Genomic DNA, 104,411 nt, shown 5'->3' with positions numbered 1-104,411 from the left:
GGACTTTTATTTCCAGGGAGAAACACTGTCGCTCGGCGGTCGAGGCGCGGAAAGGCAGCTCGCGAGCGTCCTACTTCTGCTTTTTTTTCCCTCCCCATTTACCGGATGCGTGTTCATTCATGGCTCCGTGGATGCTCGCTCGCGTTTTTCCAGCAGCCCATTCATTATTATTTTCAACAATCATTCATGCTAGATCTCTTTCAGAGGAAAGAAGAATCCAGATACTTGCGGAGGTTTTAAGGGAACTGAAGCCGACACGGATGCTCATGCTTGCTGGATTGAAGTTGAATCGTCCCATAACGATCCAAAAACTTAGATTTACTATATTTAAATATTGTGAACGGCATTGACGTCTTTGTTTAGTAAAGCTTGATTTCGTTTTGTGAACATTCCCCACACACTTTCCATTCAAAGGGTTCATGCTGTAGCGGAGCCAGAGTGGGGTCAAGGGGGCGGTCGCTCCAGGGCCCACAAGGTCATAGGGCCCCGTTTCATGTGATGTGTTCACATTTACTCGTAAATAAATTATTATAATCAAATGTGCAGTGTGTGTGAGAAGGTATACGCATATGATTGTGGGCTCCAATTTGCCAATTCTTACATTACAACTGTCCATGAATGCATCAGAGCTGTAAGCCAGCGCTGATTGGCTGTGCAGCATGAACGAGTTTTTTTTTTCATTTTCACTTGACCTGAACTCTTTGGAGGGAAGTTAAACAGTATGCTAAACACTATGCTAGCCGCTAGCGGTACTACCCAAAACCTAACATCGGAGCCACTGGTGAGTCAGTGAAACCTTCAGAAATATTATCTTTATCAGAATGCTGTGGTCTTAAACACCCTATTTGAATGTGTCTTGTGTTGTTCTCAACTATAAGAGACCGCCGAATCTATTTTTTTCTAATATACGTGAATTCCAAAAAATATAGATAGCTGTATCTATATCTATCTGAATAGATTGTGTAATTTTAGACCAGCTGTGTTCATTTTATATTTAAGCTGTATCAAAGATGGTACAGATATAGCCAGTGAGTTTTTATATGAATTTTCAGCACCATGGACAGCGGACACTCTGAGATTGACAGCTGTCAGGCTGCATTTGTGTGTGTGTGTGTGTGTGTGTGTGTGTGTGTGTGTGTGTGTGTGTGTGTGTGTGTGTGTGTGTGTGTGCGTGCGTATGTGTATTTGTTCTTCAGAGCAAGTTTGTGAACTGGTTTGTGACTTTATTCTGCTTTCTGAGGCATATAGGTTTGCTTGGCTCAATAAAAGTGAGCATTAGTGTGTTGTTTGATGGTAGCATGAGGTATTGTTTGAATGGTAAAATTGCTATCATAAGGGCCTGTTGAGAATGCTCCGCCCTCTCTGGACTGAGACCCATGCTCCGCCTCTGGGTTCATGATATGACATTTCGAGCTTCATTTATTGAACAATTTCTCGAAATCTTCACACTGTCACAAAGCTTTCACAACAACAACAAAAAACAGCAAATTATGCTCAATCCCAGGTATTCTTTGACAATGAGTGTAGTTTCAACACAAAGAAAGCCCATCTCGTCATTGTTTAGTTAATGATGTTCAAGATAAATAGGTCATCCCCCCTCTCCTCTCTGTCCATATGTACAAACACATTCTATTCATGAGTGATCTGAGAAAATGACAGTCTGCTCAATCATAAGAGAAAACCTCTTTCACGTGCAATTATTAAGATAGTAAATAGTGTAAAATATGTGTAAAAAATTAAATATCATACACCACCCAACATCCCTGTGATTATGGGAAATCTGTATTTTTCAGTCAATCGACTCACTTTTACAACAGGCATGAAACAATTCCATCAGCAGTCAAACAAAATGATCAAAACAATTTCCCAAACTTCTCCAGTCAAAGTGTTGAGGTTGTGTTTCAGCCTCATGTGACCATATGAAATGAGTGTTTAGTTGCAATGATTGAGACATATTACAAAGGAAGTCAAGAGGCAATTGTCTCATGCATTTATTTTTAGATGTGAAGAGCAAGAAGCCACACATTTAAAAACAAAACAAGAAAAAGGCGGAAAAGACAGAAATGTTTTTTTTTAACCTCTGGTAATATTGCTTTTTATAAGATGAACAGGTTTTTCAAAACTTGATTGGAGTTTTTTTTGCCCCCACAATACATCATTAAAAGAAAATAATAGCGATTTATCGTTAATTCTAAATCATGAGGTCCCCTTCATAACAACAAGAAAATTCCGTCTTCATTATAACAACTTTATTCTAAAGAGTTACATTGATTTACTGTGTATGGACAGTGTTAAAAAAAATGGTTGTAATGAATTTAAAAAGACATGGTTGCCTAAGGGCATCTACTCAGTAATTCATAAATGCAAGGTCAAAACAGCAAAACAATTTTCATAATTATTTGCATTTTTATTGAAAGTTCAAATCCACACAATTTAGTTGCAGAATTATTCACACTCTTTGTAGAAGTCTGTTCGGCAAAAAAACCTTGAATCTTAGTTAAGTCTCGACAGGCTGGATTTGGACAATTTATTCCCTTCTTTCTGACAGATCCTGTCAAGCTCCAGCTTACGGAAAGCGAAGCATCTGTTGACAGTTCTGTCCATAGATGTTAAACAGGTTTAAGTCTTTGTTTTCCCTGGATCTCTCAAGGACAGTCAAAGTCTCGCCCTGAAGAGTCTCTCAGATCTGCTGGAGAGTGAACCAAGAAGTAACATTTAGATGCAGGTTTTATCTAAAGCCTCTGCCTCCTGACTCCTCTCTGTCCCCGCTGCATGGATCCCCACCTTCCCACAGAATAATGGTGCCGCGCTGTGACTGCCGTTTCGTTTTACACAGTATGCAGTATTTGGCTCATCACATCAGAGGCTTTTTTTTTTCCTTCTTCTTCTCTAAATTCAGTTTGAAGCACTCCAAGTGCCACATGTCGTGTTCTCGGAGTGGCTTCTGTCCAGCTGCTCGACCATAAAGGCTTGATTGATGGAGCTGGATGATGGTCAGCCTTCTGGCAGGAGCTGCCATTTTTACTGTGGACTTGTGAAACTGTCTTGGACTGACTGCAGGGTCCCCGTCACCTCCGAGTTCAAGGACGGACTTGCCGCCCGACGTAGTTTAGCAGGACAACTGTCTGAGCTCCTCGGGACACTCAAAGCTTTTGAATCACTTTCATACTGTCACTCCGATCTCTGACTTACGCCACAGATTTACTACGGAAGTGTGGAGGAATATCTGGACTCCATGGCATGACCTTATATGTATCTCTAGGTTCTTGTTTGTATTTGACAATCAGAAGAAACAAAAAAAAAAAAAAAAACAACAAAAAAAAAAAACACTTTTCTGATTTGATTATTCACAGCATCCAAGCTCGGCATGTCTAAAGTTCAACATGTCTTTTGTGGAGAAGTTTTGAATAAGTTTGCTGGAGCTTTCTATTGGTTGTACCTCATGAGAGAACAGTTCTTGATGGGCATCCATCCAACAATCCACAAAACTGACGGAGGAGGAGTGGGATTTAATGAATTTACTTCTTTTCTTTCCTTTTTGAATATGTTTGATATCAGATGGTTATTGGGCCGCACGGTGCTCTGCTCATAGCAAGAAGATCCAGGTTCAAACAGTAGAGCCTTTCTGTGTCGAGTTTGCATGTTCTCCCTCGTGTGTGTGTGTGTGTGTGTGTGTGTGTGTGTAGCCCACTGAGACTAAATGGACTGTTCTTTCCTTTATAGGATAAACTTACATGACATGTAGCCCAAAAAAAAAAACAAAAAAAAAAACAAAACACAAACACCGTTTTTGTACAATTTGGAGAGTAATTTAACTCTCATTTTCTATAATTTCTGAATGCACAATGTAACACAATGACCGTCTTTTGCTATTGCTCAAAGGAGACCCACCTTTCGCCCTCCGTCGGTCGATCATAACATAATTATGTCACAGTTCCAATTCGTCACAATATGATTATCCATAATAATGCTGAACTTCTTCTCACCTCCTGGACTCTTGATTTGGCCGCAGTCGGACTGATTTTCTCATCATTTCAAAGTCCAAACAGCTCATTGTGAATTTGGTTTGTGTAAAAACACAGTCATTATCTCCATGCACATTGCAGGTCAACGTGTTCTTCCGAATGTAACTGTTTCACTAACAGCATGACAAAAATCCCCGCTGTGCATCAAAATAAAGCAAATGGGGAAGAAAATGCAGACAGGACTGATATTGAATAATTACAGCTGTTATGGAGACAGAGCTTTATAAGACACAGTAAAAAGGAAGATTATGGGATGGAAATGGAGGACAGAATCTTCCTGTCATTTTCCTGATGATAAAGGAAGCTTTAACGGCACCAGCAAAAGAAGTAGAACATCCTTGAATTGCCTGTGAATTCTTTAGAGAAGAAAATGAAAGAAAATATTGTTGTTCTAAAGTTTAAAATGACATATGTCACAGCCCGGTACAGTGCTGCAGTGGTTAGCCTTGGCACTGCTCTGGTTCAAATCCAGGTCAAGCCTTTGTTCTGCCTGAGTACCTGGAGTTTGTTTGGATCGTATTCACTCACACCTTCGCAAAACGCCACCTGAAAGGTCCCCCCACTCATCCTGACCTTCACTCATTGTTTGCTGATTTTATGGAATGTCGTTGGATCGGTGTATAGACCGAGACATACTTCTGATTCGTTATACTATGAAAAAAATTTGAAGTTCTTACTGTAATGCTTTATGTCTTTGATGCATTTTCTTTTTAACTCTTCTGTTTTTTTCCGGGTTTCCAGTTACTGTTTGCTCAATGCTCCTCCAGCTGTTTTAATTTCATTAATACCACTTTAGCACCATTTTGCTGCCAACGTTGCACCATTTTTAAAGATTTCTTCATCAAGAATGAGTGAAATGTCCTTTTATTTCATATGTAATGATTATTTTCAGCGTCCAGTTTTTTACTCACATTTCACGCTCGCTCAAACTTTTTTCTATTTTTAAACTGAAGATGCATTTCATTGAGTAAATCTGTAGTGGGCACTTTTTTTTTGTTTCTACATGCTCTCCCTTGTTAGAATCTGTGATTCACTGTTTCCCCTGCTGTGGCTTTCTAATCATCCAGAGCAATGAGACCTTTAAGTAATGGATAATTGAAGCGCTTTATAAATCAGTAATAACAGCGGTAGAGCAGCAAGCCTAGAAACATGTAACCCAGCCCAAGACAAGAAATGAACAGGCATCTGGGAGTGAGAGACGGATATCTGCAGGGGATTCTATGTTTTGTTGGAGCTCTCATGCTTTTAGGAAAGCACATTGCTGCTACAAGGCTTTACTTGCTTTTATACGGTCGTGGAGAATGAAGTGGGTAGTGCTCTGGCGCAGGGTGCTCCGACTGCACAAACTCTTCACTTGTCTTTACAGGAACATCACAGGTATTTAGATGAGAAACAACGACCTTTTTGTATTTCGTGCCAAAAAAGCACCTTGCCTGATTAGAGGAGCTCAAAAGAGAAAGATTTAGGCGCTATCTTCTTGGGAGGCGGAAAGCCTTAAATGGGTTTTCCTTTCACTTTCCTGGCTAAATTAAAGAGAGAAAATGAAAAGGAGAGGATGGAGGGGGAGGAAGGTGTGGGAAGACATGGGACAGGGAAACAGGTTCCGGGGGGCTGCTGTTATGATGTTTTTTGAGTGAGGGGGCAAAGGAAGGATGAGAAAGGGGGAAAGGGGGGAGAGTAGAGAGGGCTGTGTGTTTGTGTGTGTGTGTGTGTGTGTGTGTGTGTGTGTGTGTGTGTGTGTGTGTGTGTGTGTGTGTGTGTGTGTGTGTGTGTGTGTGTGTGTGGCAGGAGGGAAAGGGCAGATGCACCCGTGATGAGGACAGGAGGGTGCCGAGAGGAACCCTCCACACCACCCGGAAACTTCCACCACACACACACACACACACACACACACACACACACACACACACACTCTCGTCCGAGTCTCCAATTTGAGGGAGCTGTCAGCAAAATGAAGGAGCGGAGACAGAAGTAATGTAATGAGTGCGGTCTCGACACAGGCCCGGCATGTCTCTGCCGCTTCACTGGTCATCACTACATCCCACAGAGAGGCAAGAGTGTTAGCTTTTATCTGCCATCGCTCACCTCCTCCTCCTCCGCCGCCGCTGCTCGGCCGGTTGCCATGACAACAGCGGAGCTCCACCCAGGGAGAGAGATGTGTATGCTGGGAGAAAGAGGATTATTGGGGTCAGTGGTCCCTGCATGTGTCTCTCCCTCGCTCTCTCACGCACATGCGTGCGCAGGCAGGCTTTCCTCGCAGCATGCGATTACGCACAAGCGCATAACAATACAGTTAGCGAGTATTCATCAGGCACCCAGCCAGACAATCAGTGTTTTTGTTTCTGTTGTTTACTTAATTAATTGGCCCCCTGGAGAGGTATTTTTTAGGGGGGCTAGTATTTGTGTTGTGTTTCTGTGATTAGTTTTATTCTTTCAAAATTTGTAGAGGTTGTTTTGACATTATTTGCATGCTGGCCTTTTCACCTGGGTTTCAAGAATCTTTTTAAATAATTTCCAGCCATCTGTTTTTTGCATTTTCTTAATGTTGGATGACTTTGGCAAAGATTGATTAAATCCTGAATCGGAAGACTGGAATCAGCAGGAAGACTCTGAAATGGCAGAATCCTGCTGGTCACTTTATGCAACTTGATTGTTTTTTAGAACAACTGGTTAAATAAATAAACATATTTGAAATCCTGTACCAAGTATGTTGCTCAACATTTATATAGTGAATGGTATGCTCTCACGCTCCACAGTCCAACTGTGAAGGCTCGTTGTTTTGCAAGATCTTCAATCCAAAATAAACAAGCGAAATTAACAGATTTCCAGGCTGTCTTGTTACGGATTGTCTTAACTTGATTTGTTCATTCTAAGAATATATGATTAAATTAATAAAAATAATCATGGGGCATTATCCAGAACCAAACGAGGTTAAACCATGCGTGGCTTCACTGAAAATTAGAAGTTCATCCCACTGCAGCTCCTGTTTTTGTCTCTCTGCTGGGCTTCAGGAGGCTGATCAAGCTGCTCTGACGCCTGTAAATCTGAGTGGGAAACTGAGTTAAATAGTCAGGTTATTTCATTCTGAACCCGAGTGGAAGGAGTTTCCCAAGCTCACAGTGGGGATTAGTGTCCGGTCACAGGATCACCGCCGGACACATTTGCAGCTCGTTCACGTTTCTGTTGAGCTGATGACTTGTGGACTAATGTGCTGCTTCTCAACACTTATAAACCGTGGCAACTGGGACACAGAAGTACGACCGGAGGGTCGGAGTTAACAGCAGCTCGGAGTTTCTTTATGTAGATGAAGTCTGAGCTGCCTGTGTAGCTTTTTTAACCTCTCCCGATTTGTTCTAAACCTGTAGACATATTCAAAGACAACATAAGCCTCTTGTATTTTATCATATTGGATATGGGGGCGGAGGATATTTGCATATTGTGCGAGGAGCCTCAGCTTGTGCACACATCCTGTGAAACAGTAAATTCCAGAAGGAAGTTTGTGATTGATAAAAAACTAATTGTGCTGTCAGAGACTTTGGATTAGTGCACTCACTGTTTCAAACTTTCCCAGACAGCTGTTTTTCTAATGACATTTCCATTTCATGACTGACGTCGACAGAACGGATGGACAAGAGGAATGTATAATCTTGTAAATGCCAGGAGTGGCTTTCTCCCCGTGTCAGAGGGAATGGGAAGCACAGATGCAAGATTAAATACTTACATATGTTGTACTTTTAATAGAAAGGGCAGGAGACAGCGTTATCTTTGCTGTACAAAGCTGAATGAGATTTCATCCTAACTGATCCTGAATTGTCTGATTTGTGTTTCCTCATCCAGACAGGAGGATTCACTTCTGGTCCCTTGAACTAGTCTGTATTGCTTCATGTACATTTCATGAGTTGATGCATGCAGCCATCTTGTGGTCGTGTAGCCACACTACAACTCCCCCCCCCCCACCACCACCACCCAGTGAAGGCTAATGAGTGCAGCTCCACAGAGCTGAACAGCTCCCTGCTCACAGAGCTGCTCCCCTGATTCACTCATATGAATAATGCATTAATGGAACGGAAAGTCTTAATTTATTTAATGAAAGAAAAACACCTGGTGCCATTCCCAGAGTTAATTGGATCCATCAAGCATGAGATGAAGGGGCACACGAGTGGCTGCAGAGTTGCCTGAGGCGGGGATGTGTTCGTCTCATTACTGAGGAGATGCGACTCTCTGCATGTCAAACCTGATCCGTGTGTCCGAGCATTTCCAATATCTTGTAGTGAGAGAGAGAGAGAGAGAGAGAGAGAGAGAGAGAGAGAGAGAGAGAGAGAGAGAGAGAGAGAGAGAGAGAGAGAGAGAGGGTATGTTCTGAGCTGACCCTTCTAATGGTGGGAAATACATTCATTCATTCATCTCAGAGAAATTTATTTTAAATCAGTAATGTGTTTTTATGAATGTGATTTTGGTTTGTTAAGAATTTGATGGATGAAAAGGAAACCCTACACCATGAAATGTGACCTCCATCACTTTCTGTGCAGGTTCCCTGACCGGAGGTTTGTTAATTTAAACAGCTAAAAATGTGTCTTGAGCAGATAGGTGTCTACCATCTTAAAAGATGCTGGGAAACCTGTTTAAAAAACTGGAAGTTGATGAGTATCTGAGATGTAACTGAGAGCCTTGCGGCCCTAATGAGCTGCTGGACGCTGTGTTTGGAGGCAGCTATGACTAGACAGGTCTTTTTACACACACAGACCAGCAATCATAAACTGCTCTCAAAATCTAAAGCTAGATTGTCTATGCTGATGAAGATCTAACTTATCTTTTTTACAGTGATAGGAAAACAAAAATATTTCATTCGTCTCAGTTGTATATTAAAAAGTCTAAAGAGTAAAGGAGAGAAGGCAAAGATAAGAGCAGGAGGGTATGTGAGGACATAGACAAAGACATGAACAAAGTGTGGAAATTTAAAGTGCGAAAAGAAAGGTTATGACAAGAAAGAAGAAATTTCATAAGATAAGAACAGAGACAAGTCAAAGAAGACTGTCAAAGAAGTGCAAATGCCTTTTTATAAAGAAAATCAAGGGATGATTTCCATTTACATTGGATGGATGGATGGATGGATGGATGGATGAATGGATGATGGTTGGATGGGTAAATAAAAGAAGTGGATGTAACAATGGTGATGTCAGCAAAGTCTTGAGTTTGGTATTTTCTTTGCCTTTTTTTAAAGCCAGAAAAGTTTGGAATATTTCATAAGATTTTCATTGACTACACCTTTTCTCTTCCAAATACACATAAAAGTAATCGTCCCAGGTTTTTTCATCATGATAACATTTAATGACTTTAAACCATTCATTATTCACCACAGGCTTTTTTGTAAAGATGAACATTGATTTTAGAGACGACTGAAGGGAACCAAAATTTAACCAAGTAAAAGGAAATACTTGTTAGTCGGACTTGCTCATCCATTTATTTTTCCACATGTTACGACCAGCTCGTTTAGGAGGCAGGTAAAGGCATTAACATAAAGTTCACAGATCAGAGGCGGGTCTCAGTACAGAGGGGGCGGAGCATTCTCGACAGGCCCTTATGATAGTAATTTTACCATTCAAACAATACCTCATGCTACCATCAAACAACACACTAATGCTCACTTTTATTGAGCTAAGCAAACCTATATGCATCAGAAAGCAGAATAAAGTCACAAACCAGTTCACAAACTTGTTCTGAAGAAAAAAAACACAATATGCACGCACGCACGCACGCACGCACGCACGCACGCACGCACGCACACACACACACACACACACACACACACACACACACACACACAAATGCAGCCTGACAGCTGTCAATCTCAGAGCGTCCGCTGAAAACTCAGATAAAAACTCACTGGCTATGTCACTGGTGTACCATCTTTAATACAGCTTAAATATAAAATGAACACAGCTGGTCTAAAATTACACAATCTATTCAGATAGATATAGACACAGCTATCTATATCTTTTGGAATTCACGTATATTAGAAAAAAAATAGACTAGGTGGTCTATTTTAGTTGAGAGCAACACAAGGCACATTCAAATAGGCAGGTGTTTAAGACCACAGCATTCTGATAAAGATAATATTTTTGAAGGTTTCACTGACTCACCAATGGCTCCGATGTTAGGTTTTGGGTAGTGCCGCTAGCGGCTAGCATAGTGTTTAGCATACTGTTTAACTTCCCTCCAAAGAGTTCAGATCAAGTGCAAAGAAAAAACTCGTTCATGCCGCACAGCCAATCAGCGCTGGCTTACAGCTCTGATGCATTCAGGGACAGTCGTAATGTAAGAATTGGCAAATTGAGCCCACAATCATATGCGTATACCTTCTCGCACACACTGCACATTTTATTATAGCAATTTATTTACTATTAGTAAATGAACACATCACATGAAACAGGGCCCTATGACCTTGTGGGCCCTGGGGTGACCGCCCCCTTGCCCCCACTCTGGCTCCGCTACAGCCACAGATGGTAAGTGGAAATTAAAGTTATTTATTACAGTTTTTCACAATTGCTAAAACACTAAACCCCATTGCCTGAACCAAACTCTCAGTGGCCTAAACTCATTTTTCGAATCAAACACTCTTTTGGCAAAAATTTAAACACTGTTCAGGTCCTATGCTCAATTTTCAAAACCGATCTGCTCTGTTTTGCAAAACCTTAGACACATTCTCAGTCACTAAACACATTTCACAACATTTTTGCAAAATTGTACTCACTGGCAGCAAAATGTGAACACAACTCCAACACAGCTGTCATCTTTTACACACAACAACTCAAAACTGAACACACATATTTCTAATGATGTGATCAGACCAAGTGTGCACAAAGACAAGATGCTGGAGACTGGATCTCCAGGACCGTGACCATGTCTGCTTTGGTTTTGTTTGTTTTGTATTTATTTTTTGTTATGACGGTCAATTTAGATATCACTTTGACTTAGATGGGTTTTTTTTTCTAAATGCATTTCAAATACGTAAAATAAAAATTTTCTGTGCACTACACACTCTGAAAACTGCAGGGTTACTGTAAAAAAACCCCACATTGAGTGGAATTGCTGACCCAGCGCTGGGCCCAAAAGGGACCGAGCCAATGCTGGGTTATTTCTACCCAGCCGTTTGGGTTGAAGAGTTGACCCTGATGCTGGGTCAAGATTTATCAGCGGGTCTGGGAAAGTTACTTTACAGTAAAAATGTAAACCCTCAGAATTCAGAAACACGTGCCCTCTGCCATGCAAGGCTGGGGTTCAGTGCAGTTCATTGACATGTAGAGGAAAAGATTTGAACTAACAACCTTACAACTGCTAGACAACCACGCTACCAACTGAGCCACAGCCACAGATGAGTACAAGGAGAGGGATGTCATACGTCTTTTCCTTCTTAGCCATTGCAATAATCTTCTGTGAGAACACAGGACTCCAGTTTACTGTTGCGTTTGTTGCCAGAAGTCTCCAGATGCAAGAAGGAGAAGGAGTTGCAGGAGTGTTCAAAATGGTGATTTTGTTCAAATCATCAACTCACTCTGCTGGGTCGACACAATTCATCTAATTTGGGGTAAAAGTGACCCAATCTGCACAAAATCTAGGGCTACCCAGGAAATGGGTTGGGAAAATAACCCAGCAGGTTTAAAAGTGTGGACTGCTTGCTGTGTCCTCAGTTATTTCATGTAGTGTCTAATGAACGATCTGAGGTGAACATGTTTTTACTTGCTGTGTGTAAGATCTGAACGCATAGTGTGGTTTTGATCACAAGAGAACTGATTTTGAGGCGATAATTCGATTTTGACAGAAATGTCTGAGGTTTTTGTGAATGTAGTGTGGATTTTTGGATTTGTGTTTAAGGTTTTGAGAAAATGGATGGAGGTTTCAAGAAATGTGTTTTAGCAATTGTGAAAAACTGTAACTAAAAGTAAGAACAAACAAGAACAAAAAGAGACTCTGGAGTTGTTAGTTCAAAAACAAAAGGCCAAAATGTAACTCAAAATAAAGGTAATACGACAAGATTCCTTAAGCCAAACAGAAAACCCAAAACACAGAACTGAGATCAAATAGACAAATAGAAACAAGTGCCCCACCAACTAGCTAACAGCAGCAACTGACAATTGACTCCTGGAGGCACATGAGCGTGGTTGGTTACAGCCAGCTCCACTCAGTGTCCTGCCAGTCGCTTTTAACTGCTCAGGTGCTTCGTAGGATTGGCTGAAAAGCTGCTCTCTGGCCAGGCTCCCCAGGTGCAGGAAATGAGGCCACGATTGGTTCCTGCAGCAGCAGCAACCTGGGAAACCACACACTCAGACAGACACACACTCACACACAACAGAGAGACAATACGGCAACGGCCGTAACACAGTCAATATCCATAAAAAAGCGAGATGATTATTCATCGTTTTGTTCATTACACACACACACACACACACACACACTCACACGCACACACACTGAGCTAAAGCTTAACAAGCTGCTGGTGAAGTCAGGGTTTTTCTTCATCACAAGTTCAGTAGGATTCATTTGAATCATTTCTCTCCTCAAAAACCCTTTGTGGACATAAAGTAGTTAAGTAATAGTTATTTATTGTATAGACTCTTTCACAAGGCTACACATTCATTATTCAACACAGAAATGTGGAACGATGTTAGTTTCTCTGATCTTGGTTTTCAATGAAGTTGAAGATATACAGGACGGTACCTCTGCCTGGTGTCAGCTGGGAGCAGGAATGACAGAGGAATGGATGTATAAAACTCTATTCTGAAGTTTTTCTGTCAGAAAAAAAATGACATTCTCACAGCACTATTGACAATGTGTGGTTGCACAAATCAATAACACTGCAGCAGATGGTTTCACATGTTTTCTGAATTTCCCCGATGGACTGGAAGGGATTTTATCCGCTCAGTCGTTTGAAATGAGACCATGCTGCAGAAAATTGTCTACCAGCATGGAGAAATACCGGGTACTACAATTAATTTGCAATCAGAAATAACACAAAATTTGTATTCGTATTATGTTGAAGATCACAGCAAGTCATCAGTCATCTTTAGGTGCATGTTCAACCTGACAGTCAGAAAGGCTCGGCCGGTATTTGAACCCTGACATTCTCACTGTGAGGGGAGAGCGTTTACCACTGCACCCTCACAAATTTCCTCCACTGTATTTAAATAATGCTTTCTAATGCCTTTTTGACCGCGGTAATCCTGACAAAGGGCAGAAAATCCTGAAGGAACTGACACTGTTGGCGCTCAAGGTGACTGTGGGAGCCAAGTGATGTAAATTCATGTTTAAGTTAATAAGTAAGCACAATTCACATTTTTGTTTGAGAGTTAAGTTCATGGAATAAATAATTTAAGAAAATATTGTTAAAATGCTGTTTAAGATTGATTTGGTTTAATTCATGTTTATTTGAAAGATAATTACATCTAAAGACAGTGTTTTGTAATTGTATTTGGTTGTAGTAAAATAGGTTACTGTCGCTTTAAGAAGGATGAAAAAAAACGCATGCAGGGAGCAGGCGTAGAAGAGAATTGAGGAAGTTGGAACTGAAGTAATTAAGGACTGAGCCACATGGTTTTCTTACCGTAGAATTGTTTATTGTTTAGGAAGACTTAGATTGGAATACTCCTGTAAGAAGAAATAACGAACTGTGGATTAAAGACTTTGTTTTTTCATTTTTACACCGGAGTACTGTGGAAGTTTTTTCCTACTCATATAGACATTCACGAGTAAGCCAAGGCTATTGGATTCTGAACCCAACATATTTGTAAGAAAACCCAGCTCATTTCACGTGTATGGATGTTCATGGATGGACTTTTACGCCACAAGGAAAGGATTTCATCTGATTCACGTGGAAGTGGTCGTGAGTACAATGGAAATTCATCACTCTTTGCATCAATCAGCTGGATGTCCATGGCGTTTTTGTTAAACAAGCTGCTTTGTGGATGAAAATGATAAAGCTTTGGAATACAGTGCTTGTTATCACATAAAATCATGGAGGCTGAAGAGGAAGAAACAGCTACAATTGTCGATGCTAGAGAGGTTAAAGTCACACCTAAGGCAATGGAAGAAAAGTTAAAGCGTGCTGTAAGCATACGCAAGGCCAAACTTGGAAAGTTAACAGGCAAAATGAATCAGATATGTCAATTAATGGACAGTGGAGATGATAATAATGTCACAGAAGTTCAGACTGTGTTAATGGTGGATTTCAACAAGCTGATTGGAGAGTTCTGTGAATTGCACACCAAAGTTAAAGAGCTTTTCCAAGTTATTTCTGAAGAGGAAATGAACAGAGACCAAGTGAGCTGGTTTGAACCTAAGGCTGATGCTTTTAAGGATTTTGCTGAGAGAGCTAAGACTTGGATTGAAGAGGCCAGTGTACGTGTTGCAGAAGCCGCAAAATGTAATGAGGAGGTGCAGCCATCAGACAGTGTATCGAATGCATCTGTTTCATTATCAAAGCGTGGTTCCAAAGCACTTTCTGGACGATCCTCTCACAGGTCATCCTCTGCTTCATCTACTCGGCTCAAAACAGAATTGGAACGAGCTGCATTGTTGGTTAAAGCATCTGCTCTAAAACAGAAACAAATATTGGAAGAAAAGGAAGCTAAACTCAAAAGAGAAAAGGAAGAGCTTGAGATGCAAACTGCTTTAGCAGAAACTGATGCTAAGATTAAGATCTTGAACGAGTTTGAAGAGCTTGCATCCAAAACATCACCTTGTGATGGAATGAACTCCTATTTGGCTTCAAACAAGACCAGAGATGTACTGGCACCCAAGCAAACAAAGACTCCTGTGCTCACCACAAATGGACAAAAGGCTCTGCACATCAATGACATGACACAAATTAACCAGACATCGCCTGATGCACCCAGACAGCAGAAGCTACAGTCACCTGAGACCTTACAGGGTGTCGCTGAAATGTTAACTAAGCAACAGAAATTGGCAACCCTTCCACCTCAGAGCATTCCAGTGTTCAAGGGAGATCCCCTGGAATATCGACTGTTCATCAGAGCATTTGAACATGGAGTAGAAGACAAGACAGAGAGCAGCAAAGACAGATTGTACTATATGGAACAGTACACTAGTGGACAGCCAAGGGAACTGATCAGGAGTTGTCTTCATATGGAACCTGAGCGTGGATATTATGAAGCCAAAAGACTTCTGGAGGAACATTTCGGAAATACCTACAAGATTTCAGTGGCGTATATCAACAAGGCTCTGAACTGGCCAACAATCAAATCTGATGATGGGGAGGCTCTCCATTCATTTGGGCTCTATCTAACAGGATGCCGCAATGCTATGACTGATATGGAGTACATGGACGAGCTAGACAATACAGCCAACATGCGTGCTATTATTGCTAAGCTGCCATACAAACTGAGGGAAAGGTGGAGGACTTTTGTCTGTGGAATCCAGGACAGAGAAGATCGTAGAGCCAAGTTTAATGACCTCGTGGACTTCATCAACAAGCAAGCGAAGGAAGCCTTGCACCCACTGTTTGGTGACATAAAGGATGTTGCTTACAAGGGTCAGACTAAAGGTCAGCCAGATGAAAAGTCGCACAGAAGAAGTGTCAGCAGCAGAGGCTTCACCACAGCTGCAATTATCACTAGTCACCAGCAGGTGTCTCCAAAACCCAGGTCAGAAATGACAATCAATGGTAAGCAACTATGTGCATTTTCAAAACCCTGTCTTTTCTGTTATGGGAGTGAACACACAATGGAACAATGCAAGAAGATGAAGAAATGTCTTCACAAGGAGAAGATTGACTTCATGCGGGCAAAGGGTCTGTGTTTCAGTTGTCTAAAACAGGGTCACATGAGTAATTCATGTAAGGAGAAACTGAGTTGCCAAGTTTGTGCACAATTACATCCTACAGTTTTACACATAAAGTCAAAGACCAATGCTGCAAACAAAGAAGTAAAATCTGAAATACAACCATGTGATGATGAAGAAAAACTGCCTGAATCCATTGTGAGTGGTTTCATAGGTATGACTACGCCAACTCGCAGTACAAAGAATTCAGAGAGCATCTTGGCAATAGTTCCAGTTCAAGTCAAGACCAAAAAGGGCCAAGCAGTCACAACCACCTATGCCTTTCTCGACCCTGGAAGCACTGCATGCTTCTGCACTGAGGCCTTAATGAGAGAGCTTAATGTCACAGGCAGAAAAACAAACATCTTACTGAAGACCATGGGAGAGAAAAAGATTGTTAGTAGTCACATAGTGGCCGGTCTGGAAGTAAGCAGCTTAGGTTGTAATGATTTTCTGACCCTCCCAGATACATACAGCCAAAAGGCCATCCCAGCATGTGCTGACAACATTCCCTTACAACAAGACGTTGACAAGTGGTCCCACCTTCAACAGGTTCAAATCCCAAAAATTGATGCAGAAATTGGGCTGCTTATTGGTACTAATGCACCCAAAGCTATTGAACCATGGCAGGTCATCTCCAGCGTAAATGAGGGCCCATATGCTGTAAAAACACGTCTTGGCTGGACCATCAATGGACTTCTCCGTGAAGATGCTCCCCACAGCACAAGTGGACTGACCCAAGTATCAGCAAATCACATTTCGGTCAGCAGACTGGATGAACTCTGGAGTCAGCAGTTTAAGAGTGACTTTCCGGAGTACGAACAAGACGAGAGATTGGAGATGTCCAGGGAAGATCTTCAATTCATGGACATGGCTTCAAAATCAGCAAAGCTTGTGGATGGACATTACAGCATTGCCTTGCCTCTCAGAAATGGTGATGTGAAGATGCCCAACAATCGTGAAGTGGCTGAACAACGTGTTTTGAACTTGAGGCGGAAGTTTTTGAAAAACCCAAACTTCCACACAGAGTATTCTTCATTTATGGATGGCATCATTGAAAGGGGCTATGCCGTGAAAGTACCAGTGAAAGACCTCAACCGTGAGGATGGTAAAGTTTGGTACCTGCCACACCATGGGGTTTATCATCCCAAGAAGCACAAGCTCCGAGTGGTTTTTGACTGTGGCGCGTCATACCAGGGCATCACACTGAACAATCAGCTGCTACAGGGACCGAATCTCACCAGCACCCTCCTTGGTGTAATCAACCGGTTCAGGCAAGAGGAAGTAGCTGTCATGTCAGACGTCGAAGCTATGTTCCACCAGGTTAAGGTGCCTGACGAAGACTCTGACCTTCTACGGTTCCTCTGGTGGACATCAGGCGACATCAGTCAGGAGTTAGTGGAGTACAAAATGGTGGTGCATCTGTTCGGAGCGACCTCATCTCCAAGCTGTGCCAGCTTTGCGTTGCGCAAGTGTGCTGAAGACAACAGAGATGAGTGCAACAACGAAGCAGTAGAAACGGTGCTCAACAATTTCTACGTGGATGACTGCTTGAAGTCAGTACACACAGAAAAAGAAGCTGCTCAGTTGTACCACACATTGCGAGCTGTATGTGAAAAAGGTGGATTCAGACTTACCAAATGGATAAGCAATAGCAGAGCTCTGTTGTCGATGATTCCAGAAGAAGAGAGGGCAACAGAGGTTAAAGACCTTGACTTGGATCGGGATGTCCTTCCAACAGAGAGAGCCCTGGGAGTTTGCTGGTGTATCCAGTCTGACAGTTTCAGGTTCAAAATCATCATGCCAAATAAGACTCCAACCAGGAGAAACATCCTGTCCATTGTAAGCTCTGTTTATGACCCATTGGGTATTTTGGCCCCAGTCACACTCACAGCAAAGAAAATCCTGCAAGAGCTTTGCAGAATGAAGTTAATCTGGGATACCCTCATACCTCATGAACTCGCTCGTGAGTGGTCCATGTGGAAAACTCAACTGTGCCAGTTGGAGAACATCAGTGTCCCAAGATGCTTCAAGCCTAAAGGCTTTGGTGAGTCCGTTTTTAACCAACTCCACCACTTTGCAGATGCGAGCGAAGAAGGTTATGGGACGGTTAGTTACCTGGTACAAAGGAACAGCAACAATGAAACCCATTGTGCGTTTGTCATGGGAAAATCAAGAGTGGCTCCTCTCAAGCACATGACAGTCCCTCGACTGGAGCTCACTGCAGCTACCATGGCTGCTCGCATGGATAAGACATTGAGAACGGAACTGCAGCTTGAACTACAGGAATCAGTGTTTTGGTTAGACAGTGCAACTGTGCTGAAATACATTCAAAACAAAACAAGCAGATTTCGCACTTTCGTTGCTAATCGTGTGGACACCATCTTGAAAATCTCTGAGCCACATCAATGGAGGTACGTTAATACTTCACAGAACCCAGCTGACTGCGCGTCGAGGGGACTCGATGCGAAGAAATTCGTCCAAAGCCACACTTGGATACAGGGGCCGGACTTTCTCTCTAAACCCATGGAAGAGTGGCCTGAAAACCTGGAACACCCTGGGGATCTAACAATGGAGGACCCAGAGGTAAGGAACGCCATGGTTTGTGCAACTGCTACCGAAGAACAACGAGATGCTGTACGAGAGCTCATGCAGTACTTCTCATCTTGGATGCGCCTCAAGAAAGCGGTTGCCTGGCTGATGAAAGTAAAGAGCATTTTGCTGAGACTGAGTCGAAAGAGGAAAGAATTAAGTGCAATCAAAGGTACACCAGAAGTTGAGATGGAAATGAGGACCTTCAAGTCAGATGTCATGAGCGCTGACACTCAGAGACTCACTGTGGAGGATCTTACAGAAGCTGAACAAGAGATCATTCGATACTGCCAGAGAAAAACATTTTCCAAGGATATCTCTGCACTTCAAAGATGTGAAGGCATAAAGAGAAGCAGTAGCCTGTTCAAGCTGAATCCTGTTCTTCATGATGGCATTCTCAGAGTTGGTGGGAGACTAAACAGGTCTGCTTTGCCTGAAGAGTCCAAGCGACCAGCAATTCTGGACAAGAATCTTCACGTCACAAACCTGATCCTAAAAGAGATCCATGAAAACTTAGGTCACAGCGGCCGCAATCATGTGCTATCCAAACTACGGACCAAGTACTGGATCCCAGGTGCAAATTCAGCAATAAGGAGGATCTTATCCAAGTGCATCATCTGTCGACGCTCACATGGTGCTGCAGGACAACAGCAAATGGCTGACTTACCTCGAGACAGAGTCATGCCAGATGACCCTCCATTTACCAACACTGGAGTGGACTACTTTGGCCCATTTGAAGTAAAACGTGGAAGAAGCACAGTCAAGAGATATGGTGTTATCTTTACGTGTCTGGCAGTTCGTGCTGTGCACTTAGAGGTTGCATCATCACTCGACACGGATTCCTTTATAAACGCTCTGCGTCGCTTTGTGGCAAGAAGAGGTCAGGTCAAAATCCTGCGCTCTGACAATGGAACCAATTTTGTTGGAGCCGAACGTGAGCTAAAGAAAGCCATTGAGGAATGGAACGTCTCCAAGATTGAAAGCACCTTGCATCAAAATGGCATCCAGTGGATATTTAATCCTCCCACTGGTTCCCACCATGGAGGTGTTTGGGAGAGACTGATCAAGTCAGTAAAAAAGATTCTGAGTACCACACTGAAGGAACAGATGCTTGATGAGGAGAGCTTACACACCCTGCTATGTGAGGCAGAAGCGATTCTGAATAGCAGGCCGATAACCAAAGCTACCAGCGATCCAAATGACCTAGAGGCGCTGACGCCCAATCACCTGTTGCTGCTCAAGCCCAAGCCATCTCTGCCCCCAGGTCTTTTTGACAAACAAGATCTGTATGCACGAAAAAGATGGAAACAGATCCAGTATATGGCAGACCTATTCTGGAAGCGATGGGTAAGAGAATATCTTCCAGAACTGCAAGAGCGCCAAAAATGGAACTATCCATCCCGCAACTTCACCACTGGAGACATTGTGGTAATCGTTGATGACTCAGCTCCACGCAACTCATGGGTTACCGGAAGGGTCATCCACACAGTGCCAGACAAATTTGGGCTGGTACGCCAGGTCCGGATTAAAACTAAGACCAACACTTTGGACAGACCCATCACAAAAATTTGCCTCTTACAAGAAGCTGAGTGAGGCATGAAGCCCACTACCTAAAAGACTGTGAACAGGGACTGTTTTCACCTGAGGATTTTAAGATCTTGGCTCCATTTAATTTGTTGTTTGGTAATTGTGTCTAGTTAAGAGCACAATTAGGGGCCGGTATGTGGGAGCCAAGTGATGTAAATTCATGTTTAAGTTAATAAGTAAGCACAATTCACATTTTTGTTTGAGAGTTAAGTTCATGGAATAAATAATTTAAGAAAATATTGTTAAAATGCTGTTTAAGATTGATTTGGTTTAATTCATGTTTATTTGAAAGATAATTACATCTAAAGACAGTGTTTTGTAATTGTATTTGGTTGTAGTAAAATAGGTTACTGTCGCTTTAAGAAGGATGAAAAAAACGCATGCAGGGAGCAGGCGTAGAAGAGAATTGAGGAAGTTGGAACTGAAGTAATTAAGGACTGAGCCACATGGTTTTCTTACCGTAGAATTGTTTATTGTTTAGGAAGACTTAGATTGGAATACTCCTGTAAGAAGAAATAACGAACTGTGGATTAAAGACTTTGTTTTTTCATTTTTACACCGGAGTACTGTGGAAGTTTTTTCCTACTCATATAGACATTCACGAGTAAGCCAAGGCTATTGGATTCTGAACCCAACAGTGACACTGCAATAAAAAACAAACAGGCCAATAAAAGTGAGTCCTCTGTTCGGTCCAGCAGCGGCAGACTGCATCCCCGTCACTTTAGCGGTGAGCTGTTGCTCTCACGCTGCTGACATGATCTGATTCATTAGAGGGAGGCGGAGGAGGAATGTGTGACAGCAGTCGGCCTGCGTGGAGCGACTCAGCCGAAAGTCATAAGGTCATTTCTCTGCTGCAGAGGCCCCGTGAGGAATAAAAAAAGGAGAAAAACAGTCGGTCCTGCGTAGCGCCGTGACCCGGTCAGTGTGTTGCGGAGAGACAAACAGGGAAATCACAGAGCGCTGCGGCGGCGGAGTGGGGCCTGGAGGTAGCAGGGTCGCCTTAGTTCACCGGCCCGATGTGAGACAAGCAGGATCTGTTGATGCAAGCAGCCACAGGGTGACGGAGGAGGGAGGAGAGAGACTCTGAGGACAGCTCCAGCAAGTTGTGAAGCTCGATTTCACTTTGTAATGAGAAGTAAAGACACTATAGAGCTTTTTTTATCCTCAAATACCCTGCCTTGTCCATCCTGTATGTAGTCTGTCCTCAGTCACACACCAACAAATCCTGAAGTATTTTTCAATTACTTACTGAAAAGAGAACTTTACAGCCTGATTTTCCACGACAGTGAGGCTCTGCTGCCACCGAATGCACACACGTGGTTTTCTTTACAATTCAAACACTGCACCGTCAATATCTTTTTAACTAATCTGATTATGATGGGCTATAATAGCGCCGTGAAACCAGGTGGCGTGTGGGCAACACTCACTTTCTTTGTGGAGTTTATATGTTATACCTGTGTGATTTCCCTCCACAAATCAGACGTGCTTGTTGGTGTTTTTAAAATGACGTGTGTGAATGATCATCTGAAAAGGGTTTATTTTACCTGCAATCAATAATGGTTGGAATGATTTTCCGTCTCTCGAATGAAAACAACCTTCTTTTTGTCTGTCTTCAAATAAATTGATGTGCTATTGTTTTACTGTGATTGTCAAATTTGGAAATCTTTAAAGACAAATGCAAATGAAGCAATATTGTATCAGATGGTTTAATAAACTTCAAACTCCTTTAAAGCAAGATTTTAGAAATATATCTGTTTCATGAAAAAAAAAAAACTGCTCACTTTGTGACAGATTTTAAAAATATTGGGTCCGTATGAAAAATAAGGTGTGTGAAAAGCAGAGCTGTAAGTTCTGCGCCTGGGGAATGCATCTATAAGTAGCTATTTGTCAAAATTAAAGATTCACAGCTTGTTAAAAGCTCCACATTTATTAAAGTAGGGATTGAAGGCTCTGCCACTAAAGACAGTTTCACTCATGAGCACAAGCTGTAGACATCAAAACCACACCTCCGTCCAAATTTAGACAAAGCGGTTGTACAGCATGAATTACACACTGAAGGAGCCATAACATTATGACCACCTGTCCAGTTCACCCACACCCACAGACAAAGATAACCATTGTTACCTTCATGTGTCATAATGCTGTGAGTCATTAGAAAGTTCATCCTTACAAAGCTCTCACTCTCTTTCAGCTGAAGCAGATCTGTGTTGTATTCATTTTTGGAGCTTCTGAGATTTAAATATCAACTTCCATCTCTCACAGCTGTCACAGATATCCTTCAAATGCCTCTCGGAGGAGCAGATTCTTGCTGAGCCTGCTGGTGGGGAGCTGCAGGACTCATGAGGGGTCACGGGGTCACCAGAGCCGCAGATCTCACGACGGCATGAAAGCTGACACAGAAGTTTATGCTGATCCACCGGAGTCAGAACCAGACCGACGCTTCAAGCACAGAACGAGCCGGCGGCTCTGCCTGTGAGGCTGGAAACTCTCCACTATCTGACTCAGCTGGAAACAGGACGGGGGCGGGCCGACTGCAAACACAGGGCGACGGGTGAGAAAATGCCTCCAGTCACAAACAAAAACATGCTTGTTAATCCATCGGTGTGAATATAAGCACCTGTGTGTGTGTGTTTGCGTCTCTTAGTATTGGGTGACCAGTTCATTGAAAACCCATTATGAGCTGGGATCAGTTTTAGCGACCCATGACCCTGAACTGGACAAAGCCATGAAGAAGACGGATGGACTAAGTCCTCATTCAACACGCGAACGTCAGAGGAAATAAACAGAAACAGAATTCTGGAGTATTTTTTAGGAATAATTTATTGCCAGTAGGAAAGCGTGAGCTTGTGGCAGTATTCAATAAAAACCTTAACAAGACCATAGCATTGCTCAGACACACACAGACACCTGAAAAAGTCACGTGTCCATGGATAACTCTGCACTATAAATATATTGGGTCCCATTTTCTTGGTGGAAAAATAAAGAGGTTCCAAAGTCAAAATGTACAAACAAACGAAGAAATAAAAAAAGAAGAAGAAAAAAAAACACAATAATATGCAGTCGTTCATTGAAGACCCTTTTTGAAATGAGCAAGAGACGATAAACTTTACGAGTACACTGTGATCAGAAAAGCCACGCTCTTCTCTTCTCTCATTTTTTAAGTGTTTCTTTTTTTTTCAGTGAATGTAAGCACAGTAAGGCTGATAATGTCACACCATTTAACTTTTTTTTTCTGTCGAAAATAAAAGCATAGAATATCTACAAAACCTAGTAAACTTTGAAATCAAAACTGTACATTGAAATTTACACTGAACATGAGGACTTGTATAAAAACAGTTTGCTTGGTTTCTAAAAACAAAAGGATATTGTTACGATATAATCTTCTATTGTATTTTCTCATGATTTTTTTTCTCTTTTCATTTAATCCTGTTGCACACTGAAATGTTGATGCTTCACACAGTCCGTTTCCTGTGTGTGATGACAGTCACGTAAAGCGATGGCGCCGTCGACTCAGAGGGGCAGGAGTCGGACCGAGGAGACGCGAAGAGGACGCCCAGTTGCTCCTGCGGCTTCTCCGGGCCGTCTCGACCAGTCTCAACAACCCCCTGTGTGTTTGCACATCTTTTTTATTTTGTGTGTGTGTGTGTGTGTGTGTGTGTGTGTGTGTCTGTGTGTGTGTGTGTGTGTGTCTGTGTGTGTGTTTGGTGAGGGCGATGGCGGACGATGGGTAAGGTGTAGCTGTAGGTTCAGGCACTTTTGTTTGGATCCAGTGTCAGACTTCAGTGTGCTGTTGGGAGTCCAGCGCCGGGATGGCCAGCCGCTCAAAGTGGCCCTCGTCGCCGCTCTCGTAGTCGCTGATCATGACCTCGGACTCCTCGCAGCACGCCGACATGTCCGAGCACGAGGCTGTGGACGTGTACAGAGACATGGACATGTTGTCCAGGGCCGAGGAATCAAAGTCCCGGCTGCACCCGAGAGGGAAGGCGCCTCTGTAGCCGCCCGCGCCCATGGTGGACGCCGGGGTGACGGTGGCGGAGGTGGAACTGGCACCCGGCCCCTCCGCGTCGCCGCCGTCGCTCGGGTAGGAGTGCTGCGGCAGATACTGGTTAAGGCTGTAGAGCTGGGGCAGGGCCGGGCGCTGCCGGACGCCGCCCGGACCGGCGGCGGGCGGGTCCAAGTCTCTGCCGAGGGGCCGCAGCGTGTCGCCGTACTCCGGCAGGGGCGGCGGCGGCAGGTCGTCGTTGGCGGGGAAGTCCTCAGGCGGCGGCGGGAAGTCGCTCTCTATGTCAAAGCCGCCAGGGTAGTAATCGGTGTCGATGGCGCTCGGGTCGCTGTACAGAGGAGCGGGCGACTCCACAACCTCATACTGAGGAAACTCCTGGATTCCAGGAAGTTGAACACTCGGCATCCAATCAGATGTGTCCCAGTGATATCCTGCAGGGGGGGGGGAAGGACGACAAACGCAGGTCAGCGCCGTGAGGCGGAGCTCCTTCGCTCACATTCACCGAATATCAGCGTGTTAATGTTAAAAACCCACACCATGCAGGGGGAACACAGGTCAGAGCGACACCAACACGACAAGGCTGCACACTCAACCTCACAGCGCTCTGTCGGCAGATTCCTCACACACTGCACACGCCGCTCACAAACCAGAAAAAAAACAACACATATATTCCATCTTCATGCCTCAGTTCGGCAGACGCTTGGCTCTTTTGATGTTTTTGTTCTTGAAATGTATTTTCAGGGACGTCATCCATTCTTAACAAGCAAACACACTCTGTGAGTTGGTTATCAGCGGCGTTTTGAAGCTCGCTACAGCTCCATCCGACCCAATGATAACATCAATATTTCTCTTCTCAGAAAATCCACATGGATTTTTTTGCACATCTTGTCTGGAGTTGTGTTAATAATTGATCGTTCTGTGACAAACTGGAGTTCCTTCAGCGTGTTCTTATGTTCCCAAATTTCTCCTTTTGTTGAAAGTATATCTATGACAATAATTTATTAATGTGATGAAAGAATAAAATGTTCATTCACTGATAATAAATCTAAATTTTGCGACTGAGTGGTCGTGATTGTTTAAAACAGTCATGTAGCAGCAACTCCATGACTTTAAGCTACAAATCCAAAGTGCATTTTCAGCTGCAGTTCAAAATCTTCTGTGCGGAAAAAACTGTAAATGAAGCTTAAGACTGAAAACTTCAAATGCAGCTTGTTTGCATGTTAATAATTCCTTCTGTTTCTATCATGATGTAACGGAAAACTCGCACAAATACACACAGAAACACACACAAAAACATGATAGACCAGGAATATGTTCAGTTAGTCACTGAGCAACAACTTTTGTCATATTACACAATGTGCTCACAGAACCAAAACCATGCAATAAAGATATTTTTGGGAAAATAACATAAAACACACACAAAAGCTAATGAAATTTGTGTCTGGTAGAATGAGTGAATACTTATTGCCAAAAAGCATAATACTAATAAAATATTGTCTAACAAACACAAATTTCCTTCCTTTTCCTGTGCAGTTTGATATATTATGCAGTTGCCTCTGCTGGGTGCAGGAACACACCAGCTCTGGAGGTTTGGACTCGGGGGTTTTTCGGGTTAGTGGTTACAGCAGTGTTTCTCAGCCCTGGCGCTCCAGGAGGCGTCCTCCTGCTCCAGCACACCTGATCGTCATGGCAGATCGCCTTCAAGCTCCAGAGAAGCCTTGGAAGCGACCGGTCAGGTGTGCCGGAACAATCCGGGCCACCCGCTGGCCGGAGGACGAGTCCCCGGCGCCGGGGCCGAGGCCCACTGAGGGCGGGGTCAGGGTGGGAACAACAGGCACACAAAGATGAATAAGGAAACGTCACCTCTTGGGTTCTTGAGATCATGAGCCAAAAAAGACTCTTATAAGATGCAAGAAAGGAAGGGAGAGAAAGAGAAAGTCATTAAAACCTGCCTGGAAGGAACAATCGGTCCAGAACATGAATGAAGATGAGGGCAGCGGCGTGGTGAAGGGCAAATAATGACGACAAGACGGGCAGGTGAATGAACTCACGACAGGATTGCCATTTTCTTAAACAGACTTGTTGACGTGTGTAATCAAAAAGTTGGGAGGGATCAATAACGAGACCAGAAGGCAACACTGAGGCAGCCTGGTTAATTCTGTATTTGCATATCTTTTTAATTAGCAGCTGGATGTGAGGAGGGGAAGACGTCGGGGTTGGATGAGGCTTGTCAGTGTAAGATAATGGCAGCTGCTTCTAAAAAAAAACCTACACATCAACGACAGCGAGGACGAGCACGGGCAGATGGAAGCTGGAAGAGGTACCTTCTCCTTCCACCGTGTCAACAACACAGTTGACAAGGTGGATTACTGTCACTATGGAGGCTTGTGAGAGGCAGGGGAGGAGGGGGGGGAGAGACCGAGCATTAGAGAAAATGCCTTTAATACTAGAAATAAAAAAAATAATAACACATGAAACACATGGTGGTGGGAGTGATGCCGACACAAGCAACACGACCACAGACGTCGTCCTCGTTGCGAGACACCCTTTTCTGTATTGAAACGTCTGTGGGGGGGGCGTTTAATGGCAGGGCACAAGACAATGACGGGAGGCAACATGGCGTCGGCTGTGTTTTTCTGTGTGGGCGGACTGAGGAGTGGGAGGGAAGGTGGGTTTGTTTGTGCCAGATAACACAGACGACAACAACATACTGAATGCTAGCGGGTGCCATTGACGGTACAGATGGAAGAATCGGTGAAATTCCCCAGAGATGCGAGACGCAACTCCCACCCAGAGAGGGGCGAGCGCCGTGACGTTTGGAAAGAGAGGACGGTGGAGGGGGACACAAATTTACCTGTCCGGAGCAAAATCTAATTCAAATCAGGGTGGAGCGTCAATTTCAGAGGTAAAGATGAAGGTTTGATGACTTATGAGCAGAACAGTCCCAGTGATCATGGAGGGTAATTCAGTGTGATATGGAGGCAAAATAAACATTAAAAAAAAAAAAAAAAAATGCATGTATACCCTTGAGATATTCTCCTTGATGTTTGCTTTAAACATCCGTTCGTATCTACATCTTTTTTGGGGGGTGGTGATGAAAAACAGAGAGAAAAAGAAAAAGGAGAAGAAAAGGCATGCTGGTAAATAAACAAAAGTAAAAAAAAGAACGTCAAAGTGAACAAACTGATAAGTCATCAAACTCCTTCTGAAGGTTAAATTAAGAAAACAGAAACAAAACAGAGTCGGGATGTTTGGTGATAAAATAATCCCTGGAGAATCACACAGCGCTGCGATTGCTTCCGTCTGCACCGGCAGTGATGGAGGACTTACAGGCCGGACCCCCCATATTTAAAACCGAGTTCTGGATCTGTGGACTGATTTGATCCATATGGGAGCTGAGGCCCCGCAGCAGAAAGAGAGAGAGAAGAAGACATGACCCCTGAGCCACTGGTGGGCCGCCCGCTCCGAGCATGCAGAGAAGAAGTGTTAGCATTTCAGATCGAAAAGGCAGAGGAGACACTGGCAAAAAAAAACCCTGCAGGCTGATCGCAAGAAACAATTCAGGATAGCTGTTCACAAACATCAGAAAATGACATCTCATTGTTAGCTGTCTCGTTAGCTCAATACAGGTGTTTTCAAAGTCTGGGAGGATCCTGTGAAATAGTAAGTCTTCATGTGTTCCACAAAAACTTTTATTGTGCAATTATTATCAAGATATCTCAGAAAAATGTAAAATGATACTGGAAAGGCGCCTGACCCTGCCTCACACTTTGAAAAACCACACTTTTTGTTTGTTTATTTTTCCGAGTGCCAAAAAAGCAGCAGGTTTAACCTGAGAGCGTACCGTTGTCGTCGCAGGACTCGGACTGGAAGGAGCTGAGGGACTGGACCTCAGACATGCTGCCTCTGGTGTTGTACGGATGACAGGCGCTCTCCTCCACCGGCTTCTTGGTCAGGCACGAGTCCAAATCCACCACTTTCGCTACAGGAGGAAGCGCAGCAGCATTTTAGTGCGCTGAGTCAGAAATTCATTGACTAAATGATGCAGGCCACACCGAGCCAAATCTAGTTTTAAACACATTAAGTTCCCAGGTCAATTTCTCACGAGGCGTGAACGAGATACTTGCCAATAAAGTGTCCAGATTGCATTTAAAATAGTCAAACTGGTGTTTAGCTAAAGGTTGTTCCACTGCTGGGAGAGGTAAATGCCTTCACACATCAAAACCTGCCGGCAGTTTCACAGGGATTACGTTGCCTGAAAATAACTTTTAAGAGCAGATTTTAGTAACACTCGCCTGTAATGTCCCACAAACAAATTTCCTGGAAGGATCAACGTCATTTCGGACAAATTACAGAGACGGCAGCAAAGTTTCGGTTCATATCCAAGCCTCAGCAGACTTGTGTAAAATATATAGTGCAGTAATGAAAAGGTATTTTACTGCCATTTTTATGAAAATGGGGAAAGACGTGTCACCGTGACCTTAGATTATGGGTGAAAGTTAACCAAATGAGAGCTGAGAAACAGACATCCTGAAAACATGCCTCGAGCACAGAAGGTCAAATCTATCCATCTGGATTTTCATTTTTTTTTTTTTTTTTAACTTTCTGTGATGACAACTGCCCACAAGGAAGCATTTGGTGTAAAGTAAATAATCAGTCACTCCGCTGACCTTTGGATTCTCCACACTGAGTGCTGAATTTGCTGAACCTCACGTTCGTTCTTGTTGCTGACGATTGGGCTCGTACTTCTTCGGACTAAAACAACTTTAAAATTGCTGTCATTTAAAGGTTTCATGCTAACTTTTTACTGGTTTACCAACTGAGATCAAAAGACGCTTGATGAGGTCCCTTAAGTAAAATGACTTTGACACTCCTGGTTTAGATGTATTCTGGTTGAGTCTGGTGTGTGTGTGTGTGTGTGTGTGTGTGTGTGTGTGTGTGTGTGTGTGGGTGTGTGTGTGTGTGTGTGTGTGTGTGTGTGTGTGTGTGTGTGTGCGTGCGCCCAATGAGCCATATTCCCACAGTAAAACTGCATCTGCTCGTTAAACGGAGTCATTATCTACCGTGAAGGAGACGGGAAAAGCTGTTTCTGGGCGCAGACTCACCGTCGTAGTCGTAGTCCCAGTTGGGCTTCTGGATGGAGTCGCTGTCTGAGACGGAGTTGGAGGGCGGCGGCGGCGGCAGGTTGGGCGCCACGCTGCACACGGCCACCGTCTTGCGGTGCCCGTGCACGGAGTCCGGGTTGAAGGTGCTGAACTCGGGGTGCTCCGGGATGGCCGAGCCCTCAAAGGAGTTCCTGTCCAGGTTGTTCCTGGAGTCGCTGGGAATGCTGGGAGTGTAGGAGATGGGGCGGACGGGCACCTGGGGCGGGATGTCCGAGTAGATGTTCTTGTTGAGCTTGGCGTCGAAGTAAGGCCTCTGCAGGAAGGAGTGAGGCACGTTGGAGCCGCCCGGACGCTTGTCGTCGTCGTCGCTCTTGGACCGGCCGCGGCACGCCTTCTTGCGGATGATGATGAAGAGGAGGACCAGTATGAAGATGCTGGACACGAAGACCACGATCCCGATCACCTCCTCCATGCCGATGTTCCAGGCAGTGGAGACCAGTTCGTTGCGGACTTCGGCGTGGAGTTCGCACAGCTGACCGTTGAAGCCCAGCGAGCAGTTGCACTTGTAGGAGCCGTAGGTGTTCTGGCACTGGCCGCCGTTGGCGCACGGGTTCTTGATGCACTCGTCAACGTCAGTCAGACACCTGAACCCAGTGAGGAAAGTTTGAAGAGAAAGAGAAATTTGGTCTCATGGAAATCAGATCCTTGCCACTTTCTGAATACGTATTGACAGAAACATCTGACTGACATACCGGTCTCCCTGGAATCCTGGTTCACACTCACACACCGGACCGTCCAGGCTATCGATACACTTGCCACTGTTTTTACAGGGGTTGTCCCTACAATAAGGTCCCAGCTGGCACCTAGAGACAAAATACACTGGATAAAACCTCAGGAAGTGCATGAATACTTCATTTCGGAACCTTGTCCACAGGAAGTCGAGGTTTTACACTACAAACCGGCATAAAACTACATCATAAGTGTTATCTCTCATCATAATGGAGGAATGACCATAAAGCACAGTGGTACCTCTGTCCTGAGTACTGCCCTCTGCACTGGCAGTAGAAGTCATCGGCACGAGGCACGCAGGTGCCGCCGTACAGGCAGGGGTTGGACGCACAGGGGCTTATTGCGATCTCACAGTGCGTGCCCATGAAGGAGGCGGGACACTTGCAGAAGTAGCCTGTGGGACGCAGAAAGAGGGAGAATGACGCCGAGCATTTTGAAACCGAAATGAAATCTGATCCGAGTGCGACGTCTCGTACCTCCGTTGGGCAGCGACGTGCAGCTCCCTCCGTTGGTGCACGGGTTGCTGGAGCAGCTCTCGGCGGGAGCGAGCGCGCAGCCCGGGGACACGTCCACGATGTCCTCCAGCACGGCGTGGGCCCGGCGCGCCCTGGTGTTGAGAGGCAGCTCCTGGCCGTTGAGCGCGATGGCCTCCATGCAGCCGCGCAGGCCGCTGGTGGTGGGCAGGCTGCGGCCGTGGCGGGCCGAGGCGTGCTGCCGGGCGTGACCGCCGAAGTAGATGCTGTTGTCGAGGTTGAGGGTGCGCAGCGTGCCCGGCGCCGTGCCCGAGGCGGCGTGCACCCGGTCCAGCACCAGCTTGGCGTAGTTTCCGTCCACCTCCAGCAGGACGGAGTGCCACTCGCCGTCGTTGACCTGAGCGCTGTGGACCGACACCAGCCCCGAGCCGCTGCCGCAGTCGAACTTGTACTGCAGGCGGCCGTTCACAATCTGATGGAAAGACACAGAAGGGAAGAAACTCAGATGAAATTTGCTTTTTGTCAACCTATTTTCAACAAGTACTCCAACTTGGGCTGAACAGCTGGTTAGTGGATCGCAGGGCGGCGCTGATTCGTGATTGAAGAACGAACAGCCGTCGTTTTGTTCTGCTTTGAACACCGTGAGACAAAACCAGAGAGAGATGTGTGGCGGCCCTTTGTGCACGGCTGCTTTTTTCAAATGCAGAAAAGCAAACTTTCATTGTGTTTTGCCTGTTTGTTTAAATAACAAGGAGCTGGGAGTCAGTGAATCATTACAAAGCACCGTGTTTTTAAAGAAAACCACTCTCCGTCTCTGAAAGCACGACTTTTTTGAAACTCACAGTACTGAGAATGTTATCAAAACTTTTGGAGAATGCAGAAACAATGCTGTTTCCAGTCCAGGATCGTGCAAACAGATCTTTAAACACCAGGTCTGTTCCCACTTGCGCCTCATATGTCTTCAAAATATATAAAGTAAAAAAAAAGCCAGCTTTTTAAAGGAGGAATCAGGAGCGCTTTATGATCAGAAAAAAACTCAGGGCAACTCTTCAAATCTTTAAAAATTCTGGATTTAGACTTTTTTGTACATGACTTGTTAGTGAAATAGCACCAGAGTTGACAGCATAGATTCACACAAATGAAAGCTAAATGTGAAGTCGGTGTGGAGGTGATTATCTCCGCTGATCATGGCATGACAAGCCTCCATCCATTTGAAAAACTTAGTGGGATACAAAAACCGGATCTCACGGTATTTCACAATACCAGACACACAAACTGTAGATATTGAAAGCTGTGCAAGGCAGCCTGATAAACAAAATCTGTCTTGTACCCAGCTGGGCTTTTCAATTCCAGTCTGGCTTTTCAGACGGCTCCGCCAGACAGACGAGAAAAGGAATGTGTGGAAAACTGCTGTCTGCTGCCCTCCCACTACTAAAATAGCTCCTGTGTGTGTGTGTGTTTTTCGACCCACCACCACATTCCCATCGGCCCTCATGTGAAAGGAGTTTTAAAGTGACTCTTTTGAACCCTGCAGCACAGTTGCTTGGTACACACCACCAGCTGGTCTCTGGGGACTGCGGGTCAGATCCACGCTAAGCTCTTCTCATTCGGAAAAGCTGGGCAGTAATGCGGAGCTTAGGAATGCAAAAGGACTCAGAGGAAGTGTTTTTATGCCAATTCGGATTGAACTGTTTCCACAAACACACCTCCAGGATGCTGTAGTCGGTCCCTTTGGCGTACATGACGGTGGCGTGGCTGGAGAAGGTCCTGAGTCTCAGAGAGAGCTTCATCAGCTCTTTGTTCTCGTTCTCCATCAGGTGGTACTTCACATAGCCGCTTCCGCTGAACGTCAGGGACTGGCCGTCTGAAGAGGAGCAGCGCACAGAATCAGACACGGACCACTGGCTTCTGAGCAAGCCAGGGTCAGGGAAAGCGACCGATCGAACGACTCAAGGTCACAAAGGGTCTTACCGGAACATTTTCCCTTCTTGCCTTCAGGACACACGCAGCTGTAGACAGAATCCCGAGGATCCGCCACGCAGTCCATGCCCTCCGGACAGGGACTGCTCTCACACAGGTTGTTCAGCACAGGACACCTGCCTCCTAAATACCAAGATAATTCCATCCACTGAGCAATCGTCTCACAAATAAGAAGTGTGTGTGTGAAGTGCAACGGTACCTTCACACTGGCAGGTGGCGGTCCGCTGGTGCCGCGGCGTGACGAAGCTGAGGCGGGCCGTGCTGTAGCTGGACATGCTGTTCTTCACCAGGGAGACCGCCTCGTCACAGAAGTGCAGCGGGCAGTCCAGGCCGGCGCACAGCTTCTGCACCACGCGCACGATGCGGACGCCCGTCATCTCCTCGATCACGGCGGCGGAGGAGTTCAGCTTCCGGAAGACGACCTGGGGGGAAATCCAGACGTGAATGCCGAGCGACTCCATTAAAGGGGGATTAGCGCTGAAAACGACGACTCCGCTAATCCACAGCAAATTAATCAAGTGTTTTGATAAATGGCGAATTCTTCGAGGCATTTAAAGGGTAAAGCTGGAGGAAAATAGGAAACTAATCAATTAGCTGAATCAACTGGAGACAATTTTTGGTACTCCAGGCTCTTCATGCCGAATGTTTCTGCTCTATATGTCTAGAAAGGAGATAAATAGTGTTTGATGGGTGTATTTTATTCAATTTGAGCAGTATCTGATATTTTTAATCATAACTGACATTTTGAATCAATTTAATAGGAACAATCTGTGATTGAAGGAGCCTTTTTCATTCACTTTTGAGGCCGTACCTCCTGTGACTGATAGGGGCTGCCCGATCTCTCCAGAGTCAGCAGGACATCCAGGTCTCCGTGCTCTGACGGCTGCAGGCTGACCAGCTGCACCTCGCTCCTCCTCACACCCGCGATGTTCCTCAGCGCCCGCTGGAAGTTGCGCCAGTAGTCCCCGACGAACTCCTCGGGGGCGATGTTGGCGAAGCGCACGGCGATGGAGTTGTCCAGCGCCTGGCGGGCCACCTGTCGCACGTGCACGGTGACGTCAGCGGGCGTGGTGAAGCGCCCGTCCGTCACGGTCACGTTCAGAGGGTAGTGGCCCACGTCCAGCGGCCGCAGGGCGATCACTTTTCCGTCGGAGGCCGAGACCGAAAACAAGGCGGCGATGTCGTCCGAGGAGGAGGAGGACGGGGCGAGGCTGTAGGTCAGGGTGTCGTAGACGTCTTGGTCGGTGGCGTGGATCTTTCCCAGCACGCCTCCGGGGTATTCGTCGCCAGCCGTGGACACAAAGATGTCAAGGGGAAGGACAGCCGGAGGGTAAACGCTCTCCTCGATCACGCGCACGCTGATGAAGGCGGTGGAGAAGAGCTGAGGCTTGCCGCTGTCCGACACCTGAGAACGAGGGAAGGAAACACAACTTTAATCTCATTACCTCTTTCCCAACAGCAGAGGGCAATCAAGCTCTGGCACTGTTCGTGTCCCGCTCTGACGGAGCAGCCTGCTGGATGTACATTAGACATTAAAGCCAACCAAATGTTTAGAAGATATTTCAGCCACACTTTCACAGAGATGGTCATCGCTGCTGCAGGAAAACACACGATGACTCAAACGCCAGTGTGCTTCTTGTGTGTAACAAGACATCGCACTTACATTTCATATCCCATCTGCCCACACATTTTTCTCTCTCTCTCTCCTTTCCTCTTGAGGTGACACGTGATCGAGCCAAATCAAAGCAAATGTCTTATTTAAGCTGCTCCTGTGAGAAGCAGCGGCTTCTCCGTATTTTAATTCAATTTCTCAAGTGGAAATGCTTGCAAGGCTACAAGCTATTAAAAATTTGGGGGATTCAGAGAGTAGAAACGCTGAGCGGGGGCGTTGACTGGATTGGGAAAGGAGTCGGCACGGCAGAAAAGGTGCAGAAAGAAGGACAAATAGTCCAGCTCGCTCTGGCTCGACGGTTAAATCGATACGCCCCTCGATCCTGCTTTCTCATTGGCTGCGTGACTCACCTGTGCTTGAAGCAGGTAGTGTTCTTTATTTTTCCTACTCAGCGGCCCCGCCGCCACCAGAGCTCCCTGCAGGTTGATGCGGAAGGCGTCGCCCTCGTTCCCGTCCACGATGGCGAACGTGAAAGGCGGCCCGTTGTGCGAGGCGTCGCGGTCGGTCACGGTGAGCTGAAGGACGCTGGTGCCCTGCGGTCGATTCTCCTGCGGGACACGACAGAGGGGTGTGTTTCAGGAGGCGTTTCATTGAACGCCGTGAAGTTGAATCACAGGTGTGTTTAAGAGGATCTTCACTGCTGAGCCTGAACGACGACTGGCTGATATAACCTTTTACCGGCAAACAGAAAGTCTTCAATCTATTTATAAATAAGACACGGAAGCGGCGGAGCAGAGGGTTTGTCCACCAGTAAACAGGATTTTACGGCAGAAGTATAAGATTTGCACATCAAAAATCCACCGCCTTCACTTGTTCCCTGAGTTTCCCTCTCATGCCAGCAGCAGGTCCAAAAATTCGAGGGACTCTTTGAAAAAATCTCAGAGGGCTTTCAGACCTGCCGTTTTTAGGTCGACCCCATTGAATTTTTGGAACCGAATGCCGTGCTGCGGAGCGAGTGTGACCGTGACAGTCGCACTCTGGCGTGCAGCAAAACAACCGTGGCAGAATGTGGAACAACTGCCTCGCACCCTCCGCAAATCTGAACGGAAAAGCTTCGGGTATTATAGTCTTCAGAGCTTCCCTCCGCTGGTTGGCGGCCATGTAAACATGGCACCCCCCATGCTGCCAGGCTTCGTAGCCACGGAAACATGACGCTCCCACCAGGTGGTCAATATTTGAGTCAGCACAGCCACAGTAGGTGCGAATGAGACTGACGACAACCTAAATTCAAACTCAGGTCTTCCAGAGTGCACCCAGCGGAAGCCTCGCTGTGGCTGCTGTGTTTGTGAGCCGTCCTTGACCAGCAGCTTGTCCACAGCGGAGCTTCTGATGAGCAACAGTGGAGAGAGACCGTTGTTTTTTTTACTGGCAATGCTTTGTCTGTTGTTTGTCTGTCCCTGAATGGGCTTCAGATCTCTCCCTTCTGTTGACTCTTTGAAATCCCCACTCAAAACTCACTTTCATTCTCGAGTGTTTAAAAAAAAATAAAAAATGTCAACGACAGATCTTCCTGGTGGATTCGTACAGTATGTGCGCGCTCTGTGTGTTTTCTGTCCCATTTTGCTGGGATTGCGTATTGTGCTTTGATCAGCGCTCCACGGTCAGTAAAATAAAGCCAGTCAGGAGGCAGAACACTGTTTTATTGTGGAGCATTGGAGTGTGTGCCATGCATCTCTTCATATTCTCTTCCTTTTTTTTCAGCTTTATACACAGACAGAAATACGGAAAACTACTCATCTACCATCCAACCTTTAGAAATTGTTTTTTGGAGATTTTTTTTAATCTTCTGCAGGTGGATCTCTTCACCGTTGTGCATTCTCCCCACCCCTACTCTTCAGGTTTTATCAGCTTAGTATCTGACATGGTCCCACTCTTCCTCTCTCCTCCTTTACAGTCCTTTGCCTCTACCCCCTAATCTGCATTTTTATACTTAAGATGCAGAGACTGACTTCCAATTCTGTTGCCCTCCCCCTCTTCCTCCCCTCTCTTTACCTCTGTTCTCGCTCCGTCCTCCTACTTGCTTCTTGGCATTCTGGTCGCACGCTCTCCTATTATTTCTCCCTGTTAATCCCTCTCTCTGTGTCCACAGCAACCCTGGCCTGCACCTTCCTCCTCCGCTTTCGTCCTTTCCGTCGTTTTTATTCTCTTTCCAGCTCTTATCAGTCGGCAGCGCTGACCCCCCCTTCTATCCCTCTCACCTGAATGATGAGGCTGTAGTTGGCCTGGGAGAAAAGTGGCGGGTTATCATTGATGTCCGAGATGTCGATGTTGATCACGGTGCTGCTGGAGAGCGGGGGCACCCCATTGTCGGCGGCCACGACCGTCAGAGTGTACCCAGATGTCTGAGGAGAAAGAGAGAGAGAGAGAGAGAGAGAGGGGAGAGTTACCATACATAGGCGCTGCTGCTTTTGTAAGCAATAATGCAGCGGAGATCGGTAAACAAGCCTCCCTATTAGGCCTGACATGACTCCGATTGGATTCTGCACAGACTGCAATTAGTCCCTCGGTGGATTAAACTGTATGTGAACAGTCAGCGCTGCTGCTGCTCGTCTCTCTTACCCTCTCTCTGTCCAGCTGGTGGGCCACTTTAAGCTCTCCTCGGACCGGGTCGATGGTGAAGGGGCTGCCCTGGTTCCCGTCCACGATGGAGTACCGCACGTGGTCATAGGAGGGCCCGTCCAAATCCTCCGCCACCACCTTTGAGTCAATCAAAGATTAGAACGACCATCAATCAATCAGTCTTAAGACTGATAAAACGGATATAACAAAGCTCTGAAATCATATTTCCTCTTTCAGCTTTTTAAAAAGATCAATGATTTCTCAAATGAAGTTCAGTGAAGTTATATGAAATGCGTTGATGAAAATAGCTTCACATTCTCAGCGTCACACAGCCGCGAGCGCCCTAATGCTTCCTCCGTTCGACCCCCAGCATGTGCGCACAAAGAGCAACACACAGGACACGCACAGAGTCTTAAAACCACCAACTGTCACATATTGAGAGGGATCCCCGGGGAAATCAGCAGACAGTAAAGATTTACAAGTGTGAGGGAATGGCAGATATTAAAATCTAATTTTCTGATGGATAATTTTTCTCTAGGTACATTAGACACACAGATGAAATGGCCGTAAGCAGCGGTTTTTTTATGAGCGGGGGGAAAAGGGGGGCTGGGCCGCCACGGCAGATAGAAATGGATGGGAGTGAAAATTGATTCACAAAAGGTAGAGAATGCCTTATCATGGTCGGGAGCTTAATGAGTCAAGTGTCTTTTAATTAAAGTTTGAGCATGTGTGTCAGATATTGCACGGAAACAGGCGTGCAGTGAGCATGAAGAGCATCGGTCCTAATTTAGCTGCTCCACCAGATGGTGATTTGCCACAGGTGCAGATATGCGATAGTGTATTCAGTGAGTAATGGGGAGCGAGGAGGCAGAGCTGCGAGGGGAGCGAACCCACGGCTGAGTGAGAAGGCGAACCGAGTGACAGATTTAGCTGGAGGAAAGAGGAAGAGGGGGATGAAATATGTCTCGCCCCGCATGCGGCCCTATACTAATTATGGCTTATTTCCCCACAACAAGCACCTGCTGTATACAAATACGCCCCTTAGCAGGCTGTTTGCATTCTCACCGCCAACACGGTCTTCCCCAGCTCGGCATCCTCGCTGACGACGGCCGTGTACACGTCCTGGCTGAAGACCGGCCTGTTGTCGTTGACATCAGTCAGGTTGATGTTCACAGTCGCCATGTCGCTGAGCGGCGGCGAGCCGCCATCTGTGGCCTCGATGGTGATGTAGTATTCATGGGAGGCCTCGTAGTCCAACGGCTCAATCACAAAGATGTCACCTGAGGACGGAGACGCAGCGAGTTTAGATGCAGGCGGACTTTCGGTGGGATTTCTTCTTTTTGCTCAGCCTCAGCGACAGAACGAGAAGTTTCCGAAAAACACAAATAGGCTATATTTACAGAATTATTTTTGCAGAGGAGTCGCCCACCACAAACACTGTCATAAATTTTTTTGTCAGCTGCTTTATACTTCTGCGTTCAAACAGTTTAAGCTCAAATGCCCCTTAAACCGCAATCCATCCGTCATCCGTCACCGACGCTCATTTGACATTCAAAGATCAGGCCTGCCTGAGGCGCTCCATCTGATAATACTGCTGGCAGCAAGAAAAAAAACAAAAGAAAACCACTAACCCAACTTTCTGTTTTCCTCTCTCGTGTTGTGCGGCAGAGCCGGAGCTAACATATCACAATGCAGGCAGGAAAAAAAAAACAAACATGCTACCAGTTTTGCATTCAGGGTGCATTCAGGGGTAACAGGATATTTGAGCATTTCTAACTTTGGAGTCAGAAGAAGACACCTGACTAATCTCAAACTGGGAATGTTGCGTTTGGATATTTATGAGAAGCAGCTAACAATGTTTAGCACGACTGTGATCATGCAACTATACCAGCATTTGTATTTTTTATTAATGCACACTGTATTCCACCTCCCTCACCGCAGTTAATATTTAAAAACGGCCTTGCAGTGATTCAAAATGTGCACAAGCAAAGTCTATGAATAATTTAATGATACGAGCATCATGACATGACGAAGTTGATACAGTTGTAACCCCCAAATTTGGAAACAGGAGTTTCCGGCTCCAAACTGTCATTTTCCTGGTTCCCAGTTTCCACAGAAGTCGAAGACAAAGAAAAAGAAGACAAAGAAGTGAATATTTCAGGAAAGAGAGGGTGCAGTATTACCGGTGCGCGGGTCGACGCTGAACATGCCGTGCTCGTTCCCGCTGACGATGCTGTAGGAAATCTCCCCGTTGGCGTCGGCGTCCCGGCTGGCCGCCTGCACCCTGACCACCTGGGTCCCCACGGCCACGTCCTCCGACAGCGTCGCCGTGTATTCGCGGTGCTCGAACACCGGCGGGTTGTCATTGATGTCCAGGACGGAGACCACCACCTGGCAGAGCGAGGACAGGCGCGGCGAGCCCTGGTCGCTGGCCCGCGCCCGCAGCTCGTACACCGCCTGCACCTCGCGGTCCAGCGCTCGCTCCAGGCTGACCACTCCGGTCTGCTCGTCCACGGAGAAGAAGCCGTCGGCAGAGTCGACCAGCGAGTACAGGATGTTGCCATTTAGACCTGGAACGAGACCGGAGACGACGCGTCAGCCTCCCGTTTCCACCTCGCCTCTTTTATTTCCACCCACATTTCAGCTGCTGAAGCCGGCGAGTTAAACGTTACTATCAACAACCAGAATGATGGCCGCATAAACTGGAATACCTCTTTAAGTAGAGGGTGTAAACAAGCATATTGTTTCCTTATTTTTGATGTATTGATTCGTGAATGATTAAATCCTTCACCTTCCCTCCTCATTCCTAAACATCCATCTTTCACTCGTGCGCCGGTAAACAGCGGCCGTAAACGTCTAACTCACGCCGTCGCCATAACTCATGTCCTCCCACAAGCAAGACGGTCCCAGAAACAAGACAGAGACGGATCACAATAATAATCATAATGCTTTTCCGCAGGTGGGCTCCTTTTGGAATATGCTATTATATTCCCATTTATCAGGTAAGTGCCCCCCCCCATCCTCCATGGATCTCATTATGATGCTGGAGAAGCTAACCGAGGGGAACTCGGCTCTTATGGATTCATCTGGTCTGATCATCCCTGAGACAACGGCTAATGACGGTTAAATCAGTTCTATTGAACTGTTTATGTTACTCCTGATACTACTGAACCTAATGCAGAGCTGGATAATCAGTTAATTTATAAATTAGTATATAGTAAGAGAATTAATAGTTGGCATGAACGTCACATCGCAAAATAATAATAAAAAAAACAATCTTTCTGACAGAATTTGATTGTCACTGATTTTTCCAAGATTTTCAGAAGGAGCCACAGAAAAACAGAGTGGTGTCACAGAGTGGGACGCTGCAGCACAGTCTAAAACTCATCATAAAATACCATAAAAAAAAAAAAAAAAAAAAAAAAAAAAAAAAAAGATATATGAAGGTTCTCCACGATGGAGGAAAGTGAGTGTGGAAAATACGAGCCAGTCAGATCCAGGTAGAGCGATAAAGGACAAGGCAGAATCAGAGGAGGAATTTAGAGGTTTATCACAGATCAAGGGGACCAGTCTGGGTCTGTTCCTCCGTCTGGTTCATAATCACTCCACTCTGATAAGTGCTGCCTCTCAGAGATTGCGACGGCGAGTGGAACCAGGGAGCTGCGATGTGGGTAAGTATCAAACATCGTAGCAGGATCACAGAGAACCGGCAGTGCCAAGAATGAGTCCACTCAGACATCAGCGCGGGCAAATATGGAGGATAAAGTCGCTCTTCTCTCCTCGGAGGCAGGTTACATTATTCTGTGCATTTTGATGGTGGGTTCCAAAGCCTGAGTGAACTGGGTCAGACTCTGCAGGTCTGTATGGGACTTAGCAAATCAAAAATACTAGACAGACATAGAAAAAAAAAAAAAAAAAAAAAGCTGAAGAAGTGTGCAATCCCTGTGTGTGAGACATACTGATCAAATCCTCCTCCCGCTCTCAGTCAGTGTAACTCTAAATAATTACTGCCCCTGGCTAAACTACAGGGTGCACCTCTTTTCTCTCCACCCTTCCTTCAAATACCCTTATCCCTCATATTCAAAAATGAAGCAAATGTTGTGCCAGTAAAGCCTCGGGGAAGAAATGTCTTAATGCCAGCTCTTTCCTTATGCTACTTAGCGTGGTTTTTCTCTTCTTTTTTTTTCCCCCCCCTTCTCTCAGAGGGTTCCGGTTCTAGCATCGTTTTCATTCTGTCAAGCTGTCAGTCCAACACCCCCTCCCCCAAGACAAAAAAAAAAAGAAAAGAAAGAGAAAGGAGACGGCGTTGATCCAGTGCCAGTTTACGGGTTGAAGCCAGGGTGACAGGTCCACTAAAAAACACTCTCAAGTAGTTTAAGTGACTATTAGACAGCGCGGTTTAAGCTCACGGCCCTCTTCACATGTGAGCCTCCAGGAGATTGGCGACGTTTGCTAAAAGGAGGAGACACCGGAGATAAATATGTGGCCCTGCGGCTTAACACCAGGCAAACAGAAAATTGCAATCATCCCTTTGGAGAATTCGGCTTGAAGAGAGAAGAATTTCATTAGAGTGTAATGGAGCTTTTAATTTGAGGGGTTGATCATTCATGAAATTTCACATTTGTTATCCCTCCCTCTTGCCATTTAGTGGAATGCAGCTCCACAATGGAAAGATAATAACCTGACCGAGGCCAGTCAGCACCGAAGCCAAAAAGCATCTGCATCCTGACGACTGGCGCAAAGAGCTCTTTATTCTTCAAATATGTGCTCGACTCGCTCTCAGCGAACGAGGATTCGCTTTCCAGTGCATCTTAAACAAATTGTACTGTGGAGTGGTCTTTATTCAGTTCTTCAATCAGCGACTTGTGATATAACGGCACCGGAGTGTGAGAGCGTTGTTGGGCCAATAAGCTGAACGACTCTGTGAAGCCGAATCCAGCAGCATCGGAGGAAGGAAGCCCTCCAGTAAACACAGAGAAACATCTGATTTCTTAACTCACAATGAGTTCGCAGTAGTTCTTCCTATCGAACTCAGAATCAGAATCAGAAACACTTTATTGATCCCCAAAGGGAAATTCCATTCCCTCACAGATGCTCCAATTCAAAGGTCTAAAGTAGGAAAACACAAAATATATCAATCAATTTAACATAAGAAAACATATAAATAAGACAAAATATAAATCAAAATGAGCATTGCTATGCATCTAAAAAGAATAAAATATGGCATTTTGGTATTGCATATGGATGTAGTTATTGCACAGGAATATTGCACATCAAGCAGTTATTGCTTCCTGGATGACAGTGAGGAGTGATATAGTCTGATGGCCACAGGCAGGAATGGTTTCCTGTGACGCTCTGTACATTGGTTTCAGTATTTCTGAGCAGCGGCTCACAAAAATGGTTAATGAATAAATACAGTTTATATTTACTTATATGCTGAACTCGAATTTTAGAAAGATGTTCTCATGATTTCAAGACAAAGACTGCAAAAGAAAAATTGCTTCTTATCAAGCGAGGATTCTCTTATTAAGCAAAACCAAAGTCAACTTATGTCTCAGCCTGAAATAGTGCAATTGTCTTATGCTGCCCTTTGAAAAAATTAGTTCAACAACAATTTTTAGAAACACATAAGTTGAACTGCATGGTGTCAAAGTTTAATAACCCCATCACTGAAAGGCTTTCTCAGTCTCCGACCGGCCGGTCATGCTTCAGATTTCTCCCCCTGCTGACGCGGTGCTGCATGGGGATGCCTTTTTGGAAAATCTTTTCAAAACTTAACTCATAAAAGCTGATGATCCATGTCTTTTCCACAGATCACTGAATATGAAGACACCGACTTTCTGCCTGCAGTGTGTTTTTCTTCTTCTTTTTTTTTTTTTTTTTCTCTTCACATTAAAGACCCCTTTTTCACCGGGCTCTTGTGTAAAAACAATTCAGCTGTGAACACTGAAAAACTTCACAGGAGACAAAGCTTTCAACGGCTTCGTAAATCCTCCTCCAAGCCAAGAAAGGGGAGATAGGTGGCCAGAAGTGAGAGTCCGCTTCTGCAGACACTCGAAATGAAGGACCGACGTGTGGAGAGTGGCGTTCAGGAGGCACAACCGTCCTCTGAGGTGCACATGAGCAATTTAATGCTAAAATTGTCAGAAAAAGCAACAAATGCTCGATCTGAACCACTCCTCCGTCCATGGAAATGAAAGAAGTGGAACAAGTACGACAAAAAGATATCAGACTTCAAGTTTTGCTGCAATAAAACTCCTAATTTAGACAGATTCACCGAAAGCTGCTGCTGTAACAATTTAAATGTCCCCACTGTGGGGAAAATAAAGAGTTCTGTAATCTAGATACATCCATCAGAGAGGATTCCACTCTGCTTCACATTACATTTAAAGTGCTGGACTGAAGAACACGATGATGTAGTATCAATTGAGAATCAATTTTCCTTACCGGTATCGACATCATTAGCCTGCAGTTTTGCCACCAGAGTGCCCATCTCGGTGTTCTCAAAGACGGTGATGGTGTAGGGATCGGACGAGAACTGCGGCGGGTTGTCGTTGACGTCCTCCACCGTGATGCGAATGTCGGACTCGCAGTAGCGCCCGCCTCCATCCACGGCCCTCACTCTGAACACGTGCTCCTCCTGCTCCTCCCGGTCCAGAGGCTGCGAGGTCTTCAGCTCCCCTGAAAGCCAGACGTGACGGAGAGATGGCGTCATGAAGGATTCACGACCGGTACGCGGTTAATTAAAACACCGTGGCCGCGAGTCCAGAGAACCACCAGTACTCTAAAATGCTGTTAACTAGGTTGTCGACCATCTACTGACCAAGTAAGACAAACTCAAAAAAAGGAATGGCTTTCAGCTGAGAGGAGGGAGGGATAAATAAGTAATTGAAGCACCAGTGAATGGTAAGTGGATGGACTGGAGGGGAGGGGGGAGGGGAACATCAGAGTTGGCAGTTCGAAGCAGCCTGGAAGTGTCCTGGGATGCCGAGCAGCCAGAATTACCACAACCTCTCCAGAAAAAAAAAAAAGAACTCTGGAACCTCTTGGCAATTCTCATCAGCAGTAATCCTACTTGTCTGAAAAAAAGGAATAATATTCCCTCTATATAACAGTTAGACTGCTGCTCGGCTCTGAACGCTGCCAGAAGACGGCAGGATGGCATTGTAGCTATACTGTCTGTCTCGGCGTCGGCTCCGGCATATTAAGTCTGAATACTTTGGGTTTCTATGCAACGGCAGATGAGCTGAATGGTTCCCATCTACTGGTGATCGCTGACTGACTTAAGAATGTTTTGCCCTTTCATGCCGTTACTTTGTCTTTATTTCAGGTTGGCTTTGATTATTAACCGACACGATCTTTGTTTCTTGCTTTCCAACAAGTGGCCAGATGGAAGGTCTGATTTAGAGGACGTCCCAGCAGAAATTATTTGCAGGCAAAGAAGAATTGCAGCTATAAATTCAAACTAAGTGTGCAACTCTGTACTTTAGTGGCACTGTGACTCTTTCATTTGCCCTGCAGGGAGATGTTCTTGGCTCTGCTAAAAAAAAAAAAAAATAAAAAAAATGAATAAGTAAATAACAATTGGGCACAAGAAAAGTGTCTTGGTTCCTCCATGGTCGACAATGATTCGCACACAAAAAAAAAGCAATAACGATTTGCAGGGAGATCAGAACTCTCATGTAGAATGTAAAACTGCTGTCATGCTGAGCCGCCGCTTTGATTTGGTGGCTCCAAGCAGAGGACCAAGAGTCTTTTTATGCCAGACTTCAATGCCAGTGCCCCACATACCACTCCCTAATAATCAGAATAACCTCCAACTCAGCTGGAGTGAGATCTGCTCGCTGTCTGTGGACAGGCCTGGCTTCGTACGGCAATAAAGAACAGAATGATTTTCATATGAGCGCTACTCACTACGAGGGATTGAGAATATAACTGGCCAAAAAAAAAAAAACATGACACAATCACTGTTCTCCATTCAAAGTGATATTTGTCTGAAAGGCTATTATGGCACACACACACACACCTGTGTCTGAGTCAATAATGAACAGTTCGGATCCAACTCCCTGGAGCTCGTAAGAGATTTGGGCGTTTGAGCGGATGTCGGCATCAGAGGCAGAAACCTGCAGGATGAGCCTCCCGGCCGGGGAGTCCTCCGGGACGCTCTCACTGTACACAGACTGCAGGACAGACAGGAAAATGAAGGGGAGAAATTAAAGTGAATACCGAGAGCGAAAGAGAAGCGGGGCTGAAACATCTCCAGAAAGGGGGTAGTCGTACCTTTTCACACACTGGACTGTTGTCGTTGGCGTCGAGCACTTTGACCTCCACCACAGCTTTGGCTGTGAAGATGCCGTCGCTGGCGGTGATGTTGAGGAGGTAGTTGTCCTTCTCCTCGCGGTCCAAGGACTTCCTGACTGAGACCTTCCACTCATTCTGAATGTGCTCAATGGCGAACTGGCCAAGTGGGTCGCCTCCTGTTTACAGATTGAACATAAACTCATCAGTTGGTAAACAAGCAGTCCTGCAGACCACGACAAAGCAGACCATGTGCACAAACTAATGATAGTCCAGAGTCTGATTCCTCCTGATGTTTCCAGACTTGGCGTAGTTATTCACGCTTCCTAATTAGCACCAGAGGAAGCATTTTTCTCCAGTCTATTTCAAAGCATTATTGAGATAATTATACATTTCTGTAGTATAATGACCTAAATACTTGCCAGGAGTTTGGGCAGATTAGGCGATTTCTCAGACTAACAGATAACAGGACTGTGTAGTGTTTCAAAGATGAGACATTATCATATTAAATGGCATAAATGGATAATCTCCTCTAAGCACTGTTTGTGAAATACTGTTACACAAAGGAGTAAGAGAGAAAACTCCGGGCATTCAGATTACCATTTTTGCAAAAATAAAGAACGCCCACCTGTTATGAAGTAGTTGACTTGTTTATTAATGTCCTCCGAGTCTTCGTCGGTGGTGCTGAGGATGGCGATCACCCCGCTGGGAGGGTCGTCTTCACTGACCGTGCCTTTGTAGATCTCCGCCGTGAAGCGCGGCGGGTTGTCGTTCACGTCGGCCACCGTCACCTCCACCCTGGTGGCGGTGGCGTGCTGGACTTTGTCGCCTTGGTCTGTGGCTAGAACTTTGATCGAGTATCTGTCCACCTTCTCGCGGTCCAGCTCTTTCAGGGTGGTCACCCAGCCGGTTTCACTGTTCACGGCAAACAGCTCGGGGATGTCCGCGGAGTCCTGTTTGGGGTCCAGGCTGTAAACAACATGGCCGTTGGTTCCAAAATCATGGTCGTTGGCTTTGACTTGAATAACCTGAGTCCCAGTTGGAAGATTCTCCACGACGACAGCTTCGTAAGGGTCTGACTCAAAGACCGGCTTGTTGTCATTCACATCTTTCACCTGGATGTTTATATTCACAGATGCGACTATCTCGTAGTTTTCTTGTTTGGATTGGGCCAACAAGGTGAGCTGGTACCATTTGGTCATCTCATGGTTGAGGCTCTTCTGGAGTTTCAACGTACCGCTTTCTTTATCTACGACAAACACTTCATCTTCGTTGCTCTCGGGAGTGTTTCCCTTCACAATGCTGTAAACAACGGGCTGCTCGCTCTCAGCCTGAATCACGTCGATCTCTGTGCCGATGGGAAGGTCTTCAGCAATGGTGTAACGATAATGTGGCTCTGCGAATTTGGGAATGGGCATCTCTGGTGCAACAATACGGATGTGAACTTGTACAACTGACTGTTGGGGCGGATTCCCAGTATCTTTGGCCCTGACGAAGAACGCATAAAGCTCATTTTCCAGCCCAATGAGGCTTTCTTTGGTCACAATGACTCCGGATGTTGGGTGGATTTCAAAGTTCTCTTCTACATTTTCAACATCTGCTTCAAGTGAATACTCGATGTCAGCATTGCTTCCTTCATCCATGTCGGAAGCTCCAACTTTAACCACAGAGGTTCCTCTGGGGACATCCGACGCAATCGTGGCTTTGTATTCAACTGCTTTGAACTGTGGGGCATTGTCGTTAGCGTCTGTGACAATGACGTTTACAATGCAAAAGCCAACTTTCCCACCGCCATCTTTAGCTACAAGGGAAATAGGAATCACTTTCTCAGCTGGATTTTCACGATCGAGGCTTTCTAGAGTGAAAATCTCACCATTTTCATTGATGGAGAACTTATCTTTTGCAAAGTCGTTGATGATTTGGTATGTGATCTGCCCATAGATGCCTTCATCATCATCGACAGCCTTTGCTTCCCCCACCAAAGTACCAGCCGGAGAGTTTTCGACAAGCTCCAATAAATAGTCCTCTTGAGAAAAGGTTGGGTTGTGGAAATTGGCACCAGTGACTGTTACAATGACGAGGGCTGAGCTTCTGAACACGCCGTCTGTAACTGAAACATTGAGACTGTAAAGAGGCAGCATGTGTGGCCGGCGGTGGTTGGAAATCACAATCGCGCCGGTTTGTTTGTTGATGGCAAAGTTCTGATCTTCATTTCCAGAGATAATTGAGAACTCCAGCTTGTTCATGTCTGAACTGTCAGCGTCAGACGCCTGGATTTGGGTGATGAAGTGACCGCGTGGAGCCAACTCGCTGATGGTACTTCTGTAAGTGTGTTCGGTAAAGACGGGAGCATTGTCGTTCAGGTCAGTGACGTCCACTGTCACGGTGACGTCGCTGGAGAGCGCCGGGACGCCTCCGTCCACAACGCGGACTCGCAGCTTGTGTTGCCAGATCTCCTCGTAGTCAAGCAGCTGGGCGGTGGAAATGATTCCTGTGTCCCGATCGATGCTGAAATAATCTGAACTCATCCCTCTCTCCTCCACCAACTGAAAGAAGACTTCCTGGTTGTTACCGGTGTCAGAATCTTTGGCACCAACCTGCAGAACGGACGTGCCGATGACAGAGGCTTCCGAAATATTAGCGTGGTAGGCCGTTGACAGAAACATGGGAGCGTTGTCATTCACGTCTTCCAGTATAATATCGACAAACACCTCAGAGTGCGCTCCGGTCAGAGAGTCTGTGGCTCTCACATTTAATTTGTAGGCAGGGTGTGTCTCAAAGTCCAGCGGTTGAATCACATGAATCACACCTGTGTTGAAATCGATTGAGAACTGTTTGAAAGGATCCCCCTCAGAGATGGTGTACACAATACGAGGGCCTTCAGAGTCACTGGCCTGCACATGAAGCACGGGGGAGTGTAATTGAATGTTTTCAGGGATTTCGGTGCTGTAAAAAGGCTTCTCAAACACAGGCATGGCTTTGTTCACCACTCTCACCGGTACTTCTACTTCAGCTGAGAGAGCCGGTTCCCCATTATCCCTTGCTATTACAACAATGACAAAGTCGGAGTTAAGCGAATCCATCTCAAACTTCCTTCTCAGTGAGATTTCACCAGCAGGGCTTATTTGGAAGTGCTCCTGATGTTCCTGTAGGTGATAGCGTATGTCTGCATTTGCCCCGACGTCTCTGTCCACAGCGGTGACTTGCCGGATCGCCTGGCCTTCCTCCGCATCCATTTGAATGAGAGCGTGGTAGGGCAGGTTCACAAACATGGGCTTATTGTCGTTTACATCCTCCACCTGAACAGTCACCACAACGTGAGCTCCGTCATCTGATCTGTCTTCTCTGGTGACCTCAACAACAATATCGTATCTGTCCTGCACTTCACGGTCAAACGGGATTCCAGTGGTCGAGACGACTCCAGACGTGCGGCTGATTTGGAACCTACTGTCAGGGTTCAGAATCTTATAGAACAGAGGTTCGTTCACCTGGTTCCCGACAACAGCGATGACTGCTAAAGTCTTCTTCTCAGATGAGTTTTCTTGAACGTAGGCCTTGTAGGACTCCTGAGTGAACTTCAGCTTGCTCTCTTTGTTTTCCCTCACGTTGATCTTCACTGTTGCCACGCTGGCAAACCTGCCGTCCGAAACCCTTGCCTTTAATTCGTACCTGCTCCTGAGCTGAGTGATATTCTGAATTGAGATGATGCCTGTGATTGGATCCATTTTAAATTTATCCCCGATATTTCCTTCGGAGATGGAGAAAAGCAGTTTGGCATTGGGACCGGAGTCAGCATCCGTGGCATTGACTTGAATGACTTCTACGCCTTTGTACGTTGGTACAATGACAGTTGTCTCATAAAGTTCCTGGCTGAAAGCTGGCGAGCAGTCGTTAACATCAATTACCTCTATGGTCACATTGGCCGGCGTCTCTGCAAACAGCCGTGGCATTCCAAGATCATGGACCTGCACCGTGAAGCGGAAAACCTTTCTTTGTTCGTAATCCAGTGCCGTTGTGACTCTGATGGCGCCCGTGCTCGAGTCAATGGCAAAATAGTTATGAGCAAAAGGTTCCACAATTTGATAAATGAGCATGGCGTTCTGGTCGCAGTCGGCATCAGAGGCACGGATGACAAAAGGAGTGTTTCCGTGGGTCAGGACAATACTGTTGATGGGGGCCGACTCGCTGATTACGCCTTTGAACTCCCTCTGGGTGAAGACGGGAGCGTTGTCATTTTCATCCTTCAGATGGATCAGGAGCGTTGCGTTACTGGCGAGTCCAGCCATGTTCGTGCCCTGTATGATCAGCCTGTACTGCGGGGTGGTCTCATAATCTAACGCTTGCTGTGTCACGACCACGCCTGAATTTGGGTTTATGTCAAAGACATTGCCGATGTTGCCACTTTTAATCTGATAGAAAACGGAGGACTGGCTGATGGCGGTGACCAGGCTGACGAAGCTTCCTGGAAGCACCGATTCACTGACTTCTGCAGAAAACTCCTTTTCTGTGAATCTGGGGGCGGCATTGTCAGAAACTGTTACTACGATGTGCACGGTGGTCGTTGCTGACAGTGGAGGGATTCCATTATCTGAAGCCTTTACGATGAGTTCAAACATGGTCTTGCCGCTGCGATCGAGTTCTTTAGCGACTGTTATGGTTCCAAGAACGGGTTCAATAGCAAATGAGTTAGCCACATTCCCTGCAAGAGAGAGAAAAACAAAAACACATATAAATAAATATTTTTCAGCAGCTAAAACCAGGGAAATTGACTAAAGCAGACATCATAAATCCAAGATTGGCAAGAAACAAAGCCAACGACAATTCAGTCGCATTAGCTCATCTCTGCTATTTCAAAAATGGTTACGTCCAAACTAAGATGTAACTGCATGTTTCTTTTCATGAGACAACGACTTATTGTGTGAGGAAACCATCGTGGGAAAATCTGACAGCAAACTCTGCATCCCTCACATATTTTCAGATCCCTCTAAACAAAGTCATCAATATTCTCCAACTCCTCAGTCAAGTATTTCATTCATGAAGACCCAGTGGGCAGCGGCACCAATGACTCACACATTTTCTATGAGCTTTATGTTACAAAGAAAGCCTTCTGCTTTCACGATTAGTGGAAATAGTGGCTTCAACCAAGAGCCACACGAAGCTAGGCGTTCATTTACCTGATTCAATGCTGTAGATGACCTCTGCGTTGGAGCCCTTGTCCTTGTCCAGAGCCGTCACTTGAAGAACAGCAGAGCCGATCGCGGCGGACTCGAACACGCGGCCGGAGTACGGCGTGCCTATGAACCAGGGCGCGTTGTCATTGGTGTCATCCACATCCACAATAACACGCACAAGGTTCCTCTTCACTGGAATGTCCTGGTCTCGAACCTGAAAATAAGAAAATAATGAAGAAAGGGAGAAAAACACAGCGGCAGCATGAGGGTCCCTCCAGGGATAATTCATTCCTCCAGAGTGGCATAATTCAACAGAAAACTATTCATATTTTAAAAAGCAGAGAAACAAACAGGCTTATCTTAATTCCATGGGAATTTCTTTTTTTAAAAATAGCAAACAAATAGCTCCTAATGGGCACTATTTATAAGCTTCTGAGAATCTATCGAAGAACTGCTTCTTTGTTTGCGTTCACGCGAGCGTTACCATGACAGTGAGGACGTGGCGGTGCATCGTCTCGTGATCCAGCCGCTCCGTGGTGTAGAGGATGCCGGTTCCGGGGTCCAGACGGAACTTCCTGAGGCTGAAGGGATCCGTGCTGCTCAGGAGCGTGAAGGTCAGCTTGTTCTTCTCGTCCCTGTCCACCGCGTTGATCTGCAGGACCTCGGACCCCGCCGGTTTGTCCTCGGGGACGTTCACCATGTACACTTGCTGGGAGAACTGCGGCCGGTGGTTGTTGGTGTCGATGACTCTGATCAGCACCTGGATGAGGACGCGAAATATGCAGACAGAATATTAAAATTCTGAATCCCATGTAGTTAATCTGAACTTAAATATAAGACCTACATAGATGTACTACATTTGAAATAATCAGTCAGTCTTTATGCACAGTTTGGACATTACACAGCTTTTCACTGGAGGAATTTTTCAGAATTGTATGATGTTTGCAATCAATTCAGTTTGAAAAATGGCTATCCCTTTTTCTTGAAGTCCCCCATTAGACCCATTTAATGCTCAATATAGAACTGAATGACTGTGAACACATCAAATCAGTGGCTTTAAGCATGATAATGATATATCAAAACACGCACACACACACACACAGGCACACCAGACCACTTCTTGAGCTCTACAACAAGCAGCACTGCCTTACCACAGTCAAGATCAATACATATGACTTAACTAAATGGCCCCACGACACTGCTGAATGTGAAAACAAGAAATCAATGCTGAATAACCACAAAGCATCAAAGAAATTCTGAGCTACAGGCATGAGCAGGGGGGCTACACCAAGAGCGCCTGCAATTCAAAGTACAAGACAAAATCTTCCAATTTGTCAGACTCAGAGAGGTGACTGATGTCTTATAGCAGGTTGGCGACACATATTTTAGTGTTGCTGTTTGCAAACACTTTTCCACACCAATACACTTTTTGCTTTGCACAGCAAGAAAGTGAACTTTTTTTTCTTTTTTTCAACCCACATACACAAAACGACAAGTCGAACATCCCCAAACTGTAAAAATGCCACTGGGAGCGTGTTTTATCAACACCAGCCACTCGTCTACTGGACTTCCGACAGAGGATTATGGAGAGCTGCTGGAATGCCATCTCTGCTTCCCAGAGCAGCGAGGGGCTTCTACCGTTGCCAAACATGGGGAACAAAGGGATCAGCCCAGATTAGACACCTGCATACCAGACACCAGGGGGTGATGTCCCGTAAGGAAACCCAGGAAACCGAGCTGCTGGGAGCGTGAGGGCTGAAGGGGGGCCGCAGCCACAAAAAGCTCTGACCAGGTGATGGCTCAGTAGCCGGCCGGGTTTCGTCACATCTCTGGTCAAAACAACGGCTCGCTGTTGTTTCGGCCGTAATGCTGTTTGTTGAGCACGATGAGCCTATAGCAGGGACAAATATAGACTCAACCTGACAGGACTGATAACATTTACAATCTGCTGTGTGCTGTGATTTTGGCAAAGCTGCTGAGGCTCACAGATGTCATCTTACGGGGGGGGCATCAGGCCGCGTACTGACTGTCCGTGCTGCGATCTGGCAGGTTTCCGCGAGCATTGTGTCCTGAGCAACGCATGTCACACCGCTAATCGGGGCTTAATGTAAAATAAATGCATGTCTAATGTGACAAACCCAGAAGAGCCTCGGCGACGTGACAATCCATCTCCGTCCAAGCAAGTCTTCTCATGTCATGCCAGACATTCTATACCAGCAGGTCTGTGATGTCTCACAATTCACCTCTTTACACACTCAGATACACATGCGTGCCCCCACCCGTCCTCACACAAACACACACACACACATACACACACACATCAGGAAAGGCTCGCAAAATGCACCTTTCCACACATACATCGACACACACAGGCAGCCCAATGTGTCTCAATCTGGCCCGCGTCAGATAACACATCTCGTGAATAGTGAGTAAGGTGGCGGGAGCCGATACCGCCGTCAAGAAGCAAAGGGGAACGGAGCCTGGTCACTCACGTTTACATCGAGCCACAATGTAGCATTTCATTTGCTTTAAAAAGCACACAATGCTCCTTTCACACCACCACCGCTGCCACAGACCCAAATGCAAACTTGCCGTTCCTTTTTTTTTTTTTTTTTTTTTTTTTTTTGCAAGGAGGCTCCACACTTCAAAGGAACTTTACCCCAAACATCACAAAGCTGCATGATACAGGCTGACGGCAGCAGAAAAGCTGGTGTGGAGGAAAAGTCTGTGTTCTTTTGTATATAGTTTCCTCTGGGAATGCTGAGCAGAAACAAGACTTGGACTGAGACACAGACGTGACAGATGGAGATACTAAAGGGAAGGGAGAAAAAAAAACCGTGCTGTGAGGGTGAGATGAGAGCGAGAGAGACAAATGACAGGGAAAAAAAAAAAGCTAAGGGAAATGGTCAAATTTAGAAAACATAACTTGTTTGTGAAAATCAAAAGATATACACAAACCAAAGACGCGACTGAGAAGAGTACCCCTGCAAAGAGACAAGGTTCAGGAGAGAAAAAGCCCCCGATACAACAGGCAGCTTTGATACCAAAACAAAACGTGCAAGTTTGAGGGAATAAACTGAACCTGTGAAGGAGGCATGAAGAGAGCCTTTGTGTTGTGAACTGAGATAACACGAGAAACGGGAGACCGGGAACAGATTGTGAGCAGAACAGCTTGAGGTAGTTCTGCACAGCCAAAGGAGGATGTCATATAGCTGAAGGAGGGGAGGGGGGGGGGGGGGCCGGGCTGCGAGCCGAGGCTGCCTCGTTGGCGCGGCTCCTGGCTATGAGGTGCCCGGGCTGGAATGCGGCACCCCTCGTCTCCATCAGCTGATCCTTCAGAGACGCCTTCGCAGAACTACAACGGTCAGACGGAGAGCGGGCGACACAAGAGTTGGCCGACTGTTCTCCACAGAACTACACCCTCCTCGCTGATACCGCCGCTGCGGCCCCTGGTGGGCTGAACCAGAAGTCAGCTCGAACTCCCAGCTCGACATTTTTTCATTTTAACTTGAAAGTTAGAGCAAAAAAAGGAGCATGCTTTGAACAAAGAAAGACCTTTCATGTGGCTTCCAGAGGGGACTTTGGTTGTGCTCATTGTCCTCCTGTGCCATGTGTGGGCGAGGAAGCCCCCCCGCCAGGTGGCAGGTTTTGGGCAAAGGGAGGGCACTGGCATCCAGAGCCTCCAGCATGTTCCCAAAACAGGATTAGCACTGGCCACTCGCCACAGAGGTCCAGCACTCTTGTTTGCACTTAATTCTACCCAAACAGGACAATCATCTTCTCTGCAAGCTGGACCCAAAATGTGGAATTCTTTTCCTTTACTAAAAAAAAAAAAAAAAAAAAAAAAAAAATGAGAGGAAGAATCTCAGAAAGAAAGACAAAGAGGGGATAAAGAGAAAGAGAGAACAAAAGAAGGGAAAAATGCATTCCTTGGAGAGAGAAAATAGGCCAGCCCGTCTGGCAGCACAGCTTCCACATGACTTTGATTTGTGGAATAGATAAGCCCAACTTCGAGCTTCCACGAGGTGCACAAAGAGAGCGCGCATGTGTGTGCATGAGTGTGTGTGTGTAAATTCGAATTAGCAGTAAAGATTTGCACGAGTTCTCTTACAGTAAACGGCGCGCTGTCTCCCAAGATGAAAAAGAAATCCTCCGCAATGAGAAACAGTTAACACCTCATTAGCGTGTGTGTTTGTATTGAAGTCTTTGGATTCATTAGATGTGACTGAGACTCAAAAACGGATTACTCAGCGACAACGTGCTGACTTTCACATTTACAGATTTAAATTTTGTGCTTCAGGAATATTTCAGAGTTTATTCCACGTGTTGTAAAATCAGGTGGATTACCTGGTTGCTTTCAAGGTACTGATCCGCACTGAGAAACACAACAGACTGACAAGTTAGTTCCACTCCCATCAAATATATATACCAATATATTTCAGTGTTATTTAACACATACTTTTAAAACCCTTCGACGCCGTCACAAAGCGGCTATAAAAACCTGCATCTCCCAGCGGGAGGTGAGTTGACAGTCTCTGCTAAGCCTCCTGCCAGCAGAGCAAATACACTCAGTGCTATGTTATCGAATAAACAAGCTTGTAGCCAAAACAGCACCAGTGCTGAAATGTGTCGAGAGGCACCGCGCTCCAAATTCTGGGGACATTTAAGGTTCGATCCGAAAATAAAACCAAGTCCAACCAATGAATACTATATGATTCGTCAAGCCTACAAGTAACACATGCTCCTTCTGGGTATTTTTTTCCTCTCCCATCAAGAATATACCAGCTCGCTTTCAGTTCAAGTACCCAATCTTTTTTTTTTTTTTTTTTTTTTGTAAGCGTCTCTGCAGAAGCTTTTGTCCGCCAGTCACCGTTGGGCTGTCGGTGCATCCCAAGCAGCTGGCCTACATTGCAACGTGAGCATACAGATTGGGTAAATCCACTCGCTCTGCAGAATACAGCTGACCTGCAGTGGTCAGCTGAGCGTACAGTATCATATGCACTGGCACTCATCCGCCAAAAGGGCAGATCAGTCACAGCTTCAACGATACGAACAAAATCATCCGCATTAAACAGCTGCAGGAGTCCGGAAAGACTCTGCTGCTGCTGCTGCAGTCAAACGGCTTTGCGATTCTCTGGTCATCTGATGTAAACGCACTAGAGGAGATAACTACTTTTCCAACACCCTTCCAGAAAACTGTCACATGTCATTTCCTGAGTTGTTCACTTTCTTTGGGGCGTAACACAATTATATGGAACACTTTTTTCCACACGGAGCTGGGACGATCTCCCGCGCTGCGCTCATACAGATGGTCCCACAGAAAAATCAAGCGAACTCCGCGAATCAGACCTTTTGAATGGGTTAACCTTTGAATGTGATTAATGTGACTTAAAATGTCACTGCATGCCATATTGCTGAGAGGCTTTTAAATAAGTGTCTGTTGCCAAGGCTTTTAAGAAAGTGCTTTAAAGGGAGGGAGGAGAAAAAAAAAATTCCTTCATGAGTGAGAAAATAGGAACTGTGAGGCGTTTTTTTTTTTTTTTTTTTTTTGGAGGCTCTGCACTAAACTAAAGGACGTGCTGCTTCCGCGGATGAGCAGCGAAATGCCAGCGAAGGCAGCACTTCATCCAAGGCTCAGTGGAGCACAGCAGCCAGATGATGAAAGGCTTTATTCATACGGAGTGACAACAAATAGATTCTTTTCCAGCTACAGTTCTCTGAAGCTTCTCTTTGAGGACAAAGGACAAAACATTTTGAATGTGGGCCATCCTGCATGATCCAAACGACCATGTAAAAACCTTCAAAAATCTCATCGACAAGGCATGACCATCTCGCTCGCATACTTAAAAAGCCTCCGTCAGAGCGGTTCAGCTGCCTGGGTGCAACATTATCTATTCAATATTTATTAGTTATTCAGCTCATTCAGAAAAGGCCAAGCCGGTGTGTTTCTCTCTGGGAAAAGCAGGAGAGGGTTCACATGTTCACAGAGACGGAGCGGCGCAGGGGAGGAGGGCAGAATGCATACTTATAAAAAAAAAAAAAAAAACCTTGGCTAGACAGCACCATCATCACAACAGCTTGGCATCAGAAATGAGACAATGGAAGATTCCCAGAGCTCAGCTGAGGAGGGAGACAGCTGCTTACCCGCATGATGGTTTGAGTACACAGTTTAGGCAAATGTTATTCTTTCTTACAGTGATAAAGGAAGCGGTCTCTCCTCGGTCCTTCTCAGGGATGCAATGATTTGCTTACTCCCATCAGGTAGATCAGAGGGTTCGCTGCACTCTTACATTTTTACACTTTATGTATGAATCTACGGGTACAGTATGTTTGCTTCATCATAAAGGACCTAAAACGAATAAAATGTTAATGAGCGGGAATGAGGTTATTAATATACTGATACCATTAATATAAACTCCATCAAGTGTCAACGACGGAGACGTGTTGACCAAAGCAGGAACATCGGATTCGATCCATTTAATCGCCGCACTCACAGAAAAAGTGAGGAAACCGATTCAGCTGCAGCACAGCTGCAGAGACGTGCGTTGGCAGTTTCCCAGCATGCTTCACCCCCTCATGAAAAAGATATAGGGGCATCAAAAGCTGATATTCATTTGAATGTACTGAATACGTATTTCACTTTTCACAGTGAAAACTTCTGAGGCTTCCAAGTTTTTTTTTTTTCTTCTCCATATATTATTGTGATGGAGTACTACTTAACATGAAGCAAAGGGGCGTACGAGTCTGAATCTAATCAGGCACTACTTTACTACTCATATCTTAACATGCTGGATCTCACTATGAGGAGCTTTTCATGTTGTTAATCCAAAACCGTGTGAAGTTTGTGCGATATTTAATCATTGTACTCCATCAGATGTCAGATTGCATGAAAATCAAGCTCCTGCAACAAGTCATACAGACGGTTAATTTGCACATCTTACCAAATCATCCTATTGTTGACCCTTCAATAATGTGGGTGATGCGCTCGACTGACTGGCGAGCAGCTTAACCTGGAGACGCGGCTCGCCGCTGAGCTCAGCTGTAATGTGCAGTTTGCCACATGCGCTGCATACGGTGCTGATTACTGTGAATGATAGCGTTGAGGAGAGCTCGGCTGAAGCGCCATGACACCTGAACTACCGCAAACATTTCCATCACTTTCAAAACAGCAGTCTGTATAGTCAAACGACATCTGTGGCACATCTGTCTCACTCAGCTGATAAATCGGGAAGACAGATGATGCTGGGAAACGCCTGGTCTTTCAGAGAGTAAGAAAGTTCAGTGTGAGTGGCTGAAGGGTCGGAGGGTCCTGAAGCTCAATAGAAACAAACACTTTAAAAATCCACAGTAGCTGAGGTGATCAATATTCCCAAACACAAGCCAGGCAGAATCCCATCAAGTCATTTTAAAAGGTTAAATATGAGACGTCAGTGATCTTTGGAAAGTGCACTTTTTATGGCTTGACAGGTAAAAAAAAAAAAACCTCAAATGCCAAACATCTCCGTCTGTATATGTTAAACTGATAAGTGAATGTTTAAAGGTAAGCCGACATCAGATCAACCGGTGCCCTCTGAGCGTAATTTCATCTCCTATTATTGTGTGGTGCAGCTGCTTGAAAGCATCACGGCGCAGTTAGGAGTCAGGTCGTGTCGCTCGTGTTGTAATGAGACTCAAACCTATCAAGTGTCATTTTCTCCGCCGTCAGTTCGAACGGCGACGGCCGCGCGACGTCAAACGCGCTCAAACAAACAGAGCGGCCCGGCCGCCGCTTCAGTCATTACCCCCCTCCCCGTTAGCGCCGCCGCTCCCTCCCGCCTCGTCAGCCTCCGGACCGTTTCATTAGCGTTTCAATTACCTGGGTGCTGACAGTTCGCGTCCCGTCTGTTGCCTCCACCGTCAGGTTGTAATTTGATTTCTGCTCGGCGTTCAGGGGCCGCGCCACGATCAAGGTTCCGCTGGCCTTGCCCACGTCAAAACGGCTGTCATAATTTCCACCTGTGGAATTGTTTGTTTTGTTTTTTTTGTTTCAAAACAAACAAGGAGAGAAGGAGAAATTAGAAGCAGATCGTTTCTTAGTGTAGTAAACTCACACAGACACTACATGGGATGAACACATAATAAAGACAGACACACTGACAGTATGGTTTCATTATCTCTCTCATCATTTTTCACCTTATTGCTGTTTCATGCAGTTATAACCCAAATCACCAGCATGTTTTAAAGTATAGAACAGATCTGAAGCCTGTTGAAAGTGGGTCTGACTTCAAATTATAAAATGAAGAGATGAAGGTTTTTCTGTCTAAACAGGTCAGGAGTTTACGGTGGGGGGGTGGGAGGAGAATGTGGCACAACATCAATCCCGAGGCACAACACAAGCACAAGTCAACCACAGCCAACAGACAACGTGGGACGATCTCTTAATACAGCGCAGCCCATTAAGAGATCCCAGCAGCTACCTTCTGCTGTACAGTTGTGGTCACAAGCCATCTGAAGGATGTAAAACATCTCAGAATCCTCTATGCCGTCTGGCAAAAAATCCAACCAAACAGAACATTCCAGAGGAAGAGAGGAAAGCAGCGAGAGAGCACAGAGAAGGAGGAGAGAAGAGAAGAGAAGTGTCAGTCAGACGTTGATTAGAGGGAAGGCAGGCTGGGAGGAAAAAAAGGGAGAAGAGGCGAGCAGTACTGAAAGTGGTATTTTCTAATCCTCTCGTGCTCACGGCGTCTGCCGTAATTATCAAAACGATGCTTCAACTCAGGAAAATACTGATTGCTAATTAAAAATCATATGGAAATGAGTAGGTATCTATGCATCACACAATAAAACTAGACTAAGGATTCCTTTGAATTTATTTTTTCTAAAGAAATTCAAGATACAATTCAGTGATTTCAGATGCAAACTGGATAAAAGCTGGATAAAAACATTTAAAACCAACAGTTCTCTAATAAGACGTGTGATTCGAAGCAGAAGAAAACATCCACTACTTATTCTACTTATTAATTTTTATGGCGCTCTTCCGTCAGTTATGACTGCACACGCACACGCCCTCTGTTAGTAAGTTTTTCTACTCGTAAAGAAGCACTGAGCACACGACAGCAAACACGCACGTAAAAAGAGGCGGTACCTGTGATTTCAAACCACACGGGGACGTCCGAGGACTCGGTGGCGACGACGCCCACCATGTGCGCCACCGGGTCGCTCTCCATCACCGAGAAGGCGAAGGGGGACTCCTCGAAGAGCAGCGGCGCCGCGTCGGTCGGCACTTCCGGCTTGTTGATCCACTCGATGTGGAGGCGGCAGGTGGAGGATTTCTGGGGGCGTCCGTTGTCGACGGCTTTTATCTGCGCGAGGCGGGGAAGCACAGTCTTTTCTTAGGCCACATGTGAGTTCACTGTACGGAGCTCTGTCAGAATTCAACTCCCCGAAACTCTTCAAAAAGTAAACCGTGAAGGCATTTCCGTGCTCTGGAGCAGTCGGCGCTGGCAGGGATCCGGGATAACAAAACACCTTTTGTGTGAGGCTCTTTGTGACTCATCCTCTTTGTGAGGACTTCGGCGTTCTGTACTGTAAACTGTGGCGTGCCGTGGCTTCTTGTGGCAGGAAACACGGCTTTGGAAAACACAGCCACGGACAAAAAGGAATCTGCACCTCGCTCAACTCAATAAAATGAGCGTTAGGCATCACCAAGGAATAGATCACGGTGGTTTTTCCTGCCAGCTGTGCAGAGATTTGCATTTCCTATCTCTTGCCTCACAGGTGGGTGAATGACAGACAATATTTATTTTCACAGACTTTCGCACATCTATTTCCCAGGAATCCTGAGATCCAAGGAAGGAAACAAAGTCAATGCTCCACAAATGTCTCTTCTTCTTCTTATCCTTCATTTTTTCCACTAATGAAGGAAATTTAACCCATCATTTAACACTCTTAGTCCTAATTGGACATTTTTGGCTTGTGTTTGCAAATAATACATTTAAAACTATTAGTCTTGAGCCGATCACTATATTTTGTAACATTTTAAACAGCTGACATCGTGAGGAGCGTGACAGCAGAGTTAAATACTCACAGTCAAGATGTCGTATTCTCCCGCGGAGGAGAACTTCTTGGACGACACCAGGCCTGTCTTGGGCTCGATGAAGAACTTCCCCTGCTCGTCTCCCTCCTCGATGCTGTAGGAGATCTCGGCATTGGGTCCCTCGTCGCGGTCCGATGCGATCACGCGATACACCGGGTCTCTCTTGGCCGCCCGCTCCCTCTCTGGCCTCTCGCGCTCCGGGAGCTGGATCTTGTAGATCTTCTCCAGGAACAGCGGCCGGTTGTCGTTCTCGTCCAGGACCTGGACGATGACGCGGACCGTGGTGGATTTGGGAGGAACGCCTTGGTCAGTGATGGTGATCTGCGGAGAAAGAATAAAGACTTCAGTGAAATCGACATGAAAAACCGACGGCTGCGAACAAACGAGGAAATACTAAGCAAAAAAATCTGAAATTGACGATCATCATTTCCACTTGATTTCTTTGGGGTTGAAAGATTGGGAACTGGAGGCAGTGAATAATGTCAGCAAAGTAACTGAACATTAAGAACCGCTATTGCAGGGATTTGTAAACATCAAACCACTTAAAAATCCATCAAGCCAAAGGAAGAAAGAAAAAAATCAAAGAAGGGAAAAAAGGGAAGCATGTTTTACTCCTTCGTCGTTTCATTATGTCTCCTTTTCCATTCAGCTAACTCGAAGAAGAAAAATATTAAAAGCAGTTCCCTCTTTGATTTGCTGTCAAGGGTCTTTTCCAAAACACATTTTTCACTTATAAAGCAAATGTGCAACAGAGGCAGACGTCTGACACCCAAACCAAGCGTTCATAAAGTAAAGTTAAGAGGCTGTTTATTCCGCAACACGGACATTTATTGGAGAAACAAAAGGAAGATCAGCCTGAGGAACTAAAGCAAATCCTTGACTTTCCCATGGAAGCCTAAATATATTGTTTTTGTGACATGAATTCCCAACCTTCCTGAGTGTGAATTCTTTAAGAAAAGCCATGGGCTCCTTTTTAATTCTTTTATTTTGAAAACACTAAGTGAAGTCAAGCACAAGGACACACATCCTCGGCATTAATACAACATTGAGATCTTTCAAAAAAAACAAGCCAACAGAAGCTTTTTTTTCAGGTCGGTTTTAGATTACAGCCGGCGAAGCCCGAGTCGCCCTGTGATCTCTGGCGCCCGCCGAAAAGAGGTCTCAGATCCCAGGCTGGGAACCACAAATGTAGATCATGTAGAAACGAGCAACTGGCAGACAGCGATAGGAGAATGAGAGGAATTCAATTATATTGGAACAAGAAAAAGAATCTTCCATCCTTTTATAACTTCCTCAATTGAGGACAAGGGCTTCTAACAATGGGTGAAGGCAGGATACTTAAAGCGAATACTGTTTACAATAGCATCAATGTTTAAATGAATGCATGATGTGTTCAACATTTGTGGGTGGTTGATCTTAGGTTTCATTAAAAAAAGACATTATGCTGCTTTTTTACAGCTTCAGCCTCCATTAGGAGGGACCTGAGCCGTCTGACGCCTAAACAGCCCTGAAATAGAGTCGCCGCTCTTTCCCTGTAACCTGTCTTTTTAAACGTTTTACTGAGATCGCAGCTTCTTATTCCGCGTTTGAAATTGTGAATTCGGTGTCCTTCCACAGTTGGCAAATGTGAGAGCATAATTTGTGTAATCTCTAAAATGTTCTTGATCTGAAGACGAAGCAAGTCTTCATGTTTGCCTGTGATAACAATAGCAATAGCTTGTACGGCTGAGATATGAATAACTCAGCACAGCTAATTATTTTTAATTAGCAGCTCCTATTCAGCAGCTGCACCGACTCCGCTGCTCCGTGTCAGGCCTGCACACACACAGATTTTGAACTGCTAATAAACATAAAGACTTAATGCCATAAACAAAAGGCCACCGGCTTTTCTTTAAAGCCCCAGAAGTCCTCGGTATAAAAGACGGTGTTGAGCAACTGCATCATTAATGGTGCCTTAATTTAAGTCGTGGCTTCAAGTGTTGCTGGTGGCCCACAAAGGATTTTTATTTCCGCCACAAATTTAGCACATAAATGTGACTTTGGACATTGGAGCGCAGAGGCAGAGGAGCTTAATGGAAAGCAGAGAACCACAGCTTGACCTAAACAAACAATTTTTTTTATTTTTTCTTTATTGCGGCCCAGAATAAGAAGCCCACGGGGTTGAACGTCTGAGCGCCGGCAGAAATCAGAGCATCCTTTAGCAAAATACCGTAGAAGGGCAGAACAAATGTCAGAGTCATTTAAAACCATCTGCTAAGCACTTCACTTAAAACAGTCAGGAGTCCGGGGCCAGGCACTCGCCATTTGGTACCCTAGTTTCAATTACCAGAGTAAAGTGTTTTTGTTTTCCTCGCCGTGTCTGCAGCTGTTATGTCGATCACGTGAGCAGAATTAATGAAATGAGATGACAACAAACCTGAATGTGAAGGCCTCTCCAAAGAATGATTTGTTGATGGCTGCACTGTGCCGTGTAATTGAGATTTCCATTATTATCACATGCGGTAATTGGCTGCAGCTAAGTATCTGATATCACACACACACACACACAAACACACAAAAAAAAGACTTTGCTTATGTGGGAGTCATTTCATGCACTGAAATGAAGCATTCAAATTGTCCATCATACAAACTGTTATTAGTGTGTGACTGGATGCGTTGGAACAATATTTTAAAGTGAAAACAGAAAACCTTTGTTAATTTTGAGTTTCTGTTTACTCGACAACAGTGCTCAGAGTCACTGATGAATCTGCCATTTGTTAGAAAAATGTGTGTCTTTTCTGACTATCTGATGACTAGTACACACTTTTCACCTGTGGGTATAAATCAGCAAAGTTTTTATCCACAAAAACATGGCATAATGCTTTGATTTCTTGTGAAGAGCATCTTTCCGCCTTTTTATAACTTGCAAAGTTGTGATCAGCGGGAATGCTGCAAGCACAGTTTCTGAATGCCAAGTTCAAACTCAGCAATAAGCTCATGTCTCCAGTTATTTGCAATAACATGAGGAGCAGAATAAAGTGTGTATGACCCCTATGAAAGCAAAAAATAATCCGTTTATTTCAAGCTGGTATTATCATAAGTACAGTGAGTGTGCTTCGCCTCCCGAGGGCTGGATGAATCATTAGACATTTAACACCATTTTTCTGGAAGACATGTTGAGTAAATTCGATGCCAAAAATTCAGTCTCCATGCCTTTTTTAACACAAACATTTGTGAGAATAATCAATTAGCCCGTCAGCATGTGATAAAAAGTAGGGAAATATATTTCTTTTCATGGGGTCTTAAGTGATCGCTGTGTCATCGTGCTCCAGTAAATAGCAAAAAAAAAAAAAAAAAAAAAAAAAGCATCGCTGCACTGCTTGGCAGACGCCAACCTGCAAAAAACCAAGCGGTGGTGGACTGAGGAGGTGTATTATGCTTCACTGTTCCTGTGAGCGCTTGAATTGAAAGCAATGTCATGGTACTTTCCTGAGGAATCGCCATGACAACCAGCTAAACAGAGTGGGTACTATCTGCAGAAGAAAACAGGAATCCAGAGGAGTACCTGGCACCAAACATGAAGAGAACAGCAGCAGGGAGCAGGGGGGCCAAAAGAAGTCCTCCCCAGCAGAGCAGGCACCCGGGGTGGAGTCTGCACGGCAACGTGCATGAATGTGCCAGCAAATACAAAGAACAAGTGGATGGCTTCGTGCCACAAGCTCTTGAGGAAAAAAAAAAAAAAAAAAAAAATCAACTTTAATTGTTGCTTTGGTTTGTAATTTGCGATCGGTCCTTAAAGTGAAACAACATCCTCGGTGCGTCTGAGCTAGCAGCGTCATGACCCCCTCTGATGGACCAGATCAGGAGGAGAGTTCCACCTCTCTCCCGGTGATTAGGCGGCTGTGAAGATGAGAGAAAGTGTCTGCATATGTGCACCATTATTCCTATTTGGCTCTAAAAATGGATGCCGATTTGTTGCGGTCTTCAAGATTAATCAGGAAAAGTGAACCGGGCTTCGTCTGGTATGGTAAAAAGACCAGAGTGCATGCTGGGATAGGGTTCAGGGAATAGACACAAATAGCCCATTCACCTCTGCCTTTATAATGCCCTTCCTAAAGGCCCGGGCCTGGATCCTGAGCATGTTCTGGCATGTCCCACTTCTGCTATTTACCCAGCCCCCCTCCTTCCGCCGACGGAGGCCTCTGATCCTGCCGCCGGAGCTCACACTCAGGCCATCAGCAGCGGCTTTGCCTTCTCTCAGATTCCCCCCACTGCCTTCCTGCTCTGAGCTCTCTTTCTCTCTCTCCGTTTCTCTCACAGGCACACGACAGCAACCAACCCCCATCCATCTCATCATAAAAGCTGAATGCCCCCCCCCCCCCCCCCCCCCCCCCCCTCCACCCTCCACCCCCAGTGCTCCCTCCACCTCTTCTTGGCATTTGGTGCAAACAATGCTGACACAGCCCCCACCCTAATTGCTCCACATGTTCCACATGGCCCCACATGTTTCACTTCTTCTCCTACAACGAGGCGGCACAAAAACACTTCAGCACCGCTTTGGACTTCAGCTCGATTTGTTCTGCTTGTACTCGGGCACCGAGCTGCAGGCTTTAAGGGTCCGCCAATAAAGAACTTCCGGCTGGATCCCCAATAACCTGTAAGCAACGCACACACACACACACACCTTTTAAGTTGCCGTGGTCGGCCTCGCGCTTCACTTTTTTAAAAGCTGTGTTCACACAGCGACTTTGCAGCAGGTGAAAAGTTACCATCCCTCCAGTTTTACACCCAAAATAAATACACAAAAAACACTTTCATGCTGTGGCTTATCATTAAAGTGCTTTTCTGAATGTGGTTATTAAATGTGTGTTTGGAGACAAATGAATTCATGAATTCAGCAAAGGCGGCTTCTTTTGGTATCCTGTAATTTTGTGGAAATTCGACAAATTTTGTCTTCATCGTCCAGTTTCCCTCATCAATTATGTATTTCCCTCAAGAGATACAACCCCACTTTTATCACGATCATTTACTCCCGGTCCTGTAATGCAATTAGAGCAGTGAAAAGTACAATCAGAACATGAGACACGACGCTGCTCTGGCAGCAGATGCACCGGCATTAACCGTCGCCCAGAGATCGCTGAATTGTGTAACTCCTAACAATAATTAAAAGGCGTTCAATCTGCTCCCCGTCGCCACCAGAAACACAATTAAAACAGCTATTATCAATCCAGGCTCTGTGGAAAAAAAAAAAGGGGGGGCAGCGAGGGAGACAGGCAGGGAGGAGAGCACAGCACCCCGGCGCAATTAAAACCCGCAAGTTTAGACGTTGGCCCGTCGGTTTGACAGCAGTTTCCTGTCCTAGCTTGCTCGATCCATGAGATGGAACAGTGGGAAAGAACAAAGGAACAGTCACTGGGATCTCCCACACGCCGCCCACCTCTCCCCGCCCCCCACCCCGTCCGGAAGTGAACACAAGGAGAATTTATTCTGAGAGGATCTTTCTTGCACATGCAAGAAGACTCCTTCTGTCGGCAGCATGTGGCACGCCGCCAAAGTCGGTTGGAAATGCCGAAACTCGGACACAGAAAAGCTCTGCTTCAGATTTCTTTTTCTTTTCTTGAAACCTGAGACCAGAATATGAGAAGCTTGCAAGCTTTTGGTCATGAATTTTCAGACAAATAAAAGACGACCGTCTACACCAAGGGCTCACCTCAAGAATGTGCTCGTCCTGCTGCTCTCTGTCGAGTCTCCTCGAAGTGGTCGTAACCAGACCTGTTGAACACAAAGAAGAAGAACATTGAAAATAAGTAGAAAAATAAATAGATTTTTTTTTTTACATATTGAGAAAACAAACTGAGATATCCACACATGAAGATCAGCATCAGACTGTAAAACAAGTTGACACTGTAATAGCATCACACACACACACACACACACACACACACACACACACACACACACACACACACACACACACGCGCGCATGTGCTTAACTTCACTTATGGGCGTGCAGTGCAGGAGCATTGTTTCAGAAAAGTTGTGTTTTCCTCCGTTTACACATTCAGAGCATTTTCAAAAAGCTGCGTTTTTAGTGGCTCCTATCACATAAAATGACAACATTGTATAAACGAGGCCTTAGACAGAATATTTCACTCACTAAGTAAAGAAAAAAAAGATGAAAATATGTTGATCAACGGTGAATTGGGGTGGGGGGGGTTCACAGTGTGTCTATTCCATCCACTGTTTGTCTGGAGAGTGCTCAATGGTTTATTTTTCAACCTCTGAAGTGTCCTCAAGCTGTGCAGTGGTTAGAAATGTTGCCTGGCAGAAAAATGGAGAAGTGGATCACTGTTTAGATTTTGCCTGTAATTCCAGTGTCTTAGTTTTTTGGCGGGATTAGTTTGGACAGATGGATGGACGGACGGATGGATGAATGGATGGAGGGTTGGATGGTTCCTACTTTTTTTGTCTGTTGAAAGAAACAATCTTCCTCTACAAACAAGAAACAACCGCAAACAATCCAGAAACTAACGGTTTGGCGTGGCGCTCTGCGCCCTGCCGGTTACGTCATCAGCCAGCCACCGGCGGAGAGTGTGTATCTCCAGGAAGGCTCTTTCCCTGTGGTCTCCCTGGTTTGTGGTTGACCCCGTTACCACACAGCCTCCCTCACATACGTAAAATATCACAAAGCCCCGCAAAGAGAAGCCAAACAGCAGCGCAGCCTTGACACCCTACTTTTAGGTTCCCCACAAGCTGAATAAACAGACAGGCAGACGTCACCTGCAGGTCGGAGCACTTTGTGCAACACAGGATGAGAAACTTTCAGAGGAGGAGATCGCCGGGCGCTCACTCGAGCGTTTCAAGAGACCTTTTGAGGTCTATCTAGTTTAGAATGGGCTGATTGATTACGCACGGGGAACTTTGTTAAGCCCGACTTTGACGAAAATGAAAATAAATGGAGCTGGCGCTCGGAGGCTGCGGCCGGCCCAACTCACAATCGAATTCACAAACAAGCGAAAAAAGGAGATGAAAACGGGGGTTAAGGGGCAGGAAGGGTATTGCTACACTGCAACATTATAGGCAGCATTCTGTTCTCACTCCCAGTGTAATTGCAACGTTGCGGCGACACTGAGTGCAGAGGAGCCACGCCAGCCTCGACCGCACCAGGGCCGTCTGCTCGCCACGCTGCGTCTGATTAGCATAAAGCAAAGGATTTCCGTAACCCAAACCCATCAATGGCACATATGCCCTGCAACGAGAATAGCAGGCCACAACTTACAGGGCCCAAAATAGCCATTCTGCCTCAAGCATACGAGCAAGGCGCTTTTGCTCCCTGTTTGTTAACCTATCCTTCTCAGGTTTAATCTAAAGCAAAGCTGCAGACGCTGCTCCGCTGATGTTTGGTGAGGAGTAATAAAAGAAAAAAAAAAAAAAAACCGGGAAGATGTAACTTCTTTGTTTTTCTAAATCAGCAGCTAATGAACGCTGCTTCAATCAACTGATTTCCAGTAATATCAAATTTACCAGTCGTGCAGCAGCACATCAGAACACGCTGACTCATTATTCATGTGCTCTGGGTGAGGACGGAGATGATGGACGATAATGTTTCTAAGCTCCCCTGTGTGCCGCGTTTCAGTAAGTCTTCCCTCCAACACGCGCCGTACAGCAGAATACAGATAACCGCATTAGCCACGAATCCGATCTCGGCGTCTCCGTTTAGGACTTCTGTACAAATCGGCCGCCTAATCGGGACGGAGCGAGCGAGCACAACAAACACACCATTTGTAAAGTACACCATGTACTGCCCCATGCTGCGCTTTCATACAGCCACAAACACAACATTAGGAAAAGCGATGACATGGCTAAACGGCTGGCCTTTCTCCCGCGCCCGCTGCGGAAAATAGAAATTTGGTTTGAGTTCCGCCTTGCAGGGAACTCCCACTTCACAAACACAATTTACACCTCAACGCTGCAGCAGCAGCAGATGGGTTAATGAGACAGGAACACGTTCAAAGATTGGCACTATTTGGGTTCTACTGCAACATTTGGACAAGATTGTTGGCGACTAATAAGCTTTCTGAAGTAAAATAACAACATAAGTCGTCAAACTTCGCTACGTCCACTCAATATATCAAGTCGGGACTTTATTTTGCACCAAAGCTGCAGCGATGATGAGATTTTACAGTTTGGTTTGAAGTCAGTCTGTTGGACTGCAGTTCTTTTCTCGGAGGACACATTGCCTGACAAACTTTTCCAATCATCGTAATGTGATGAATCCTTCCACTTGCTTCCAGCGAGAAGGATTAGGCCGATTTTCATCTATTCAAACTCAATCAAGTCATGCGGTGAAAACGCTCATATGCATTCATATGGCAGAGGAATGTACGACACTGGCAGGTTTTTTTTTTCCTCCCCAAGAATTGAAAGGGTGCTGAAGGTCAGATTAGATTCTCTCTTAATATATATATATAGAGAAAAGCTCCACTGATGAGGAGAACATGCAAACTCCTCACAGATGTGCTCTGACCTTTACATGAACTTGTGAGGTTCTGCTACTAAATAACTGCAATTTTCAATCTAATCATTAAATCATTAAAGTTTCAACAGACTTCTTCTGAGTCGCTTCAGGTTCTCACTAATGACCAGTTAATATTGTATATGAACTCCATAAATAGTCTATACAGTGACAAATGTGTTTTTGAAGTCTTCAGATGTATATTTCAGTTCAGCCTCAAGTCCAGAATCCAAGGATATTTATTTAAAGTACCAAAAGCCAAAGAAAGCAATGCATGGACCAGAGAAACTCTTATATTTTATCTCAATTAGCGGCATGCCAGAGTACTCAATGAGTATTTTTTTTTCTGCTGGCAAACTGATCAATAATTTAGCTGGGCAGTGGTCAGGCGGGTCACTTCAGGGCAGTGCTTCTAAAACAGCTTAAACCGCAACTTCAATTTCAAGTTTTTCTTGCTTTTTTTTTTTTTTTTAAGTTTAGCCTGTTTTAAAGCGAGAAGCTAGAACCCATGTTGAGCCCTGAAAGCAGCTTCAGACAAGAAAAGAACGAGACAAAATGCTAATTCTGCTGTGGATGAGTTAAGGTTTTGTTTTTTTTTTTGTTTGTTTTTTTTACAAGTCGTGCTCTGTTGTGGCTTCAAGTGTTTTTGCTTGCTTTTGTTCCGTCCGTGTGTTGACACGCTGCCAGTTTGCCGCCGAGTCTCGGACCACAGGACTCACCACCCACTCTAAAATCCAAGCACTGATATCACCGTCAAAAAATAGTTCATTACAGCCTCTTTTCCCTCCGAAAACTTTACATATTTCAGTCCAGCCTACAAGGCCGTGAAAGGGATGGCCCTTGGCCGTAGGACCGCTCCTGTCAGTAAAGGTGTGTACCTCAGACTCGCGATCTCGACCTTGAAGCTCTGCGAAATGACTGGTCAGCCCTCCACAGTCGAAGTCTGAGATTCTAAAAAGCCGCCCTGAAGCGTGGGCTGGCCCGGGCCGACGGTAATTACAGCCATGCTGTTTTGAGAGAGGGGGAGGAAAAACAACGGCCGAGCGGCGGTGGCACGCTCAAGCACGGCCTTGAGCTCTGCAGCGGCCGCCGCTACCAAAATGGAGGCCCGGGGGGGAGTCAGAGAGGTCCGGGACGCCGTCGGGGTGGTTCGGATCCGGGCTCCGGAGAGACACAAACATATCTCTGTGACACACATTTAGCCGTGACTCCAGACGAGCAGGAATGCGCCGTCGTCTGCAGTGGCAGGATATTTCAAAGTCCTCCAGATATTTAGCGCCGCTGATGAACCGACTCTGAGCTCTGACCATTCATTATTTAAGCGCCTGCTATTTTTCTCTTGTGGGGGGGGGGGGGGGGGGGTAATGAACACTGGAGCGTTTCTCACACTGAGACACGGCGCTCAACCCCCAGACAGTTATATCAATATTCACGGCTTCGCTGTGATTTAAGTGTCGGCCACTTGAGCCTAAAACAACGCCGCTGTTTTCGCCGCTCGTCGATGCCATCAGAGCTCACGAAACGCAAACTGGGATACGATAATACTGAAATCCAGAGCCAACCCCAAAAAAATGCAAGAGCTCTAATGAGGGACTGCGACTTCAAAGAGGAAGCGCAAAACAAGAGACAAGCGACAATTCTCTTTTATTCAGACGCTCAAGATGTCGTATAAAAGTCTGTGTAGGATGACTTGAACGGACTTTAACAACCAGCAGAGCACAAACATATTCATACGTGAGTAAAAAGCAGCGCATTAGGAAGCTGTTTACATCCAGATATCTCAGCACCTCACAGCTGCAAGGCGCGTCAGGGAAGACGCCAAGCGCCTGTGAAAGCTAATGGCAGCGAATGAATGAAACTTCTGGAGGCGGCGCGGACCTTCAGGAAGGACTTAGGACCCATGTTAATCCCTCCCAAAAAAAGGCCGAAATGCCACGAGAGGTGACGAGAAAGCTGGCGGATGCTTTCACACGGACGGCGAGAAGAGCCAGAGGCAATGTCATGTTGTCAATTCCTCTGTGAGGAGCGAAAATGGGATCAAGTCCATTTATAAATTTAAGACCAGTGCTCCGCAAGTACAAACTGTGGACTGTACCATTAACAAAGAAAGTTGATTTCAAGCTGAATTGTCTTGAAAAATTCCACACAATGACAATTATTATAATTACAGTAATAATTGCTCTGCAGATACAATATAACTTTAGTTTTTTTTTAATTTTGCATGCTTACACAAAAGTTAATCTGCTTCACAAAATTATTTTTAACTGCTTATTAGAAATCTCAAAAGACTCGAGGTTGAATTGAACATCCCAACTTTCTTTAAGCAATAATTTAGCAGCGATAAACAAAAACAAGCTGGCTTCCGATTGTTTCCTAATTGCAGCTTAGTTCTGTTAATTTTTTTTGTCTGTACACTTTTATATCTCCGTCATCTGAGATTTTTCCACGAACGGCACCGGGAACATCGTTTAATCTGCTCACTTGTGCTTCGCTGGTAAGCTTTTGTTTACTTCCCTCGACCTCCTTGTAATAGTGGCGGTAATGATAACGCAGTCTGTTGTGACAGACTCCCCAACACACTGCCGGGACAATGGCTTCTGTAAAGAAAAAACACAGTGGCTGTCAAAATATGACCAGCAAATCAATCACGGGGTTAATTAAAAGGCGCCGCTTGATGGTTGACATAGTTACTGTGCTTCAATTTACAGAGCACAAAGGAGCCTGCTGTGTCAAGTCTCCCTTTGTTCCTGCCTTGAGGTCGCAGGAACAGGTCATCTGTTTGTAAAAGTTTCACTCCAAGCGGGAGAAACCGCGCTGTTTTTCAGGAAATCTCCATAATTCCGAGAGACTTTTAATCTCGATTTCAAAGGTATGTCCAGGGAAATTAAAAAGTTTCAAAGAGATTTTCAGCCATCCATCATACGGAGGTTTGTGCCTTTCATTACGCTTCAAAAATGAGAAGCCATTCCACGTTTCCACAAAGGATGCATCAAAACTGTGGTTCCTGCTGGGATCGGTTTGAAAGATACTGTGTTTAGACTGAATCTTGGCCCACCAGCATACCATGGCATGTTATTTGAAGTTTTAAGGGGAAAAACGTGAGAGCTGTTCATTTCCACCTTCATTTCTCCTAATCTCTTCTGAGAGGTGTGACAATTGTTTGACTTCAAATCACCGGAAACATCAGGAAGTTGTTGGGGGAATCCATTTCCTATCTCACTTCCCCTGATAGGGTTAGTGGCTCTGGCAGACCGCTGATAGCACCAGTGTGAGTGTGTTTGCCGGGGGAACATAAATCTGTTTACACACTTAGATTATTGGGATTTGGGGGAGTCTCTCTGTCTCCAAACCAAGTCCCCAGAAGGAAAATCAATTATTTTAAAGTGAGACTATACGGCTAGGTTAGGTGGCAGGTGAGGCGAGTTATAGTTATGGTTGAGGTACTTGCAGAATGAGTACAGGAAAGCAGCAATAGGAAACAGTCAATGCACAGTCCCTGCAGAGCAGAGGTGTCCAAAATGTTTTCCCACTGGGCGCCGCATACATCCCAGAAACCAGCTCACACTGTCTGCATTTTTTCCTTTTATATCCCAACGCATAGCTTTTGTGTTTTTATTTCAGAAAAAGTCTTGTTTATGCACTGTTTTAAAATTAATCTCTGTTGCCTTTCCATCCATTCACATAAACATGAGCTCAGAGCATTTTCACAAACTTCCACCTTGGAAGCAGTTTTCAAAAAGTTGCATTTTCATTTTCAGTCTCTCTGAGCACCACTGTACACTTAGGTGTTAGGTAAGTTTTCAAGTCATGCTCCAAAATTAATAATCAATACGAAAAAGATGTAATATGAAGCTCTGATTATTCTGAAAGTTTGCATTTAAACCGAATTTCATATTAGTCGTTGGCATCAAACTAACACTCGTTTCAAAAAGGAATGACGTCCTCTGAGCTGTCTTTTTTGAACCGTGTGTCATTCAGTCTTCATGTGTGGCCGTATGCCATGTATTTTTAGACGTACATCAACACGAGGCCGCAGCTGGCCTTAGGGCCACAGCTTGAATACACATGTGTTTGTCCATGTGAGAGCATGTGATTCTTCTGCTTTCACTGTCTTTGTGGGGTCTGGGATAAACCAAATCTGGAGAGGGAGGTACATTATGAGGACGAGAGGTAATGCTGCAGCTTTATGTGTTGTGTTGTTGAGACGGAAATCAAGTCAAGGTCTGGAGAATATCTTTATTTTATTTTTATTTTATTTTTTTTTACTTTTTAGTAAAGAAACATTTCAAGGTCAGGTCAAGGTTATGTTACGGGTAAATATTAATGCCAGTCATAGAAGTAAACTCGGGTTTAAGGTTCAATTAGCTTAAAGCTGCATCTATCCACTTAGAATGTATCGTACTATTATGTTTGCTCGTCATTTAATGCTGAAGATAAGAGTGTGTGTGTTTTTTCTTCCAAGAAGAGAGAAAGTGCTACTTTTGATAGGAGCTACGCAAAGAGGTGGATGATTTGTGGCTGCAGGTCCCACTAGCTGTTTCCCGTTTCCTTCTCACTCAACCCCCGGGAAGAAAAATGCACATAAAACCTGTCAAAAGTCTCCAAGCTGGCCAAAAGTATTACCAACAAAACTCACTTTTAACTGATGACAATGAAACACTGGCTTCAGGCGAAGAAAAAGGACAGCCTACAACAAAAAAAAAATATATTTCAAAATTCACCTGAGTGGACCTTTCTTCGTTTGGATTTAACCACTGGAATGAAATACTTCAATAGCTTTCAAGACGGTTACATGCTGCAAACTGAAATCTCAGACGTCCGGTTTACATGAACTAATGACACTCGGCTCCAAAATGTCAGTGGACAACACAGGAGCAACGAGGGAAGTCTTAGAAAGTACTAATACTACAACGCAGGAGGATTTTATACACGCAACAGGAAGTAGAGTAATGAGCATTCAGCCGGATAAGAGCGCTATCATGAAGATCTTTGCCCCCACACTCTCTCCTTGAATTAGAAATGGAAAACTTCCTGTCTGTGTGCGGTGTGTGTGTGTGCGTGCGTGTGTGTGAGTGTGTGTGCTCTGACTACATGTTCTGCTTGGCTGCGCTTTTCTAACACACGCATGTTCTGGCATAAACCCAGTGTTTAAAGTCCACTACGGCAGCGAACAGGGAGGAAGAGAGGGAGTGATTCACCGCTGCTCACTCCCCCACTGGAAAGGTGGGCAACGCAAACCAACGACCTCCGCTGAACCTGCTCATTCAGAGAGGGAACAGATTGTGGGAAACCCGAATATGGTTATACATGTAGATAAACTATTAATATTCAAAATTCCCAGTGGACAATCAGCAATTAAGCAACGTTTTTTTATTGCAGACACATAAGCTCACGTACAACTGAGCACTGGTTCACGTTTTGAAAATTTTACAGCAACGTTTTTCAAACTAGCTGAACTCATAGTTCATAATACACATAATTCATCTGACGAGCACAGTTTCCTCCCCGTCCTGCTCCGCTGTGTCCTCTCTTCCCCCCCCCCAATTCCTTCAGAAAGAGAGGGTATATCAAGCCGTTGGTTTCTAAGCTTTCAGACGTTCGGATTGCTGAACTGTCTGCCGGGGAGAAGAGCTGGTCTTGCACTTTAATGACAAACTAAAGTCGGGGAACATCCTAAACAGCGGGACTTGTTTACTTGGCAGAAATAAAGCAGAGCTAAGCCTTTCATCCTGGGCTTTACTGAGCCACTGTAGCTCTGCGCGTGGAAAAAAAAAAAAAAAAGAAGGGGGCAAACAACGCCACCCAAGGCGTCGAGTGAAATCTTCATATATGTTTGAAGCTGAAAAGGCAGCTTGCAAGCAGAGGAAGACCTGAGACCCAAAACGGAGGGAGAGTGAGCGAGTTAGCTGGGAACACAAGCCGGTGAAGTTCCATAACCCACAAAAAAAAAAGAAAGAAAAAGCAAAAGAAAAAGAAAAAAACGCAAGCCAGGACGTCTTTTCCGGTTTCCCACCCCTTTGCGGAGCTTTGTTGACGTGCCAAAACAGGGCCTATGCTTCCAATGCAATTTTAGAACATGTAATTACAGAGACTGGCATGCTGTAAATTTAAACATTTTCAAAAACCTGTAATATGCGGTGAAAATGTCACATTGAGTTGATATTGTGGAGCAATATCAGGTTATTTTTATCTTTGTTTGCTGCCAAAGGTCTAAATAAATGAAATTTAAATCGCCCGGTTGTAAGTGCTTCTGTTAATTTTCGTTTTTAGTACAGAGTACAACTCTCTGCCTGGGTCTCTGCTCGCTCGGCCTTCCTGCCTCCCTGCCTCTACTCAGAGCTGCAGAAAGAAAAACAAAAGGACGGGGGCGAAAAAAATCAAAGCAAAGAGCAGTGACTGAATGAAGTTTTCTTTGTCCGAGCTGCTCTTTGTCGAACCTGACGCAGAGGGCTCTGGTGTCCCCGTGATAAAAGTTTTAACATGCTGTCATATGCATGAATGGGTCGTATCCTTACGCTTCAGTATTTCGTTCAGCGAGCCCCTCCGACCGAGGCACGTGGAGATACCGCCAATTTTTACTGTAAAGAGCTCCGACCCACACTGGACTTCACCGTAAGCTTCATACATACTCCGTAATCCCCGGAATAGGTAATGTTTACTTGAAATATACGGACTCAGGGAACTTTATTAAACTGCTGTATAAGCAATGTATGACAAGTTTAACGCCATCGCTTTAGAAAAACTCTGAAACAACAGCATTTACGCTGATATCGAGGCGTTATTTAAGAGGTATTCATCAGAGGAGAAGGTCATCTTCGGTGGGAAAAGAAAAGAAGAGAGATCTAAAATGAATAAATATGCTGCCTTTCAGCCAAATGAAATACCAAAAAGCGATGTCGCGCGGTTCAAGATCGGCCGCTCCGGTGTAAATATCCCTTCCCAGCTATGGGAGCCCTTTTATCGCAGGTTGCTCATCTGTTGGAGGGACAAAAACTCTGAATATATCTGAGACGCAAGTGATTGCGAGATATTTCCTCCACTGCTCAGGATCCGCCCACGGTGTTAAAGCTGTGTTATTTATGACTACTTTGGTGTGAGATAAATATTCAATTTCCTACCACTTTCCTTTTTCAGCATCCAAAGGGTTCTTATCGCTGCGCGCAGGCCGATCTTGTCGGCAGACAAAACAACAACTGCGTGCGCCCGGCACCCAAAGTTCTCCTTTTCTCTCCGTCCTTATCACGTATTTTGTCTTTCTGGTGCTGTCTGTTGGGGAGTGCCCCCGCGCCGCCGCGGGGCTTGTTTGGGAGGCACGCTACACCGTGAGGCCTTATTTGGTCAAAAACTTCACATTGCCACTTCCAACCAAAATAACTCCAGTTTGTTGATGTGACTACCTTGGGAAACAAGACCACACACGTCAGTGAGGACAAACTGGGGCAACTGCTGCGCTACCCACTCCTCCTTTTAGTCCGGCGATCACTCGGCACCCCGAGCAGTCAGTCCCAACAGCTAGTTTACATTTTTTCATCTCATCGGCTCTACCTTCATAGCACAACTGTATAACGAATTCCTGACAGCACTGTTACATTCACGGATTCACAAAACCTGTAAATTTACAGAGAAGCTCGCCGTATACGCCAAGCTTCACTTTGCACCTATTACATTTTTTTTTTTTCCTCTCGTCCTGCTATTCTACTAAACATAGCCTGCTCCAGCAACGTTAAAAGAACCCAATGAAATATTAATCATCACACCATTTCCAGAGTACCATATGAGAAGACACTTTAGAGTGTTAGAGTGGAAAAAACCCCCAGTGGGCTCAACCCACTCCTGTTCCGGGTGAAGAGGAAAAAAAAAAAAAAAAAAAGCAGAAGCCCTACAAAAGCCCGCTACCTTGATCAGTGCACTGCGCTATCTATATCTCGCAAGGTAACTGGAATGTTTTTTTTTTTGTGTATCGGCTGCAGGTGAAGATAGAGCTGAAATACTCTCCATCAGTTATACGTTTATGTGCAACAGACAGGATATTTTAACTTAGATGAAAAGCATTAGACGTAACCTCGGCAATGTACGACCATATTGTTGTCAATATTTAATCACTGCGCTGCAGATAGACATTAGGGAAAGAGGCCTTCTTTTCATGCACTACGAGCTGATTTCTTTGCAGTAATCTAAAAGCTTCTCTCTGAAGTCACGAGTGACGTTCCAAGGCTCTCCTGTAATCAGAACACGCTCACGGTTCAATAGCAGGAGCTTCCTGGTCCAAGGATGCGATTTATAGTAACATGAATCTCCGTCACAGCAAAAAGCAGTCCTACCTGTCTTGGCGTTAATGGCGAAGAAGCCCTGGGGATTGCCGCTGGTGATCCTGTAGGTGAGTTTATCGCTGGCCTTGGCGTCCGGATCGACGGCGTTTATCTGGATGATGGACACGTCTTTCGGGGAGTTCTCCATGACGGAGGGGTAGTAGACGGGCTCCGAGGTCTGGGGCGCGTTGTCGTTGACGTCCTGCACTTCGATGTAGACCTCGATGAAGGCGGAGAGCGGCACCACGCCGCGATCCATGGCGTAGACGGTGAGCCAGTAGTGAGGCGTCGTCTCGTGATCCAGCAGCTCCTGTGTTCGTATCACACCTGCGAGATTAAAGAGAAAGCGAAAAATGAATTCTTATGCCGTCTGCAAACATTTTCATATCCCAACACATATTCTGATTGTGTTACTGCTGCAGTGAAGGCAACAATAGTTTAAAGAGCAGCTGCAGCTGAGCGGTATCGGCGGGTTGAAGGGCCCTTTTGCCTCAAACATGTCAAGGTGGTATATTAACAACAACGAGCTGGTGCTTCTCTGTTTGCATTTCACTGCCATGTGGGGGCCATAACCTTCAGCTGAGCAAACAAAACACTTTTCAGAGACAAATGCAGGTTGTTTAAGTTCACAACAGTAAAAACAGAAGGGTGGTAGAGAGGCAAGAGTGTGAAGCGTATTCTGCAGTCCAACAGCACAGTGAGCGTGTTCCAGAGTTTGAGATGTGAGTTATGCTGTATCGATCATCTTGGGGAGATTATCCTTCTGCATTTACTACATGGCAGTCGTAGTTAACCTCCTGGCCGCCGGTGCCTCCGTCGCTCTGCTGCGATCCGACGCACAGGCTCAGGCGTTAACAGAGATCTGTCTGTCTGCGGTGAATCAGTAATACCTGGGCAACTTCTTAATAATCGTTTAGAAGAAAAGCCGACAGCAAAGTTCACAGGAGTAAGTTTACTTTAGCTCCTCTCATGTGACCCCACTTGCAACCACTCGCCAGGTGCTTGGCAGGCGCATTGTGCTGAAGGAAGGGATAAGTGTGAGAATCTTCAAGCAAGGTGGTTTGTTTTTTTTTCCTTTTTAAGTTTGGGGGATAGAGCGCTTGTGCTAATGCTTATGTGATGCCTTAATTACGGCTCCCCTCGTATGCAATTTGGACGGATTACCTATAGTTCAGGAGAGACAAATTTACACACTCGTCTGTCAGCGGCAGCGCGCGATACTTTGAGCTAATTCCCTGCTGTGTTTTACTCCACACAAAGGAAAACTGATAAAATGCAACGTTTCTATAAACAGCGAACCTGCCAACAAGCTTAGAGGTGACAGTCTGGCATAAGACAACAAATCTTTTCCCGAGTTTTCAGGTGGGCCGCCGCGCCTCGGTGACTCATCTTCTGCGTTACTTCCTCGTGATAATCAAACATACAACGAAAGAAAGCAATTTGCCGAGAGGGTGGTTAACGCCGGGCTGTAACAGATACATTGATTGCCTTTTCATTCAAATCAGGCTGCTGCGTGAGAATAAAACTACTGATGAAGTGAAGCCGAACTGCTGCCGCGCAATCAGCTCTTTGTGTGCTGCTCTCGCAGCATTTTGAAGGAAGAATAAGTAAAAGGAAAAAAAAAAAAAACAAACAAATCAAGGATTTCTGGTGGGGAGGAAAAAAAAGGAGTTGCAACTGATGAAACAACAGATTGCGTCTTGAAAAATTGCACACCTGTTGGGGGGGGGGGGGTCTCTTCATTCTCAACAAGTAGAAAACCTGTGCAGTGCAACAGGAAGAAAATGTTCCTCAGAAAAAGAAACACGGCGCTGTCTCCCAGTCTGTATTTTGCAATACTTTTATTACTGTGATAACTCGGCGGAAACGCATTGTTATATTTCATGCTATTATTACCGGAGCATACCAAAGGCATCTCTTTGCCACTATCATTACCACGTGAAGGTATCCATTTACTACTGCCGCACTCGCAGGGTGTCGGTGGCCCCGGTAAGAATCCATCACTGAGCGGCTGCAACACGCTTCAAAAAAAAAAAAAGTTTGAATAGTTTACACAGTCCGCCTTTGTGTTGCGGTCGCCTTTGTGTGTGCTCGGCGTAACTCGATAAACAGCCATGAATGAGCGCTGCTGAGAGCAAGCAGTGGGTAATCAATGATTTCACTCAGGATTCTCAGATTCGCCATGGGAGCGGAGTTTGTTTGTTCTCTCTCACCAGCCCTGCATTTTTTTGTCCAGGGATCCTCTTGTCATTAGTTGTCATTACAGCTCTCTCACCTCGGCTTCAGACGTGTAATAAGGAGGTTGGGGGGGGGGGGGGGGGGGGGGATTAGGTGGCTCGGCCATGTTTCCTAAAGCCAGGCGTCCCCACTGCCGAAACAACGCCGGCCAGTATGTCTAGAATGCAAATTACAAGTCGATGTGTAGTCAAAGCAATGGTTAACACGCTGAAATCACCGGACAGCATACGGGAGTGCATTTTAGGTGTCGCAGAACAAGATTAACAGATTGGAATCTGGTTTAATGAAACAGCAAAATGATGAGTAATTCATGATTTTACAGAGGCTGACAGCTTGTAGTGGATATTAAAGACCACCATGAGAAAGAATCGTGTGCAGGAAATTGCACTCGTCCAACATAAATAAGAAATGCAAATCCAAGGCATCCTGAGCAGAGGCATGGAGTAAAAGGAGGGATAAATGCTTGAGGAGTCTGTTAAGAGACGTGGTGGTAACAGGAGCAGAAAATAGAGGAGAGCAGGTGAAGCAAGGAGGTGCAGCGCAGTCATGTACACACATGCAAATGCACTAATAAGAGAAAAGAGCTGACAATAGGGAAAGCATGAGACGTCTTCTATGCTTCTGCCAAGAAGATGCCCTTGCTTGACTGCTCATGTGTTTGACTGGCAGAGACCAGTGTTGCAGAACAATCCCATTTTTACCAGGGTCAAGCGTTCCGCTCTCAGTTTTTTGTTTTTTTTTTCTGCTTGTAACCGTCACAATACGCCAGATAACTTCATCTACTGAGGTCAAAACACTCGGCATCAATATCGCAGTGTTCACAACTTATTATCATTTCTAACACGCTTAAGAGATTTGCGTAGAATTTTATCCGGGGGAGCAGGACAACTTGACCTTAAACGTGTAAAACAGCACACATGATAAGACATCTGCCGCAGCTTCAGGGTGAATCGCTGCTCACAAAGCGCATGAAAGGTGAATCTGAAGAATTCCGCTGCCACACCCGTTCCATATACCTCGTCTTCCCAGTAACGCAGGAGCAAAACCTGCCCTTCGGCTACAGGAAAAAAAAGAAAACAGACCTTGCAACCGACTCAGCCAGATTTGCTTTCCGCTTTTCTTTTTTTTTTTTCCCCCTCCCTCCCTTGCTCTTTTTCTTGTTCCTCTGGCTTTGTTCTTCAAAGCTACTCAGCCACACAGTGGCAGTGAGGTCGAGTCTTCAGACAGCCAACACGTTTTAAGCTATCAAGACCGGCAGGTATTTTATGTAGATACGCGCATAAATCCACATCCTGTGCAGACACACAATACCTTTATTCTCTGGGAAAACCTCGACACGGGGAAGACGCCTTTGAAATTTGCTCCGGAAAACCTAGCGCGAAACCCTTAACCACATGTCACAAGTTAAGTCGGGTTCTAAATATAGCTTCACGCTGTCAATAGGGGATGGAAACACATAAAATAGGAGTTTATCTCCCGTTCTGATCCCACTCTGGTAGTTTGTGCCGAGGCATCTGCCAGCGACCTCAGACGCGGTGATTATGTGCAGCTAACTCAACATAAGGCGGCACTTCCTTGCGGATGGTGTTTGCTTTGAACGATCCCGGTTAATTTCGCTCACCCCTTCCCCACATTCCTCGGCCGTCTCAGGCCTCCAGCTCACATGCTTGCATAAACTTTCTCAGTGCGCCCCCCTCCTCTTTCCACGGCCCTGGCAAAATGCTTGGAATTCCTCTACCTCGTCGTTGAGCCGAGTGCGATACCAACCGCCGCACCGGAAAAGTTAGGACACTGTGCAAAAAGAAATTAAACCAGGAATCTTCCACTTGTTTGGTTTCTTTAACCCCTAATTGCACGTATAAGACTGGCTGTGTTTCCACCAACTTTATAGCTTTTTTCATTTTCACGCTGATTTTGAACTTGATGAACATAAAACATTTAAACACGTCGGGACAAAAGCATGCGTTGCTTCATCCTTCTTTTCTAACTTCAGCGATTCAGATTTTCACAGTTTTGAGGTTGGATTTCCTTCTTTTTAAAAACCCATTCTCAGTTGTTACGAGTCCTCGGCTGCTCAGCAGACCGAGGGGGGGCCGTTGTCTGACTTCTCTACTCATAATACCTTTTCAATAGGACAGATCTGCGGGCAGGCCAGCCATGCACACACTCTCGTTGTGTCAGAAGCTGCACTGTTGGAGCACGTGCATGAGGGGGCCTGGGGCTCTCTTGTTGATACAACCATAGACTACCTCACAGAGCGCCTGTAAAATCCCCACATGCCATGGAAGCAATCGTAGTGTTCATCTTCACTTGCCTGACTGTCATTTTTGTTTTTGTTTTTTTTAATTTGGGATTTGAAAAATTCCATCAAAACAAAGTTTTCTGTTGCCGTGAAACTTGTGTTCACTTTGTTTTAAAGTTAAAGGATATAAAGTTTGTAAATAGATGACTATGTTTGTTAGTGTTACTACATAAGAACAATAAATTAGCAGAAAACATCTTAAACGGACTTCTCTAAAAGCTTCTTTAATATCTCAAATAAACCAAAGCAATTGCTACAAAAACCCTGAAGTGCTGTTAATGTAAATATTTACTCTTATTTTTCCTCCCTAGTTTAAGTTGTGAAGGTTCTTCATTGTTCATAGATGCTCTCTCAGTTTATTTCACGTAACACTTGTGTGTCCAAACACCCATAATTTAACAGTCCACGAATCACAGCATTTCACACAGCACAGAGGAATAACGCCTATAATGATGATATAGCGCCACAGAAGAAGAACTGGTTTATCTTATCTCCCTCGACACACTGGGCACATTTTTCCAGCCTGTTGAGCCTGTGGACCATTTCCACTTGTTGCTCCACTGAACACGTTACACAGGCAGAAAAATCACTTTCGGCAGCTGGCTTGAGGGAAAGTTTCTTTACAAACATTTGAGTGTTGTATATCTATGTAACAGCAGCACAATCAGAGAAAGAAAACATGAAAATTTTTCACTCTGTGAGACCAAAAATACATATCTTCAGTTCCAGTTGTTCCATATCTGCCACGCATGACTGAATGGATGTTTCTTCGCCTATTTAAACAAAAATTCCCATTAATTCCAGTCGAGATAGCTTTTGGGATTTAGCTGATGGTACAAAGCTGCCATTGTTGCTGGGAACAGTGTTGTTTCAAAGGCCTTTCCGACAGGCCTCGGAGCCATATTCCTTGATTCAATATCACAGTGTGATCTGAACAGATACGATATCCTAACCCTAAAAGACCCTCAGCCTGCTCATCTGATCACAATGGGCCCATCTCCATTCATTTGTCTGCCCTCTGTAACACTCTGTGGGTGTCTGAGCCTCTTCATTTACATCTGCATTGATCCACTTTTCCATGTCTCTTCATCTATATTAACAGTGTACACCTTGTGCTGCAGACATTCTTCAAAAAGCCAAGACTGACACCAGAAAAAAAAAAAAAGAATATGTGTATACCGCCATGCTTTCTGCTCACCGGCCACAAAGAACTAAGAAAAATAATCTAGTTCCACATACATGAAGACATAGTAATACAACAACGGATCGATACCTATGGTTGCAGCAAGGGATTGAAAAATGGTCAATCACAATACAGGAAAATAGGGTTGTGCCAATTCCAGCTCATTACTGAGGATAAAGCAATTGCAGCCATGTTAAAAAAAAAATAAATAAATAAAATAAAAGGATCCCAAACAGCGACAGAAGAGCCGAGACGCTCACTGGTGCTGAATGCTGACGCAAAAAGACGGAATCGGGGTTTTTCTTCTCTATCAATGCTAAGTGATGCCAAATTTTGCTGCAACTTTATCCGCTAATTGACACCTAGTTGGTCTATATATTACCTATGTTTCAACAAGGAAGATTGGAAATGCAAATACTAATGCTATCAGTACCTGAAGCATCTATAAAAACCGGTATCAGTGCAGTAATTAACTCATTATTATAAAATCATGCCTAATGTGTTGCTTGCTGACAGTCACACTTCAGGATCGATACCATACTGTAAATATGAAGTTGCTGACCTCTCCTGAGTCTGCTGGCAACCTCGTGACAACAAGACTCCGATGAGCCTGAAAGCAGCCAAGAGGAGCCCACATAATGATCTACTGAAATACGTAAGGTATTTTTGTACCTTACGTCACAACAACAGTAGCAATAATGTACATTGTGTTAATGAGATAACCCCAGACGTGCTGCTGAGGAACTTTTGTTCACACCTGTTGATCATTAAAGAACTTTACATTAACTATAAAGACAATAGAATGGTCTTACTTTTCAGTTTACTGGATAACATATGGAGGATATCTGAGGCGTTCGGGTACAGTGTTGAGAACTGGTCAACGTGCTTTGGAAATGTTCAAAACTCAACACACAAACTTTCATTGTGCATTTATAATAGGGGAACAGACTTGAATTTAAAAAAATATGACCCAAATAACTGAGGTCCTTGACTCAATTAGCTAAATTTAGAGCGTAACCAACAACAGCAGTGAGTCAGGAGACTCTATGTTCCAAGTTTATTCAATTTTCATCTATTTTTGGGATTTCTTTGTGAATATCTGGGCACTCCTGACTCAGAGAATGCTTCCAAAGTATAAATAAAACAAAGGAATAATGGAAAACACACTTCAACTTAAAAATAAATAAATAAATAAAAGGTAATGAAAAGAAAGAGAAGGGACAAATTTGCAGGACCCTTCAAACAAATCGCATGACTTAAACTTCCAGATGGGAAATTTTAATACCATGCCGATAAGATCACAATTTTAGGCTGACGGACAGGAAAACGTATTTTCACAGCACTAGAGTGCATTTGCAGTCACGGCTGTCACCCGTCAGACAGCATGAAATTGCCTGTAAATGCTTCAAATAGTTGCTGAAAGTTGAATAAAAGGATAAAAGCGTATCAATAATTAAGGAGAGCGAGAGAGTCGCCGGGAAAAATCCTGGGATGTGTCTGTTGGCAGAAAGCTAATGCTTCCAGCATCACGTCTGTAAGATGCACTGATTGGAGGAATCAGTAACTCAAAGACAGAAAGTTGGACAATATATTAAGTTTTTTTTTTTTTTATTCCCCTGGAAATAAGTGAACGGTCTGTTTGCACCAGGCTCGGTTTTCAAAAGTTCTTTGTAGCCAAATGCTGGACGACGAAGCTTCAGAAATGTCAAATCGGCCGTGCATCAAAAAGAAGCGAGGCAACAGATCCAACCCGTGACTGAGGGTTAGCATGACACGAATAAACAAACAATGGAGCACGTCCTGTGCGTAAGACACAACTCAAGGTTTCTTTAAAAAGATTTAATGGACTGAGAGAACAACATACTATAACGAGGGAAAGTGTGTTTTTCATTTAGCAACCTACAATCAAGTCGGTCGCTCCGCACATTCCTGGTCCCATCTCCACAGTAACAGCGCTCAAGCAAAGACTATTTGGAGTCATGCGCCACTTAGCAGTCCAACTTTTATCTCAGACGTGCAGAGAATTCAGGACAAGAGGGCAGCGGTTCCCACTTTCCAAATTATACATTGTTTCAAGATACTGACCACAAACAAGAACAGGCATACGTCTCCTCAATATCGCTAAGAATCTGTTTACTCTGACACGGAGACGACGGGGAGAGAAGTGAATAGCTGGCAGGGTTTTTTTTTTTCTCTCTCTCTCTACTGGAAATGGAACAAGACTTTGTCATGATGCATCAAACTGTTTCATTTGGTCTCACAATAGAGCCTTTCACAGCGCAGGCTGCAAACAGCTTCAAGTGAAAGGGCAATGCATATTTTATCCAACAAGAAAGGGCAATGCATACATTACAGAACCAGCATCTGCGTCTTGTGTAGACTCAACACACGCTGCTGTGGTCACCTTGTGCACTGGATAATTTCATCGCGAGTCGAAAAACAATTTGCTTTGAAAACACCTTCAAAGTCAGTTCTGTCTCCCTCAGCAGAGAGGAATCGGCTTCACATGGGGGAATTGTGATAATGGAGTTTAGTGTCCAGTCAAAGCCAAACTTTTAAATATGCCTGGAAAAAAAAAAAAAAAGAAAGAAACTGCATGTTTCTTGAGCAGGTGCCCAAACCAGGAACAGGATTTTCATAATTCTCTTTAGCCAAAGAGATTACTATTTAGAATTTAATGGTTTTTGTTGGTGCCTCCACTAGTTCATCCAAAAAAAATTGCTTGATCAATAAGGCGTGATTCACTTGAACTTCCAGACAAGTCTCAACCCAGGCTTCCTGATCTGCACAGTCATCTTCCCTTATCACAGACAGAGGAAAATAAAAAGACGATTACTCACCGGCTATAAAAAAAAATCCCCAGATATCTGTGGACTGTTACCTGATGTAAGGTGTGTCAGGCTGAGTCAGGTCTACGTTAAAAACTGGAGACTTGTTCAGGTTCTTCATGAAAAGAAAGCATTGTTGCATTCGTTTGACGACCTAATTTTATTGGGTCTTTTTCTCTTGTTTTGTGGGATTTTTTTTACTAACTGAAAAAACAGTTGAAGCGAAAAAAGCCTCAATATTTAGTCACATGGTAAGTAGCGGGGGTGTGAAATTTCAGGAGTTATAATCCAACTTTTTCCAGTTCTGACCTACATACAGCGCGCAGAGCTACAGTAGATTATTTTCCAGCCGCAGCGCTGACTGAGCAACATCTAAGAGTTTGTGTCCAGCCCAGGAGAGCCAGCAATTGTCTTTTGAAAATATAACTTTATCAGACATTTGCAGCACTTTTTATTTCTTTCAAATTGGCACCAGCACTTCAAAACCAATATCAGTTGGGCTCCAACATGCTAAGGTAGAAGTCACTGATAACTTTACAAGTAAAGTGTAGCTTTCTTTCTGAGCAACATAGCTGAAAAGCAACATGTAACAGTAAATGGCAACCTGTCCTAAACTGATACGATGGATATTTTTCTCAAAGTTCAGCAGCACAAACCAAGATAAAAAGCTAATACTGGCCTTGGATTAGGCAGAAAGAAGTGAGTCTTGCTGTATTGAAAGTCTTTAGCTTTGACTATGAAGTTCAGTTCTGCCATTCTCAGGCTCTCCAGTTTCTTTTGGTCCCTATCAGTCAAAATTTGCTATTAACAAACTTTCCCATTACAGCGATGAGAGGTCATTTTTAGTACCCGGCATGGGAAAGGGTCCGGAAAAGAGTCTTGATAATAAGGAGTATGTTTAAATTGAGATGGCACCAATCCAGGGACCGCGGAGCTTTTAATAACACTGAGAATGTCTGCGCAAACAGTTGCCATGGACTCCCCGAGCAGTCAGACAGAGAGGGACCGAAACCGAGGAAGAGGAGGACGTGGCTTGAATAAGAGCCTCTCTTTAACCTAAGGTGGAGGTAAATGAGAACAGAGGAAGACTCAAAAAACAGCAACTCGGAACAATTTTAGAAGTTATGACTGGATCTTCGGGAAAAAGTATGTTTATTTCCTGCATAGTTTTTCAACATTAGTCAAACGGAAATGATTTAATATCACTTCAATACATCCTGCATTCAATGTCAAACTGAAAGAATATCCATTCATATTGTGGAACAAGGACAAGCAAAAGACGACAGCTCAAGGCTGACGGATTCCAAACACACACAACTGCATGGAGTTTAGGATTATAGGCATTAAGTAAAACAGAAAAAGACTTCCGTAGCCCTTTCTCACTCTGTCCCACACTGAAAGAGTAATTTAAAGTCTGAAGGTGTGCGGCTCCTGGCAGTTTTCCTCACCACCACTTTTTTTCCATTTGTTTTCTAATTTTGAACCATTTTAAGATACTCTGGTTAAGATTCACAACATGCAGCTGCAGCGCTGCGTATATGGAGGGGTGTGCACCCATGCTTATATTTTCCTTTTTGGAAGCTTGATATTCTAAATGCATATGGTCGCCTGACACACCACACCCTTCATCTAGTGAAATCATAGGAGGGGCATTACCACCTTGGCTGTATTTAGTTGTCTACTGACCTCAGATGAAATCTATAATAATAGGACCAAGCCCAGGACAATCCTATCATTGCACCTCCTGATAATCACTTAATATAGGACTGAGGGATTAAGCAGAAGATCAAACCGAGCTCTCAGAATGAGTGCTCTACATGGGATTTGGAGTCAAATGTGGATGCCAGTTGCAGGCCTGCATGTGACTCCATCAAGACTAATACTGTAGTAAAGGATTGGCTGGTATCACTGCATTTTTGAAAATCCTGGCAGGATCAGTCAACAATACACTCCTTTGCTATATTAAACCGAAACAGAGAGTCTCCATTTGGAGCATGTACTTATCCTATATCACTAAAGGAGCCCAAAAAGATTGGGCCTCCGATTCATTCTGGGTTGAAATTTGACGTCAGCTGGTTTACACAAACAAAACTGTATGCACTATTTACCGACAGAAAGTTTTGTTGAAAGCAGTAACACGCCGGACCTTTATTGCCCAAGGTGGCTCTCAAATACCTCCTCAAGTGTAATTTACTGTAACTTCAGCATATAAAAGAATATTCTGCTTGGTGGGGAAAAGCCTCAACAATCAGGTCCAGTAGATCTATACAGAAGCTCCAATGCCACCAGCAAGGTCACACTTGGAGGTCAAAGACTTAATTTAGCTGATTTTCTTCCGCACTTTTTAACAGAACAGTTTTTTACTGAGCATTAGTGCTTATTCGTGATATAAACTATTTGTTACTGATCATTTTGTTTTTTAATTATGTGTTTCACAATGTGCATCAGAAGTGTTTAGACATGCAGATAACTGGCATCACACAACACAGCACATCTGATCATTTCATCCAGCCACGAGTCACACATGTGACAATGACTTCTCCTTTCTGAGCTTTTTCTCACCAGTGTGACACACAACAAACCCTGGTAAATGTTTGGAATAATGTTGAGGTCAAGGAAAAAACAGCTTGCCAGCCAAGCTTACAGAACAGCCAGAGTTCCTCTTGCTCCTTTCACAATTGCACGGTAATACATTCAGATTTTATTCAAGTCAGTTTATTACGAAATGAGGCTGAACCTGAATTAAAGCTGATTCTCCGCATATAAATGCAGCCACGGGTTTGAGCACAGAATCACAGTATCGCTCTTCATAAAACAAAATCTCATTACAAACCAGCAATCCAGCCGCTACCACAGAAACAATAACAGACACACCACAACTGACAAACAGCCTTGGAGGACGAAGCCTTCATAAAGGCTCATCTCCTCGTGCTAAATTTACCGGGCAAGCAGAGAAAAGACATTTCCCAACAGGTTCACTGCTGAGACTTCCTGTCAACTTATTTAATCATTCACATATATCTGATTCTCAATCAGCAAGAACCTATACAAAGAAACTGCTTTCACGACAGAAAGAGTCAGCGAAAGACTTGATAAATCACAATTCTATCTTTGTTATGCAGGTTTAAAATATGAGGTTGCATGTTATGCCAAGAAAAATTAATGCATTATGCATTAGGTTACACTGGTTCGTTTTGACATTAAATATGCATAGTGAGAAGAAGAGAGAATTTCATATCAAATGGGGGGAAAGTCACATTAAGCCATCCAACAATGTGGTTAACAGGTTTAAAAGGGACGGCACAGAGCCAGATCTCAAACACCCAGCTCAGGTGATTGTTGGGTTTTTGGACAGGAAGTCCCAGAATTCCAGACTGCTTAATTTCAGCTAATTTGAGTCAGCTGCTGAAATGACTCCGGGCAGCTGAGCATGTATTAACATATTTTCTGCAACACAATAAAAATGTACCAGTAAATCCGTACAATCAGTACAATACTGCAAAATATGAACCCATTATCAAATTCCATTACAATATTTTAACCTTGGGTCAATCAGATTTGACCATTTTCCAAATTGAATCTGTTTTAAAAAGGATTTTCCATGAATATGGTGAGAGTGTGGCTGGAGGTAGTGGGGGTTGAGATCACACAGAATCTTTTTAGTATCACAGTGACTACTCAGGAATGTTCACAAAAAAGGTCTGAGAGACAGCTGGACCATCTGTTCCTGTCGTCAATTCTCCCGAAGAAGAAATATTAGCGGAATCGGGAACTTTGCTCATCTCTTCGAAGACAATCTTAGCTCATTGTTCCACACAGTGCAACATGTAAACTTTAGTGCTGTAAAACTTTCCTTACTAAAGTCAAACTCAACTCAAACTGCTGTATGGTACTTTGATTTCAACATGTGTGTATGATTGGTGTGTGTGTGTGTGTGTGTGTGTCTGTCTCTCTGTAATGAACTGGTTCATCCACAGTTAGCTGGAATCAGCTCCAGCTCCGCACTACCCTTAACAGGGTATAAGAAAAAGGGATGGATAAAAACAAACTTCACATTAGTCATCAGAAAAACGACTCACCTGTTTCCTCGTCTATGGAGAATATTCCCAGCCCAGACCCGTCTCGGATGGAGTATCGAATCTCTCCATCCCGTCCTTGATCTTCATCTTCAGCTGTGACAGTCATCACTGAAGTCCCAACAAGCACGTCCTCTTTTATAAATCCCTTTCCCACAAATGATCGGAAGAGCGGCCTGTAGAGGTTCTCATTAACATCCACCACGTCCACCTCGATGAAACAGGTCGACGACAGAGAGATGGGTTTTCCTTTGTCTTTAGCTTTCGCTGTCAAGTTGTACACCTGTTTTGTTTCATAATCGAGATTCTGCACGATACGCAGAGCACCGCTGAGTTTGTCCACTTCGAAATTCCCGTCGCCATTATCGATGAGGCTGTATCGTACCTGACTGGAAGGTCCGAGGTCAGGGTCGTGAGCCTCCAGCCACATAATCACAGTACCGATGGGAAGGTCCTCCCTCACCTTCACTCGATAATTGGGGGGAACAAACTTTGGTGGATTATCGTTCACATCTTCCAGGGTGATTTTAAGTGGCACCGTGGACACTAATTGAGGGTCATTTGTTGCCTGGTCACGTGCAGCAATCTTCAACACATAAAATGGATGTATCTCACGATCCAAGGGCTTTGTCACAGTCACAACGCCAGTAACCTCATTGATCGCGAAATGGTTTGTGCCTCCAAAGATTGAATACCTAACGACTCCATTGTCACCTTTATCCTTGTCTGTCGAATCCACCTGGATAATTTCAGTCCCAACAGGTGTGCTTTCGCTTATTTCAACTGTGTACGAATCTTGTAAAAACTGGGGGCTGTTGTCATTGGCGTCTAAGATTTTAACATCCAAGAGGCGCGATGACGACTTCTGCGGTATCCCAAGATCATAAACTGTCACATTGAGAGTGTAGTGGTCCGTTGTTTCTCTGTCGAGAGGGGAATAAACCAAAAGCCAGCCAGTTTCCATATCAACTATAAAACGGCTTTCCGTATCTCCACCCGAAATAACATACACTAGCTTTCCATTAAAGCCACTGTCTGAGTCAGTGGCACTTAAATGAACAATGCGGGCCCCGACAGTGAGGTCTTCTTTGACTTCAATCACACTGGGGAAAGACTCTGCAAACTGAGGAGTGTACCGGTTGACGGAGTGAATGTCCATAAAGTTGTCATCCTGCTCAGCTTGCGTGTGGATTTTGCTGCCCTGCAGAAGCTTTTCAGCCAACATGGTAGCGACACCAGTCTCCACACATTTCAACTGGACGGGCTTGCGGGCCGTGATGACAGTTATGTTCATGAACATTGGCCAAGTCTCATGTTCGCCGTCAGTTGCCACGATTTGTAAACTATGAAAGGACACTTTAGCTGCCTCTCCCTCACTCAGTGTGTGCTTCAGCGACAGCATGCCAGAGTTTGGGTTCAGTTCAAACAGATCCAGATCGTTTCCAGCTTTAATATTGTACCGTACAAGCTGCAGTTCATCAGCATCTATGGCAGACGCCGTTGTTATCTGCTCTCCCACACCGTGATCTCTGGGCACAGTCACTTCGCAGTCCACATTTTCAAACAAAGGCTTATTGTCATTCAGGTTATTTAATGTTATGGTGACTGATGCCTCTACCTCTCTCCGGAAAGGGGATCCCCAATCTGATGCCCGGACTTTAAGATTGTAAATCCTGGGCATGAGCTCGTAATCTAGGACTTCTGAGGTACTGATCACCCCGGAAAAATAATCAATAACAAACGGCTGAGGGTTGAGATTGGTAATGCTGTAGGTGACGTAGCCGTTCTCCCCTCTGTCTAGATCAGTGGCTTTCACTGTTAACACACTGGTCCCTATGGGTACATTCTCATCAACGCTGGCCTTGTAAGATGTCTGCTGGAACTCAGGGGCATTGTTGTTCACATCAATCACGCCAACGATCACTTTTGTGGCTGCTTTTTTGTCGCTGGTGATCACATCGAGCTCAAATTGTGAGGAAGTATCAGCATTGATCGGTCCTGTGGTGCTGATTAAGCCAGTATCTGGATTTATGGCGAACCTGTTCTTGTCAGATTTGTGTTTAAAAGCATACTTTAGCTGAGGATACTTTGGCACAGCTGTTACCATAGTGACAGGTGTGTGAAGCGGGGCAAATTCACTCAGGTTGACTCTGTAAACGGCCTTTTCAAAAACAGGAGGACCCACTTTGAACTGAGCAGAAGTGACATGTACCAATTTAGCAGATGAAAATTGAGGGGGGCTGCCTTTGTCCTTTGCCTGCAGAGTGAGATTGTATCCGTAAGGCTGGCTATCCCAGTCTACAACTTTGACTGCTTTAATTTTATATTCCTTGCTCCCGGGACTGATTCTGACAGCCTTGAACTGCTGAAGAGGGTCACCGGCTACAATACTCAATGAGGCTATTTCTCCATTTGGTCCCTGATCGTTGTCCTCGACCGTGACGATGGCGTAGGTGGGATCGTGGTCGACATCAGAAGGGGCAAGGGTCACTGCAGTGATCACGGGGGCATGCTCATTGGCCTGCTCCACCCTCACTGTGAGTTTGGCCATGCTACTGAAACCACTGCTGCCGTACAGCTTCATTCCCCTGTCCACCGCCAGAATCTCCAACTCGTACAGCTTCGTCTCAGAGAAGTCCAGCTTGCCGGTCAGTGTCACCACACCGCTTGTCGGATGAACCGCAAACATGTCCGTCCACTCTCGGAAACTATAGTAGTACTCTCCATTCGTACCGATGTCTGCGTCAGTCGCCGTTACCTTGGCCACACTGCTGCGGATGGCCGTGTTCTCTGGCAGAGAGATGCTGTAGGACGTTGGCGAAAAGAGAGGCCTCAGATCGTTCGTGTCCAATACCTGCACCTTAACTCTGGTGCGACACTCAAAGTTGGTGCTCCTTTCCGAGGCTTTGACGGTCAGTATGTAGTGGTCCTTAACCTCCCTGTTCAGAATGGCAGTGCTGCCTCCTTTGGTCCTTATTCGCAAAAAATTGAAATCTCCCAGCAGGTACTCCTCCGCTTTGAACAAGTTCTCATTATCTCCAGAGATGATTTTGTACCGTATCTCCCATGTAGGGTCTGTGATATAGATTCCCATCTTGGTGTGGCTCTCCAAGTAAGTCTTAGCAGCGGAGTTCTCATATATGGTGGCATTGTAAACAGAGTGCGTGAATTGCATGGAGGCAGCCCTCACCATCCTTTGGTTCTCTGCATAGCCACAGAAAAGCTGCAGGAGCAGCACAAGCAGCGGAAGCAAATGCTTCTCCATTATCGTACCGTGATCTTCACAGAACCACCTGGCAAAGAAAAAAAAGAGTATTTAGAATCACAGACAATTTAAGGTTATTACCTGTAATTGAAATCAATAAGATAAAAGAGGTATATTGAAAAAAATATATTACTGCCTGTCTGAACAAACAAAGCTGCCACAATGCTGTGAAATGCTGCTTTTTGATCCTAGACTCCAAGACGCCTTGAAATGTTATGACATGTGATAGTGAGGCTGATAAATGGCTAAATGGGCTCCTCGTGGAAATAGGATGAGGTATAGCAGTCAGTCAGGTGGAGAGATCTAAGCCTGTGCTGCTCCCAGGTCTGCACAGCGCCAGATGCCAGCTTGATGCACTTCACCAGTATCGTCAGTGTGAGGAGGTCAGAAAAAGCGAGCACACACGTCCACAAGTGAATCTGACATAAAAACGCTCAAGATTTGAAAATAATGACGCTTTATACTTTACTGAAATGAACATTAAAAGGCACACTCTACCCATGACACTGCTGTACAGGCTGTAAAAGGTTCATACTATTATAATTACAAAAAAAGAAGACGGCAATGTGGTAGATCAAACTGAAAAATGGTCTTTACAATGTCGTCTGAATACAATCAGAGTTAAATCCGGTGCAGAGATGACTATACAACTGCTTTAAAATCGCACACTCATTCGTTTATAGCCGCTTTACAGCGTCTCAGTGTGGGAGTCTTCTGTACAAAGGCAAATAAAAACCAGGACGTTGCCATGTCTGCGCGACAGCGCTTGGTAATAAATAATAATAAAAAAAAACTGCGTTATTTACTTTTGGTGTGTCCGTACAAAGGTTTAGTTATTGATGGTTTATTGAGGGTTAAAAAGTAACCGAGTCAAATCACTTTAAAACCAAAACTATCGCCTGCAGGTACAAAAGAACCATCTGCTGACTGTCGACCACTGAAGGAAAAAAAGATACAAAGTAAAGCGAAAACTTGTGTTTCTTTCTTATACTATCAGCAGACAATCACTGAGACGCGTTTCTCGGTAAATTGTGCTAACTTTGTATAGGGAAAAAAAACTTAAAAGTCAACAGAAAATAAGTTTGGCACCTCGAGGCTCTTTCATTTCTGACCCCATCCCCCATCTAAAGCCATTCACTTCTTAAAACGACGGCAGCCGAGCGCTGCGAAGACTCGCTCCGAGGAGGGGAAAAAAAAGAAGAAAAAACCCACACATTTCACACACAACACAAACTCCAACTGGAATACAAACAGAAAACACACACAGCTTTCAAATACGACGTTCAAGCTGGATTTTTACCACAGCTAAAGTTGCCCAAAGCGGCAGAGAAAGCGGGCGAGCGGCGCGTTTGTTCCACAATAGAAAGAGCGAGCTGAACTTTTAGAACGCGCTACAGAGATGCGGCGCGCAAAGCATCGATCCACCTACCTCTGCTTTCACAAATCTCGCAGATTGGGAGGTTTTGCATGTAGTTTGTGTATTCCAAATCTCAGCATGGTAATACGTGTACTTCTCTCTGCTCCGCTACTCCATCTGCCACCAGCAGGGAGCCTCTCTCCCTCTCTCTCTCTCTCTCTCGCTCTCTCTCGCTCTCTTTCTCTCTCTCACCGCTTCCCTCTCTCTCCCTCTCCGGAGCTGCCCGGTATCTCTCCGCGCTGCGCACGTCCGGATCTACTTCTGGCACGGAGAGGATAAAACCTTTCCGCTGTGAACCCACGACCAGGGGCGATCTGATTTATTTTCGCATAAAATACTTCCTTTCCCCCCGCCACCGAAAAAGAAAGAAGGGGGAAAAAAAGAGTGTCCTGTACTGAATCACTTTATTTGAATCTGCCAGCTAGTTTTGCTTCAGGGCAACCAGCTGCTTATTGTTGAAAGGACTCAATAAAAGTTACCAACCACGGGGACTCGCTTTTGACGGCATCCTGATTGTGATTATAGTCTACGTGCAGAAAATGAAAAGCCACTTCGCCTTTTTTTAAATGCACATTCAGATCTTTTATTCTAAGCACCCTTTCCATGCACATTTAATTACAATCTAACTAAGCAGTTTATTTAATAATGCAATGCAGCCACTTCCTCCTCAGGTGAAAGAAGATACCCTTGTACAAAGGACAAAAGCTTTGACAAAGCCAATGTTCACCTTTGCAGCTGCAGCGTCGCCGGCAACATATTATTTAGGCTACTTTGACAGGTTATTTTTTGCATGACCTCTTCCCTGTCTGACAATAAAAATTGAAATTGAACTATAATTTATGATCGCTTTGTTGGGAAAATATGACCCCAGAATATGCATCGTAATTTTATTGTCACCATAAAGAATATGCAAAAACCAGTGGAATTCCAGGGCTGCCCTGATGATGATGATGAGTAGGTTGGCGATAATTGCAAATGCAACATTTCTCGTGTGGATCATTGCATTTTATGTGCTTCAGCGTCTGTTGTTCAGACTATATTCTCATGCCCTTTCAGATGAATTATCATTATTATTATTATTATTATTAGTATTATTATTATTATTATTATTATTGATCATTATGGAGATACAGTGTATATGTGTTTTGGCATTAGAACAGGGTGACTGATAGTGATAGCACATTCCCCACGAAGGCTCTGATCCCATCAACCCCCCTCTTCTCATAGCTTTCCTGACTGATTCTCAGACTAAAAGCCGCGCTCTCTCTCTCTCTCTCTCTCTCTCTCTCTCTCTCTCTCTCTCTCTCTCTCTCTCTCTCTCTCTCTCTCTCTCTCTCTCTCTCTCTCTCTCTCTCTCTCTCTCTCTCTCTCTCTCTCTCTCTCTCAGGAGTGAGGCTGTTATACGATTGATGGCGCTGTCTCACTGTTCTTTCCCGGACTGCAGTGATCCAGCTGGTGCGCCTGCAGAAAGCCTGTGCTGCATGCAGCTCGACAACTTGTCAACACGCAGCGTGCTCCTTCGTGCGCGCGCGTGTGAGTGTGTGTTGGTCGTATGCATGCGTGCCGGTGAGCAAAGCGTGCGTGTTTGTGCATTTGGTGGTCTGGCACAAGTCGCGGGCGCTCACTTTTTTTAGTTGAGCGCAAAGTTTTAGTAGTCGTGCAAAGAGAAAGAAATAAAAACTAAAGCTGTATTTTAACACTGCTCGAGGCTTCTTACCGGATCAGCGGGATGATTGCCGGCTGTCGCTCCAAACTTCCGATCACATAAATTCCAGCAGTTTGCGTTGACTGATGTTTGCGTGCATCCTCCCGATGGTTGAGTTTGTGACTTTCCCCGCTCTTCGGTCCCTCTCGGAGTCAGGTCCGCTCGGGCTTCCTCTCACATGGTGGCTCGGTACAGGAGAGCTGTGGGCGACTCTGCGCCTCGCGCCTCTGCTCCACGGCGGCTCAGGTGGGGTGGCATACTGCTGGTGCCTTCAGGTGGTGTCGGAAATACCGCAATCCCGAACGGAGCGCAGCGCAGCGCAGCGCGAGACGAGAATAGTAGAGAGGGAGAGAAATGTCAGCGTCGTGATTTTCTTGCCTACTCTCTTCTCCTCCTCGGGAAAGTAACGGGACTACTGAAGGGGGCGGCGCAGCGAGAAGAAATCCCATCAACAACTTACGGTGAAAGTGATGTATACTGACCTGTTAGTTGACACACAGATAAATCCTACTTAGCTTAATGACTTAATTAAAAACTGCCTGCAGAAAATTTACAGCCCCACCGTGGCTGGAAATGAAATTATTTGTTTTGGTTTTTTTTTTGTTTGTTTGTTTGTTTTTGCACAAACAAAATACATTATTTATTTTAAAAAGCCTGAAAGCAGAGACATCAGGTCTCCATGAAGGCATCTAGGATCTAACCATAACACCAATCGGTTCTGGGATCACAGATTGTTTCTGAGTTGTATTTATCCCGTCCACAAGCACCTCAAAGCTTCTTCTGTTTTTTCCGTTACTATTTTTACTCATTCTGTTAATTAATTTTGTTCATTTGACCTTCATTTTAAACTGCCGCCTAAGTGAAACCACAGAATGCACTTTGGAGCAAGCAAATGTCTCCATCCAGCGCCGTGTGGTTAACAGCTAAACCCAACACTGTCCTGTGAAGTGGCTGCCAAAAAATGCCAGCACGGAGAGGGCTGCAGGAGCCGGCGCACCAGTGTGAGTGCCTCTGCCTAATGTCCATTCAGCACTGGCTCATTAAAGTCACATATGCCCACAGGCTGAGTAAACGAACGAGACCTATGGGCTGGTGTGTGTGTGTATGTGTATGTGTGTGTGTGCCAGAGAGAGGAGGTGGGTCTAAGAGAGAGACTGAGCTTCTGTGTCAGAGAGCAAGTGTGCAATGTTTCATCTCTCTTCCCCCGACTGCCCACTCCCACTCCCCACCACCCACCTCCCCCAGTTTTGTCCTAGACCATGTTAGGTATCTGCTTTTCTCCCTCTCTCTGTTAGCCTCCCCTCTGATCTGCCTGTAAAGCTTTAATTGAATTCAGGTCAGGTGATGCCCAGGGCTGGCTCCACTGCTTTGATCTCGCCAAGTGTTTGCAGTCCTGGCTGCTGGGGTCAGGTCCCGGTTCCTTATAGACTGTATGGATGTATAGCATTAGCCGGTGGGAACACCTCTCGCCCTTTAAGTAACCGCTTAAATAAGCTGCACTGAAAGATGAAATAGGAAATCAGTGAGCTCTGGGGGGGAATTCAGCCTGTAAGAAGATGTTCTTTATCTCTCTGAAAATCCAGGCAGGAAATGGTGCTATGGGTGACTGCAAGACATCCGATCACTGAATTGTACCATCTCTCTGACACACCTGCATGCATTCTGCTTGATACACACAAGACATTTGCTAAAATATTCTAAGAGGTTGAAGTTGTGTTTCTGAGAACTATTTCCTCTGAGTTTCTCAGTGTTTCCAAACAGAGGCAGTGCATTGTTGCACATGCTGCATCAGAAATGTTTAGTTTTCAAAGCCTAATATGATGACTGGATTGATCCAGATCCGACAGCTGATGTTAACTTGTACTTTTCTTTATTTCAGCCATGAGATGTTTGTAACACAACACTCAGACACAAGAACACTGAGCAAACTGCATCTACAAGGTAATGTGGTAGCGGCAGCTGCTCCTTTGTTGGGGTGCTCATGTCTAAAATAAACACTGACACTGAAAAAAGCACGAGGAAAAAGAGAATCCGACTCACTGATTGTCCAGAACCAACAATGGAACAATGGAAGGCCATTCCATTCAGCCCGCTTCATATGCCCCCCAAAAACACACACACACACACACACACACACACACACACACACACACACACACACACACACACACACACACACACACGAAGCACATCAAAACCATTTTTCTTGTGGGTGGCCACAAGCAACTCTTTTATTTAGTCATCTGACGATGTTTCGATAAGAGCCTGGAACTCTTCTTGCCCACAAGACATTTTAGGACCTTGTTCCTCAGCATCCTCTGACTCGCTGCGCTGGCTTTGCTTTCTTCTACTCAAAATGCATCACACACTCTAAATCACTGTCTTTGATTCACTTCCTCTATTTGCTGCACCGGACAGTCAGCAGGTATTTTGCCCTGTAAGAGAAATGCACCAGGGTTCACTTGCAAGTGAACTTAGACCCAAGTTTTCAAGAAGACTAGAGTTTGCTTGTTCGGCCGTGAGCTGGTCAAGACTATTAGACTGAGTGGACCACACAGTGCTAGTGTGAAAGTGTCTTTAAACTGCCCATTGGTGAGTGTCAGCGTGTATAGTTTTTTCTCTTTCCTGTGCAGAGTGCTCTGCTTTAAAGCACAGCCGGTTCAGATTAGCATAGGTCTGGATGGATGGATGGATGGATGGATGGATGGATGGGTGGATGGATGGATGGATGGATGGATGGATGGATGGGTGGATGATGTTGAAGGCCCAGCTATCTCACCCATTTGAAACAAGTAACTGAAGGACAGATTACAAAGCATTATATCTAATTTCTTATTTAATCTTGAAAGATGTGCAGTAGCAGAATAATTATTGCAGATCAAGAAAGACACAAAGAAACCCAAGAAAAAGCAAAAAAAAAAAAAAAAAAAATTATATATATACGTATATCAAACAGGTATTTCCTTTTAATGAAGTAGCTCTCCAACTCTAATGATTTATCACTACATTTTACCAAACTCAGTCAATACTGCTGAGAAACCGGATGCAGCATGGCGGCTTGATGACTGACTGACTCATGTCTCTGCATCCGGCACACTTCTGGTGTGGAAAACACAATAATTCAGTCTCCAGCTTTAATGGCTCATTACCAGTTTAGAGAGTGCCACATATGGTATTTTCTCTCAATTTCCTTTCAAAATAATACCAAATCTGCGACAGATTGCTCACACGTTGTCTGCAGAAGTAAAGGAAACTGGCAGTGACTGGCTTGCTGAGTGAGTTACTTCCCCTCTTCCTATGACTAATGTCTTAAGCTGCAGCTTCCATGCAACCTGAAACTGGATAGAGATCAAGAAGAGATACAGATGATTTGTAGAGTGCCTGCAGCAACAGAGCGCCCAGGTATCTGTTTCTACCACCAGCCAATCGGTGTACAATCTGAATCCTGAGGCTACAGCTTAACTGTAAGAGAGATTAGAATAATTCAATATCCATCCTGCTCAAGTGTCCTTAAGTAAAGACACTGACCCCGCAAGAGCTGCTGCTCGTCTTCTCGATATGACCCTTTGTGCAACAAGAGCCAAAGTTATCGCAAGGCGAACACAACTCGGGAGGAGATTTTCATGTTGACTTTTGTTACACAGTGTACCTGAAGCTTAAACTTAAAATACCACGACGCATTTATGAGGGATAATATTAATAAACAACTGACATTCAGCCCGAAGCTGGAGACACACTGCTGTGCTCTGAAAATAGACTTCTGCCGCCCGCAGCAAACCAGGAGATTATCTTTGTAATGCCCCATGGTTATAGAAGCTTCCGTAATTACCTAAAAAAATGACACAAGAATACACTTTGCTAAATCTGGAACAACCGGTTTGGAGAGTTAACATTTCTGCATTATTTATTGGTGTTGTTGCTTTAAGAGAGCATGCAAGCAGAGAGGAAAAAGAAGAATGAAATGTGTGAAATAGATTAGTGCTCTTCTTTCCTTGTGCAAGTGTGTTGAAAAGAGCTGTAGCATGTCCTCGGGGAAATCAATAAGCCCTCTTTTCTCTCTGCTTATAAACTCTACATTTGACTCAGTGTTGCGTTTTCAAGCTCTTTGTTATTCACTGGTTGATAATCCAAATTAGACGTCCGTCCCCCGAGACATCCCCAGGTGGATCACAGGAGCACATTCAAAAGGTATTGTAAACAGACTACTTGCCTCATTAGCCCGGAGAACAAAGTCCATCCAGTCGCTGTAAAAGAGAAAAGACACTGAGGGTGATTTTATGGCTCACATGTGAAAGAGTATGTTTTAAGAACAACTAATCTGTCCGCCTGTCTATTTTTTCTTTTTTTTTAATTTGGCAGGATCAATGAAAGACTGCAGGTTTGATTTTAATTAATGTACTGGTGTAAAGGGTTTACGGTCCATAAAAGGGTCCCTTTATGTTTTGAATTATTCACTTGGCAGTCACAACTTATGTTTAATTTAATTAAAAATCGCAATCTAAATTTGCATTATGCCGATTAATTGCAATTTACCCCAAAAGTGTTGTAGTAGGTAGCTGAGCTGTGTCACTGCGAGACAGTGCTGACAGTCCAGCAGATATCAAATGTTATTATCATCCCCATTCAATACAGTTTCATACTACAAAAGGCTGCATTGACAGGCCACTAATCCATCACAGGGCAAACATGGAGTCCACAACACAAATACACACACTTTCACGTCTCAGAGCAATTTTAGTTCCCTAAATAAACTCAAATGCATGCTGTAGGAGGAAGCCAGACAAACTTCATGGAAGGGAGAACATGCAAACTCCACACTGGAAGGCCCTCAAGCCCAGAACTGAGCCAAGAATGTCCCTGATGTGGGATGAAATTGCTGACCACGAAAACATGAAGCAATCTTGGTGCCATTTTCACAGCTTAACACAAAACATGCAGAAACACTGATCAGGCACATCATCAGGCATCCCTGAACAATAGATTTAGATCAAATGTAGCAGCGGTGTTGCACATTTTGAACAAGCAGGAATGCAAATGAGATCATATTTTTCTACATACAGAAAAATAATATATCAAACCAGTTGAAAAAAGTTGGAACATACTGACTGTCAAACAGAGGCAGAGCGTGGGTCTCAGTACAGAGGGGGTGGAGCATTCTCTACGGGCCGTTATGATAGTAATTTTACCATTCAAACAATACCTCATGCTACCATCAAACAACTCACTAATGATCACTTATTGAGCCAAGCAAACCTATATGCCTCAGAAAGCAGAATAAAGTCACAAACCAGTTCACAAACTTGTTCTGAAGAACAAATACACATACACGCGCAGATGCGCGCGCGCACACACACACACACATACACACACAAATGCAGCCTGACAGCTGTCAGTCTCAGAGCGTCCGCTGTCCATGGTGCTGAAAACTCAGATAAAAACTCACGGGCAAAATCTGTATCATCTTTGATACAGCTTAAATATAAAATTAACACAGCTGGTCTAAAATTACACAATCTATTCAGATAGAAATAGACACAGCTATCTATATCTTTAGGAATTCACGTATAATAGAGAAAAAAATAGACGGCGGTCTCTTATAGTTGAGAGGCACATTCAAATAGGCAGGTGTTTAAGACCACAGCATTCTGATAAAGATAATATTTTTGAAGGTTTCACTGACTCACCAGTGACTCCGAGGTTAGGTCTTGGGTAGTACCGCTAGCAGCTAGCATAGTGTTTAGCATACTGTTTAACTTCCCTCCAAAGAGTTCAGATCAAGTGCAAAAGAAAAAAAACTCGTTCATGCTGCACAGCCAATCAGCGCTGGTTTACAGCTCTGATGCATTCATGGACAGTCGTAATGTAGGAATTGACAAATTGGAGCCCACAATCATATGCGTATACCTTCTCGCACACACTGCACATTTTATTATAATAATTTATTTACGAGTAAATATGAACACATCACACACAAACAGGGCCCTATGACCTTGTGGGCCCTGGGGCGACCGCCCCCTTGCCCCCACTCTGGCTCCGCTACAGCTGTCAAAGACTGATACCATCTATCAGTCAGATTCAGGGCCGTGGAGGGGAGGGGCCATTTCCAGACCCACACTCATAACACAGCTGATATTAGTGAAGAAGACACTCCTGCTGGTACCTACAAATAATGATATGTGATTTTCTTCAACAGAAAATTAAAAAAATGCATGAAAAAACCAGGGATTCAAATGATTCAGTGATTTTTATGAATCCACAAAATAAAAGATGGGTTCAATGTAGCTCAGAATATTGCAAACTTTTTTTAAAAAGTTAGCAAAATACACTCGTCATTACACGATTTCAGCTTTATGAAGCATGCTGTTTATAACAGAATAAACCAAAGTTTGCTCACATTAGCAAGCCTAATTGTTTCGCTCTTCCATTTCGTTTTTCACTTTCAGACCATGACAGATTGAACGTTCCCCACTTTTATTTCCCCATTTCTGTTTTTGTCTGCAAAAGAACTCAAGATCTTTTCATGTGGCTTTCAGTGGCCGATATATCAAATATATCACAGAGCTGTATTAATCTTATTTATGGAACTTGTGCCATTTGGCTTGTTTAATCATGAAGCTGTGATGCATTAAAGCATTTTTTTTTTTTTTTTTTAACATTAACTGCCTCACATCTGTTCTGCCACAAAGCCTGCACACCGCAGAATGATTTGACTGCCTAGTATAGAAAATGACTTGGAGAGATAACATCTTTAAAGACTCAAACAAATCATGGCGGCTCACTGTGTGTGTAGGTGCGAGTGCCTGGCCCGATAGAGGCCGAATAAACTGTTATGACAAGAGGGAAAAGTCTTTTAATCTGCTTTCACACACACACACTAACTCTCAAGTTCAACCTTCCATATGTTATTGTCACACTCGTGTCGCACGTCGGCACACAGATTTTGGCGAAAGCACATGTGAAGCAGTGTTTCTTTCATAGGTCATCTCTTTGCTGGGCTGATGAGCCGGATATAAAAAAAAGAAAAAAGGAAAAGCTTGCAGGGATAAACAACAAATTGAACACAACACGCACTGATATTTCTGGTGTACTGCATTCCTCCAGTCATTTTTTTTTCCTTGCTAAATCCTAATCCCACAGAAATTGTGTCGGGATTATACACAAAAGGCACAATTTGGACATGGATTTGCATGGATGGATTAGCAAGGCCTTGTAATGGAGGCTGGTGTTTGCAGAGAAACCTCCATCTTCCTGTTGGTGCACATTAAAACGACGCCGCGCTCGGCTTTCATATTAACAGACATTACTCATCGCCCTCCCCGGGAAGCCAGATCGCTTCGCGCTGCTTTAAAAAAGTTGGGAATTTGTATGTATCAGCAAGAAACAGATGCCCAATTCAGAAATACTCCGCTTCACAAGAACAGTTTCGCACGTCAACAAGCCACTCAAAACAACAGACATCAAATGCTGTATGTTCAGTTACAGCTAGGGGCTTTCAGACAGTGATACAGAGGATTGGGAGTGCTTTGAACCCCCGAGGATGATGTTGCCTTTCACTGTCACCCTGCCCACATTGCCTCTTCAACAAACTGCTGCTTACAAAACCCGAAAACTGCAAATACAAGAAAATCATTAAGCCCTTAAATATTCGCTTGTATTTCCTCAAGACCTAACTATTCTATCCCCTTCTTCGCACAAACACAAGCCAATCACGGTCCTCTCGCAGTCATGTATTATGCATTTACATGCACATTTGCTTATCTAATAAGAGCCATATCGTATTTCAGATTTAGACAGCTTAGGGAATACCCCGAGGGCCTCAAGCTGCTTCCTAATCCCAAGATTTGGGGGATGTCAGATCACTCCCGGGAATGGATAAAAGGCCGTTAAAGGAACAAAGTTTCCCTCGCTCTTGTTTTTCTCCCATCATGTATACAAAACAGAGGACATTTGTGTGACTAAGTGCTAGAATAATATGTACTCGTCCTTGGCACAGCCGCGGCAGAGGATGTGTGCTTTGGTCTTTGCCTGCAGACAATATTTTGAATAATCACATCTGTGGCAAACAAGCGACCCACCATGTTGGGGCCATATCCCTTTTCACAGCAGGTACAAATTAAATGTGTAATTATAGGTGTGCTGTTGCTGAAGTTTGCGAATCGCCGGTTCTTTGTCATTTAGATTGCTACCTGCGACAGTGTTGGTGTTTGTCAATTATGGGGGCTATTGTAGCATTAAAAGTGAAGTGTGCAGTTTGAAAATACAAACAATGAAAGCATAATTTTCAAACATCACCTCGGTGTTACTTGGTATTTATGCAGTCCATATCCGGAAATTAACCAGCCATTGTTGGAGGGGAAAAAAAGGCTGGGAATTTGAGAGAAAATTGAGAAAATCCTCATGAAAGGGAACAATTTGCTTTGTGCAAAAATCTGA

The 104,411-nt window shown here is 44.8% G+C and overlaps 1 protein-coding gene across 11 annotated transcripts; it reads right to left on the bottom strand.

Moving 5' to 3' along the window:
• Nucleotides 1-23,460: 23,460 nt before the first annotated feature.
• On the bottom strand, nucleotides 23,461-96,101 carry fat1a (FAT atypical cadherin 1a). 11 transcript variants are annotated; one of them, XR_003931664.1, is made up of 32 exons: nucleotides 94,286-94,453; nucleotides 89,595-92,884; nucleotides 76,977-77,291; nucleotides 65,851-65,912; nucleotides 60,153-60,482; nucleotides 59,211-59,427; nucleotides 58,543-58,611; nucleotides 57,942-58,081; nucleotides 50,571-50,846; nucleotides 50,090-50,300; nucleotides 45,544-49,614; nucleotides 44,898-45,094; nucleotides 44,644-44,797; nucleotides 43,065-43,298; nucleotides 38,801-39,187; nucleotides 37,683-37,897; nucleotides 36,618-36,755; nucleotides 36,257-36,400; nucleotides 34,409-34,606; nucleotides 33,198-33,791; nucleotides 32,586-32,808; nucleotides 32,378-32,509; nucleotides 32,113-32,270; nucleotides 30,410-30,878; nucleotides 30,174-30,327; nucleotides 29,897-30,007; nucleotides 29,145-29,788; nucleotides 27,884-28,021; nucleotides 27,064-27,118; nucleotides 26,364-26,423; nucleotides 25,903-25,938; nucleotides 24,391-24,470 (listed from the first exon to the last, which is right to left on the bottom strand). XR_003931664.1 is itself a non-coding variant. In XM_030094128.1 (31 exons), exons 2-30 carry the CDS (start codon nucleotides 92,854-92,856, stop codon nucleotides 25,920-25,922), a joined length of 13,317 nt encoding a protein of 4,438 aa, XP_029949988.1. In that variant the 5' UTR covers nucleotides 92,857-92,884; nucleotides 94,286-94,453; the 3' UTR covers nucleotides 24,343-24,470; nucleotides 25,903-25,919. The 11 variants fall into 11 exon arrangements, 7 of the variants coding, with proteins under 7 accessions (XP_029949985.1, XP_029949984.1, XP_029949986.1 ...); XM_030094128.1 differs by lacking the exon at nucleotides 26,364-26,423 and having other exon boundaries at nucleotides 24,343-24,470; XR_003931666.1 differs by lacking the exons at nucleotides 26,364-26,423; nucleotides 27,064-27,118 and adding an exon at nucleotides 27,370-27,434 and having other exon boundaries at nucleotides 24,415-24,470.
• Nucleotides 96,102-104,411: the final 8,310 nt, after the last annotated feature.

This window comes from Salarias fasciatus, chromosome 6 (genome assembly GCF_902148845.1).
Source record: "Salarias fasciatus chromosome 6, fSalaFa1.1, whole genome shotgun sequence".
Lineage (NCBI taxonomy): Eukaryota > Metazoa > Chordata > Actinopteri > Blenniiformes > Blenniidae > Salarias > Salarias fasciatus.
This window is presented reverse-complemented; position numbering and strand designations above follow the sequence as displayed.

What these genes read in the sequence shown, in the direction of transcription:
- fat1a (XM_030094125.1), bottom strand. Translation starts at nt 92,856, where the DNA reads ATGGAGAAGCATTTGCTTCCGCTGCTTGTGCTGCTCCTGCAGCTTTTC. An exon ending in CGCCATTAACGCCAAGACAG is followed by an intron (nt 65,913 to 76,976) that starts GTAGGACTGCTT and finishes TGTGTTCAACAG; the next exon opens with GTCTGGTTACGACCACTTCG. An exon ending in CGCCACCTGCCAGTGTGAAG is followed by an intron (nt 32,510 to 32,585) that starts GTACCGTTGCAC and finishes CTTGGTATTTAG; the next exon opens with GAGGCAGGTGTCCTGTGCTG.